The sequence below is a fragment of the Lithobates pipiens genome, unplaced genomic scaffold (assembly GCF_037356315.1).
Source record: "Lithobates pipiens isolate NorthernLeopardFrog02 unplaced genomic scaffold, aLitPip1_a1.2 Scaffold_8, whole genome shotgun sequence".
NCBI classification, from domain to species: domain Eukaryota; kingdom Metazoa; phylum Chordata; class Amphibia; order Anura; family Ranidae; genus Lithobates; species Lithobates pipiens.
The window spans coordinates 598,471,551-598,593,446 of NW_027507903.1; the positions used below are offsets into that span (position 1 = coordinate 598,471,551).

A 121,896-nucleotide genomic window follows, 5' to 3' on the forward strand; every position below is an offset into this window, starting at 1 on the left:
CCTTAGTGGTACAGTATCTGAACGGATTAATATCTGATCTGATCAGATCTATACTAGCGTTCCCAGCAGTTTAGGGTTCCCAAAAATGCAGTGTTAGCGGGATCAGCCCAGATACCTGCTAGCACCTGCGTTTTACCCCTCCACCCAGCTCAACCCAGCCCAGCCCACCCAAGTGCAGTATCGATCGATCACTGTCACTTACAAAACACAACACACATAACTGCAGTGTTCGCAGAGGCAGGCCTGATCCCTGAGATCGCTAACAGTTTTTTTGATAGTGTTTGAATCAGTCGCTAACAGTCTTGCCATGGGGATATGTGAAATTACACTCCAAAATACAATCTGTTGCTTCTCCTAAATATGGGGATACCACATGTGTGGGACTTTTTGAGAGCCTAGCCGCATACGGGACACCGGAAACCAAGCACCGCCTTCAGGATTTCTAAGGGCATACATTTTTGATTTCACTCCTCACTTCACTCGCCTATCACAGTTTCGGAGGCCATGAAATGCCCAGATGGCACAACCCACCCCCCCCAAATGATCCCATTTTGGAAAGGAAACACCCCGAGCTATGTGCTAAGAGGTATGGTGAATATTTTGCAGAAAAATTATTTTCTTTCTTAATTTTTAAAAACAAATGAGAGCTGCAAAATACTCACCATGCCCCTCAGAAAATAGCTTGGGGTGTCTACTCTCCAAAATGGGGTCATTTGGGGGGGGGGGGGGGTTCTGCCACCTTGGCATTTTATGGCCTTCAAAACTGAGATATGTAGTAAAAATTTACGCCCTTAGAAATCCTGAAGGTGGGGCTTGGTTTTCCGGGCCCCGTACGTGGCTAGGCTCCCAAAAAGTGGTATCCCCGTACTCAGGAGAAGCAGCAAAATGTATTTTGGGGTGCAATTCCACATATGACCAAGGCATGTAATGTATAATTTAGTGATAACTTTTTGTATTTTTTTTTGTCATTATTCAATCACTTGGGACAAAAAAGTAAATATTCAAGGGGCTCAACATGCCTCTCAGCAATTTTCTTGGGGTGTCAACTTCCAAAATGGGGTCATTTGTACTGTACTGTGTATTTTAACACTTCAAGAAATGAGATAGGCAGTCATAAACTAAAAGCTGTGTAAATTCCAGAAAATGTACCCTAGTTTGTAAACGCTATAACTTTTGCGCAAACCAATAATTATACGCTTATTGACATTTTTTTTACCAAAGACATGTGGCAGAATACATTTTGGCCTAAATGTATGAGTAAAATTGAGTTTATTGTTTTTTTCTAATAACAAAAAGTAGAAAATATATATTTTTTTCAAAATTTTCGGTCTTTTTACGTTTATATCACAAAAAATAAAAATGGCACAATCAAATACCATCAAAAGAAAGCTCTATTTGTGGGAAAAAAGGATGCAAATTTCTTTTGGGTACAACATTCCATGACCACGCAATTACCAATTAAAGTGACGCAGTGCCAAATTGTAAAAAGTGCTCTGGTCAGGAAGGGGGTAAATCCTTCCGGGGGCTGAAGTGGTTAATAAATATTGTTTCATTGCCGTGTTGATGTTTTGATAATGCGTGTGTGAAATATGCAGAAATTCCAGTTCTGTATAATATTGTACAATTATAACTATATCACACACTAACAGGTGCGCACCTGTTAGTGTGTGAAACGTGTCTACCATTTGAACTGTCTGTAACACTTGGGATGTTCCTTTATTAAATAAGAATTTTGATGGATCTTGGCGTGCAGCCATTTCTTCAGTGTTGATCGTATGCGGAGGTGAGCCGAGGCGGGCACCAGTGATAACATTAGGCTTCCTGTCTCACCTGGAGCAGCGAGTTCCTTTGTTTAGTATGTAATAGGAACAGACCAAGGCGGTACTTAGCTTTCTACGTAATCAGATGACTGAAAAAACGGATAAATTCCTTATGATTGCCTATTGTGGTTTACTGCTTTATAACTTACTGAGGAAGCTTTTTATGTTAGAACATTTGTTCATATTGTATTGCCATAACTTTTAAATACACATATACAATCTTCTTCCTGTAATAATTTAGTCTTTGAAATAACCAGTGTGCTATCTCAAAGGATGAATCAAGCAATAAAGTTTAATGTGCGCTATGGGAGTATTACCATAAATACATTTTTCAGCACAGTCTACACAGTCCAAAATACAGCATTATCAATCTGGTTGATGCCTTCAACAGCTGATGATGAGTATGCCAGTGAATCGTCTGCCCACTCATTTTAATACTCATCTGAGTCCTCCAGTTTGTCATTCTACACTCAGTACAAGCACTGATGAAAAGGGCAGTTTTGGACCCCCAACATGCCTTGGCTACATGTAGCCTAGAGTCTAACCTCTTGATGTGGGGCTCCTGGTCTTTGTTAGACTTCACACTAATGATCTCTCACCCAAAAAAAAAAACAACAATCGAAAACTTGAACACTCATGCAGCCCCAGACCATGACTCTCCCACCACCATGCTTGACTGTAGGCAAGACACACTTGTCTTTGTACTGCTCACCTGGTTGCCGCCACACACGCTTAACACCATTTGAACCAAATAAGTTTATCTTGGTCTCATCAGACCACAGGACATGGTTCCAGTAATCAATGTCCTTAGACTGCTTGTCTTCAGTAAACTGTTTGCAGGCTTTCTTGTGCATCATCTTAAGGAGAGGCTTCCTTCTGGGACGACAGCCATGCAGAGAAATTTGATGCAGTGTGTGGTGTATGGTCTGAAAACTGACAGGCTAACCACCCCCCACCCCTTTAACCTCTGCACCAATGCTGGCAACACTCATATGTCTACTTCCCAAAGACAACCTCTGAATATGACGCTGAGCATGTGAACTCAGTTTCTCAGCTTTCTGTTCTGAGTGGAACCTGTCCTGTTAAACTGCTGTATTGTCTTGGCCACAGTGCTGCAGATCAGTTTCAGAGTCTTGGCCTAGGCCATCTTTATGTAGAGCAACAATTATTTTTTTAGATCCTCATAGAGTTCTTTGCCATGAGGTGCCATGTTGAACTTCCAGTGACCAGTATGAGAGAGTGAGAGTGATAACACCAAATTTAACACACCTGCTCCCCATTCACACCTGAGACCTTGTAACACTAACGAGTCACATGACACCGGGGAGGGAAAATGGCTAATTGGGCCCAATTTGGACACATTCACTTAGGGGTGTACTCACTTTTGTTGCCAGTGGTTTAGACATTAATGGCTGTGTGTTGAGTTATTTTGAGGGGACAGTAAATTTACACTGTTATACAAGCTGTACACTCACTACTTTACATTGTAGCAAAGTGTAATTTCTTCAGTGTTGTCACATGAAAAGATATAATAAAATATTTACAGAAATGCGAGGGGTGTACTTACTTTTGTGAGATACTGTATATACAAAACCTTTTAGTGGCCTAGAAGTATTACATAATCTCATATTTAGTAACATCAGTTCAAAAACATTGGTCTCACCGAACCTCCAATATGTCACAAAACGCCCAAACATGTTTAATCTATGCGGCTTTGTCAAGGGGTTCATGGAAACACAGTATTTATATCCTCCCCTTCGCAAAGTCTAATGACTTGTACACACGATCAAACTTTCCGCCAACAGAACTGTGAAACTTGTGTTGCATACACACGGTCACACAAATGTTAGCCAACAAGTACAAACGTAGTGACGTACTACATGGTTTTTCAGCTATTTATTGCCACCATTTTGGCTATTTCTGCTAATTTCGTGTTAGTAGGAGTTTGGTGAGTGTTGATTCGTGTTTTTCTTTTTGTGTTTTATATTTAGCGCTTTTCAGTTCCTGCTTTTCAGTCCGTGCTTTTTTTGGTCGTGTACCAGACATGTTGCGGAATCGGAGGCAATAATAACGTGTTATTTATTATCGGCATTGTAGTTATTGCTTTGACATTATTTTTTTGGTTGAATAATGATTTGATTTGATATATTTTCAATATTGTTGGATACCTAGAATGCACTTTTTAGTTAAGTTCTACTGGCAGATTGCATGTCTAATTTTTTTTTCTTTTTTCTTTTTTTTAATGCACAATAAAAAAAAAATGTGTACAATAATACTTGGGTATGTGTTTTACTTCAAATGACAGTTTGGGAGTAGGCAGTTACATTTAAAAAAAATACAATGTAAAATTGACATGGGACACCAACATAGTTGTATCTTTGATCTTAAAAACTTACGGGATAATGGTGTTGTGGTAACTTGCACAAATAAAAAAAAAAAAGCATAATAATATTATTCTCGATATCACTAGAAAAAAAAGCCTTTGAAAATTAGTTTGCAATAACTCCATCAGTATCACCAGAAAAGCAGCCATGGGCGTCCGCAGGTAGGGGCAGGGGGGGTCAAGTGCCCCCCCCTGGAATCGGGGCTCAGATCTTAAATTCAGCACAGTTCCATCACTATTAGGGGGACACCATCAAGGTGCTATCAAGCCCCCCTATCAGTGTAGTGTGACTGCGGGCTCTTTTCCCTGCTCAGTCCATCAGAGAACTCGGCGGCGCTGTGACAGGATAAAGGCGAGCTGCGGGCTGTCAGGTTTCCCCCTGTCACCCTCCCTTTCTCCTGTCAGGGAGAAGAGACGGCGGCTCTCACCAGGTTCCCCGCCCAGCTTCCTGCCCACTCCGTTCCTTCCCTATTGGTCACAACTGAGGGCCAATCAAAGGAGACTAGGAGAGGAGAGCATCATGGAACATGTAGTCCCAAAGATTGGTAGCCCCATTTTCTACAGGGAGGAGGCTACAGCTCGATCAAGAGAGAGATTGAGAGACTGCAGCATGGAAAAAAGGTAAGGGAGAGAGCGCTACAGGAAAAAGAACGGGGAGTGTGCTGGGCAGAAGCCAAAGAGAGCTACACGGCCCCGTGCCACCAGAGAGCCATGCTTTCCAGCGCCACCAGAGAGAGGCACACTGCCCAGCACCGCCAGAGAGAAAAGGAATGAGCCACTGCCAGGGAACAGACATACTACACTACTGAACAGAGTCGCCCCTGGGGAACCCAGAGCGAGCAATCGTCAAGCCAGAAGGAATCACTGCCGTAGTTTCGCTGGGTCTGGTAAGAGGGTCTGTCGGCCATTATCCACTACTTATCCTAGGGACTGTACTATGTCTGCAGTCTCTGACCATGATAATGTGATAATGACATTGTCGAAAAGGGGCGGCGCATGGGTGACCTTAAAATTATGCCCCCCCCCCCCTGAAAAAAGTTCTGCGGAAGCCCATGAAAGCAGCTTCATTATTATCCCGTTAAAGAAGGAGAGAATGTGCGTTTGGAGATTCCACAACTTACCACGTCACGAATGTTAATTCTCCATTACAAACGCTAGTTTACAAGACTGACAGCTTCTGCTTCCGAGAATGCGCGTTTGTACTTTCGACTTTTGTACACACGATAGGAAAATCCGACAACACACGATTGTTGGTGCAAAATTTGAAAACCTTCTAGCCAAAATTTGTTGGCGGAACATCCGACAACAATCGTTCGATGGAGTATACATACGATCGGATTTTCAGCCAACAGCCTGGCATCGAACATTTCCCATTGGAGAATACAATCGCGTGTAGGGATGAGCTTCGTGTTCGAGTCGAACGTATGTTCGACTCGAACATTGGTCGTTCGGGCGTTCGCCGAATTCCGAACATTTGGGCCGTTCACGGCAAAATTCGTGTGGCCCACAATGCACTGCGATGGCGCAGTGCATTGCTGGCTCATGATTGGCCAAGCATGCACTGTGACCCCGCATGCTTGGCCAATCGCAGCGCCAGTAGCGCGGAGAGCCATGATTGGCCACAGGCGTCCTGCCTGTGGCCAATCATAGCTCAGGCTGTGTAGTGCACGCCCCACACTATATAAGGCCGCCTTTGAGGCGGCCTCGTGTAGTGTGTTGGCATCTGAAGCAGTGGGTGTTCTGTGTACCTTCAACACAGTTACACACCAATCGTTTTTGGCTGATTTCCTATCTTGCTCTTGTGTAGTGGTTATTGTCTGTGCCCTGACCGCAGTATACACCACTATATTCACCTCACCTATATAGCTAGTGATCTAGCTTTAATAATAGAGCTTGCAGTCAGTAGTGGCAGGAGATAGTGCGTGCTGTCTGCGTGCTCTGTACCCAGTACATACCGCTATAATCCACCTACATAGCTGTCAGTGTTCTCTATTTGAGCCCATTTGCCATCTGCAGGAGTTATTGGAAGTTGTGTGTGCTTCCAGCACAGCACAGTATACATCTGTATATACCCCTTTAACTCTGCTGTTTTCTGGTTATTGTCTGCGTGCCCTGACCACAGTATACACCGTGATATTCACCTCACCTATATAGCTAGTGGTCCAGGAGATAGTGCGTGCTGTCTGCCTGCTCTGTACCCAGTACATACCGCTATAATCCACCTACATAGCTGTCAGTGTTCTCTATTTGAGCCCATTTGCCATCTGCAGGAGTTATTGGAAGTTGTGTGTGCTTCCAGCACAGCACAGTATACATCTGTATATACCCCTTTAACTCTGTTGTTTTCTGGTTATTGTCTGCGTGCCCTGACCGCAGTATACACTGTGATATTCACCTCACCTATATAGCTAGTGGTCCAGGAGATAGTGTGTGCTGTCTGCGTGCTCTGTACCCAGTACATACCGCTATAATCCACCTACATAGCTGTTCTCTATTTGGGCCCAATTGTCATCTGCAGGAGTTATTGGAAGTTGTGTGTGCTTCCAGCACAGCACAGTATACATCTGTATATACCCCTTTAACTCTGCTGTTTTCTGGTTATTGTCTGCGTGCCCTGACCGCAGTATACACCGTGGTATTCACCTCACCTATATAGCTAGTGGTCCAGGAGATAGTGTGTGCTGTCTGCGTGCTCTGTACCCAGTACATACCGCTATAATCCACCTACATAGCTGTTCTCTATTTGGGCCCAATTGTCATCTGCAGGAGTTATTGGAAGCTGTGTGTGCTTCCAGCACAGCACAGTATACATCTGTATATACCCCTTTAACTCTGCTGTTTTCTGGTTATTGTCTGCGTGCCCTGACCGCAGTATACACCGTGGTATTCACCTCACCTATATAGCTAGTGCTCCATCTTTAATAATAGAGCTTGCAGTCAGTAGTGGCAGGAGATAGTGCGTGCTGTCTGCGTGCTCTGTACCCAGTACATACCGCTATAATCCACCTACATAGCTGTTCTCTATTTGAGCCCAATTGCCATCTGCAGGAGTTATTGGAAGTTGTGTGTGCTTCCAGCACAGCACAGTATACATTTGTATATACCCCTTTATCTCTGCTGTTCTATAAAAAAGGCATCTGCAGGAGTTAGTGGGTGTTGTGTGCCTCCAGCACAATATAAACTACCCAACTACTGTTTTACCCAACTCCCTTCAGGCCATTACCATGTCTGGAAGGCCAGCAAGGAGAGGCAGACAGGCACGAGCCGATAAAAGAGGGCAAGCAGGCTCTGTGTCTAGAGACAACAGTGCTGGTCGTGGACGCGGTGCATTGTCATCAGCACGTGGCCATGGGACATGCTTGTCCTTCTTTTCTGCAGCTGGACATGTTGAACCGCAACATGCCAACGACTTGGTAGAGTGGATGACCAAGCCCTCTTCATCCTCCTCATCCTCTCTCACCCAGTCTCAGGGTAGTAGCAAAGCAACTGCCAATGCATCGTCTTCCCTCCTCTCAATGTCATCATCAGTGACTCCTTCCCTAGACCCACCACGTCCTCCTGAGGAGTCTCCTGAACTCTTTGAGCACAGTGTTGGGTACATGCTCCAGGAGGATGCCCAGTGTTTGGTGGGCTCTGATGATGACACTCAGCTAGAGGAAGGCAGTAGCGTGAGCGCAGAGAGAGGGGGTGCTCAAGAAGGACAGCAATCTGGCAGTCATGTTCCACAAGCTGCAGCATACTGCCAGGTTTGTTACAGCGATGAAGAGGGAGGGGATGATGAGGGCACTGACTCCACGTGGGTGCCTGGAAGGAGGGAGGAGGAGGAGGAGGAGGAGGAGGAGGCACATGTCCAACGAGGCAGGATGCCCTCCGGGGGCCAGCTTAGGGGCAGCACACCGACTGAATCACACCGCAGAGCTCCGCCTGCGCAGAGCGCTTCCTCTGCGCGTTATTCTAAAAGTTCTTTGGTGTGGGCCTTTTTTGAGACGAGTGCATCAGATCGCACCGCTGCTATTTGCAACATATGTCTCAAGCGTATCTCACGTGGCCAAAACATCAGCCGCTTGGGCACCACATGCTTGACCAGACATATGTTGACCTGCCATGCAGCTCGTTGGCAAGCGTACCTCAAAGACCCACACCAAAGAACAAAGCGGACCTCTCCTTGCTCCTCATCAGCTGGCATCTCCAACCCCACTAGACCTTCAGTCCTCTCTGAAACCTGCTCTGAGAGGAATGAAGGTGTAGAATTAGGTGTGTCACAGCCAAGTGCTTCCGGGAACTCTGCTAGTGGTACATCCACATCCGATTATAGCAGGCAAATGTCCCTGCCCCAGCTGCTGGACCGGCGGAAGAAGTTTACTCCCAGCCATCCACATGCCCAGCGGTTGAATGCTAGCTTGGCTAAATTGCTAGCACTTCAACTGCTGCCTTTTCAGTTGGTAGACTCGGCCCCCTTCCGTGAGTTTGTACAATGTGCGGTTCCTCAGTGGCAGGTCCCCAAACGCCACTTTTTCTCACGGAAGGCGATTCTGGCTCTCTACCAGCATGTGGAAGGCAATGTCCTTGCCTCGCTGGACAGGGCGGTCAGCGGTAAGGTGCATATTACCGCTGACTCATGGTCCAGCAGGCATGGACAGGGACGTTACCTGTCTTTCACGGCCCATTGGGTCACTCTTCTGGCTGCTGGGAAGGATGCAGGACAAGGTGCAGTAGTGTTGGAGGTTGTTCCGCCACCACGCCTCCAAAATGCTACTATTGGTTGTGACACACCTCTCTCCTCCACCCCCTCCTCTTCTTCTTCCTCCATGGCCTCTTCCAGTGCTCTGTCCTCAGAACCAGCGGTGCTCCGTAGGCGTTGCAGGGGCTACGCAAGTACGCAGGCAAAACGATGCCATGCCGTGCTTGCGCTGGTTTGTTTGGGGGACAGGAGCCACACTGGGGCGGATGTTTTGTCAGCTCTGCAGGGGCAGGCCGAGAGGTGGTTGACGCCACGCCAGCTTAAGCCAGGAATGGTGGTTTGCGACAATGGCACCAACCTCCTCTCCGCCCTCCGACAGGGACAACTGACCCATGTGCCCTGTGTAGCTCACGTCCTTAACCTGGTGGTGCAGCGGTTCTTGGGCAGGTACCCCGGCTTACAGGATGTCCTGAAGCAGGCCAGGAGAGTCTGTGTGCATTTCCGCCGATCATTTATCGCCTGTGCTCGGCTGGCTGAGCTCCAAAAGGAGTTGAACCTGCCCAAGAACCGCCTTATATGTGACATGCCCACCAGATGGAACTGAACATTGGCCATGCTGCAGCGGCTGCACACGCAGCAGAGGGCCATCAATGAGTACCTGTGCGACCACGGCACCAGGACAGGGTCAGGGGAGCTTGGTTTTTTCTCACCACGCAAGTGGGGCATGATCAGGGATGCATGCACTGTCCTGTCACCGTTTGAGGAGGCCACAAGGATGGTGAGCAGTGACATGCATGCATCAGTGACACTGTACCTCTTGTCCACCTCTTGGAGCATACGCTGCGTGGAATAATGGACAGGGCACTTGAGGCAGAACAGAGGCAGGAAGAGGAGGACTTCCTTGCCTCTCAAGGTCCCCTTTATCCAGACAGTGTTCCTGCTGTGCCACCCATCACACAGGAAGAGGGTGAGGAGGAGGAAGAGGAGGAGGAGGATGATTGTGTCAGCATGGAGGTGGAGGCTGGCACTCAGCATCAGCATCAGCAGCAGCAGCAGCAGTCTTATAGGGATGATTTACAGTCCCAAGAAACACGTGGACTTGTACGTGGCTGGGAGGAGGTAGCTGCGGATCATGTTGTCCTTAGTGACCCAGAGGACTCCGGACCGAATGCCTCAGCTAACCTACGCTGCATGGCCTCCCTGATCCTGCAAAGCCTGCGGAAGGATCCTCGTATTCTTCGGATCAAGGAGAGGGACCATTACTGGCTGGCCACTCTCCTTGATCCACGGTACAAGGGTAAGGTTGCCGACCTTATCTTGCCATCGCAGAGGGAGCAGAGGATGAGACATCTCCGGGAGGCCTTGCAGAAAGCTCTGTGCAACGCGTTCCCAGAGACTGAGAGGTCACAAACTCCTGGTCCTGGACAACGTGTTGCTGAGGCATCAGTCAGAAGGAGCGGTGGAGAAGGTGGCCGTCTGACTGATGCTTTCAGACAATTTTTTAGTCCGCAGCCCCAAGGTATGATTGGTTCCAGCACCCATCGCCAGCGTCTAATTTACATGGTGCAGGAATACCTAGGGGCAAGGTCAGACTTGGACACCTTTCCCACTGAAAATCCTCTGGCTTACTGGGTCTTGAGGATGGATCACTGGCCAGAGCTTGCACAGTATGCAATTGAGCTACTGGCCTGTCCTGCATCAAGCGTTCTTTCGGAACGCACCTTCAGTGCTGCTGGTGGCTTCGTTACCGATCACAGGGTGCGCCTGTCCACCGAATCAGTTGATCGACTGACCTTCATCAAGATGAATCAGTCTTGGATCACCCACAGCTACCAAGCACCTGAAGCTGATGTAACCGAATAATTTTTTTTGAAATACCACATCCCTTCAAGACTGCCTATGCTGATGCTGAGTGACTGTCCTGTTATGTTGATTGTCTATCCTCTTCCTCCTCCGCTGATATGTTGGAAGAACATTTTTGGTTCTGGGTGATGCCAGCAGCCCAATTTTTCTGCCCCTGTTTAACAGGGGCATTTAAGTACAATTTTTGATGCAATGCTTTGCAGCAGGGCTAATTCCTGCAATAAAACTAGAGTATATGGCAGAGGTTGCAGTGTGATGGCACCAGTGCCTAAGGCCCAATTTTTCTGTCCCTGTTTAACAGGGGCGTTTAATTACAATTTTTGATGCAATGCTTTGCAGCAGGGCTAATTCCTGCAATAAAACTAGAGTATATGGCAGAGGTTGCAGTGTGATGGCACCAGTGCCTAAGGCCCAATTTTTCTGCCCCTGTTTAACAGGGGCGTTTAATTACAATTTTTGATGCAATGCTTTGCAGCAGGGCTAATTCCTGCAATAAAACTAGAGTATATGGCAGAGGTTGCAGTGTGATGGCACCAGTGCCTAAGGCCCAATTTTTCTGCCCCTGTTTAACAGGGGCGTTTAAGTACAATTTTTGATGCAATGCTTTGCAGCAGGGCTAATTCCTGCAATAAAACTAGAGTATATGGCAGAGGTTGCAGTGTGATGGCACCAGTGCCTAAGGCCCAATTTTTCTGCCCCTGTTTAACAGGGACATGTAATTACAATTCTTGATATAATATTTCACAGGAGGGCCCCTTCCTGTGCCCACCCAGAGTAACGGTGAGGACTTATAGTGTTGTGGCACCAGCACCACAACCACCAAAGGTCAATTTTTCTACCACTGTTCAACAATGGCATGTAATTACAATTCTTGATATAATCCTTCACAGCAGGGCGCTCCAGTGCCCACCAAGAGTCACTTTGAGGGCTTACAATGTTGTGGCAAAACCAACACCTTGTTCCGCCATTTCTGCAGAGCATATAGGGCAGGCCCCTACTTTCAAACATCCAATTTACAAACATCTCCTACTTGCAAACGGAAGGAGACAACAGCAAGTGAGATGAAAAAAGATGAACGACAAAACAAATTATACAGGGGTGATAACCCTTCCCTATGTTTTCCAAAAAGCTTAAAAATAGTTTTTTTGACTGGAGCTACATTTTAAAAATGTACCAGTTGAAAATTACAAACAGATTCAACTTAACACAACAAACCTACACAGTCCCTGTCTTGTTTGCACCGCCTGTATACTGCTGTTCTGAGTATATAGGGCCTGGGGGCCACACGCATTTCCTTTTTTTAATATGGGTACGGGGTTCCCCTTAATATGCGTACAAGACCCAAATAGGCTGGTAATGAGCAGGGAGGGCTACCCATGCCATTTTTCTGAATGATTTTCAACCATATTGCAGGAACCAGATATAACATTAAAACCGCAAGCAGTTTTAAATGGTGTTATTTCCGTTTAATGTCATTTTGTGCAGGGACTGTTCTAAACACGGGAAACACGTGGCACTTCACAGGCATACTACAGACACCCCCCGGGCACCATATTTAAAGGAATATTTCATTTTTTTTTTTCACTTTAATTGTCATTAAAATCAGTGCTCCCGCCAAAACGACCGTTTTTAAAACTTTTTTTTGCATTGACCCATGTCCCCTGAGGCAGGAGTCAGGTCCCCAAACCCTTTTTAGGACAGTATCTTGCATATCAGCCATTAAAATTAGCACTTTCCATTTCGAACGTTCGAGTCCCATAGACCTCAATGGGGTTCTAACGTTCGTTACGAACGCGGGGTCCGTTCGAGAGTTCTGGTGCGAACCGAACCGGGGGGTGTTCGGCTCATCCCTAATCGCGTGTATGGGGCTTTACAGTAACTCCTTTGATTCTAAATACCGGCATTGTGTAATACAATACATAAAACCTCATACACAGAATGTAAAGTGTAAAACCTGAGCAGGTAAACCTATAAAGCAATAAAAATCCCCATAAAACTATCTTATCTCAATCAGTGGAATGTACAATGGTGGCAATACAGTAGAAAACAATTGAAATCCAAATACAGTATAACTTTGAACAAAATAAAATAAATGTGCACAAACATATACATTCTGCAAATCTATGATAACATCAAAATAACTTGAGTGATTAATTCCTAAAGAAAAAAAATAGGTTTAATGAGGTTGTAAAGGTTCCTTTTTTTTGTTTTGTTAAATAACAAACATGTTATACTTAATTCCACTGTGCAGCTCGTTTTGCACAGAGTGGCCCCAATCCTCGTCTTCTGGGGTCCCTTGGCGGCTGTCTCGGCTCCTCCCATTCTGGGAAGCACTCTCCCAAGGGGGTTAGCTTGCGGACACGCTCCCGTGATACAGTGATACAGTCCGCGGCTATAGCCACCGAACTGTATCACTCGGCCCCGCCCCCTGGAGCGCCACGTTTTTGATTTGATTGACAGCAGTGGAAGCCAATGGCTATGCTGCTATCAATCATCCAATAAATGTGCCGAGAAGCACTGAGAAGCCCGGTTGAGAAGCCAGCGCATTCACGGCGTGGGACTTTTAAGGGCTCAGGTAAGTAAATGGGGAGGGGGGGGGGGGCTGGGGGGCCGCTAATCGTCAGATGTTTTTTCACCTTAATGCATAGAATGCATTAAGGTGAAAAACAACATGTACCTTTACAACCCCTTTAAGGATTTATTGTTATCACAGCACCTCATTTACATGACCAATGTATTCAAGATATCACCAACTCTCCCATAACCACCTTTTTACCTCTTCCAACCCCCTTTTAACCTATTACCCTTTTACGTTCTTATCCCAAATAAATAGACCACACAGGAGTTTGGAGTGTAAATGGCCATAGCAGCCTTTATTAAACAACTATTTTAACCAAACTTAAATAACTTCAATTAAATATATACACCTTTTGTAATGACAATTTCAAACTCCCAGTCCGTTGGTCTTTGACGGTACCCCGACTTCACCTTTTCCACTTAAAACTTTCCACCAGTACACTGCGGGACCAACTTTCACCATAACAGGACTCCGGCCCAGAGACAATCCCCTTTCCTGCAGTGCAACCAATCCCATATTCCAGCCTACACTTCCGCTGGAATACACCAAAAAGGGGGCACATACCACCTATGAGCCCCCCACCACTTCCACCACATCTGTTTTCTTGCCACCATCAAAGACCAAAGACACCGCCACAGCCCGCAAGGATGACCCCCTTAGCCTTAAAGGCCCCTCCACACCTGCAGGGCCCTTTCAATCCCATTCTGCAGGCCCAAAGCCCAAAGATCAATACCCACTGACGAAAGATGCACTCCATCCCCTCGTAGGTACATTCTTCCCATCTCCCCAGAGCCTTGTTCACTTTTATGTAAGCTTTATTGAGCCTGACTACCGATCTCGCCATCTGCCAAGAGGACTATGATGGGCCAAACCAGTACCATCCCTGGAAAAGCCCTGTGGAGCATCAAAATAATCGCATTTGACATCTGCGATCAAGTGCCTGGTATACCAAACCCCTAAAGCCCCGTACACACTATCAGATTGTCGGCTGAGTTTTTCCTTCAGATTTACCAAAACCATATAATATGAGGTCAAACCTTAGGAGTTTCAATGTGTATGCAATCAGGCAGGCCCTTCTACTACATGGTTTTGGTAAATCTGAAGGAAAAACTCAGCAGACAATCTGATAGTGTGTACGGGGTTTAAGTCATTCCCTCCCATATGCAGCACCAACATGACCCGTTGCCTATCTAGGCTGGCGTACCGTTGTACTTCCGGCACTACTCTGCTCCACCTCATCAGGGCCGCTGTTAGAAATCATGGGGCCCCATAGAGCATACCTGACAGGGCCCCTTGGTCCCGCCCACAACCCCACCCCTGGCTCCGCCCTTGACCCCATGCTGTCACAAAATCTGGGGGAAAGGTGGCAGGAGCTGAAACATGTAAGATGTTCCAAAAGGTGAACCTTTAAAGTGGTGTTACACCCCCAAAAAAATAAACATTAAAAGCCAGAAGCTACACATACTGCAGCTGCTGGCTTTTAATAAATGGACACTTACCTGTCCTGGAGTCCAACGATCTCGACACCCGCAGCGGATGTTTCCATCAGCTGTTGGGTGCTCCACCACCATTATGGGTAAGGGAACCTGGCAGTGTAGCCTTTCAGCTTCACGCCGGAAACCCTACTGCACATGCACGAGGCCCCGCTTCTCTCCCCGTTTGGCCCAGGGGCCAGAGGAGGAGGAGGGAGCCCCGCGGTGACATCACAGCTCTGTGGCAGGGAATCCTGAAAGTGGAAAAGGATAGCTGATACCCTATACCCCCCCCCATTTCCCCCTCAAAAGGTGCCAATTGTGGCACCGGAGGGGGGGAGGAAGAAGATGAGCAGAAGTTCCACTTTTGGGTGGAACTCCGCTTTAATAACCATTATTATTCTATTATTTTATTTTTTTACCTGAATGGACACAAGTCAATTCATATCTGGACTCCTGTAGACCTACATGGGGCTTTCAATCGGTCCACATCAGTGGCAGGCGATGCTCAAAATTTATGAGGGGGACGCAAACAAACTGAAAATCATATGAACATCATATGCAGCTACTGTACCCATCAATTGCCGCCACTGTGCCATCAATTTCCGCTACTGTGCCATCATACGCAGCTACTGTACCCATCAATTGCTGCCACTGTGCCATCAATTGCCGCCACTGTGCCATCAATTTCCGCTACTGTGCCATCATACGCAGCTACTGTACCCATCAATTGCTGCCACTGTGCCATCAATTGCCGCCACTGTGCCATCATACGTAGCTACTGTACCCATCAATTGCCGCCACTGTGCCCATCAAACTTAGCTACTGTGCCATCAAACGCAGCCACTGTGCCCATCATACACAGCTACTGCACCCACTGGTCCACAGGAAAAACTGACAGGCGGACCTGATTGCAAGGCTTGGGTGAAAAATTCTTAAAGGGGAGTGATTTGGGGGTGGTACAAATGCATCTTGGCTGTGTGTTTTTACTGTCCCTTCCCCCATCACATGTGTAAAGTAGCATCTCACTATGTGCTCATGGTCACTATGATGATCAGGGCACAGCAGGTTCTCTATGGCTCTGTCAGTGTAACATGCTGTGTGGTGCTGACTTTCTTATGGCTGTGCTGAGTTATAGTCTGTAACACACAGCACAGCCATATATTAAGAAAATCACAACCACACAGCATGTTACACTGACAGAGCCATAGAGAACCTGTTGTGCTTTGATCATCATAATGACCATGAGCACACAATGGGGAGTCAGGGGACTAAGCCTCAGCCTGTGTGATGTGTGTCAGTGTGTGTGATGTGTGTAAGGGAATTGCTTGCCTGTGGGACCAGCATATGGATTACTCTCTCGTTCAGTCTCTCCATCAGGCTGCAGCAGCACGGCACTTATTGAGGGAAGGGAGCCGCATTACAATTGAATCCATCCGCCCAGGAAAGCATACAGTGAGCACAAGGTACACAGATGCAGAGCAGGGATTGTATGCCTCCACCCGAAAATGGAGAAAAAGTCCCTCTTCTTCTCTCACCTCCTGGGCCCCTCTATTAACCTGATGGGGCCCAGGAAGGTACAATATACCTTGCCAATCAAGTGGGAGCAGGTTAATAAAGTTATTTAGCAAATTCGTTTTTTTAGCTAGAAATCTGCTCGGGCCCCCCCTGCTGGCTGGGCCCGGTACAACAGGGCTGCTTGTACTGCCCTATCAGCGGCCCTGCACCTCATCACAGGGATACCCAACCACCTGATGCATGCCTCTCTGCGAGAAATCCCCAGCTGTCTGCCCTCCGGCCTGACATCCTCTCTCCTGGCTCCCCAAAAAAACATAAGAATGCCATAGGATCCAGACGAGGCGTGTGTGACCTCCATCTGAAATGACATAACAAAACTATCTAAACAACAATTACCAACACCAAATCCCTACCACCCGCTTGCCTTAATCCCAGTTCCCCATTTCCTTTTTTTTTATTAAAACCCTTCCGATAACAAGTGTGGGCGCATGTAAGACCTGAACCTCCTGGATTCCCACCTCCCGATCCTCTTTACAGCAGCCTCATCCAACCCACATCTGGCAGCCTCTGTAGCCGCCCCAATGCGGAAGGAGTGTGAGGCAAATTGTGAACTCTCCAACCCACCCGCCATAAGCCATTTCCAAAACACCACCACAAATTGAAACCTGGATAAAAAGGTACCATCACCATGTACCAGCAACGGGCCATCCTCCACAGGTCGAATCCTAACAAATTCCGTTACCACCCTTACCGGACAAACCGCTGACCCCGGTAATGTAATCAACCATATATCCACACTCCTCCCCCTTTGATCCGTTTTCGACCTCCGAAGCTTCAGCATAACTCTATCCTCCCCTATATACACATCTTGCCACATCAGACCCCCTCCTACCCTCTTCGCCGGACTGATCAGTCCCCCCCCACCCGAAAAGCTTCGAAAAACGTAATTGAAAATGCCGCATGAAACAACTGAACTTCGCAACCTGACTCACACACCACACCCAGTTTGTCACCTGCAAAATTGCAAAAGACACCGGTCTCCTTGTATCCCTCTGTGGATAACCTTTCCGGTACCCTTTCAACACTTGTCTCAACCATAATCCCTTTGTGAAATTCTGTATGCCCTGGAGTTTAAACCAAAATGCCAAAGCTGCCACTTTACGCTCGATGGCCGATATCGATCCCATTTTTTCCATCTGCCTAGACAAAAAGTACAGCACTAATAGACCCAAATCAGCCTACCCAGCTCGGCTCCCACCAGCTGTGTAAAGACTAACCACTCCTTCCATACTTTATTGTATGCCGCCCAAGTTGACCCGCTCACTGACCTCCTGATCCATCCCACGGCGACTCCAGTGCAATCTCTCAGAGTCCCCCCAGACAGGGGATCCCCTCCTTCTCCGTGGCCATTGCCAATTCCCTGAACCCCACTGAAACCAAGACAAGGAATCGGGCAAGTTATTTTCAACACCCGGATTATAGACAGCATACATAAAAACATTCAGCTGTAAACACCGTAACACTAGGTGATGCAGCAGCCGGATCACCGGCTGAAATGATGCCGAGACGCAATTAATTACCTGCACCACCCCCATGTTATCGCAGTTCAACCTGATCTTTAAATTCCAACAAGCTATACCCCATAATTCCACTGCCAGCATCACCGGAAACAATTCCAGTAGTACCAGGTTCCGCGTGAATCCTGCCTCCAACCATGACTTCGGCCAAGCCTCCACGCTCCACTGATCTTGGAAGAAGGTCCCGTAGCCTGTTGACCCCGCAGCATCTGTGACCAGCTCCAGATCAAAATTACTTACCGGCCCATCCATCCAAACCGATCTTCCATTGTAGGTCTCCAGGAACGCGTGCCAAACCCTTAAATCCTCCTTATGTTCCCTGGTCAATCTAATGAAATGGGTCAGAAAATTGCACCCCTGCCGTGGCTGCCGACAGCCATCGGCAAAAAACCCTGCCCATCGGTATAATGCGACAAGTGAAGTTCAACTTGACCAATACTGACTGCAACTTCCGAAGTTGCACTTTCTTCAGCCTTACCATCTCCCTTATTTCCACCTTGAGCTCATCTACCTTATAGCCCAAGAAACTAAGTTCTGTTGTCGGACTCTCCATCTTGTCTGCTGCTAACGGAACCCCACATTTTTCCACAATGTGCAGCAATGTGGCCAAGAGGATCGCATACACATTGGAGGAAGGGTGGCCCACAACAAGAAAGTCGTCCAAATAATGGATGACAGATACCCAGACAGACACATCCCTCACCACCCATTCCACAAATGAACTGAATAGTTCAAACAATGCACATGAGATGGAACAACCCATGGGCAAGTATTGGTCCACATAAAACTGCTCCTGCCAACAGCACGCTAAAAGGAGAAAGCTCTCCAGGTGCACGGGTAGCAACCGAAATGCCCGATTTTGCCATGAGTGCCCCCCACCCATAGTGCCTAACCCAACCAACCGCAGCATCAAAGGATGTGTATGACACCGTACAAGCCTCAGGGTCTATGGCGTCATTCACCGAACCCCTTTTCGGAAACGAGAGGTGATGAATAAGTTGAAACTTATTTGGTTCCTTCTTAGGCACCACCCCCGAAGGTGACACCACCAAATCCTGCATTGGCCGCTCGGCAAAAGGCTGGGCCATCCACAATAAAGTCACCTCTTTTGCCAATTTCTCCGAAACCACCCCCTGGATCCTGCAGTGCCGACCTCAGATTCCATGCCATCGGCGGGACCACTGCCAATAAACATGGCATTTTAAAACCTACCGAAAACCCCTCCCCCAACACCCAAGCTTCTTCCCTATCTGGGTACCTATTTAGGAAAGGCTACATCCTTTCCACCTTCACTGGGGTTATCCCTCTTGTAAGCAGCCTCGCCGGCACGCTTTCCTTTTTTGAAGCAACGGTACAGGGTGTCATTACCCCCACAACCGGAACACTCGTGCCTGAAACAACAGGACCCCCCAAACTTGCAAGATCCTTTGTTAAATTGCCAGCATACCCCCCATTTCTTTCCGGCCGGCAGTCCAGAGGCGGGAGTTCCCCTGGCCCGCCCCTGAAAAAACTGGTTAGGGGCTCTGGCTGATGACATCAAGCGCATCCATAGGCTGATATCCTTTTGGTCACACCTGATATGTGGCCAAACTGCTCTATGCTGCCTAAACTGCTCATCATAACGCAGCCACGCTGTCCCGCCATACACCCTATGAGCCTCCCCTAGGGCATCCATATAACAGAACAACGCTGAGCAGTGTTCCGGGGACTTTTCACCTATCACGCTGCCCATGATAGCGAATGCCTGTTACCAATTCATGAACGTCCTGGGTAACAGACGGTACCTCCTCTTCTCCTCGTCATCTTTCTTTGAGTCGTTGGGCTTAACCCTGTCCAGATTAAATTTCTCAAGGGGCAAAAGGGAAAATATCTCCATGTACTCACCTTTTCCAATCTTGTTCCTCACCTCCTGTTTTAGATGCGATCTCAACGGACCCCCATAGCACACATAAACCTCACACTTCGCTGCATCTGCCAACCTGACCACATCAACCCTTGCCATCGCCGTTGTCTCAGCAGCCTTTTCCACTCCCGCTGTAATCACCGACACTCCTCCCGATGTCATAGCCTGAGGCTCCGCTGTCGCCCTAGGTTTCTTCCCCATTCCAATCTTCTCATCAGCTCCTTCAGCCCCCCCAGCAATTCCTGTAAAGGCTCCCGTGTCACTTGGGTGGCAGGCTGTCATGCCCGGCCCTTCATCTATTTACTTTCTGCCTTTTATCCTGGCCTCCCTGTACTGTTGTATTTGTTATATTTAGGTAAATTTTATATTGAAGGCTGCAGTGGCATTTTGGGGTTGATTTACTAAAACTGGAGAGTGCAAAATCTGGTGCAGCTGTGCATTGTAGCCAATCATCTTCCAGTTTTTTTTTGTCAAAGCTTAATTGAAAAGTTAGAAGCTGATTGGCTACCATGCACAGTTTCACCAGATTTTGTACTCTCCAGTTTCGGTAAATCAACCCTTTTGTATTTGGTAAACATTTTAGCACTGAGTTTGGTGATTATCTAAAAATATATATACAAATACACAACAGAACGTAACCTTTCAAAAAAGCAGTATTGCTTTATTTGGAGTTAAAATATAAAAAAAATTATATTTTTATTTTTTGCAATGTTTTTATTAGACTTCAAGAAATATAAACGTTCACAAAATGCGGATGCAGCCGCCAAGAGTATTATGAAATATTTAGAATACAATTAGCTCTGCCAACAGGGCAGCATAGAATATAAAATGCATTGATGTGTAAACATAGGTATAAGGTACTGAACAAGTATATCAACAACTAAAATATAAACATTTTTAACAACAAAGTAACTGGAAAGAGGAGCTGCCATCTAAAGCTTTCTCTGCAAGGAAATACCCAAAACCCTCTTAAACAGAGCTAATGATACAGAAACAACAGGAAATTACCCAGCACACTTACAAGCTTGCCTGCACAAAAAAAATCTAAATAACCAAAACAAATTAAACCTGTCCAACAATTCATGTTAAAAAACAGAGGGATTTATTGTACACATTTGCATATGTAGCACTCACCTCCGAAGGAGCTGCTGGTTTTGTTGGGCTTACCATTACCTTCTTGACCTCGCCTCCGTCTAGGGGTTCCCATGGTAAATGGCCCAAAGAAACTGACACTGGGTCCTCTTTTTGGGGATATTTATTTAAAAGATAACACCGTTTCTTAATGAAGGGTAGAGGGTTAGGGAGAAAGTTCAGGTACTTTTGGAACTGCAAAAATAAGAAGTCTCTCACAATAGAAATCCAGAGAATTACCGTTTCACAATTGGATTCTTGCAACCACCCGATAGACCTCCTCTCACTAGGCCTAGCAGCTGGTAGGGTGTTAAGTAAAGCAAAGTCTCTGCCACAGACTTGGATGTAGAATACTTGAAAAGCAAAAGTCTCTGCCACAGACTTGAATGTAGAACACTTAAAAAGCAAAAGTCTCTGCCACAGACTTGAATGTAACTGAGGGACGTAGATAAATTTAGAGAACTATGATACGGTAGCAGTATCTCTCAGCTGTTCCAGCGATACCGTATCAGTGCAGATCCATATAGCGTCCTTCAACTGAGCCTCCAGGATCCTTCTGAGAAACCAGCCTTACGCATGGCCTTCTCCCGAAGAGTCCTCCCCTGGATGCTTTTCCAGTTGCTGGGCCTCTCCCTAGATGAGACAGCACCAGACCACCTTTGAATCTTTATGACCTCATATCCATTAAGGCCTGTCCCTGCAGTTGCTTCGCCTCGGGCTATCCAACCCCGAGACATGGAATTGCATGGATCTGCACCCCAGGCCAGGAGGGCCATGGGGGCTGGTCAGGAGGACCAGGCCCGAACAGACGGAAAATTTCTTCTGGACCAGAAGCCAGAAGCACGTGATGTCAGTACCTTAAATACCCTCTCCCAGAATGCACAGCAGAACGATACTCCCTCTGGGCTGGTTCTTAGAGAAAGAAAGGCATTCAATACACCCAACTAGACTGCATTCTACCACTTGCTGGTGGTGACAGTGACACCTGCAGTCAAGGAGAACCCAGTGCAATCCAGGTAGACGGGTACTGAAACCATAATTTGGCAAAATTAGCCCTAAAACCCAACTGTGGTTTTAGGAATATAAATTTTTAAAACAAATAGTGCATGCTCTTCAGGAGTCGGCGCTACACACACACATATATATGCTGTATGCTGGACTGACGGACCAAATATGACACAAGGGAAGCTATTGGCTACTGGCTATTGAACTTTTTAGTCCTGTCTTACATCATCACATTCAAAACGAACGGACTTTCGAACAGACTTAGTCCGTTCATATGTGGGCAAGTCCATTCGTTCAGAAGGTCTGTCGGAACTCTGCCGGAAGTCCATCGGGAAGACAGTTGGACCGTCCGGCCGTGTGTACGCGGCATTAAGGTTTGACCTCATATTATATGGTTTGGAAAATATAAAGGGAAAAAATCAAAAGAAAAGTGTATAGCGTGTATCCAGCTTATCTCTATATTTGACAGTCTCCAAGTTGGAGCACATATAGCAGTGGATAAATTAAGGGCAGGTTTGCCTGGAGGGAGCCCATTCTCCCTTAAAGGCACAGGGACACATTGTACAACCAGTAAGAGTGCAATCAAAACAAAAGAGAATAGGCCTGGGAACCTTGCTCAGTAAACCATATGAATGGGGACGAATACTCACATAAAAAAGAGGGGGGTGATCATCTAACATTAAGTCTATTAAAAAACAAAAAAAGAACATGATATACACACCCTATTGAGTAAACTCCACAATGATTTATTGAAGATTTCTATAAAACCAGAATCAAGTCAAAAATATCCTCCCTGACCCCCACAACATCAGATCCCCCCCCATATCCCAGTACCAAACCCCAAGCCTACCTATACCACCGACCAGATCCCCTCCCAATCCAATACCCTAACTGGTCTAAAACACACCCCAAATGTGAGCTGGTGGATCCTCCTAGAATGGGGTCCCCACTCCCTGTGATAAAACACCTTCACCACAAAAATCACGAATGAAGTTACCTCAAATGGCCAGCACCCCAACTTAAATCCTCAATGGGTGAAAAAAGTGCTGGAATCCTCTGGGGCACCAAAACTCTGGTTTGGAAAAGATCCTATATTGTTAAACATAGGATAAATAGCAGTCCAGGGGCCATGATTCCACTGAAAGTATGAGCAAGGTCACTTAAAGAAATCCTGCTGAAATAATAAAAAGATGGCAACATAAATCCTCAGCTTTGAGGTAAAATGGATGACAAAAAGATTGGCACATGTGCACAATGGGGTGTCCATGAATTACTACATGAACATAAATGCAGCTAGGATGAATATCACATTAGAGATGGTAAGATTAGTGCTGGATTATATTGTGGTCCATGTTGTTAGAGCAAACATGGAGATTGCTCAGGCAGTCCATGCATCAAAGTGAGACAGTAGGACTCTTCAGTAGGGATGAGCTCCGGCGTGTTCGCATGGTCCACGTGCAGAGCCCGCCAGGAAGTCGGCACTGTGCTACGCTATTCACAGGCAGCGAGACATTGTCCCGATGCGCAGCTGCAGAGATCGGGAAATGTCTCACTGCTTGTGATTAGCTCAGCGCAGTGCCGACTTACTGGCGGGCTCTGCACGTGGAATGTACAAACACGCCAGAGCCCATCCCTACTCTTCAGACATAAAGTCATATGAAATCCAGCCTGTGGAGTGGGGATAATATCATGTATATGGGTAACTGATCCCAAAATCAACTGCAGCTGATATGATCCCTATATGTACATGTGGGGTCTATGGGGTGTATGTTACTCACCATCTTGTAGATCACTGTGGCATTAGAAGAGGCAGATTAGGAAGACTGCCAAGCAACAGGGGTTTCTGGTAACTTAAAAAAAATATTTTTTTCTTTTTTTTTTTTTTTAAGAATATTAATGCTATTTTTTTTTTTTTTTTTTGTAAGGGTGGCCCTCTACTTTAATCAGGGCAAACTCCTGAGATTCAATCCCTGCTGATGTGCTGATGATACAGTAAATGGTGACACTGAGTCCAAAGATTCCAGATAGCCCTCATGCTGGTAACTGAGCCACAGGTGAAGGATAGACAAAAAACGTAGCACAATGGCAACTGAATGCATCCAATGTGTCCCTGTGACAAACCTAGTGAACAAGCTGTACAGATAACTGGCAACTACGCCAATTTATAACTAACCTTTGCAGTAAGGTGCGCATGAAAGGGTTTAGCACATAACAAACAACAGAACATTTCCCAGCACGTCTACCAGCTAGCTGGCAAAACAATCAAATTGACCTCGTCTAACTATTTACAGATTCTCCTCGTTTAACGACTTACCTGTTTAATGACCACTCAGACTTACGACCAGCTCTCCCCACCCTGACGACCCGCTATACATCATTGTATTGTGCATAACAGTACAAAATTTTCATTTGTATTCTGTATTTATGCAAATTAAAACAACATTATTGAGCTGCAGTTTTGTGTTTAGACCTTTTTTCACAATACAGTATGGTACAGTAGTTAACCTTTTGCTTACTGGGCACGTAAACCCCCGTTCCTGCGCAGACCAATTTTTAGCTTTCAGCGCTGTCACAATTTGAATAACAATTGCTCGCTCATGCTAAACTGTACTCAAATTACATTTCTATCATTTTTTTTTTCACACAAATGGAGCTTTCTTTTGGTGGTATTTAATCACCATTTGGGTTTTTATTTTTTGCTAAACAAACAAGACAGACATTTTTGGAAAGTTTCATAGTTTGTTATACAATTTTGCAAACGCATAATTTTTTTCCTTCAAGTGGAAGTAAACTACCCTACAATTTTCAGCCAAGGAAGCTGCCATCTTTGCCTCTGTTTAATCTTCAACTGCTATGGTGCTGCACATGTGATTCGTTATGACACCAGCCATTGGATGGGTTGATAGTTTGGCTGAGAGCACAGCCAATGTGCAGTTAGCATTCCCGGCATGCCTTTTTTTAAAACTGTTTAAATCCATGGGTTTACTTCCACTTTTATTGATATTCGCTGATGAGGCTGCACTGATGGGCACTGATGGGCTGTGCTGATAGGCACAGATAAGGTGACACTGATAGGCACTGATAAGATGGCACTGATGGGCCCTGATGGGTGGCATTTATGAGTGGCACTGATGAATGGCACTGATTGGTGGCACTGATGGGTGACACTGATGTACACTGGTTGGTGGCACTGATGGCCACTGGTAGGCGTTATTGATAGGCAGCACTGGTGATGAGACACTGATTGGTGACGTTTATAGGTGGCGCTGTGGGCACTGATAGGTGACACTGTGGGCACTGGTAGGTGGCGCTGGTGGGCACTGGTAGGTGGCACAGGAGTCTCTGCAGAGGCTCTCCACGATCAGGACTGATGTCCCTCTCACAGCCGCCGTGATCAGTTTTTTTTCTCCTCACACTACCAGCGTAAGAAGAAAAAATAGCCGATTACTGGCTCTGTTTACATCACATGATCAGCTGCCATTGGCTGACAGCTGATCATGTGGTAAGGAGTTGGAATCGACCCCTTACTCCGATCTGTGATCAGCCAAGTCTCATAGACACGCTGATCACAGAGTGTGTCGAGCGCGTCCTGCAGGGGGCACGCAGGCCGCTCGTGCACAGGAGGACATCCATGGATGAAAAATTAGGTCGGCGATGTAGCCCTCTTTTGGCCATAGTGCGGATGGGTAAGAATGGTTAAACTATTGATTACTTGTGGCTCCTCGTTTAACAACCAATTCATTTAATAAATACGTATCGGCCTAAACTGAGGGAAACATTTTTTCTTTTTTAAATGGGATATTTATTATAGCAAAAAGTTAAAAATATTGTGTTTTTTTCAAAATTGTCGCTCTTCTTTTACCACCAAATACCAATACTACCAAAAGAAAGCTCTATTTGTGGGAAAAAAATTATGTCAATTTTGTTTGGGGGCAACGTCGCACGACTGCGCAATTGTTAGTTAAAGCGACGCAGTGCCAAATCGCAAAAAGTGCTCTGGTAAGGAAGGGGGTAAAATCATCCGGGGCTGAAGCGGTTAATATTGAGTTGGGCTACCCCTTGCAGCTATAACAGCTTCAACTCTTCTAGGAAGGCTGTCCACAAGGTTTAGGAGTGTTTCTATGGGAATGTTTGATCATTCTTCCAGAAGCGCATTTGTGAGGTCAGGCACTGATGTTGGAAGAGAAGGCTTGGCTGGCAGTCTGCGCTCTTATTCATTCCAAGGGTGTTCTATCGGGTTGAGGTCAGGAATCTATGCAGGCCAGTCAAGTTCCTCCACCCCAAACTTGCTTATCCATGTCTTTATGGACCTTGCTTTCTGTACTGGTGCGGAGTCATGTTGGAACAGGAAGAGGCCATCCCCAAACTGTTCCTACAAAGTTGGGAGCATGGAATTGTTCAAAATGTCTTGAGTTCCCTTCACTGGAACTGAGGGGCCAAGCCCAACCCCTGAAAAACAACCTCACACTATAATCCCCTTCCACCAAATCATTTGGACAATATAGTGTATTTCAACACATTACTCAGACAAGGTCCACTGCTATCTCCTTCAGGAAATTCACCCTGAGAAATTCTAGACAGCATTGATGGAGAGCATGTAGACAGGAAGTGGCTGCAGGTTAACAGCCCAGAGATGTAACAAACAATTTTAACAAATCTTTTATGGTCATTTTTTATTGCACCAAATTAAAGAGAAATACCTCCAGTTCAAAGGTAATGAATGTGAAAGCAAATAGGACAAACTCTAAGTTGGTGTACAGAGGCAGGCAGAGTACCTGTATCTGTACGCTACATAGCAGAGTGGCATATTTGCGCCTGCTACCCCCTCCCATCTGTCACTGGTTGTCAGGAATGCTGTAAGCTTCACAGCTGACAGCCTTCGAGCAACCAGTGAAGCTGCAGTTTGTGACGCCTGATGGGGAAACTGAGACACTAGTTCCCCATCAGGTCCGCTCTCTCCTCGTGTTCGAAAACATGCAGTAGATGCAAGCTGTCTTTTGGCTATGGATCCACTTACTGCCTGCTGTCAATCACAAAGGGATTGGACCAGATGGGGAAATAGTGCCTGTAAAACACCATCAAACTCACCCCCCCAGACACAAAACCTCTCAGCTGCTGTAATGTCTCTGTGACAGTGTAAAGATGAAGGCCAACTGCACTGAGGATGAAGTGTTCATATGGACATTCTGGTCTTAATGCCCTTCTGTACATGGTGTATGCCCCAGATTCATGTACCCATTTTGCAACAGGTACATGCATTTGTCACCTATACCGAAATTTGCCATGCAGAAATATGTGGGAATTTAAAAGAGTGACTCAAACAGAGCGTCTTAGGGGTTCTGTCAGGAAAGGTTTCACCTGCTGGTGGCACTGCAGTTTGGCTTGCAGTACTAGTGTCCACCAGCGGGTGTCTCCCAGCAGTCTGAAACTGTCAGGAAAGGTTACACCTGCTGGTGGCACTATCTTATCCTTGGGCCGCAGTACTGGTGTCCACCAGCAGATGTCTTCTGGCAGTGTGGGGCCGATATTATCTCCTGCAATCTGGTGTCACCTGAAGCTAACTGCAGGAGATATGTACTTATACCCGCCAAGCACTCACACGCTTGCCTTGGTATTGTTCTTGAGCCTTGACCTGTATCCTGTGATCCGGAGAACCCGAACCTGCATTTATGCCTGTTCTTTTCCCTGTCCATCCAGTGTTCCTGTATTCCTGTACCCCTACCCTGTAGCCTGATCCCTTCCACCTTCTCCCTGTCCTGTCTTGCTCCTTGACCCCATCTGCTGATCTTCCATTGCTACGTTTATGATTCTGGTATTCCCCATCTATTGTATACACCTGTTTTGACTGTTGTTTGTGGGTCACTGTCTGGTTGTTGGATTGTTGTACTCTGTGTTGCATTGGAGGTCTTTTATATCTATAGTCACTTACCTTAGTAAACTACATTATTTCACTTTACAGGCGTTTGGTTCCCTCTGTTGCAGTCCATATAGTTCTGGTCACGCCTGTTTATGACAGATTCCCTGGGGGGGACATGGTTTTGTGGAGCAGTGCTGCCTAAGCCCGCTTGGCATCTCCGTCATTACTTTGGTTGGGCTGGGAGTAAAGCATTTCCTATCTACACATACAGTGTCTCAGACACTCTAAATGAATTGTATAGTGACAATCAGCGCCAAAGAAAGCCCCAATCTAAAGTGCAATGTACATATAACTATATAGATGTCGAAATTAATATGAAAAAAATTCATATGAAACCCCCTCCCCCTACAGATGCTATACCACTCACAGTGATTCACCACACCAATTGAACATTTTTACCTTATAGTGAAGCGCTGTATAGGATTTACATATTTACATAAAAAAACTAAAAAAAAAAAGAATAATAAACTTATATATATTCAAAAGAGTGATTGCTATCCTAGTGAAATCAGTCCATATGTGTATAACATCTATTAGTGAAAAATCTATCTATCTCTATCTACTGATGAAGCCCAGTCAGAGGGTGCCAGGCATATAGAGGTGAGGAGCCGAGCCCGTGATGTCACAGAGTCACCGTGAGTCCATGGCAGTGGTGAACAAGTGGACATTTATTCTTATGCTGTTTTAAAACTTGGATCCTGTAAGTGTGCCTAATTTTAGGGGGTGTTTTTAATAAAGTAACAAGCAGAGAGCCCTATGGAGATTGTGTTTATTATTACATGTGAACAATCAATTTGAGAGCGAAGTGGAGCTGAGCTGTTAGCGGTGATTACATGTTATTGATCGATTGGAGAGAGAAGCAGTGCTGAGCTACAAGTGATTAGGAAAGGAGAAACTGCTTTGATTTAATCTGTCATTGTGAGCACACAGAAATGCCTGGGAGCAGGTGGACTTCAAGGGAGCTGGCAGAAGGCCGGCATGACAGTGTACTAAGGGAGAGGCAGGGGTTAAGTTGAAAAGGTTTGGGGCAGTGGGCAATGAGTCATAAATGGGAGGGCTATGTTTATTTAAGGGTGAGGTAAGCAGAAACAGCTAGTGACCGAGGTAGGAAGATTCCCGCCTGCCCTCCCTAGGTTATGTGTTCCTCTAATAATTATTTCTTTGCAGGTGCTGGGTGCGGATTTTGTCACGGAAGCAGTGAAGTGGCGGTAGTGGTGGTCTTTTTGGGTGTTGACTGACCCATGGAGATGGAAATATGGGGGGACTCTGGGGTGGTATGGGTCCCCCCCCTTTTTGGTGTACAGTTAACGCGGGTTAACTGAAATGGTATGGTGACACTGCGGGTAAGAGTTGTCTTTGGGCTGGATATCACGGCTGTAGGCCTAGTATGGTAAAAGGCCTGCAGTGTGGGATATGGATATAAGTTCATTGGGGAAGTGCCTTCAAAGACCACCGGGGGGGAGATACTGAAGTTTGTGTTTGTTGTTGGTTATAATGTTAATCTATATAATTATGAATAAATGGCTGCTGTGGCCGGTTTATATTCCAATTATAGAGTGGCCTCGTCATTTTAAGTTAAGTTATCAGGGGGGTCTTGGAGTAGATTGGTCAGCAGTCTGGGTGAAGGGGGAGACATCTTATTTACACTGGTCATGCTTGGAGAGCGTAGGGGGATCAGCTGTTGTGACGTGGAGGAGAGAGATCATGGAGGAGAGCAAAGGAGTGAGCATTATATGAGTTTTTTACTCATCTGTGAGGTGAGCAGGCAGTTTTATACACTGTGATAAATCAACTATCTTTTTTGGCTAACCATTGTCATACAGGTATAGTTTACTACTTTGATTCATTTGGTAACGCCCTTGAACTATGTTTTCACACACATTAAGAATATGGCACCTTCAATGCTCTTTGATCTATTGGAGGCAAGGATTTATATGTGTAAAAAAAATAAATAAAAAAAAAAAAAATTCCCCAAAGTGGGGTTTTTAGGCAGCAAAGTAGAATAATTGATGCAATGTTAAATGAAAAAAGTAATTATTTATTTATAGTGTCAAAAAGCATGACATGATAGTTAAAACAACATGAGCTCCAGTAGCAAATAAAAACTAAACCGAAAGTACACTTGCAGACAAAGAATTTTTCATAGCAACATTAGTAATATGTATGCTCGAACCCCATAACAAGGGGGTCGCTGCTGTACAGGGAATCCTTCAACAAAGTTGCAAATATGATCGAGCACTGAACGATTTTATCGTCGATGGTCTTGAATCTATCTTGCACCATAATTTCTTTGTTTTCAATAACTCCCACTACCTCCAGGTGTAAGGCGTGGCCATGGGTACTTGTTGTGCTCCAGGCCTAGCCAATTTGTACCTGGGGGAGTGGGAGAAATCCCTCCTAGGCGACAAGGACCTCCTCATGTATACGAGCCATATTTCTATGTGGCTACGATACATTGATGACGTCTTCGTCGTCTGGGAGGGTTCTGAGGAGATGCTGATAAAGTTTCATGATCATATCAATTAGAATAAATATAATCTAAAATGACACCTGCACCGTGATAGAGTGATCTGACAACAGCACCGTGATAGAGAGCACTGACTTTAGCAGCGTGACAAAGCACTAACACCAGCACCGTGATATACAGCACTGACAGCAGCACCGTGATAGAGAGCACTGACATCAGCAGCGTGACATACAGCAATGACACCTGCACCGTGATAGAGTCATCTGACACCAGTACCGTGATAGAGCGCACTGACATCAGCAGCGTGACATAAAGCACTAACACCAGCACCGTGATATACAGCACTGACAGCAGCACCACTATAGAGAGCACTGACATCAGCAGCGTGACATACAGCAATGACACCTGCACCGTGAAAGAGTGATCTGACACCAGCACCGTGATAGAGAGCACTGACATCAGCAGCGTGACATAAAGCATTAACACCAGCACCGTGATATACAGCACTGACAGCAGCACCGTGATAGAGAGTACTGACATCAGCACCGTGATATACAGCACTGACACCTGCACCGTAAGCAGCCCCAGGAGGAAGTCAGCAAAGCACAGGGATGGTGGGAGCCCCTCATGATGAGCATAGCACAGGGATGGTGGGAGCCCCTCATAATGAGCATAGCACAGGGATGGTGGGAGCCCCTCATAATGAGCATAGCACAGGGATGGTGGGAGCCCCTCATAATATGCACAGCAGAGGTACAGCCCCAGGAGGAAGTCAGCACAGCACAGGGATGGTGGGAGCCCCTCATAATAAGCAGCCCCAGGAGGATGTCAGCATAGCACAGGGATGGTGGGAGCCCCTCATAATAAGCGGCCCCAGGAGGAAGTCAGCACAGCACAGGGATGGTGGGAACCCCTCATAATAAGCATAGCACAGGGATGGTGGGAGCCCCTCATAATAAGCATAGCACAGGGATGGTGGGAGCCCCTCATAATATGCACAGCAGAGGTACAGCCCCAGGAGGAAGTCAGCACAGCACAGGGATGGTGGGAGCCCCTCATAATAACAAGCCCCAGGAGGAAGTCAGCACAGCACAGGGATGGTGGGAGCCCCTCATAATAAGCAGCCCCAGTAGAAATATGACACCGCTCAACCTCTTCAAACAGGAGGGTACGGGCATATAGTACGGTGTGCTTTTTTTGGACAAGGAAGTGAGCCAAATGAAGAAAGAAGGTCTGTGTACTCGATTAAAAAAATTGTTTATAGACATATACATGGTCTACTGGTCACATGTGTTGAATTCCTCCGAGATCCATGCCTCATTCATTTTTAGAAATGTGAGGTAGTTAACACTGTCGTGAGCTAGGCGAGTACGCTTATCGGTCACAATCCCCCCTGCTGCGCTGAACGTCCTTTCAGACAGGACACTGGATGAGGGGCAAGCCAACAGTTCCATTGCAAATTAGGCAAGCTCTGGCCAGAGGTCAAGCCTGCCCACCCAGTAGTCCAGGGGTTCATCACTCCTCAGAGCGTCCACATCTGCCGTTAACCCGATGTAGTCGGACACCTGACGGTCTAAGCGTTCCCTGATGCTGGATCCGGATGACACCTATCGATGGGTCGGCTGAAAGAATGACCTCATATCCGAAGTCACCAACACATCTTAAAACCGGCCTCTTCTTGCAGGTGCTGTTGGATTGGTACCCGCAACTCCTTCTCTGGGAGTGGGAATTGCTCCTCTGCCAGCGCACGCAAAAGCAGAATGCAGCATTTCTCAAAGCAAGGCCTGGAAGTGCTCCATTCTGCCAGCCCTCTGTGACTGCGGTAACATTTCCGCCATTTTGTGTTTGTACCGGGGTCTAAGTACGTTGCCAGCCAGTACTGGTCCTTGACCCTTATGCTTTTTATACGGGGGTCCCTATTAAAACACTGGAGCATGAAGGCCCCCATTTGCACTAAACTGGAAGCGGTGTGGTGGCCTGGCTCCTGCTCATCATTCAGGATAATGTCGTCCTCTTCATTCTCCTCTCCCCATCCACGCACAACAACAGGGATCCCAGAAAGGTTTAAAGCATGCTCTTCTTGCTCCTCCTCATCCGCCCTGGCACCATCCTCCTCTGACTCCTCTTCAGACTCCTTTTGTTCACTTGTCTCAGATAGAGTAGCCCCCCCTGGGAATTCATCCAGCATTGCGACTTCCTCATCTTCCTGCTCCTGCTCCTCCACAGCTTGATCAATGACACGACGCAATGCACGCTCCGTAAAGAAGGCATAAGGTACCATGTCACTGATGGCGCCATGGCTGCGACTGACCAGTTTGGTGATCTCCTCAAATATCCGCAGAAGTCTGCATGCGTCGCGCATGAGCAGCCACTGGCGCAGTGAAAAAAAAAACAGCTCCCCAGAACCTGTTCTGCCGCAGAGTTCATACAGGTAGACGTTAACTGCGCGTTTCTGCTGGAGCAGCCTATCAAGCATATAGAAGGTTGAGTTCCATCGCGTTGGGCAATCGCAAATAAGACGTCTGATCGGCAGATTGTGTCGCCGCTGAATGTCAGCAAGGCGAGTCATGGGCGTGTAAGATCTTCTGAAATGGGCCGAGATTTTCCTTGCCTGCCGCAAGATGTCCTGGACCCCAGGGTATTTGACAAGGAATCGCTGTACAACCAAGTTTAAGACGTGTGCCATGCATGGCACGTGCGTGATTTTGCCCTGTTTCAATGCGATAAGCAGATTGCCACCGTTGTCACACACCACTTTACCAACTGTCAAATTGAGCGGTGTTAGCCACTGATCTGCCTGTGAACGCAAAGCTGAAAGGAGTGCCGGGCCAGTGTGGCTCTTGGCTTCCAGGCACAGCAGATGCAGCACGGCATGGCAACGTCTCACCTGGCAAGTCGAATAGGTTCTGGGGAGCTTGGGCGGCGCAGCGGAAGAGACGCTAGCAGTGGAAAAGGAGGAGTCAGCCGAGGAGGAGAGGGAGGAGGATGGAGTAGGAGGAGGAGGAGAAGAAGGGCCAGGCCTGCATGCAATCCGTGGTGGTAAAACCAAATCTACACGGGTGCCAAGGGTTACATGCTTGACGGCCGTCAGAAGGTTCACACAGTGGGTAGTAAAAGTGATATACCTTCCCTGCCCGTGTTTGCTAGACCATGTGTCTGTGGTCAGATGTATCTTGGCACCGACACTGTGTGCCAGAGATACATTCACTTGTCGCTGAACATGGCCATATAGCTCTGGGATGCCCTTCTGTGAGAAATACTTCCTTCCTGGGACCTTCCATTGTGGTGTTCCAATGGCCACAAATTTGCGAAAGGCCTCCGAGTCCACCAGTTTATATGGCAGTAATTGGCGGGCTATGAGTTCTGACAAGCCAGCCGTCAACCGTTGGGCAAGAGGGTTATCCGGCGTCATCATTTTTTTACGCTCGAACATTAGGCCCACGGAAGCCTGCCTTTTTGCAGAAAAACGTGAGCTTGGCGTGATGGAAGGTGGAGTGGAGGACAATTGTGAGGAGAGAGGAGAAGGAGAAGTAGAAGACGAGGCTCTACGGTGAGAGCCTGGAGTGTGGCTTTGTGTGTTCCGTTGCTCCCACTGGGCTCGGTGATGGCTGCTCATGTGCCTTCTTAAGGCGGTTGTCCCTAGGTGAGTGTTGGGCTTACCGCGACTAATGCGTTGACTGCAAAGATTGCAGATGGCAACGCTATTGTCAGCAGCGGACACGTTAAAAAAAAGCCCACACTGCGGAGCCATGTGCCGGTGTCCTGGGAGTGCCAGATGTGACCGTACATGGTCGATGACTCGCTCCTGATACATTTGCAGTCTGCTTTGTCCCTCCTATGCAATGTAAGTTATTCCTGCTTCTCCTCCCTATCTGCTGGTCCATATCTCCCTCTGAACTCCCCTCCTCTTCCTCTCTTGTGGGCACCCATGTGACATCACTAGACACGTCATCATCGACGTCACCTTCCCCGCCGCTATAAGTAGAGATCTCGGAGTAGGCAGCAACCCCGGGGACCAACCTCCTCCTTGGGCTGATCTGGGTACTGTCGTCAGACTGCTGAGTAGCGGTTGTTGCTACCTCCTCTTCCTGATCCAATACCAAGAGTGGCTGCGCATCAGAAATGTCTTGATATGGATCAGAAAATAATTTCTGTGACTCAAGCGGAAGGTATGTGGTGGTGGTGGTGTTGTTGGTGGTAGTGTCTTTGGGGGTGCACATAACAGAGAGTGAAGAAGAGGGTGCAGATCGAGAGGATGAGGAGGATGCAGAAGAGTAAGGCTGAGTGAGCCACTCAACCAAGTCTGGTGCGTCCTTTAAATGAATTGAACGCACCTTCTGCAACTTCCCACTTTGGCTCAAGCCTGTTGCTCCTGCCCTACCCCTACCACCCCTGCGGAAGGGCCTGCCTCTTCCTCTGCCTGTCATTTTTTAAATGACCCTGTGACAAAACTCTCAGTCCCTATACTGATGAAGGACTGCTGCAGTATAGGGCAGCGGTCAGCAGTAGTGCACCTCAACCCTATGTATTGTGGACCTATACCAGTCCTTATAGAATAGCAGACTGTACCTCACTCAACCCTATGTACTGTAGCACCCTAGACCAAGTTACCAGTCCTTATAAGGACCTTTGTGGAACAAGTAGGTTGTGTGTGACTGATTAGCAGACTGTACGTCAGTCCCTATACTGATTAAGGACTGCTGCAGTATAGGGCAGCGGTCAGCAGTAGTGCACCTCAACCCTATGTATTGTGGACCTATACCAGTCCTTATAGAATAGCAGACTGTACCTCACTTAACCCTATGTACTGTAGCACCCTAGACCAAGTTACCAGTCCTTATAAGGGCCTTTGTGGAACAAATAGGTTGTGTATGACTGATTAGCAGACTGTATGTCAGTCCCTATACTGATGAAGGACTGCTGCAGTATAGGGCAGCGGTCAGCAGTAGTGCACCTCAACCCTATGTATTGTGGACCTATACCAGTCCTTATAGAATAGCAGACTGTACCTCACTTAACCCTATGTACTGTAGCACCCTAGACCAAGTTACCAGTCCTTATAAGGACCTTTGTGGAACAAGTAGGTTGTGACTAATTAGCAGACTGCAGCAGAAGGGCAGCAGTCAAGAATAATATTCTTTCTATATTTGGAAGAAAGAATATTATACGTGTACAAGCCTATTACCATATCAGTCCTGAAAAGAACCTTTGTGGACCTAATATAGTAACAGCTACTGATTAAACTGACCCTCACTGCCTCACACACAGCTTCCTGCCTGTCCCTATATAAACTGACAAAACAGAGGCTGCTGGAACAATAACTTGAATAGCACTTTTGTGGACCTGATAGTAACAGCTAATGATTAAACTGACTGTCCCTGCAGCACACACCGTCCTGTCCCTTTCTCTAAACTGACAAAAGACACTCAGGCTGCTGCAACAATCAGTAGCACAGCAGTGCCTCAAACCTATATCCTGAACTACACCTAACACCTATACCAGTCCTGAAAATAACTTTTGTGTACCAAATAGCTAGCGATTTGGGTCACTGCAATCTCTCCCTGCTCCACACAGCAACCTCTCCCTATAGTGACAGAAGAAAGAATGTAAAATGGCCGCCGGATCGGGTCTATTTATAAGTTAGGGGGAATGTCCAGGTGTCCATGTGCTGTAATGTCTCAATTGGCTGTCCTGTACCCCATGATGGATGTGTCATCATAGGTCAAAGTTCTTTTACACAGTAAACACGGAAGTCCGCCGGGTGAACGGCGGCAATAGTCCGCCGATCGGGCGGACCGCGAACAGCCGAAATTCGCCGCGAAACGACCGCTGGGCGAACCGTTCGGCCATCACTATTTATCATCACTCTCACTCTGTCACCGTTGTCACTTTATTCCTTGTCCCTCTCACCCCACTTCTTACACTCCACACACATATGTTTTGTGTTGCAGCTTTTCTTGTGGTTGTTTTGTCTCCTTCCCCTCTCACTCTATTTTCATCTCTGCACTTCTCATCTGTCTCTCATCACGTAGACTATATACTTTCAAGGGACATGATCCCTGCTCATGGAGCCAACGCACTGTGTCACTCTGACCCTCTGCTCTATTTATTCACATCTATTTTTTACTTATTCTCATATGCAGAGACATATATTTTTTGGATGAATGGAGGGCCATAAACGCATGCATACTACATGCATGGGGATATGCGTTGATTTTATCGCATCCCCATTTTTATTAGTGTGTTGCTGCCATGTGAATTTTCTGTCTGACTGGCTACGTATATTGTGGGCAGGCTGATTAATTCATCCTGGATCTCTGCCACAGGTGTGATTTGCCCCCCACTCGATCGCTGCTCGATCGGTCTTTCTGGGGGGTTATCTTGAGTGTGACTTCCTATAAGTCATATGGCCTGATTACTATCCTGGTCTGGTTCAAGTGGATGTGGAGTGTCTTGGAGCCACCTGAGGAGAGAAAAGGTTTTTTAAGGATCTCCATGTAGGAAGTACTCTTCCAGTGAAATATACACGATTAACTATTAACTATACCACATGTTTGCACTGTAAGGCATCTATTTTTTTCTGTTACTGTGTGCATATAATTTTGACATGTGTACCCATACTATATCTTTTCTAGCAGACTAAACCTCTGAAGAAGACCCTTGCATTCTGGGTTGAAATGCTCCAGGATCATTTTTCAAAATTGTCAAAATTTTTATTACTAATGTTGCTATGAAAAATTATTTGTCTGCAAGTGTACTTTCGGTTTAGTTTTTATTTCCTACTGGAGCTCATGTTGTTTTAACTATCATGTCATGCTTTTTGATACTATAAATAAATAATTACTTTTTTAATTAAAACATTGCTTCAATTATTCTACTTTACTGCCTAAAAACCGTACTTTGGGGAAATTTTTCTTTTTTTTTGTACTTTTGGGGTGAGCAGCACCTTTCCACCTCTCTTTGTGTCCCTCCTTTTCCAGAATTTATATGTGTTAGAAAAGTTAGACATTGAAAGGCAAACATGCCTGAAATTTTCAGTATAACGTTCTTTTTCTGAGTCAGCGAAATTCTATGTTGATTTACAAGTTTTTACAACTTCCATTTACAAGAATACTTATCCTAGCAAGGTGCTTTAAATTCGCTCCTGGAGTTTAGGAGATTTCGCAAACACAGGTCCTTCATATCCATACATGACCTCTCCTTTATTTCTACCATCGTCACTGTTGGGGTTGCGTACTATGTCATTTCTCTGCCTCCTCCTATCAGCATCACAGGCTCTGCTATAAATAAATGCTGCTTAAGGGTCTAAGTTCATTGTCAATTTAGGAATGATAAAGAACAAGAGAGCAATCTACAAGGATTTCATTGATAGGAAAGTGGAAGAACAATCAATAGTTCCCAACAATGAAAACTCAGTGGGGTCATATCCTTGTGCTGGTGGTTCTTTTCTGTAATTCTTCTGGTAAGTAACTATTTTTTGTTTAATGAAAGATTTTTTGTCATTGAAAGTAACGCCTAAAATTGAGTAAAAATCAAAAATGAATTGAAACCAGCTAAACATTGTATTAAATTAGGGTGAGTTACATATTACAGTTTATGTGTATTTTGTCATTTGCTGTTTTTGGTGTTTTAGGCTATCCCTTTATTATTATTTTTTGCTTGATTTGTTTATTACTTGCGTGGTGCAACTTTTTTTAGCAGATCTTTGCAGCAGTTAAATCTATCTCAGTGCTTACTTACATATTAAGTAAATGTTTTTTTCCTACCAGAAGCCCCATATGGCAAATTTCCAAGCAGATTATCACTTTGTATAATGTCTGCAATTTTATACTTGATAGGGCTGATTTACTAAGATCTAAAGCACACAGGTATATTAAAATAGTCCTATCTGCATTGAATCCAAAAATGCACATTTTGGTGTATAATTACATGTGTGTTAATGTGAGTTTAGTGCTTAGAAGTGTAGGCACATGAACTTATTCTGTTAGCTGGAATACTCATTTAGCCACCTGAGTAAATTTACATTCATACATACATGTTTAAATGCACACGTATATGAATTATGCCAGTAAGCTCCTCTCTGAACACAAGGTCATTGTATTTTTTTTAAGCCACTAAATTTTTGTCTCCCTAAAACGGATTCCACACTACATGTGACCCTCTTGAAACTGTATTTTGCTTTTATCAATTAAACTTTGGGACACTGGATCACTTTATTTGAGTGCTAAAACCCTGACATTTTAAAGTTCCCTTCTGGGCATCCCTAGTTTTGGATTCAGAATTACTTGGATCACAAGGATGGTTTGTTGCTCTTTAAGGATGATCTGGATGTTTGATAAGCATCCTGCTGTTTTCCATACCCATTATAATTGATTACAGTCGTATACCGACAATACAATCTGAATGGACTTATTTTTACATATATTTTGGACTTTTGTTGGGTCATGATTGCCCCTTATTTTGTGAATTAAAATGAATGATCGATGGTAGGCTTTAGGCATAACTTCACACTTTAACATGTTTTGTGAATGGGTTTCCCCAGTGTGAAGACTCCAACATCATGTTTAGCCTTTAGTACTAAAACCATTACAGCTATGGACAGTTAAAGAAACACGGGTATAAACTGTTGTTGGATAAATGTTAGACAACCAATGTTCATTTATGATGGTATGTTATAAATGGATGGAGTTTTGAGGACTCTTGTTCCAAGGCACTTATACACCTGGTGTACAAAAGGACATTAATAGGCAGATACCTACAAGGTGTACCTGCCATGCTCCTAAGTTTGACTCACCATATAGGACACACCTTGGCATGTATTACAACATATTTGATGTGACTGCTGTTTCCTGAATAATATAAAAAAAGCAGAGTATTGGGTATTTTAAGGACATTCACTTGGCTGGTACACCAGAGTACATCTACCTTGTCCATATGTCCACCCATCAATGGGGTGCATAGTCATTGGACACGGTAGTGGCAGATTACTTCCAGTGAGGCTGAACCATTGGTCTTGATTTTACTCTTCATTATGCTCACTTAAATAAAAGTTCTATTATACAATATCTTTACCATTTTGGATGCCTGAGCCCACCATTTGGGGGAAGTCACTATAAATGTGAAAAATAAAAATACCCAAGCTGGTTGTTTTTTTTGGAGTTAATATGAAGATTATGAATTATGTTGGGATATAATGGGGTTAAATCTATATTGGAGGCATTTGTTTTTAGGATGAGCCATGGTCTTTTTTATGTGTGTGCTATTTAATATTTTTTGATGAATTGAATATGTTTGTATTTTGGCCAAATAGGTCTATATTTATATGTTAGACTCGGTATGTTGAAGTTGTGTGAGTCCACTAAGTAAGTTTTGTCCTATCCTGCTAAACCAACTGTCACTACCTGTACATAAAGACTCCCCATTTAAGACCGTGTACCCTATAAAATGGCAAAGCCAAATATGTGATCAATATATATAATATAGTACCCAAGGGCATAATAAAAGCATTTGCTATCTGAAAACACATATCAGATAAGAGGCTCAATTTACAAAGCTAACATACGAGTGGCAGCTATTTTCACCCAAACAAGATTTTGGCCATATGGCTAAAATGGAGATACTTATCTCTATGTCCAGGCTTTGTGAATTGAGTGTATTACCTGCCATTATGTCAGGATATGTGCAGACTGTATTTAACCGTTGCTGCCCTGGGCACCTATGGGTGCAGACTTCCTCTTTTCCTTAAAGGGGTTGTAAAGGTAAATGTTTTTTCACCTTAATGCATTCTATGCATTAAGGTGAAAAAACATCTGACAGTGTCTGCGCCCCCAGCCCCCCGTTTTACTTACCTCACCCCTTGAAAGTCCCGCACTCGTTCCCCGACGTCCTTTCCACCGTTCAGCCTGGCTGCTGATTGGCTGGAGTGGATGGATGGAAAGCAGCGTAGCCATTGGCTCGCGCTGCTGTCAATCACATCCACTGTCGCGCAGTGCCGGGGGCGGGGCCGTGTGATACAGCGAGCGGCTATAGCTGCCGGCTGTATCACGGGAGCGTGCCTGCAGATGCTTCTCACCATGCGAGGGAGCTCGCATGAACATGAGAAGCATCTGAGGGAGGAAGCCGAGACAGCCACCGAGGGACCCCAGAAGAGCAGGTTCAGGGCCACTCTGTGCAAAACGAGCTGCACAGTGGAGGTAAGTATAACATGTTTGTTATTAAAAAAAAAAAAAATCTCTTTACAATCCCTTTAAGAACAAAATTACACTAATAATCTACATTTTTAAGGAAAAGCAAGCAGAAAAGCTTGCCGTGTCAAGAATGTCTTGTAAAAGGGGCTTTGTGTCTCTTTTAGGATGGTCTGCACCCTGTGCCCTGCCAGTATTTGCTCAATTTTTTGTTGGCTGGGGTATATATACTTATGTGTGTGGGGGAAAGATGCTAGGTTGGTTTGTGCATAGGAAGAGTAAGGCATGAAGAACCCCATTTGGTGGGGGTAAAATGGCTAGATAAGCTAATGCTCCCTCTCAATGCAGGGGGGGGGGGCAGTTTGGGCCTGGTTCAGCATTGCCAGGCTAATGAACTGTGAGATTAGCTTCTGCATAGACTCAGACTTACACTGGCATTCAATACCTCATGCAGGATAATGTGTTTTATGCCATTTATTTGGACCTTGTAAAAATCATTATTAATATTATTATTATACAGGATTTATATAGCACCAACAGTTTACGCAGCTCTTTACAATATAAAAGGAAGACAATACAGTTACATTACAATAAAATACAAGAGGGTTAAGGGGACCCTGCTCAGAGGAGCTTACAATCTAATGGGGTGGGACAAGTGGCACACAAGGTTGTAACTGTGGGGAATGAGCTGATGGAAGTGGTAAAATATTAGTTGGAGGTGTGATAGACTTCCCTGAAGAGATGAGTTTTCAGGGATTGCCTGAAGGCAGCTTGAGATAGCCGGACAGAATGAGGTCGAGAATTCCATAAGATGGGACAGGCTCTGGAGAAGTCCTGGAGACATGCATGGGAGGAGGAGACAAGGGAGCTTGAGAGAAGGAGGTCTTGAGAGGAGTGGAGAGGATGGTTTGGGTGGTATTTGGAGACAAAATTGGTGATTTAACTTGGGGCAGAGTTGTGAATGGCTTTGTATGTTGTGGTTAATATTTTGAATTTAAGTTGTTGGGCGATCGGGAGCTAGTGTAAGGATTGGCGGAGAGGGTTGGCAGACACTGAGTGGTTGGTATAGTAGATGAGCCTGGCAGCAGCATTCATGATAGACTGAAGAGGGGATAGACTATAGAGAGGTAGGCCTATAAGGAGGGACTTACAATTGTGAAGGCAAGCGATAACAAGGGAGTGAATGAGTGGCTTGATGGTTTCATTAGTTAAAAAGGATATTAAATAAAGTTATGAAATAAACCATTCAGAAATGCAAGTTCCCTGACTGGACATTCTGCTAATGGGTAAACTGGGAGGCATGTAATGCAAACATGGCATGGAGCATTTTAACACCCTGGTGGGCCTGGTAGGCAGCGAGGGCAGGTATCCTGTGTTTGTGTTCCTGTGGCCCTTTGGGTAAAGAACTAAGCAAGGAGAATTCTGCTGCTGTTTTGAGATGTAATTGAGGGAGACTGTCTCAGGAAGCAATATGCCTTTTTAATACTTCAGTTCAGCCAACCATGGACTGTCACTTACACTGTGTTAACATAACTTCTATACTGACTAGGGATGATGGAGTAAATTCACTAAGAGTTAAATAACGCTGAAAAAAATTTGGTAAAATAACGTATGTGTTTGTGCTTGTGCAATTGTACAAATGTCCAATTCACTAAGAATTGTGCGATAAATACAGTATCTCACAAAAGTGAGTAAGCCCCTCACATTTTTGTAAATCTTTTATTCTATCTTTTCATGTGACAACACTGAAGAAATGACACTTTGCTACGATGTAAAGTAGTGAGTGTACAGCTTGTATAACAGTGTAAATTTGCTGTCCCCTCAAAATAACTCAACACACAGCCATTAATGTCTAAACCACTTGCAACAAAAGTGAGTACACCCCTAAGTGATAATGTCCAAATTGGGCCCAATTAGCCATTTTTCCTCCCCGATGTCATATGACTCTTTATTGTTACACGGTCTCAGGTATGAATGGGGAGCAGGTGCGTAAATTTGTTGTTATCGCTCTCACTGTTTCATACGGGTCACAGGAAGTTCAACATGGCAACTCTCTAAAGCCACATACACACTATCAGTTTTTCTGCTGAGTTTTTCCTTCAGGTTTACCAAAACCATGTAGTGCAAGGGCCTGCCTGATTGCATACAAATTGCAACTCCTAAGGTTTGACCTCATATTATATGGTTTTGGTAAATCTGAAGGAAAAACTCAGCAGAAAAACTGATAGTGTGTATGGGGCTTAAGGGTATAAAAAAAAAGAATTGTTCTACATAAAGATGGCCTATGCTATAAGAAAATTGCCAAGACCCTGAAACTGAACTGCAGAATTGTGACCAAGAGACCATACAGCAGTTTAACAGGACAGGTTCCACTTAGAACAGGCTTTGCCACAGTCGACCAAAGAAGTTGAGTACACATGCTCAGTATCATATCCAGAGGTTGTCTTTGGGAAAAGACATATGAGTGCTGCCAGCATTCCTACAGAGGGTGAAGGGGGGGGTCAGCCTGTCAGTGCTCAGAGCATACGCCGCACTCTGCATCAAATTGATCTGCATGGCTGTCGGAAAGCCTCCTCTAAAAATGATGCACAAGAAAGCCTGCAAACAATTTGCTGAAGACAAGCCGATTAAGGACTTGGATTACTGGAACCATGTCCTTTGGTCTGATGAGACCAAGATAAATGTATTTAGTTCAGATGGTGTCAAGTGTGTGTGGCGGCAACCAGGTGAGGAGTACAAAGACAAGTGTGTCTTGCCTACAGTCAAGCATGGTGGTGGGAGTGTCATGGTCTGGGGCTGTAGGAGTGCTGCCAGCACTGGGGAGCTACAGTTCATTGAGGAAACCATGAATGCCAACCTGTACTGTGACATACTGAAGCGGAGCATGATCCCCTACCTTCAGAGACTGGGCCGCAGGGCAGTATTCCACCATGATAACGACCCCAAACCAACCTTCAAAACGACCACTGCCTTGCTTAAAAAGCTGAAGGTAAAGGTGATGGAGTGGCCAACCATGTCTCCAGACCTAAACCCTATTGAGCATCTGTGGGGCATCCTCAAATGGAAGGTGGAGGAGCGCAAGGTCTCTAACATCCACCAGCTCGGTGATGTCATCATGGAGAAGTGGAGGAGGACTCCAGTGGCAACTTGTGAAGCTCTGGTGAACTCCATGCCCAAGAGGGTTAAGTTAGTGCTGGAAAATAATGGTGGCCACACAAAATATTGACACTTTGGGCACAATTTGGACTGTTTCACTTTTGTTGCCAGCGTTTTAAGCATTAATGGCTGTGTGTTGAGTTATTTTGAGGGGACAGCAAATTTACACTATTATACAAGCTGTACACTCACTATTTTACATTGTAGCAAAGTGTAATTTCTTCAGTGTTGTCACATGAAAAGATAGAATAAAATATTAACAAAAATATGAGGGGTGTACTCCCTTTTGTGAGATACTGTAAGTACTGCGGTAAAGTTTTGATAATGTGGCAATTACCGCATATTTTCATGCGGTAATTTATCGCATTGAGCTGTTTGCTAAGGAACGTGACAGGAAGCCGATTCCCTGCTGCAACTGAATGTAAAAAATGCCAGCAATTAAAAAAATTATAAAAATAAACAGCATGGGGTCCCCCCCCAAAGGGCTTGGTATGGATTTTAAGGGGAACCCCACGGTAAAATAAAAAAAAGGCGTGCCTCTCCTCCCAAAATCCATTCCAGACCCTTATCCAAGCATACAGCCCGGCAGGTCAGAAAAAGGGGGGGGGGGGGCGAGTGACCGAAAATCACGCTGCTGGCCCCGAAAAAAGAAATGCTATGCTCATGACAAATGCTCCGCCATGTAACAGTTCTTAAATAGGTAAGGGGTGGGGCCACCTGGTGACATCACCTAGTGGCATCTCCCCCTGTGATGTCACCAACCCAGCTGACAGCTGATGAGTCATCTGTTATTAAGGATGTGGCAGCCAGCTTCCCAACCCGCAAACCAGCTATTGGGAGGGACCCCCAAGCTGTTTCTGACAAATAGCGCATGTGGTATCACCAGCAAAACTCTGCTGATAAACATTGCATGTTTTTTTTTTACTCTCTCTTCCATGTGTGAAGAGAACTTAAAAGCTTACTTCATAGGTTTTTGACAATGGCACATTTTTCATTTTGATGTAAATACTGCATAATTGTTAATTTTTTTTAAATGGACTTAATTAACCGCATGCAATAATTTATTCAAATGAGTCACATGACTCATTACACGTGACAGTGTTATCGCATGCGGTTAGTGACATTAATGACATATAGTCTATTATATGACTTCCCCCATCTTTCCCTGAGGAAGCATCGTTCTGTGAAAAGCGTTGAGAAAGTGACCTGGCTCCACTGCATGACACAGTTGAATAGTCATACCTGGAACCCCAAAAATATGTAAACTTTATTAGGACATTGGAAACAACAGGGCACATGTATGGAGATATTTATGATGATATTTTTAATGTTTTGCAACATTTTTTACTATTATGCTTTCAAACGATCTATATCAGACTTATTTTGTAAAAAATAAAAGATTTGCTTTATATCTGTATAATATTGCAGCTGTTTGACTTTTCTGACACCTTAAAAGTTCCAGTGGACTACACCGTAGTTCTATGTACATGGTCTCTACACATTGTATATTATTGGAATGGCAACCTAAACTCTTGCTATGCTTTGATACAATATATAAAGTTATTCAAACATGCTCACAATCAGTTATATATAAAGGAATCCACCCTTGCCCACTTTTTCCCTACTAGCCACCAGAAGCTTCGTTCGGTCCAATGGTGAGTGATCCTCATTGTGCCACAGATACCTCCCTGCCCCCTCATCCATCCAGACCAATAGGAATTCATGGAAATGACACAGCATATTTTAGTTTACAATTTGTATTCAACCAACGAGAATTTTTTAAGACCTATAAATTTCCATTCTCTTTAAACAAACACCCATTTTATTACAAGATTGTGTAACTGATTTTGCAATTTTGGTCCAGAGGAAGGCCAAACAAACCCTCTGCTCCAATTATTCTTTATAGGAAGAAACAAATCTCCTTCTGGGCTAGGCAAATACAAGAAAGATCTACAGTATACATCAGCCCAGATATTTTTCTATAATAACTATATCTGTGGATACAATTAGAAAATCATCCAATATCTTTTAAATTTCTTAAATTCTATCAATAATTTTTCCATAACTACATTTTGTAGTAAGCCATTCCATAGCTTACTTGCTCTTGCTGTACGTTTTCTATCCTTACAATGAAATTGTCTTTCAACATATACAACTGATGTCCTCTTATTGTACAGCCCTTAGAATAATATGTAAATTTTCCAAATCCTTGTACTGACCTTAGATGTATAAATGCAGCTTAGGGATGAGCTGAACGTACCCAGGCATCAATCTGAACCACACTGAGATCAAAGGGAGCCAAACCTTAAAAATCATTTCTGGACAGTTTCAAGGCTCATAGGCAAGGGATTGTTAAATGGACACGGGGGCTTGGACACTGCACTAGGGAACATGTACCAATGTAGATGTTTTTTTTTAAATGACCATATAGGAGAGGGTATTTTCAGGTTCACTTTTAGGTGCCTTAAGGGACAGCATTGAAAATACACAAATCCTTCAAACATGAGTAGGGAATGACTAAGTTTAGTTTACTTACAATCAAAACAAAATGGCCCTTATGCTGCCATTTGTGGTTGAAATCCTTGGTCCTCTGATCCCCTGCTACCCCTGTAGCCGTAATCTTCTGATGCCATGGGGGTTAATAAGAGCAGAGGGACCTGCCATATGTCTATATACATGACCTTTCCACCTCCAGCCTCCATTCACAGAAGCTGTACTATAGCTTCCTTGGAGAAGATGGAAAGAAGAAGACTTTAAATAAAGGAATTGTCAAAAACTGTCTCTTGTCATTTTTAACATTTTTGACACTTTTTGTACTTTTGTACCCATTACCATTTCACGGGGGGGGGGGGGCGGAATCTGGGGGTCCCTTTGTTAAAGGGGGCTTCCAGATTCCGATAAGCCCCCCACCCGCAGACCCCCACAACCACCGGGCAAAGGTTGTGGGGATGAGGCCGTTGTCCCCATCAACATGGGGACAAGGTGCTTTGGGGGCTACCCCAAAGCACCCTCCCAATGTTGGGGGCATGTGGCCTGGTACGGTTCAGGAGGGGGGGCGCTCTCTCAGCCCCTCTCTTTTCCTGCGGCCTGCCAGGTTACGTGCTCGGATAAGGGTCTGGTATGGATTTTTAGGGGGACCCCCACGCCATTTTTTTTTAAATTTGGCATGGGATTCCCCTTAAAATCCATATCAGACCTGAAGTGTCTGGTATGGATTTTGAGGGGGACCCCTACTCCTTTTTTTTACATTTTGGAGCGGGGTTCCCCTTAATATCCATACCAGACCTGAAGGGCCCCCCACTTTTTTTTCTTAATTTTGGTTCGGGGGTTCCCCTGCGGCGAAATCCCCATGCTGTTTTGATCAATGAACTGTTATGTGTATTGTCTGGCCCGACAATTCATTGTAACCGCGAGTAGTTTTAAATTAGTTTTTTTACTTTAGAAATTTAATTTTGCAGTCAGACTGTTCTAAACATGGGAAACATGCCCCGCCTTTACAGGCAGACTATAGACCCCCCCAGGTATGAAATTTAAAGGAATATTACACTTTTATTGTTTCACTTTAAGCATTATTAAAATCCCTGCTCCCTAAAAAAAAAAAAAACACTTATTGTTTTGCATTGATACGTGTCCCCTGGGGCAGGGCCCCGGTCCCCAAACACTTTTTATGACAATAACTTGCATATAAGCCTTTAAAATTAGCACATTTGGTTATTCATGTTCGAGTCCCACAGACTTTAATGGTGTTTACGTGTTCAAACACATTGTTTGCCTGTTCTGGTGCGAACCGAACAGGGTTTTTTTGACTCATCCCTAGTGTTAATACATACTTAGAAATGTAAACACACATTTTAAAATGTACTAAAATGTGGACGATGTCAGTTGGGCAATGGGCAGTGTCAGTAGTTTTTTATTTTTTATTTTTTATTTTTTTTATTATTTTTTACAGTATTTTTTATTTGCAATCCTTTTAGGAGCCTCACTGGGGGTTTTGTGAAATAACATGGCTCTAAACAGACCCCTGATGTCTCACTTTTGCGACAGAAAAAGGAGCTGAGGATAGAAATTCCCCAGCCCCTTTGTGCAGTGTCAGCTGCACTGGACAGTGAATGAATGGGAAGTGCTCTGTACTGAGGGTCTTCCTGTTCATTCACAAACTGAAGCCTAGAAAACACAGTTTACTAGGCTTCAGTTATGACTGAACACAGTGATCTTTATCAATCACTCACTGACTATGCTCATTCAGAAAAGGAAGCGGCCGGTAAATGACAGGGGCCAGGGCAACAAGGTGGAATCTACACTGCACAGGGGGTGATTAGGGTGTGCCCAGGCACACCTGGCACCCCCCTTGAAAACGCCTATGGTGGCTCTTCAAAGCAAATACAGGTGGAATAACACTCTATTCTACCTAGCCCCCCAAACTGCAATTCAATGCACTGTATCAGTGGCATTATATAACACTGAATATATGTGCACCAGAGTTCACAGTTCACTGGTTTGCATTGTCGCATATGGCCCAACATCCCTGAAAGTTTGGATTTTGACCAGAGCATGTAAATTTGGACCAAACATGTGTTTGTTTCGAACCTGAATCTTATACCTAATGCATTTATTTTGTTTCACGTCTTTTAAACCCCTCAAAATCTTCTTTAACCACTTAAGCCCCGGACCAATTTGCAGTCAAAGGACCAGGCCCCTTTTTGCGATTCGGCACTGCTTTAACTGACAATTGTGCGGTCGTGCGACATAGCTCCCAAACAAAATTGACGTGCTTTTTTTTCCACAAATAAAGCTTTCTTTTGGTGGTATTTGATCACCTCTGCGGTTTTTATTTTTTACGCTATAAACAAAAATAGAGCGACAATTTAAAAAAAATGCAATATTTTTTGCTATAATAAATATCCCCAAAAATATATAAAAAAAACATTTGTTTCCCTCAGTTTAGCCGATACCTATTCTTCTACATATTTTTGGTAAAAAAAATCGCAATTAAAGATTATTGATTGGTTTGCGCAAAAGTTATAGCATTTACAAAATAGGGGATAGTTTTATAGCATTTTTATTAATATATTTTTTTTACTAGTAATGGCGGTGGTTTTTATTGTGACTGCGACATTATGGCGGACACATCAGACATTTTTTACACATTTTTGGGACCATTGTCATTTATACAGCAGTCATTGCTATTTAAATGCATTGATTCCTGTGTAAATGACACTGGCAGTGAAGGAGTTAACCACTAGGGGGCAGTGTAGTGTTATGTATGACGTTATGGTTTTTTTTATCGTAGGAGGGCGTGGCCTGGCATGTGACATCACTGATCGTCCTTCCCTATAAAAGGGAAGAGACGATCGGTGACAGCCACACAGGGAAGTACGAGGAGAGGTTTGTTTACACAGACCTCTCCTCGTTCTTCAGCTCTGTGACCTGATCGCGGGACACCAGTGGCGATCGGATCCCCTGGTCCTGCGGCCACGGTCACGGAGCACAGGCCCGGGTCCCGACCCACGCTCCTGACCCATGGGTGGGCACTTAAAGAATCACGTACCGGTACGTGATTGTGCCCAGCCGTGCCATTCTGCCGACGTATATCGGCGTGAGACGGTCTTTAAGTGGTTAAACATGCTGTTATTGAATGTATATATATGTATAAATATATCTATCTATCTATCTATTAGAGATGACATTTGGCTTTGGGGTGACAGTTGAGTTGTTTACAATCCAGCAGTGCCAGGAAGTTTGTAATGATCACAATGGTGTTTTTTCTATATGTAATTTTTTTCCCCTACAGGGGTCCCGATTTACAAACGCCCGACTTACGAACCCACTCCTATTTACGAACAGGGCGCTTCATGGACCCTCTGCCGTTCTGCGAGGACCATCTGCTGGTCTGCGCATGCCTTGGAAAATGGTGGAAATGTCCGTAATTTGCCGCACATGTGCCAAACGGCATTCGACGGAACATTGGAAATGTCCGTAATTGTTGTTCTGCGCATGCGTGGCCGACTTATGAACATTTCCAAATTACAAACAGGAGGAAAGTCCCTTACGGGTTTGTAACCCGGGGACCCCCTGTATTGTAATCCAGCAGCATTCTGACTCCCTCTCTCTTTATACCCTCCCCACTGGCCTGCTGCTCTTTTATATGTGAGGGGAACCTGTCCCTCTGGTGGGATTAGTGCTCAACCTATAGTGCCCACCCTTGCAGCGGTTGTTTGGAGGGAGCAGTTCTATAGGGGTTGTCATCTTATAATTGACTATGTAAGTATCATAACTAATGTTGCACACCTATTATTAAAGAGGAAGTAAACCCAGTTTACTTCCTCTTTCATTCCCTGCAAAGGTAAAGCATAATGGACTACTATGCATCGCATAGTAGTCCATTATGTGTCACTTACCTGACACAGGAGCCAGCGATGTCACCGCTGTCCCCTGTAGTCCGGCGTATCCATCTTCTCGGTGGGTCTCGCTGCTCCGCCGCTGTCATTCGGCGAAGCCGTCACTCCTGCGCATGCGCACAGGAGCCGCCACGCGCGGCATATCACCGTTGACGGGTGCCGCACTCAGTGCGCCTGCACGCCGCTGTCTACGGCGCATGCGCTGTAGACAGCGGTGCCTATCTTTCGGCAAATATCTCCTAAACCGTGTAGGTTTGGGAGATATTTCTTGGACCTACAGGTAAGCCTTAATCTAGGCTTACCTGTATGTCAAAGTGTGTTTTAAGGGTTTACAACCACTTTAAGTAGCTATGATCCTGTTTACTGTATGACACAGTTACCTACCTATTGGGAATATAGGTTGTATTGTTCTATTAATTTGTCCTGAATGTACAATTTATTGCTGGTTATTTTTTACTGTGTAAAAAAGCACCTGAAAAGCTTAAGATTTTTTTTTTTAAATGTATATATATTGTTTTTTCTGCACTTGCCAACCCTATGTGCAGGTGATGTTTAAAAACCAAATTAGATTAAAAAAAAATTGAAAAAGGGTTTTAAATGCAGATATCTCCTGGTAAATTGAATACTCAAATAAAACAGATATATATATATATACATATACAAGAGATTGCACAAATATTAACCTCAATAAGTGAACATTACAAAAGAAGTGCGGCTTATTAATATGAAATAGGTGAACTGATCACCAATACATAAATATGAAAGGTTTGTGAAAAATGATTTTTTTGTGAAACATTTTAATAAGTGAATATAATAATTAAAAACTCCCCTACTAGTAAAGCTTAAAAAATCAACACAAATATTTAAATTGATATATCAAAGGAATGTCCAAATTGAAACAAATTAGCAAAAAGATGACTTGGACTGCTGCCCCTCCACTTTGCAAGATTGCTCCAATGCTTCAGATCCAGATAGAAACAATAAAACGTAAAAGTTGCCAGGTGGCCTCTTACCAGATACGAAGCACCCCAAATTATAAGGGTTAAACTCACCCAGTGACTATGCAATATGCTGTAACAGCTATTCATCCGCACCCAGCCACAAATCCACAGCAGGAACATCAAGGAAGGATTATACCGTCCTCTCACTCATAAGCAGGAGCAGCTATCAGCTGTAATACTCCACCTGGTTGACTCAAATGGGATAGCCGCTCTCCTCCATCTTAAGTGATAGGCAGTGGGATAGTTTTAAAACAATTTCCCTTTATTCCAGAATTCCTCCAAATAGTTTTTCCAATGGTTGGTTAAAATAAAAAGAAGAGGAGCTTCATGGTGCAATAAATCATAACATTTGTTTCTCACAATTTTCTCGTGCACCACAAAGAAATATATATAGCTCAGAACTTTTTAGACTGTCAGCTGGTGCGTGGTGACATCACGGGGTTCTCTCCAAATGACGCGTTTCCTTGTAACAAGCATTGACTGGGAACGGAGATACCCGAGACTTCAAACACCACACTTTTTATACAAAGCAGAAGAGACACTGGAAGTGCAAAAAAACTGCTTCTTAATCGGTGTGACACACATAACAAATACATTTCATGAATAAAAACAAAATCATTGAGCAATATTGTTGAGCACTAATACAACATGCAAAAACAAATTGTCATAACATATTACTTTTATGCGAAATTCATAATATATCTAAAATTATTATAAAATGCTCTGAAATTTTAGCCTGCATTCTATAACAGATATAGCTGTCAAATATAATTTGCAGTATCTTTAGCTGCTTAATAACATCATATTCACATCCCATTTTAAAAGCATATTTTAAAAACATTTTTTTTTTTTTTTTTTACATTTTACACAAAAATATCTTTCTAAATTCATACAATTTATCCGGTGACTTAATGTTTTCAAAAAATTCCAGATTAAAAAGAAGCGCCTCCTGCACTCATCAGAAATATTTTATCCAATGAGTCTGGAGCACAGCTTTATAAAAAAGACTATATGAATAAAATTCTATAAAAATGTAATAAAAAATAAAAAATACAAGTTTAATGAAATTTTCTTTTTCTTAGTTCTCCACTTTTTAATTGATTTATTCTTCAAATACACAAAAAAAAGAAGAAAATAAGTCCCACAACACCAACGATTATTGATCTTAAAACATTATCTAAATCTAGGGCTTATTATTACTTTCAGTCCTAAAACATTAATATATTACTTCTAATAATTATATGTGAGGTTATCTGTCTGACAGCCCCTCAAGACGGAAACCCCACAAAAATCATTTGACTGACTTTTTAATAACAATAAAAATACCACCCATTAATCTGATTACCTCTTGTACTATTTAATTAATTAAAATTATACTCCAGTGATGGTTTACAAAGAACTACAAATGCAGCTGTTATTAATATAGCAATTAATGTCCCATTTAATGTTGAGCCCCATAGGGTAGTAAGAACAAAGGTCAAAAATCCATAAAGTTTCTCTTCTGGAAATTTGTCTTTTCATATTACTCCCTCTCCAAAGTAGGATGTACCTCTCTATGGCTATAATTTTTAATTCAGAATGGTCCCTCCCATGATGTTCATGAAAGTGTCTAGAAACACTATGGCCAATAAAGCCTTTGTGGATATTGGTCCAATTCTGACCTTTAAAGGTCGGGTGGTTTTCCCCACGTATTGGAGTCCACATGGGCAAACTAATAAATAACTCATCCATATTGTGCCACAGGTGATAATCTCATTAATCTCATACTTCTTGGTTGTAATTTTAGAGATAAAGGTGGATGTTATTATACTTTTATATGTATGTGGAACTGTCTTGTTAAGAAAACGAGACTATTTGGAAGAAATGAAAAACCTTTTATCAGATGAAAACACATACGATTTTGTCAAAAGATCTGACAGATCAGTGTAAGCGCCTGTTAAATCAATTAATACAGGAAGGATTTATAAAAGGGTTTCTGAATGATAAAGAAAAATATTTTTTGATCCCCAATAGAAAGTTGCTATCACCCCAGCTGGTTGAAAGCTATCGCTAATGGTCAGTTTCAAAGAATCAGAAGAAACTGCTCAAAATTGGAAGATGTCTCAGTACAGGCTGAAACCCTCTCCAAACGTTTTTTGGAAAAGGGTTATAATTCAGCTAATTTGAATCAAGAATTAGAAAAAGTAAGGGATATGGAAAGAAGTCTTTTACTAAAAACCAAAATAAAAGAGCCAAAGGAAATTAATTCATATGAATGGGCATTGATCACTACCTTTTCCTCTCAATATTGGTGGATTAATAGAATTAAAGAAAAAACACTGGCCAATACTAAAGACTGATAATATTTTAGGACTTAAACTCCCAGAAAAACTGAATGTCATATATAGGAGGAACAGTGCCCTTAAAGACACTGTGGCACCAAGTAGCATCAATCCACCTGAACCCAGCACTGGTATGTTTGGAAATTTGAAGGGTTTTTTCCCATGTAAAAGGTGTAAGATGTGTAGAACATCTAAAACTATAAGAACGTCCACCTTTTCCTCTAAAATTACAACCAAGAAGTATGAGAATAATGAGTTTATCACCTGTGGCACAATAGGGGTGATTTTTTTTTATTAATTTGCCCATGTGGGCTCCAATACGTGGGGAGGACCACCCGACCTTTAAAGGTCAGAATTGGAGAACATCTGACCAATATCCGCAAAGGCTTTATTGGCCATAGTGTTTCTAGACGCTTTTGTGAACATTACGGGAGGGACCATTCTTAATTAAAAATTATAGCCATAGAGAAGTGTATCCCACATTGGAGAGGGAGTAATATGAAAAGACAAATTTCCATAAGAGATGGATTTTTGACCTTTGTTCTTACTACCCTATGGGGCTCAACATTGAATGGGACATTAATTGCTATATTAATAACAGCTGAATTTGTAGTTCTTCGTAAACCCTCACTGGATTATAATTTTATTTATTAAATAGTATAAGAGGTAATCAGATTAATATAACCCTGGGTGTGATTTTTATTGTTATTAAAAAGTCGGTCAAATGATTTTTGTGGAGTTTCCATCTTGAGGGGCTGTCAGATGGATAACATCATATATAGAATAATTAGAAGTAATATATTAATGTTTTAGGACTGAAAATAATAATAAGCCCTAGATTTATATAATGTTTTAAGATCAATAATCTGTGGTGTTGTGGGATTTATTCTCTTCTTTTTTGTTGGTGTATTTGAAAAATAAATAGATTAAACAAGATCACGCAAGACAGAAATATCACACTTTCTATTTTTGTTATATCTTTCCTAACCAAGAAGAGCCCTGGTTATTGTCAGAAAGTTATGAAAAAAATAAAATAAAAAAAGAAACAGAGAAAAAGAGAGAAGAAAGAGATAGGAGGAAAAAAAATAACAAAAAAAAACAAAAAACAAACCTTCAATTCCACCAACCCCTGAGATATTTAGGAAGTCTGTTCCCTAAATGTACGATAAGGAGCCCAAGTCCTCCGATATTTCTCATCTTGCTCTCTCATCATCATCGTAAAGGTTTTCCATTTGTTGTATTTCTGTTATTCTGGTGAACCACTGTAATCTGTTTGGCGAGGCAGTACTTTTCCACAGTGCTGGAATACACGCCTTTGCTGCCGTAAGCATATGTTTCAAAAGTGAGTTTTTATATCTTTCAATGCTGTTGCAAAACTACAAGTCCCATCATGCTTCTGCCTCTGGGTGTAATGCTTGTGGCTGTCAGAGACTTGCTATGCCTCATGGGACTTGGAGTTCTGCAACAGCTGGAGGCCTACTAATTGCATATCCCTGGTGTTGTAGAAAGGCAGCCGGATGTTCTCCAAGAGACACATTTGTAATTATTTTAACCGTTTCGGAAACCATCGTCCAGAACTCTTTCAGCCCCGGACATTCTCAGAATATGTGTAACATATCCATTCCTGACATCCCCAACAGATATTTGATACCTGTGGAAATATCCGATGCAATACTGTCGTGTTCTGTACCATCTAGTAAGGATTTTATACCCTCCTTCCAGGTGTGGACTAACAACTCATGGGGCCCCCAGGCAATAGGAGATTAAGGGGCCCCCAGGCAATAGGAGAAGTATATGGGGCCCCTGGGCAATAAGAGATTATGGGCCCCCCAGGCAATAGGAGATTTTGGGGCCCCCAAGCAATAGATTATGGGGCCACACAGTACACACACACACACACACACACACATACAGTATACACACACAGACACACAATATACACACGCAGAATACACATACACACACTGAAAAGGTTTTACATACTCTCCGTGGTTTTATTGAGGCTGGCAACCCTGATGGGGCCCCTTAGTGGCATGGGGCCCTCGGGCAGTGCTGCTGTGACAAAGATTGATTTTGTAGTGACGGATGTCAGCCTTATTCGCCAGGATCTGGACAAATTCCGGGCACGGATCACTGAGGTGGAAGATCGGGTCTCAGGTGTGGAGGATCAGGTCAGGTCGGACTCTAGAGATCTCAAGGATCTACAATCACAGGTATGGGCTTTACAAAACCGGGCTATAGCCACTGAAAATCGTCTAAGGAGGAACCATATTTGTATTATAGGTCTTCCGTAGCAAGCTGAAGGCTCGTGGTCCACCTTATTTATTGAGAAACTGCTCATAGATCTGTTTGGCGTGACCAACCTGCCACCCACCTTTGTTATTGAGTTCCATCGGCTCCTCCTAGGCCGCACCACCACATCCTTCTTTGCTCCGGTTCCTTAATTATAGGGACAGGGATCGTATTTTGGCTTGCAGGAGATTGAGAGACAAAGACTTACATTTTGGTCTTCTATATCCAAGTCGGATGCGAGTTGTAGATACACAATACGCTTTATTTTGACAAATCAGAGGCTGTATTAGCCTGGTTGGACAATCGCTGTTGATTAAATATATATATATATATATATATATATATATATATATATATATATATATAGGAAAAGGAGAATTGTTTTTTTTTTCTCCTCTATACATCTAGCTGGTTCTTTCATTATTGGTTTTGATATCATCTAGACATGTTTGTCAATGATTGCTTATAACACCCTTTTTTTATGTTAGGGGTGGTGTATCTAGGTGTACAAGGGTCTGTGTGTGTGCATACATATGTGTTTATATGTAAATACTAGACATGTGCATTCATTTTCGTCCGAATGCATTTTCGTGCGAATTTCAGGTATTTTCGTTTTCGTTTTGACAAACGATAACGAAAATGCAGAATCTGAAAAATGAAAGATCCAACATAAATAAATGCTTTATTTTTGTTTTCGTTGTTACAACAGTTCGATATAGAATAGGAGATTCTACGTGACTCTGACAATAACAATCTGTGTCTATTGAACCTGTGGTCGAATGTGCCTAACCTTATTAGTCCAAGATTGTATAGAGCAAATATTCGACATAGAGAGAAAATATTAGACAGAGAGAAAATATTTGCCATAGAGAGAAAAGATTTGACAGAGAGGAAAGATTCTAAAGTGCTAATTTTAAAGGCTAATATGCAAGTTACTGTCCTAAAAAGTGTCTGGGGACCTGGGTCCTGCCCCAAGGGACATGTATCAATGCAAAAAAAAGTTTTAAAAACTGCAGTTTTTTCTGGAGCAGTGATTTTAACAATGATTAAAGTGAAACAATAAAAGTGTAATATTCCTTTAAATTTCGTACCTGGGGGGTGTCTATAGTATGCCTGTGAAGGGGCGCATGTTTCCCGTGCTTAGAACTGTCCCTGCACAAAGTGTCATTTCTGCAGGAAAAAAAGTCATTTAAAATCACTCGTGGCTATAATGAATTGTCGGCTCCCATAATACAGAGAACACTCATTGAAAGTCATTGATAAAAAAAAAAAAAAAAAAGTGTGGGGTTCCCCCAAATTCAATTACCAGGCCCTTCAGGTCTCGTATGGATATTAAGGGGAACCCCGCGTCAAATTTAAAAAAAAATTGATGTGGGGGTCCCCCTAAAAATCCATATGAGACCTGAAGGGTCTCAATGAAAAGAGTAAATATACATGTAGGGGGGTAGTTGGGTAAGGGGATGAGGGGAGGGACTAGGAAGAACAAAAAATTAAATGTAGTTACCTGTTCTCAAAATCATACTGTAATATTTCAGTCTTGAAAAATATATTAACAGTTCACATGTTGTATATCATGCATTCTATAGGAGTGGAAGCTTCCTAACGGAAACTATTAGCGAAAACTGACATATATAGTTTTTAATGTGTTAAACTAGTTGTACCGTATTGGTAGATAGTGGTGAATTTCCTATGTCATGGGGTTATGGTTGCGGAGTCTCTCCAAAAAATTGGGGTTACATAACAGGGATCCCGGGTGGGTTTGGATTGGGTAGGTCGGTTGAGTTTCTTATTTTGAGTTTTCCAAATGAGTTAGTGATATTACGTTTCAAATACCAATCCGTATATCGAAATAGATGGATGATGGAGGAAATCTCCTCTGTAGTGAACGTGTATTCAATATATTTTCTCCATCTAGCAAATAAACGGACATTGGAGCAGAATTTCGCTAATATTGTGTCAAATCTTTCGATGTGGAATAGTGATTGTAGTGTTTGCTTAACGGATCGTAGGGAAGGTGGAATTTTGTTGATCCAGTGGGACATGACCATTCTGCGGGCTGCCAGAAGGCATACATGGGTCCAGTGTGTAAGAGAGTGGCTATTGAGGAACACTCCCATAAGTGATGCAACAGTGTAGGGTGAGGGGAAGAGCACCAAGGGCATAGAGCTTGGGTAGGATCAGAGATGCTAGTGCGATAAGGATAGTAGGCCCTATGGATAATTTTGAAGTAGGTTTCCCTCCATGTTTCTGATGTGATGAGACTTAGTATATGTTTATGGCTTTGTGCAATCTTTTCTCCCAATTCATTGTCTTTAAATATGGAGGACCACTTCTGAAAAGGAGCAAGATGGTATTTGCTCGTTTGATGGTCAATAATGTGGGGTTAGAGCTTGGAAATAGAATAGTCATCATTTTGGAGTACCACATCCAGATAGGATTTTTGAAGGGGGACCGTGTGGGGTCCGTGACAGGCTCATAGATAACTGAGTAGCTGATGGGGATGAAACATATGGGTTGGTGGCAGGGAAAATTCTTGTGAGAGATCCTGATATGACTTGAATTGTCCCGGTTTGTTTCCAAATAATGGGCCAACAGAGTCCTCGTGACCCCCAGATTTTGAAAGCTGAGTATGTAGTAGAGGGAATAAACATGGGATTTCCTTGGATAGATAAATTATTTGAAATACTTGAGGGTAGCCCCAGCAATCTCCTCGTCTCCCTCCAGGCAATCACTGTGTCTCTAATAATTACATTTGATTTGAGATGTGCAGGAAGTTTCCTTAAGGTGGAATGGAGAACCACTGAGAGGGTATATTTATATACCAAGGCTTCCTCAAGTCTATGATTTGAGTAGCGGGATTTTCCTGACAACCAATCCAAACCCTGCCGAAGTAGACATGGTATATTGTAGAAAAGTATATTGCGTACGCCTGCCCGCCTTCGGATTTCGGAAGGCACAGCTTCTGAAGAGCTATGCAGGGCTTTTTGCCAGCCCACAAGAAGGTGTATTGAGGGGGCATTGAGGAGTTCTAATTGGGCTGTGGTGAGTTGGGGTAGTTGTACTTTGGACAATATGGTCTCTGTCATCGTTTGGTCAGTTGGGTCCTCAGCGTATAGGGATGTATAGTACTCAGTAAGGGTTTTACTAACTTCTGTAGGGGAGGTAATGATAGAGCCATCTGTGTTTTTTAAAGCTGATATGTATGTAGGTTGTCTAAAGCCCGTAATTAATCGTGACATAAGCTTACCTGCCTTATTGCCATATTTATGTAGCTGAAGCGAAAAATACAAGGATTTGGTTGATTCTTGTTGTTCGGCCCAGAAGTCAAAATTTGGTTTGGCGAGTTGCCAGGCTTTGATGTTGTCTAAATTACAACAGTGTGTTAAGGTGGTGTGCGCAGAGAGCAACTGTTCCCTAGCCTGGACATATTTCCTTCTGGAGTGTTTTTTGAACTGTGTCGAGTATGAAATGATCTTGCCTCTCAAGAAGGCCTTGCCCGCTTCCCAAAAAAGATTTGGGTCAGTAAGATGTGCCTTATTCGTGGATGTATATTCCTCCCATGATGTACGCAACATGTGTTTAAAGTCTTCATTGTTGGATAAATATGAGGGGAAGCGCCATGTAGGAGGGGATGTCAAGCGTTTATTGTAGGTTATGTGTATGGTAATAGGGCTGTGATCCGATATTACTGCATCCGTAATTTCCGGTTCGCTGATCGTTGTCACTAAGTCTTGAGATGCAAAAAAATAGTCTATTCACGAAAAAGAATTGTGGGGAGGCGAAAAAAAAGTAAAGTCTCGGTCAGTTGGATGAGTCAAGCGCCAAAAATCGATATAGTTTATAGAGGATATAGCTCGAGCCAGTGGTGTTGTGGCTTGGGTTAAAGAGTCAGTGTTTCGAGTTCGTTGGGGTGTATTACAGGTACGGTCTTCCGACGGGCACATAACTGAGTTGAAGTCCCCTCCAGAATCCAAGACACCATGTCTTGAAAAAAGGTGTTGTCGGGAGAATTGGGGGCATAAATGTTGGTAATCGCCATGTCTTTAGCTGCTAGTGAAAGATGTAGTGTAAGTTTGCGACCATTCGAGTCAGCTCGACATCCTGGACAGTATATTTCAGGTTTTTATGTAGAAGAATAGCAACTCCGGCTTTGTGTCCCACTGCAGGGGATCCATAAACCTCTCCAACCCATAGCTTACGTAGCTGTGATAGATCATCTGTGGATAGATGGGTCTCCTGGAGGAGGGCCACATCAGCACGGAGTCGTTCTAAGTGCCGTAGTATTTGCATACATTTATTTGGAGAGTGAAGCCCCTTGACATTCCAGGAAATAATTTTTAAGTGATCCCCTTTGTCTTCAGGAGCCATTGCCATTTTGTTGGGGTTTGGACTAATACTAACATGGCAGCTAAGCCTGTGGTGGTTAGAGTAATGGTGGAGTGGGGGGTACACATAGCTCGAGAAGCTTCCAGTAATAAATATATGAACCAGACAACAAATTCAAATAAACAAGATATGCAGGATTGGGTTGGGGAGATCAAAGCCAGGTAGAAATACCACCTAGTAAAGCATACCGACTTTGCTTTTTTCCGCATGAGAGCCTACACATATGCAGAGCTCCCGCTTGGCACTCTTTCCTCTCTTGAAAATAATATTGAATCATCAGGGGGAGAGGGGAGGGGGGAGAGAAGGAAGCGGGGGGAAGGGAAAGGGGGAGGGAAAGGGGAGGTTTAGGAAGCGGCTTTCACAAATGTGGACTATGAGGATAGGAGAAGGGAGATATGGGTACGGTGGACCTGGCTGTAAAGGTAAGTGTACAGCCCGACCACGGGGGACTAAACTATAAGTCAGTTTCTTGCCCGCAAGAGGATGAGTGAGCAGCCCAGTTTGAAAAGCTTATAATATATTACTGGTAAATTGGATACCTCTATTACAATCTGCAATCATAAGTAGTAACAAACATGTTATAATAAACATTATGTCTTTAACTAAAAAACAAAAATGTTAGAGATTAAATTACCATCTCCTGTTCATTGATAAGCACTCAGCGATCGTCCTGCTTAGTTCAGAGAATTTCTAAGCGATAAATTTGTTTGGTAGATCGGCTACGCTTGCATGGGGGTTTTTCAGAGGTGGATTGGTTGCGGTGTGGAATCCGGGTATTTTGAGAACCTCATGATGGAGAGTCGTCAGGAAGGCTGTTGTGTGCTGTGTCCATATCTGTGGGGTGGTTAATGTAGTGTTCCGCTTCAGCTGGGGATGAAAAGGAATGGCGCGCCCCTGAGGGGGATGTAACATGCAGAATTGCTGGATATGCCAAGGTAAATTTGATGTGATTATTGAATAGGGTGGAGCATACAGATGAAAATGCTTTGTGTTGTTTCATCACCTCCACAGAATAATCAGAAAATAGTAATAAGTCTGCGCCATCAATAGATAGAGCCCGTTGACTACGGAATTTCTGTAGGATGGCATTCTTGTCAGCATAATTAAGATACCTGACGATAACTGCTCTGGGTTTGACTCTTTTCTCCGTGTGTTGGCCTATTCTGTGAGCACGTTCCACGATGCATGGCATGCAAAGGTTGTTCAGGGATGGTTTTAGCACAAATTTCCATGAGTTGAGTAGCTGAGATTGATTCTGGTAATCCAATAACCCTAAGGTTGTTTCTTCTTGTACGATTTTTTAAATCATGGAATTTGTCCCAGATTTCTCTATTTGCATGGGTGAGGCGTGCAAGAGTCGCAGCCTGTGCTGTGGTGTCATCTTCTAACAGAGAGATCCTCTCCTCTGTTTGTGTTAAGCGCTGTGCCTGGCTTTTCAGTTCAATATGAAACTGTTCTAATGCCCTCTGTACTGCAGCATCAATAGTAGCTGACAGCGTTGGTGTGAGGAGAGCTGCTACCGCCTGGGCTATGCCTACGGGGGATGTGTGATCTCCCTGTGTGGTCCCTGTTAGATTCTGCAGCATGTCTCCGGGGCTGAGGGTGGGACGCCATCTTAGCTGTGCCTGCTGCTGTTTCCGCGGAGGGCTGCATGGCTTCAGAGGCTGATCAGTTGTGGGATTGTTCCACAAACCAATCCATATGTATTGCGGCCGGTCCTGGGGTTAAGGAGAGGTGCCCCTGAGGTTGTTAGCGGCTGTGTAGCTGGTTTGTAAGAGGGGTGCAGCGGGAGCTGTCTCTGCTTACCTTCTCTCCATGCGGCACCGGAACTGGAAGTCTGTTTTTGTTTTTTGTCTGTGGTTTTTGGAAAATCAATAAAAACGTATATTAAAAAAAAAGGTTCACAATACTTTTGACAATATAGTGAAATTACCCCTGACTTCCTATTAGGTAATTATAGTAAGTTACTCATACTACTACCAAAACTAGTAATATATACCCTATATATTATATTATTTTTATAGTTTTCGTTTTCGTTTTAGAGTGGAGAGGGATTAGAACTCTTGTCAGGTTTTTATTTTTTGACTGTGTCTTCGTTAAGGAGATTCACTCTCTCTATTTGCCCTGTTTATCATTATCACAGAGCAAGTAAATGTAAAATCCCCAATTTTGGGTTCTCCCCAGAACAGGAACAGGGAGGCAATCTTCCAATTAGGTCCCTAGCTCTGGTGACAACCAGGGATTCCTTCAGTTTGTAGGGACTTGTTTTCTATTCCTATTTGGCTACGGGACAGGAAGTGAAGAGAAATCTCCCCTATGGGACACAGATAGCAAAACATAATAACAGGAGTTATGATCCTCTCTTACTCTTTCCAAAATGAAAAACGATTTCCTTTAGTTCAAGTGCAGGGAGGCAGACATTCTTGCTTCAGGCTCCATTAACAGCATTACTTTTCAAAATTATTATTTATTTATCTATTTATTATATGTACTTATATAATTCCGCAAAATTACACAGCGCGTTACATATATATTATACATTCACATCTTATCAATTTATATATCTGCTTAACTTTTCTAGAACTTGTCAAAAAAGCAACACTTGCCTAATGAAAGCTCAACTCTAGGCAATATAATATAATATAGTTTTGTTTTGTTTTTTCAAAATGTCTGCTATACAGTAAAGAAAAAACTTACACTGCAATGCTCACCTTCTGAAGTTGTCCCCTGCAGCAGCTTTTCTCCACCACAAGTTATCAGTGTTGCAGGTTGAAAGACATATAGGGGGCGTCACCATGGGGAAATATGGAATTTTTGACTTTTCGCTAACCGTGATCAAAAATTTCTGAAAGAAACTTAAACCTGGATAGCTTATGTCTGTATACTTGTAAGGAATATGAATGCAACCCCTATAACCATTTTTAAATTCTGCTGTACAGGCAATGAACATATTAAAAATATATTGTTAAAAAAACTAACAGAATCGGTTACTATATTAATATAACAATATATAACATTTTCTATTACTCCAGAAACAGAAACCCCTTCATCAACAACCAGTGATGCAAAATCAGAAAAATCAACTGAAACTGAACCCACCTCAAAAATATCCATATCGTTCACAACAGAGATACCCACAACCTCATTAACTGATCATTCCACTGAAACTGAACCAACCTCAGATATACCCATACAGTCCTCAACAGAAATGCCCACAACCTCATTAACTGATCATTCTACTGAAACTCAACCCACCTCAGATATATCCATAATGTCCACATCAGAGATACCCACAACCTCACTAACTGAACATTCTACTGAAATTGAACCCATCTCAGATACATCCATATCGTCCACCACAGCAGAGATACCCACAACCTCATTAACTGATCATTCTACTGAAACTGAACCCACTTCAGATATACCCATGCAGTCCTCAACAGAAATACCCACAACCTCATTAACTGATCATTCTACTGAAACTGAACCCTCCTCAGATATATCCACACAGTCCACAAAAGAGATACCAACAACCTCATTCACTGAACATGAAACAGAACCCATCTCAGATATATCCACACAGTCCTCAACAGAGATACCCACAACCTCACTAACTGAACATTCTACTGAAACTGAACCCATCTCAGATACATCCATATCGTCCACCACAGCAGAGATACCCACAACCTCATTAACTGATCATTCCACTGAAACTGAATCCACCTCAGATATATCCACACAGTCCACAAAAGAGATACCAACAACCTCATTCACTGAACATGAAACAGAACCCACCTCAGATATATCCACACAGTCCTCAACAGAGATACCCACAACCTCACTAACTGAACATTCTACTGAAACTGAACCCATCTCAGATACATCCATATCATCCACCACAGCAGAGATACCCACAACCTCATTAACTGATCATTCTACTGAAACTGAACCCATCTCAGATACATCCATATCATCCACCACAGCAGAGATACCCACAACTTCATTAACTGATCATTCTACTGAAGCTGAATCCACCTCAGATACATCCCCACAGTCCACAAAAGAGATACCGACAACCTCATTCACTGAACATTCTACTGAAACAGAACCCACCTCAGATATGTCCACACAGTCCTCAACAGAGATACCCACAACCTCATTAACTGAACATTCTACTGAAACTGAACCCATCTCAGATACATCCATATTGTCCACCACAGCAGAGATACCCACAACCTCATTAACTGATCATTCTACTGAAACTGAACCCACTTCAGATATACCCATGCAGTCCACAACAGAAATACCCACAACCTCATTAACTGATCATTCTACTGAAACTGAACCCTCCTCAGATATATCCACACAGTCCACAAAAGAGATACCAACAACCTCATTCACTGAACATGAAACAGAACCCATCTCAGATATATCCACACAGTCCTCAACAGAGATACCCACAACCTCACTAACTGAACATTCTACTGAAACTGAACCCATCTCAGATATATCCATATCGTCCACCACAGCAGAGATACCCACAACCTCATTAACTGATCATTCCACTGAAACTGAATCCACCTCAGATATATCCACACAGTCCACAAAAGAGATACCAACAACCTCATTCACTGAACATGAAACAGAACCCACCTCAGATATATCCACACAGTCCTCAACAGAGATACCCACAACCTCACTAACTGAACATTCTACTGAAACTGAACCCATCTCAGATACATCCATATCATCCACCACAGCAGAGATACCCACAACCTCATTAACTGATCATTCTACTGAAACTGAACCCATCTCAGATACATCCATATCATCCACCACAGCAGAGATACCCACAACTTCATTAACTGATCATTCTACTGAAGCTGAATCCACCTCAGATACATCCCCACAGTCCACAAAAGAGATACCGACAACCTCATTCACTGAACATTCTACTGAAACAGAACCCACCTCAGATATGTCCACACAGTCCTCAACAGAGATACCCACAACCTCATTAACTGAACATTCTACTGAAACTGAACCCATCTCAGATACATCCATATCGTCCACCACAGCAGAGATACCCACAACCTCATTAACTGATCATTCTACTGAAACTGAACCCTCCTCAGATATATCCACACAGTCCACAAAAGAGATACCGACAACCTCATTCACTGAACATGAAACAGAACCCACCTCAGATATATCCACACAGTACTCAACAAAGATACCCACAACCTCACTAACTGAACATTCTACTGAAACTGAACCCATCTCAGATACATCCATATCATCCACCACAGCAGAGATACCCACAACCTCATTAACTGATCATTCTACTGAAACTGAACCCATCTCAGATACATCCATATCATCCACCACAGCAGAGATACCCACAACTTCATTAACTGATCATTCTACTGAAGCTGAACCCAACTCAGATATATCCCCACAGTCCACAAAAGAGATACCGACAACCTCATTCACTGAACATTCTACTGAAACAGAACCCACCTCAGATATATCCACACAGTCCACAAAAGAGATACCGACAACCTCATTCACTGAACATGAAACAGAACCCAACTCAGATATATCCACACAGTCGTCAACAAAGATACCCACAACCTCACTAACTGAACATTCTACTGAAATTGAACCCATCTCAGATACATCCATATCGTCCACCACAGCAGAGATACCCACAACCTCATTAACTGATCATTCTACTGAAACTGAACCCTCCTCAGATATATCCACACAGTCCACAAAAGAGATACCGACAACCTCATTCACTGAACATTCTACTGAAACAGAACCCAACTCAGATATATCCACACAGTCCTCAACAGAGATACCCACAACCTCACTAACTGAACATTCTACTGAAACTGAACCCACCTCACATACATCCATATCGTCCACAACAGATATATCCACAACTTCATTAATTGATCATTCTACTGAAACTGAACCCACCTCAGATATACCAATGCAATCCTCAACAGAAATGCCCACAACCTTGTTAACTGATCATTCTACTGAATCTGAACCCACCACAGACATATCCATACTGCCCACAAAAGAGATACCAACAACCTCATTCACTGAATATTCTACTGAAACAGAACCCAACTCAGATATATCCACACAGTTCTCAACAGAGATACCCACAACTTCATTAAATGATCATTCTACTGAAGCTGAACCCACCTCAGATATATCCACACAGTCCACAAAAGAGATACCGACAACCTCATTCACTGAACATTCTACTGAAACAGAACCCACCTCAGATATATCCACACAGTCCTCAACAGAGATACCCACAACCTCATTAACTGAACATTCTACTGAAACTGAACCCATCTCAGATACATCCATATCGTCCACCACAGCAGAGATACCCACAACCTCATTAACTGATCATTCCACTGAAACTGAATCCACCTCAGATATATCCACACAGTCCACAAAAGAGATACCAACAACCTCATTCACTGAACATGAAACAGAACCCACCTCAGATATATCCACACAGTCCTCAACAGAGATACCCACAACCTCACTAACTGAACATTCTACTGAAACTGAACCCATCTCAGATACATCCATATCATCCACCACCGCAGAGATACCCACAACTTCATTAACTGATCATTCTACTGAAGCCGAACCCACCTCAGATATATCCCCACAGTCCACAAAAGAGATACCGACAACCTCATTCACTGAACATTCTACTGAAACAGAACCCACCTCAGATATGTCCACACAGTCCTCAACAGAGATACCCACAACCTCACTAACTAAACATTCTACTGAAACTGAACCCACCTCAGATACATCCATATCGTCCACAACAGATATATCCACAACTTCATTAATTGATCATTCCACTGAAACTGAACCCACCTCAGATATACCCATGCAATCCTCAACAGAAATGCCCACAACCTTGTTAACTGATCATTCTACTGAATCTGAACCCACCACAGACATATCCATACTGCCCACAAAAGAGATACCAACAACCTCATTCACTGAACATTCTACTGAAACAGAACCCACTTCAGATATATCCACACAGTTCTCAACAGAGATACCCACAACTTCATTAACTGATCATTCTACTGAAGCTGAACCCACCTCAGATATATCCACACAGTCCACAAAAGAGATACCGACAACCTCATTCACTGAACATTCTACTGAAACAGAACCCACCTCATATATATCCACACAGTCCTCAACAGAGATACCCACAACCTCATTAACTGAACATTCTACTGAAACTGAACCCATCTCAGATACATCCATATCGTCCACCACAGCAGAGATACCCACAACCTCATTAACTGATCATTCCACTGAAACTAAATCCACCTCAGATATATCCACACAGTCCACAAAAGAGATACCAACAACCTCATTCACTGAACATGAAACAGAACCCACCTCAGATATATCCACACAGTCCTCAACAGAGATACCCACAACCTCACTAACTGAACATTCTACTGAAACTAAACCCATCTCAGATACATCCATATCATCCACCACAGCAGAGATACCCACAACCTCATTAACTGATCATTCTACTGAAACTGAACCCATCTCAGATACATCCATATCATCCACCACAGCAGAGATACCCACAACTTCATTAACTGATCATTCTACTGAAGCTGAACCCACCTCAGATATATCCCCACAGTCCACAAAAGAGATACCGACAACCTCATTCACTGAACATTCTACTGAAACAGAACCCACCTCAGATATGTCCACACAGTCCTCAACAGAGATACCCACAACCTCATTAACTGAACATTCTACTGAAACTGAACCCATCTCAGATACATCCATATCGTCCACCACAGCAGAGATACCCACAACCTCATTAACTGATCATTCTACTGAAACTGAACCCTCCTCAGATATATCCACACAGTCCACAAAAGAGATACCGACAACCTCATTCACTGAACATGAAACAGAACCCACCTCAGATATATCCACACAGTCCTCAACAAAGATACCCACAACCTCACTAACTGAACATTCTACTGAAACTGAACCCATCTCAGATACATCCATATCATCCACCACAGCAGAGATACCCACAACTTCATTAACTGATCATTCTACTGAAGCTGAACCCACCTCAGATATATCCCCACAGTCCACAAAAGAGATTCCGACAACCTCATTCACTGAACATTCTACTGAAACAGAACCCACCTCAGATATATCCACACAGTCCTCAACAGAGATACCCACAACCTCATTAACTGAACATTCTACTGAAACTGAACCCATCTCAGATACATCCATATCGTCCACCACAGCAGAGATACCCACAACTTCATTAACTGATCATTCTACTGAAGCTGAACCCACCTCAGATATATCCCCACAGTCCACAAAAGAGATTCCGACAACCTCATTCACTGAACATTCTACTGAAACAGAACCCACCTCAGATATATCCACACAGTCCTCAACAGAGATACCCACAACCTCATTAACTGAACATTCTACTGAAACTGAACCTATCTCAGATACATCCATATCGTCCACCACAGCAGAGATACCCACAACCTCATTAACTGATCATTCCACTGAAACTGAACCCACCTCAGATATATCCACACAGTCCACAAAAGAGATACCAACAACCTCATTCACTGAACATTCTACTGAAACTGAACCCAACTCAGATACATCCATATCGTCCACCAGAGCAGAGATACCAACAACCTCATTAACTGATCATTCTACTGAAACTGAACCCTCCTCAGATATATCCACACAGTCCTCAACGGAGATACCCACAACCTCACTAACTGAACATTCTACTGAAACTGAACCCAACTCAGATACATCCATATCGTCCACCACAGCAGAGATACCAACAACCTCATTAACTGATCATTCCACTGAAACTGAACCCTCCTCAGATATATCCACACAGTCCACAAAAGAGATACCGACAACCTCATTCACTGAACATGAAACAGAACCCACCTCAGATATATCCACACAGTCCTCAACAAAGATACCCACAACCTCACTAACTGAACATTCTACTGAAACTGAACCCATCTCAGATACATCCATATCATCCACCACAGCAGAGATACCCACAACCTCATTAACTGATCATTCTACTGAAACTGAACCCATCTCAGATACATCCATATCATCCCCCACAGCAGAGATACCCACAACTTCATTAACTGATCATTCTACTGAAGCTGAACCCACCTCAGATATATCCCCACAGTCCACAAAAGAGATACCGACAACCTCATTCACTGAACATTCTACTGAAACAGAACCCACCTCAGATATATCCACACAGTCCTCAACAGAGATACCCACAACCTCATTAACTGAACATTCTACTGAAACTGAACCCATCTCAGATACATCCATATCGTCCACCACAGCAGAGATACCCACAACCTCATTAACTGATCATTCTACTGAAACTGAACCCACTTCAGATATACCCATGCAGTCCTCAACAGAAATACCCACAACCTCATTAACTGATCATTCTACTGAAACTGAACCCTCCTCAGATATATCCATAATGTCCACATCAGAGATACCCACATCCTCATTAACTGATCATTCCACTGAAACTGAATCCACCTCAGATATATCCACACAGTCCACAAAAGAGATACCAACAACCTCATTCACTGAACATGAAACAGAACCCACCTCAGATATATCCACACAGTCCTCAACAGAGATACCCACAACCTCACTAACTGAACATTCTACTGAAACTGAACCCACCTCAGATACATCCATATCATCCACAACAGATATATCCACAACTTCATTAATTGATCATTCTACTGAAACTGAACCCACCTCAGATATACCCATGCAATCCTCAACAGAAATGCCCACAACCTTGTTAACTGATCATTCTACTGAATCTGAACCCACCACAGACATATCCATACTGCCCACAAAAGAGATACCAACAACCTCATTCACTGAACATTCTACTGAAACAGAACCCACCTCAGATATATCCACACAGTCCTCAACAGAGATACCCACAACCTCATTAACTGAACATTCTACTGAAACTGAATCCATCTCAGATACATCCATATCGTCCACCACAGCAGAGATACCCACAACCTCATTAACTGATCATTCCACTGAAACTGAACCCAACTCAGATATGTCCACACAGTCCACAAAAGAGATACCGACAACCTCATTCACTGAACATGAAACAGAACCCACCTCAGATATATCCACACAGTCCTCAACAGAGATACCAACAACCTCATTAACTGATTATTCTACTGGAACGGAACCCACCTCAGATATATCCATATCTTCCACAACAGAGATACCCACAACCTCATTAACAGATCATTCTATTGAAACTGAACCCACCTCAGATATACCCATACAGTCCTCAACAGAAATACCCAAAACCTCATTAACTGTTCATTCTACTGAAACTGAACCCACCTTAGATGTATCCATACCGTCCACAACAGAGATATCCACAACCTCATTAACTGATCATTCTTCTGAAACTGAACCCACCTCATATATATCCATATCTTCCACAAGAGACATACCCACAACGTCATTAACTGATCATTCTACTGAAACTGAACCCACCTCATATATACCTATGCAGTCCTCAACAGAAATGCCTACAACCTCATTAACTTATCATTCTACTGAAACTGAACCCACCTCAGATATATCCATGCAGTCCTCAACAGAGATACCCACAACTTCATTAGCTGATCATTCTACTGAAACTGTACCCACCTCAGATATATCCATGCAGTCCTCAACAGAGATACCCCAAACCTCATTAACTTATCATTCTACTGAATCTGTACTCACCTCAGATGTATCTACACAGTCCTCAACAGAGATACCCACCACCTCATTAACTGATCAATCTAGTGAAACTGTTCCCACCTCAGATATATCCATACAGCCCTCAACAGAAACACCCACAACGTCATTAACTGATCATTCTATTGAAACTGTACACACCTCTGTTATATCCTTACAGTCTACAACAGAGATACCCACAACCTTATTAACTGATCATTCTACTGAAACTGAGCCCACCTCTGATATTTCCATACAATCCTCAACAGAGAGACCCATAACCTCATTAACTTTTCATTCTACTGAAATTGTACCTACCTCAGATATGTCCATACAGTCCTCAACAGCGATACCCACAACTTCACTCACTGAGCATTCTACTGCAATTATTTCTACCCCTATTACATCTATACAGCCCACACTAGAAATAGCAACAACTTTGTTTACTGAGCAGTCTACTGAAACTTTAACCACCTCTGCTCTATCCATACAGTCTACAACAGAAATACCATCAACTACATTAACTGGTTATTCTACTGAAACTGTACCCATTTCTGATACATCTATAACATTTACAACAGAGATACCCACAGTCTCATTCTCTGAATATTCTAGTGAATCTGTACCCACGGATACACAATCCTCTATACAACTCTCAACCATAACATTTACTAACCAGTCTACCGAAAGTAGTCCCACTTTTAATACAACTATACAGTTCTCCACACTGCCCTCCACATTATCATCCACTAATCAGTCTACTGAAAGTAGACCCACTTTTAATACAACTGTAGAGTCCTCTACACAGCCTTCCACCATATTATCCACTAATCAGTCTACTGAAAGTAGACTCACTTCTAATACAACTATGCAGTCCTCTACACAACCCTCTACCATATTATCTACTAATCAATCTACTGTAATTGGACCCACTCCAGATACAACTACACAGTCCTCTACACAGCCCTCCACCAAATTCTCCACTATTCAGTCTACTAAGACTTCTACCCAGTCCACAGCAACAACCTCTACTACCAAAAAGCCATCAAGTACACAGCCAGGTGAGTGTGAGCTTACAAATATTTTTCCATATTTTCACAATGCCTTTTCATCTTTTTTTTCTTTGGATAATAATTTTTTTTCACCTGATGGATTAAGTGGATTTATTCCAAGTTCCCTTTGTACTTGTACCTCCATGGGTGATGATATGTCAGCACCCACACAACCGTTCTAGCAATCCAGGGATTAGAAATCTCTGCTCTTTCCCCCCCCCCGTCTTTCTCCAGGTCTTCCTGGACAGATCAGAGTGCTCCCAATTGGTCAACACTGATATGTGACCAATCTGACCAATCAGAAGTGTTCTGATCCATCCTGGATGCCCTGCAGAAAGAAGGGAGAGAAAAGTACATATTTCAAATCCCTGGACTGCTACCCTGCGAAAGCGCAGACATCTCATCACCTACGGCGGTAAGTACAGCAGGGACTTGGGGGCGGGATTATGGTCAATTTTTATAAAAATGGTCAATTATGTGGTTGATCTATTTTTATAAAAAGGGTAAATGTATATTTTAATGTGCAGATTTAATATTAATATTTAGAGTAAAGAAACTGTTATTCATTGACTCAATTATATCAATAATTAGATATTTATTTTTGAGAATGTACATTTTTTACAGCTATATATATGTGCAGAGACATGCCAGTCTCAAATTTATATTGCATTTTATATACACCTTTTTTGAGTATGTAATTTAACAAAAATAAGCATTCTTGTTTTTTGTAGTATTATTCTTAAACATGTTTAATCATATTAAGAAAACAAAGCAATTTTAGTGAATTATAATTTTTTTTTACTGTTTTCTGAAAACCAGAGGAAAATCTAAATTGTTTTTCTTTTATCACCTTCTGCTCCTACCATGCATTATAATTGAATAATTTTCTTTATATCTACCAAGAATCTGACCAAATACAAAATGAGTAGATTGTTAACATTGGGTTGCTGCAATGGTGCCTGGTTCTGTATATTTGGGGTGGGGGGCAAACAAGACATCCCGCCACCACCCCCGAAACCCCCTGTTGCTTGCTCATCCCCCCACCAACCCTTACCCCATCTAGTTCGTGGGCATCTTTGACTCCTTCCTGCGTCTCCTTCTCCTCTGCTGTGGCTTCTTCCTTGTTGGCTTCACCCTGCGTCTCTGGCTTTATGGTGGCTTTACGGTGGCTTCCTGCTTGACAGCTTCCTTCCTCCTTCCCTCGGCAGCTAATATGATCGCTTCTTCTCTCAGCCAATTGGGTCTTAAAGTGGATATCCTCCCAAAAGTGATTTTTCCTCCTCTCCCCCTACGGTGCCACAATCGGGTGGAGGGGTGCCCTGCATGGAGATTAGGGGCCAGGTGCATGGATTAGTGGGTGGCGGCGACCCTGCGCCACCTAGGAACGGGCTGCAACAGGGTGTCTGCTACTTAATTTTTATAGATTTAAAGGAGATGGAATCGAAATTGTATATTTGCAAAGTTTATAGCCATCAAAAGGATCACAATCGCAATGTTTTCAGATTAAAGCAGGACTAAAGTCTCTCAATCAGCATTAACTATTTTATTCCTTATGCAGCTAGCATTAATACATAGATAGGAAGATATATTATATTTTATTTGTTTGTTTTAAACTTTTTTTTACATTACTTCAGTTGCTTCCTGGTTTCTGGCCTAGGCCAAATGATGTCATACATCCCAGGAGTCTTCATGGAGAGGAGGGGCTTTCTCTGCTAAGCACACCTTCCTGCCTGCATGCCTGAGCTAAGGGCAGGTGGATTCCTAGAAGTAAATGCACATGAAACATCTGCACTTATCCAAGATGGCCACAGCTAGAAAGCTAGAAATGCAATGGGCGGGGGGTATATTTCAAATTTATTTCTCAACAGAATACATCATGGAGACATTCAAAATCTTCAAAATTGCTTTGAATATTAAAAAGGAACTAAATAGAGTTTTCAGTTTGTGGTGCTCAGATAAAAGTTCAGATATAAGAAATAACTGATTGTACAGGATAAATCCTAGTGCCCGAGGGATATTTTTACAAATTGAAAAAATTCAGGAATTTGTAAACTCACGTGTTTTTTATGTAATGTCTTTGAAGGAGTCAATTGTGAAAATGGTGGTTATTATGATGGAAACAAGTGTGTATGCAAAAATGAAAATTTCTACGGGATCAGGTGTGAATTCATTGTGAGTGAAATCAAAAAAGGTACGTTTATTTCCCTTCTATAAAAGCAATTACATACATTAATGGTGGATCATGATATTTGAGAAAATATTTAGATTTTTTTATCATTTAGAGTGCCCAGCATTGCATTCGCAAGGTGCCCACAACAAGCAAATACACAATGGCTGTATATTCTCCGATCTGAGCCTTGCTTGAGATAATTGGGTATGGACTGGCCCATCTAAGCCCTTGTACACACGGTCGGACATTCCGGCAACCAAATCTGATGGATTTTGTCCGACGGATTTTGTCCAAAACTGTTGCATACACACGGTCAGACAAAGTTGTCGGAAAATCCGATTGTACATAACGTGATGACGTTATTTCATTACGATGGGACTACGTTCAGGCTAGTAGCCAATAGTTTTGGTGTAGGAATTTGATCTGAGCATGCGTGGCACTTTGTCCGTCGGAGTAGGCTACACATGATCGGAGTATGTCCGATCGGAGCATTTTGTCGAAAAATTTTACCGCCAAGTTGGAAAAGTTGGTCCGTCGGATATTCCGACGGAAACAGTCCGATGGAGCCCACACACAGTCGGAATATCCGACAATACGGTACGATAGGAAACATTCCGTCAGCATCTCTGACCGTGTGTACAAGGGCTAAGGGTTTGTAATGACTGCATAATTCCAAGAAAATAGAAGTAAACTATAAGACTTCTTATAGTGTTATATTTTAAGTTTATTTAATTCAAATGCTGTAAATAAGGATGCATAATTACATCTGTAAAGTTTCTAGGAGACTGAATGACAACTTGAACATTTTAAAGACACAATAATATATATATATATATATATATATATATATATATATACACACACACACACACAGTATATATATATATATATATATATATATATATATATATATATATATATATATATATATATATATATATAGTGTATTTTTTCCTGTTAAGATTATATATATATATATATATATATATATATATATATATATATATATATATATATATAATCTTAACAGGAAAAAATGCACTATATATATATATATATATATATATATATATATACTGTGTGTGTGTGTGTGTATATATATATATATATATATATTATTGTGTCTTTAAAATGTTCAAGTTGTCATTCAGTCTCCTAGAAACTTTACAGATGTAATTATGCATCCTTATTTACAGCATTTGAATTAAATAAACTTAATAAACTTAATTAAATAAACTTTGCAGGTATAAAAGCTTCAACTCTTCTGGGAAGACTGTCCAAGTCCATAAAGACATGGATGAGAAAGTTTGGGGTGGAGGAACTTGGCAGGCCTGCCCAGAGTCCTGACCTCAACCTGATAGAACACCTTTGGGATGAATTAGAGCGGAGACTGCGAGCCAGACCTTCTCATCTAACATCAGTGCCTGACCTCACAAATGCTCTTCTGGAAGAATTGTAAAACATTGCCATAGACACACTCCTAAACCTTGTGGACAGCCTTCTCAGAAGAGTTGAAGCTGTTATAGCTGCGAAGGGTGGGTCAACTCAATATTGAATCCTATGTCTAAGACTAAGATGGTATGCCATTAAAGTTCATGTGCGTGTAAATACAGGTGTCCCAATACTTTTGGTAATATAACGTATATCTCTAGTAGAATATATATAGTAGAATATATATATATATATATATATATATATATATATATATAGTAGATATAAAAAGTCTGCACACCCCTGTTAAAATGTCAGGTTTCTGACATTTGATTTTATTACAGCACTCTGTCTTTTTGGGTATGAGTCTATCAGCATGGCACATCTTGACTTGGCAATATTTGCCCGCTCTTCTTTGCAAAAACACTCCAAATCTGTCACATTGTGAGGGCATCTCCTGTGCACAGCTCTCTTCAAATCACTCCACAGATTTCCAATCAGATTCAGGTCTGGGCTCTGGCTGGGCCATTCCAAAACTTTAATCTTCTTCTGGTGAAGCCATTGCTTTGTTGATTTGGATGTATGCTTTGGGTTGTTGTCATGCTGAAAGATGAAGCTCCTCTTCATGTTCAGCTTTCTAGCAGAAGCCTGAAGGTTTTGTGCCAACATTGACTGGTATTTGCAACTGTTCATAAGTCCCTTTACCTTAACAAAGACCCCCTGTTCCAGCTGAAGAAAAACAGCCCCAAAGCATGATGCTGCCACCACCATGCTTCATGGTGGGTATGGTGATCTTTTGGTGATGTGCAGTGTTGTTTTTGCGCCAAACATATCTTTTGGAATTATGCCCAAAACCTTGGTTTTCATTAGACCATAATACATTTTCCCCACATGCTTTTGGGAGACGTCAGATGTGTTTTTGCAAAATTTAGCTGGGCTTGGATGTTTTTCTTCGCAAGAAAAGGCTTCCGTCTTGCCACTCTACCCCATAGCCCAGATATATGAAGAATACAGGAGATTGTTGTCACATGTACCACACAGCCAGTACTTGCCAGATTTTCCCGTGGCTCCTTTAATGTTTCTGTAGGCCTCTTGGCAGCCTCCCTGACCAGTTTTCTTCTCATCTTTTCATACATATTGGAGGGACATCCAGTTCTTGGTAATGTCACCGATGTGCCATATTTTCTCCACTTGATGATGACTGTACTGAATTGTATTGTAAGTGTACTGTCTGCCCTCATATTGTAAAGCGCTGCGCAAACTGTTGGCGCTATATAAATCCTGAATAATAATAATAATAATAATGTGTCATATTTTCTCCACTTGATGATGACTGCCTTCACTGTGTTCCATGGTATATCGAATGCCTTGTAAATTCTTTTGTACCCTTCTCCTGACTGATACCTTTTAACAATGAGATCCCTCTAATGCTTTGGAAGCTCTCTGTGGACCATGGCTTTTGCTGTAGAATGAGACTAAGAAAATGTCAGGAAAGACCTACTAGAACAGCTGAACTTTATTTGGTGTTAATCATAGGCCATTTAATGATGGCAGGTGTGTACTGACTCCTATTTAACAAGAGTTTGAATTATGATTGTTTAATTCTGAACAAAGCTACATCCTCTGTTATAAGAGGGTGTGCACACTTATGCAACCTCCTCATGCATTATGCATTCCACTGTACAGTCTTGTACAGCTTAGAGCTTAGACAGAATGAGGAAAGATAAACTTGTTAGTGTGTTGTTTCTCCTTTCCCTGCCCAGTCACAAAAGTGAATGTAGTGAGGGGACCTGTAAGTAAAAGTGAAACTGCAGCAGAGACAGACAGGGCCGTGCGGTATGTGGCAGAGCAGTGTAAATCTCAGGACGGGGTAGACAGAAATATAAATCCTTTGGCAGGTAAAACAACTTTCATGTACAGTATGTACAGAATTTCATCCAAATAATAAGCTTTTGTCTAGAGTTCAGATTTACATTTTGCTAGTAATGAGAATTCTGCTCAATCAGCATAAACATTTCTTTGAAATAATATTTATGCTAATAACTTAAAATGTGAACAGAAAACACACTAGAGCTTGATATGTGCTTCTCTTTATAGAAAAGGTCACTGTCACAGTAACAGTCAATGTTACCATAGAAGAAGACTTTACTGACGACCTCAAGGATGAAAAATCTGACAAATACAAAAAGTATAAAGAGAATTTTCTGAGTGAGGTAATGTGTGTTGTGATTACTGTTTCATGATTAAATCGTATTTTCAGTTTTAATGACATTGAAATGTGTTTGTGTGTTTGTGTATATATATATATATATATATATATATATATATATATATATATATATATATTGTAAAGGATTAGCATCAAATGTAGAGCTTGAAGGACACCGCCACTCGCTGGTTCTTTTTTTTTAATCACTTTCAGACCGGACCATTTTGCTGGCTTAAGACCAGACCACTTTTTGCGATTCGGCGCTGCGCCGCTTCGACAATTGCACGGTCGTGCGACGTGGCTCCCAAACAAAATTGACGTCCTTTTTTCCCCACAAATAGAGCTTTCTTTTGGTGGTATTTGATCACCTCTGCGGTTTTTATTTTTTGCGCTATAAACAAAAGAAGAGGGATAAGTTTGAAAAAACACAATATTTTTTACTTTTTGCTATAATAAATATCCATTTTTTTTTAAAACAATTTTTTTCCTTAATTTAGGCCGAGACATATTCTTCTTTGGTAAAGAAAAAACGCAATAAGCGTATAATGATTGGTTTGCGCAAAAGTTATAGCGTCTACAATATAGGGAATACATTTCTATTATTAATTATTTTTTTACTAGTAATGGCGGCGATCTGCGATTTTTATCATGACTGCGATATTGAGGCGGACATATCGGACACATTTTTGGGACCATTCACATTTATACAGCAATCCGTGCTATAAAAATGCATTGACTGTGCAAATGTTTTAGACAATGATGTAACATAAGAATGTTTTCAGACATAGAAGCGTTAATGGTTTAATTTTATCAATTAACAAAATTGAACATAAATGAACTGAAGAGAAATCCAAATCAAATCAATATTTGGTGTGACCACCCTTCGTCTTGATTCTTCTAGGTACACTTGCACACAGTTTTTGAAGGTACTTGGCAGTAAGCTGTTTCAAACATCTTGGAGAACTAACCACAGATCTTCTGTGGATGTAGGCGGTCTCAAATCCTCCTGTCTCTTCATGTAATCCCAGACAGACGACATGTTGTTCAGATAAGGGCTCTGTGGGGGACAAACCATCACTCCCAGGACTCCTTTTTATAAAGATACTTTTTAATGATATTGGTTGTATGTTTGGAGTGGTTGTACTGCTGTAGAATAAATTTGAGGCCAATCACATACCTCCCAGATGTTATAGCATGCTGGATAACTCCATTTGCAGAAATGCAGCCCCAGACTTGCAAGGAACCTCTACCATGCGTTACTGTTGCCAGTGGATACTAATTATCGTACCGCTCTCCAGCCCTTCGCCAGCAAGCTGCCTCTTACTACAGCCAGATATTTCAGATTTTGACTCCAGAGCACCTGCTGACATTTTCTGCACCCAGTTCCTATATTTTCCTGCATAGTTGAAACCCTTAGCTTTCTTTCCACATTGGATGTATGGCAGTGGTGGCTGGTGCTCCATTTTTGGGGGGTGCAAACAAAGCCCCATACCCTCCCCCTCACTCCCCCGCAATAGGGCCGATAGATAGATAGATAGATAGATAGATAGATAGATAGATAGATAGATAGATAGATAGATAGATAGATAGATAGATAGATAGATAAGCAGTCCCCCATACCCCCCCCCCCCCGCCCACCTCTCCTCTCCTCTCCTGCCAGGCACATGTCTCTGTCTGATCCAGCAGATTGTGATTGAATAGCTGGGGGCAGAGGTGAAGCAGGACGTTCTCCCCCCCTCCCTCCACCTTCAGTCCGATCACAGGATACTGCTATGGACAGGGTGTCAGATCATCACATTACAGACAGATAGATAGATAGTAACTTTGGCAGTATGGCTTTTTCTTCCACGGAGCTGCGGGGTCAGGGTTAAGATTTACCACTGCAGGACAGAAGTGTTGCGCCACAGTGCTTTGCACCACAATGACTCACAAAACCCTGCAAATGAAGCGTCTTGCATGAAATCACATGATTGCATAGACATCATGCTATCCATAGTGCACTGTGTTCGGCGCCCATACACAGTGCACCTAAATAACTTTTTTTTAATGGTGACTAGCCTTGGGGGGGGGGGTGGCCCCCATGTGCCCCCTATGGAGGGGCTGTCACTGATGTATGGCTTTCTTACACGAGGACCACTTTTGGCTAAACTTCTCTGGACAGTAGATGGATGTATCTGGGTCCTACCGGTTTCTGCCAATTCTGTGCTGATGGCACTGCTGGATATCTTCCAGTGTTGAAGACATGATGTGTCTTTCATCTGCTGCATTAAGTTTCCTTGGCTGACCACTGCGTCTACGGTCCTCAACATTGGATAGCACAGTGGTTACCACATCTGCCCGGCAGCAGTAGGGACATTATTTCAAATTTCAACCATAACGCTACCTGCCTGGAGTTATCATGTTCTCCCAGTGCCTACACAGGTGTCCTCCCACACTTCAAAGGTACGGTGGTAGGTAATGGGCTCCTGTCTAAATTGGCCCTAGTATGTGTATGTATGCATGTGAGTTAGGGGTCTTGAATTGTAAGCTCTTGAAGGCAGGGACTGATGTGAAGGTACAATATATAAATAAAGCGCTGGGTAAATTGCCAGTGCTATATAAATACCTGTAAAAAAATAAATTAAAGGGAGAGTCAGCAAAACAGAGCAAAAAAAAAAAGATATAAGAGAACTTTAACATAATAATGGATCTCTGTTGGAGTCCCAGGTAGCCCTAAAACATGGGCTGCTACAGAAGTAGGAAAGTTAAGCTTAATCCAACTTTCCTCCTGCTATGCTTCATTAGTGGTCCTCACTTATGATCTACAGTATGTGCATAAAACAGCACTGGGGTTTTGGGTTTAGATCTGGAGGCATGCATGGGCTCTGATAACTGCCACCTATGCAACCCATATTTTCAGCATTTCCTTCAAAGTCAGAATCTTATTCTTCAAAGTCCATGTAACCACTTGCCAGGCTTCTCCGTACTTCTTGTAAATGTGACCAAACAACATTTACGGGTACAAGCCCTCAGCAGCTGGAGGGTGTTTTCAAACCCCCCCCCCCCCCCAAAAAAAAAGAAAAAACGTTCCTGTTGTTCCTGTTGATAGGACAGGAAATTGGGAAAATCTCTTGTAGGCAGACTGGGAGTGATGAAGAGACTTTTCTTTAGGTTAGAATTTCACTTTAAAACTGGGACCATGTTGCAAAATCAGATTGGGGATTCCTAATAGTGTGAACAAAAATCTGACTTTCCCATTTTACTTTAGATTTTTTATTTTTTTTGTAATATGGAAAAAAACAACTAAAATTTTTATTTTTGTCTTGCAGATGGAAAGGATCTACAGAGTCCTAGGTAGATTAGTAAAAATCCGGTTAATATCTTTCAGGTATGAGAATTTATGTGTGTACCAAATACTAAATAGAGGTATATTTATTTTCCTGCTCTTAAATAAACCCTTTGTCCTCATTCACATGGGGTAATTACCGTATATACTCGAGTATAGGCCGACCCTAATATAAGCCGAGGCCCCCAATTTACCCCCAAAAAACTGGAAAACGTATTGACTCGTGTATAAGCCGAGGGTGAGATATGGCTGTCCATCCCTGTGTGTCCGTCCATCCCTGTGTGTGTGTCCGTCCATCCCTGTGTGTGTGTCCGTCCATCCATCCATCCCTGTGTGTGTGTCCATCCATCCATCCATCCCTGTGTGTGTGTCCATCCATCCATCCATCCATCCATCCATCCCTGTGTGTGTGTCCATCCATCCATCCATCCCTGTGTGTGTGTCCATCCATCCATCCATCCATCCATCCCTGTGTGTGTGTCCATCCATCCATCCATCCCTGTGTGTGTGTCCATCCATCCATCCATCCCTGTGTGTGTGTCCATCCATCCATCCATCCCTGTGTGTGTGTGTCCGTGCAGCCTTGTGTGTGTGTCCAGCCTACCTGTGTCCCGAGCCTGTGTCCCGAGCCTCCGTCCCGAGCCTCCGTCCCGAGCCTCCGTCCCGAGCCTCCGTCCCGAGCCGCCGTCCCGAGCCGCCGTCCCGAGCCTCCGTCCCGAGCCGCCGTCCCGAGCCGTCGTCCCGAGCCTCCTCCGTCCTTCCAGGATCGCCGCTCTTCTCGGCGGCCATTCTAAAATTCAAAAGCCGCGCCTCCGCCTTCGCCTGTGATAGGCGGAACACTGAATTTCCCAGCAGCCTGTGTTCCGCCTATCACGGACATCGTCTCATCCTCGTCCGTAGTACGAGGATGAGACGATGTCCGTGATAGGCGGAACGCTGACTGCTGGGAAATTCAGTGTTCCGCCTATCACAGGCGAAGGCGGAGGCGGAGGCGCGGCTTTTGAATTTTAGAATGTCCGCTGTCTGTCTGCTCGATACGCTGATCGAGCAGTCAGACAGCGGTGACTCGAGTATAAGCCGAGGGGGCACTTTCAGCCTCAAAAAAGAGGCTGAAAATCTCGGCTTATACTCGAGTATATACGGTACATCTGCGCCGGGCCGTGTTTACCCACACGAGAGCGCACAGTCTCATTCATGTGTACAGCCGCTGTGTGTGTGTGTGGCTGTTGTCTCCAAACTCACCCTTGGTGCATTCGGGACCATGCACCCACACAATACATTGGGAGCAGCATCTGTATCTGTGTAGCCAATGAGTACCAACAGACAATAATAAGACTGGCGGAACAGGAATGCACACAACACCTGTACAACCCGTGCCAGTAAAACATGGTCCTGCATGGGACATGGATATAATTGCCCCATGTTAACTAGGATTTCAAGTAAAAGGTTCACCACTTGACCCCTAAGCCTTTTCTGGCATTTTTTGCTTCGATTTTTTTTTTTTTGATAGAACATTTCTTCGAACCCCCAAACATGATAGATTTTTTTGAAACAGACGCCCTAGAGAAAAACTTGGTAGGTGGTACAATTTTTTGTCACGTGGTATTTGTGCGGCAGTTTTTTAAACACAATTTTTAGGGGGAAAAAAATCCACTTTTTATGATTTTATTCGAGAAAGAACACAATACAATACAATTTTCTGTTAAAATATAAAGAGATGATGTAATGCCAAGTAAATGGATGACAAAGATGTCACACTTTAATATTGGGCAACGTCGACAAACTGTAAATTTTGCTATCCATAGGTGATGTGTTAAAGGTCTTTACAGGTTACCACTTTAGATTTACACAGGAGGTCTGGTGCTAGAATTACTGTCCATTGTCTAATGTTAATAGTGATACCTCACATGTGTGGGACAATTGGTGTTTGTGCGTGTGTGGGACCGATGGGTGTGTTAGCCTTTTTTAAATTATACATTTTGTTTCCCCAAAAATAAGACCTAGCGTGATTGTCGGTGATGGCTGCAATATAAGCCCTACCCTGTTTCCCCAAAAATAAGACCTACAAGGACTTTAACTGGGGCTTATTTTGGGGGGTAGGGTTTATATTGCAGCCATCACCGACAATCACGCTAGGTCTTATTTTTGGGGAAACAGGATATATATATATATATATATATATATATATATATATATATATATATATATATATATATTACGTGCAAATTTATCAAAATCATTAATGATTATATGAAAAGCGATCTTCATAGTGCATACTCCACCCCTGGTGACCCCCACCTTAGTGAAAATGGTAAGCCACCCACGGATCACAAATAATGGTCAATGGTGTTCAGTGCAGCTAAACTACTATCATGTGTCCAGTCAACGACTGACAAAAAAAAAAAAAGCAATGGTATCCTCTCTGGTCATCAAAGGGTTAATAGTCTCCAGCAGCCAAAGTGTTGCGCCAGCACACTCTTACTCCATTCACAGTCACATGTGAGGAATAGAGAAAGCGTCCACAATAGTGTAAATCTTCAAGTCTTTTTTGCCAAAGATATAAGAAACACACTTATATTTTCAAAGTGTCTACCTGACATGAGGGATAAAAGCGTATAAACTTTTAAAGCTCTGTTGGCTGCAGCCACAATCTCTGGCTGTGAGCGGCTCCACCCTACGTGTTTCAATGTAATGTCATCATCAGGAGCTTTAGCTGTTTATACGCAGTTATCCTTAGTGTTGGGTAAACACTTTGAAAATGTAAGGGTTTGAAAACTCTTAATATTCCCATGATCAAGCTATCAATCTATCAAATGCTTTTACAGTAACGACATGTAATGACCCAACTTTCTTAGTAGTTTCATGTATATTGCTTCTTTTAACTTTGTTTTTACTTTTGTCATTATTCTAGCTCTGGAAGTATTGTTGTGAACCATGAAGTCAGTACAGAAATCCCTTTCAATAATTATATGGAAGAGAAAGCCAAGTTTGCACAAAATGTGGAAACTGTTATACATGATTCAGAATACAACAATTGCACATACAATACATCAATGGATCATGGTAAGTGTGTCTTCCTTCTATCTATCTATCTATCTATCTATCTATCTATCTATCTATCTATCTATCTATCTATCTATCTATCTATCTATCTATCTATCTATCTATCTATCTATCTATCTATCTATCTACCTATCTATCTCACAGTGCTTTAAAGAATACATAAACAAGTTGCAGTTCTCCTTAGATCTTGTCCCTTGATACTAGAAAGTACACTATTCTATATTATCATAAGTAAAGTAGAAATCTAGAACCAACTACCTACCTAAAAATCAACAGTACCTAAATGTAAGCACACCTGAAATAAAAAAAAAGACTATGCCATCTGGGACAATTTTGATATTTCTCGCATATATGTAATAATCAGCATTTTTTGGCAAGAAAATGACTTGGAACCTCTAAACTTTACATATTTTCTGAAAGCAAAGGCCCTGAAGAATGAAATGGTGACTGTTTCAATTTTCTTGTCACACAATATTTTCACAGTGGTTTATTAAATGGAAATTTTCAGGAAAATAAAAATGCTAACCACTTCAGCTCCAGAAGATTTACCCCCCCCCTCCTGACCAGGCCATTTTATGCGATACGGCACTGCATTACTTTAACTGACAATTGCGCGATCATGCAACGTTGTACCCAAATAAAATTGATGTCCTTTTTTTCCCTACAAATAGTTTTCTTTTGGTGGTATTTGATCACCTCTGCAATTTTTATTTTTGCGCTACAAAAAAAGTACGACAATACTAAAAATACATTCTGCTATAAAACACATCCAATAAAAAAATTAAAAAAATCGAATTTCTTCTTCAGTTTAGGCTGATATGTAGTCTGCTACATATTTGTGGTAAAAAAATCCCAATAAGCATATATCGGTTTGCGCAAAAGTTGTAGTGTCTACAAACTATGGGATATATTGATGGAATTTTTCTACTAGTAGTGGTGGCGATCAGCGACTTATAGTGGGACTGCGATATTGTGGCTGACAAATTGGACACTGACACTTTTGACACTTTATTGGGGACCAGTGACATTATTACAATGATCAGTGCTAAAAATATGCCAATGTACCAATGACACTGGCTGGGAAGGGGTTAACATCAAGGGCAAGTAAAGGGTTTAACTGTGTGCTGGTGTTTCAGTGTAGTGAGGGAGGTGCTTTTACTAGTGGAAGACATGGATCAGTGTTCTTGCTGTGTAGGAACACCGATCCATGCATTCTGTACTGACAGCACAGCAATCTGCCCTGTTTACATAGACGTCCTGCCTGTGTACAGAACAATCAAAGGGTGCTGGCAGACATTGGGTCCAGGGGACCCACTGATCAGCCCCTGCTGTGTAGATTCACAGCGGGAGCGAACTGCTGGTGCCGCTCACTTGTGCCCGATACTGGAAGTGCAGGATCACATATATACGTGGCCGCTCTGTAGCAGTAAAAGTGCTATAGGACGGGCGGTGAGTGGTTAATAAATTTTAGTGCACACAAACACAATAAAATATATTTGATAAAATATAAAAGATGATATTACTAGTAAATAGATGCCTAACATATCGCATGGAATGTCGCCAAACTACAGTACATTAAATTATGCATAGAATAGGCAAAGATTTAAAATACTTTACAGGTTACCAGTAGAGATGAGCCGAACACCTCTCGGTTTGAGGCAGAACATGCAAACAGACCAAAAGTCTATGGGACTCGAACGTGAAAAATCAAAAGTGCAAATTTTTTAAGGCTAATGTTATTTTGCATGTTATTTTAATAAAAAGTGTTTGGGGACCCGGGTCCTGCCCCAGGGGACATGAATGCAAAAAAAGTATAAAAAACAGCATTTTTTTCAGGAGCAGTGATTTTAATAATGCTTAAAGTGAAACAATAAAAGTGAAATATTCCTTTAAATATCGTACCTGGGGGGTGTCTATAGTATCTATAGTTTGCCTGTAAAGTGGCGCATTTTTCCCAGGGTGTTTAGAACAGTCCCTGCACAAAATGACATTTCTAAAGGAATAAATGTAATTTAAAACTGCTTGCGGCTGCAATGTAATGTTGCCCCCCCCCCCCCCAGCTGCTCATTACCAGGCCCTTTGGGTCTAGTGTGGATATTAAGAGGAACCCTGCACCCAAATTTAAAAAAAAAAGGTGTTGGCCCCCAGGCCCTATATACTCTGAACAGAAGTAGTATAGAGGCGGCCCCCGGGTTACAAACAAGATGTGGACTGTAGGTTTGTTCTTTTATTTATCCAATAAAAAATTTTATTCAAGAAAAATAACATAAATCAGTTACAATAAGAAAGATGTCATACACTTCTCCAGTTAACATAAAATGTATATAAGGAAAGATCCAAGCTAGAACATGTTGTAGGTAATTCACATCCATTTGTCGTCAGTTAAGATACACAAAGCGAAAGAAAACATATTCTCCAAACAAAAGGTAGGAAGTGCGTTCAAGGAAGATGTGTTAGACATTTTGAATCAGCCAAATCAGGATGGACCAAAGGCAGATGCATCCCAATAGTAACGTAGCTGGGGTCAATTCGTGAAGGATGTTTCGGTGGAAGTTCCTACCTAGCCAAGCCGATGGGTATTTGTGTTCTATAATAATTCTGCGAGTACATGTAGAAGGGTCGGCTTGGATATCTCAATTTAGGTATCTAAAAAATAACCAGTGAGTTGTGGTAGATATGGAGGACAGGAGGGGGTGTAGGGGGGGAAGAGTCGGGTTAGTAAATTGGGGAGGAGGGGGGGGTCAGGGTCAAGGGAATGCAAATAAGGAGGGGGAAAGCTAAGAAAAGGGAAAGGGGGTGGATAATGTCTCTTCGGTCTCCACTCTGCACTACACGAGATCTGCCTATTATTGCTTCTGAAGGGCTAGGGTGAAAAAAAGAAGAGCTCTGTATGAAATCTAATGGTGATTCTCAGGCCCATCCCTCGAGAAGGAATGGGAGCACCCCGTCACCTGGAGAACTGGGGTAAATACCGGGTCCGTTCTCCTTACGGACATTCATACCGCATTGCATGGAATCGCACATTCGTTCGTCAAGTTTCGACACCTGTCAGTGGTAAGGAAATGTTTCCAGCAGGCCCATGTCTTGGAGAATTTGGTTGTGGAGTCTCGAGCTATGGCGATGAGCTCCTCCATTTCCGCTATTCTATTCACTTGCTTAATCCATTCTGAGATTGTTGGGGGGTGAGGTGAGGCCCAGTGCCTGGGAATGCACATTTTGGCTGCATTAAGCAGGGGCAGGATCAGGGTCCTTCGGTAGTGAAGGGTTGGCATATCAGAGAGATGAAACAGACAGTGAGCTGGGGTGAAGTTAATTGGATATGTTGATATTATTTCTGTGAGTTGTCTGACCTGTGCCCAAAATGGTTGTAAAACGGGGCAGTCCCATAGTATATGAAGTAGAGTACCTGGCGCTTCCGTACATCTCCAACATGTGATAGGGTAGGAAGGGTTATATTTGTGTAAAATCATCGGGGTTCTGTACCAGCGCGTCAGGGATTTATAATTGTTCTCTTGTATGGAGACATTCAGGGAGCCCTTATGCGCTATCGTCTAAATATGTTCCCATTGATCCGCCGTTATTTCTAGCTGCATTTCATTTTCCCATGCTTTGGGGGCCTTCCCATCTTTGGCAGATATATTTGCAAATAACATGGCATATGTGTTGGAAATCAAGTGTCGTTGGGGTGTTGACTGAGAACATAGGCTTTCAAATGGGGATAGGCCTCTGGAAACCTTGGCATTTCGGTTTAATGTTTGTAGGAAATGACGAATTTGAAAATAGGACCAATATGGGATAGGAGCTTCAGTGTGATTGGGGATTAGAGCGAGACGGTCTAGTATTAGATCATTGTGGAAAAAATGATGCGCTAGCATGTCGGGGTGTTGCCATTGCTGCGCTAGGAATTGTGTAGACATGCCGGGGGGGAAGGCAGGGTTCATTCTAATAGGAGTGAGAGGGCCTGGGATAGATGATATGTGTGCCGATTTGCAGATTTCTCTAAAAGATCGGAGGGTCGCGTCGATAAAACGGTGGTTTTTCCATAGGGGAGAAATGAAAGATGATTCTATCCATGGAGATAAATGTAGCAGGACGGGGGAGGTCGAATTTTCCAGAGCAACCCAATCTTTATATCGGCCGTGTACGGCCCAGTCTACAATTCTAGAGAGCTGGCAGGCCCAATAATATTTTCTAAGGTCTGGGAGACCAATGCCTCCTTTTGACTTTGGGCGAGTTAGGACCCCATAGGCAATTCTCTGACGTTTATGGCCCCACAGGAATTTCGTAGCCATTCTTTTATAGGATAGAAAGTAGGATGGGGGGAGTCTTATAGGGACGGTTTGTAGAACATAAAGAATGCGTGGGAGGATATTCATTTTGAGTATCGCCGCGCGGCCAAACCACGAAAATTGTGGTTTATTCCATCTATTCAAGTCATCAGAAATGTTTTTAAGAATGGGTAGGAAGTTTTTACTATAAAGGTCAGAGAGGTTCGTAGTGAGATTTATTCCCAGGTACTTGATCATGTCGCTGCGCCATTGAAATGGAAAGTTATTTTCACATTGGTTAACTACGTCTGGAGATAATGTGATATTGAGGGCTTGGGACTTGGAAAAATTTATTTTAAAATTGGACAGAAGTTGGAAGCATTCAAGGTCTTTTAAAAGGTTAGGAATCGAGATATGGGGTTCAGCAAGGAAAAGTAAAATATTGTCGGCAAATGCAGCAAGCTTATAGGTCCGGTTTGCAATGGGAATTCCTTTGATATTTGAATTAGTTCTAATACAATTAAGGAAGGGTTCTAGGGTTAAAATAAAAAGAATGGGAGATAGAGGGCATCCTTGTCTAGTTCCATTGGTCAAGGAGAAGGCGTCCGACAGATAGCCATTAACCCGAACCCTAGCAGTCGGGAAAGTATAGAGGGACATTATCAGGTTAATTAGGCGTTCTTGAATGCCTATATGTCTCAAGACTGCTGCCATGTAGTCCCAGGCCAATCTGTCGAACGCCTTCTCCGCGTCCAAGGATAGGAAAAAAACCTTTAAATTTGTTTGTGGACATCCAATGCTGAATATTGATGGCCTTAATGGTGTTATCTCTTGCCTCCCTTCCTGGGACAAAACCTACTTGGTCATTCTTTATCAGGGACGGTAGGAAGGGAAGCAAGCGATTGGCAATAATTTTGGCAAAAAGTTTTACGTCTACGTTTAGTAGGGAAATCGGCCTATAATTGGAGACTATCGCTGGATCTTTACCGTCTTTTGGTATCACGGTTACATGGGCTTCCAGAAGTCTGTGAAAGGGGCGTGTCGAAGATGAGAAGGAGTTGAAAGCTTTGAGAAAGGGGTTGGAAAGGGTATCTGTAAAGGTCTTGTAGTAAGAGGCTGTAAGCCCATCAGGGCCTGGGCTTTTCCCAGCTTTCAGTTGTTTGATTGCCAATTTGAGCTCTTCTTCAGAGATGGGATTTTCCAATTGCACAGCAGCTGCTTGGTCAATGGGCGTGGGGCAGTGTTCATTTAGAAAATTTTCCATAAGGGTGCGTCGATCGCTCTGCAGTGAGGGGTTGTCTACCTTCGTATTGAGATTATACAGATCTGAGTAATATGATTCAAACTGGTCGGCTATGTCTGGGGTTGTGACTTTGGGCCTCCCCTGGGGATCGTTAATGGTATGGATATTGGTCAGGGCTCTATTTTTCTGAATTGCCCTAGCTAAATATTTCCCACTTTTGTTGCCAAATTCATAGAACAGTTTCTGTTGGAGAATGAATTTTCGTTTCGCTTTTTGGGCGAGTTCCGTCAGGAGAAGTTCACGGTGGTGTGTCAATTCAAGGTATGTTTGTTGGGCTTGGGTCTGTTTGTGTGCTAGTTCCAAAGTTTTAATGTTTTGAATTAGTGATGCAATTTTGGCTTGACGTATTTTTTTGCGAGCCGATTTTAGAGCAATAAATTCACCCCTCAAAACGCATTTATGCGCCTCCCACTGTGTTACTGGGGAGGTCTCTCCGTTGTCATTTTCTAAGAAATAGTTGTGAATGACCTGTTTGAGGGCTAATATGTCTGCTTCTGCTGTCAGCAAAGTCGAGTCAAGGCGCCAAGTTTTAGAACAGGTGGTAAGGTCTGGGAACGTAAGTGTCATGGTAATGGGGCTGTGATCCGAAAGGAGCATAGGTTCAATGGTAGCATGGGAAAGGAGGGGGAGATCCTTCTGAGAAAGAAAGTGTTAGAAAAGTTTTAAATGTTTATTGTGTGACTATTAGAAAAACAATAATCCTGAGACTGATTTGTTAAAAAACTTACTTCTGAGCACATTATTGTATTAACTCATTGTATTGTTTTGTCCTAATTAACTCCATAGTAAGTTGTAGAATCATTAGATTTAACTAAATATGATAGCCTAAGAATGTAAAGGAAAACATGAGCTCATTGAATAAAGGTACTAGGTCGTACCATGACAACTTAAATTTATGTTTTCCTCAGCCAATAGAAGCATAGAGATGTTATTCTTATGGGTTATGTGAAGGCGGGACACAGTCTTTTGGGAGACATTTTTCTTCAGCTTTCGTCCTGTAAGCATGTCTCTCTGTTGTGGGCCACATCAGAAATAAATTGTCTGCTTCTCAAGAACACCTGATGTTTTTTTTACTGATCACAAGGGAATTTCCTAACATTTTTGGTCTTTCGAGCCGGGAGCAACACGCTGGTTTTCAGATCAGACGGCCCGACAACACTTCGGTGAGTATTGGACTTTGAAGCTCACCGAACCTTACAAGTCCCCCCAATCAATGTTATTTGGTGAAAAAGGGGCGGGGCCATAGATCTGAATTCCACTGTCTGTTTCCGAACCTTGTGTGATCCAGTCCAGGTGTTTGAGAGGTAAGATAATTTAAATTATTCTTAATTCTTTCTGAGTCTTTTCTTCTCTTTCTCTTGCTTCTGGTTTAATGTGTTGTAATTGCCGACATTGGTATTGATCGTATAATATCTAGATAATCCAGTGCTCGTAGACAGAGACACTTGGGGACGTTGTCTAAGGTAAAAAATTACGTCGCCCGCTGTCCGGACAGATAACAAAAAGATTTGAGGTATACCGAATGTCAGAGGTTTATTGCCTGACTATTTAAAGCGCTGTTTAGTTAAGTGATCTTTTAAAGATCGCAAGGCTAATTTTCTTCTGTGTGTGTTTACTTTATCTTTGTTTATGTTTAACCCTTTCTGATTCTCTCGATAGTGTGGGAATGGGTTGTTGTTTTTTTTCTCTTGTATTGACATGGTTTTTGTGCTGCATATTTCTAAGCAGATAAGAAGGCAAATTCACTGAACTCTCTCCCCCTCCCCCTCCCCTCATGGAAGAATTTCTCCTGATCCTGCAAGACCGTTGTAAAAGTTAACCCTTGATTAGCTATGATAATACAGAAGGGTTATATTGTATATATTGAAACTTAGCATAAAAGAAAAAAGGTAGATGGCATTTTGGAGTAAATAGAATGAATGTTGTAGAATTATCAGGTGGCTTGATGAATGTGAAAAGAAATGAAAAAAAAAAAAAAAAAAAAAAGGCTGAGGATTTTTTTCATTGCTATGAAGGTCAAGAAGCTGTTTCTCAGAAACAAGAAAATGCAGATTGCCTGACAGAGGTTAATTTGTGCATCTGTGAAAATATTAGGACTTTTGGTGGGAAAAAGAGTTTGAAAAATAGTCTTAAAGTAAATATTTATATTGGATTGGAGTTATTTTTAGAATTCATAGACTTTCAACTGTGAAGTGTTAATGATGCAATGCTGTTTATATTTGGGTACATTTATAAGTCAAAAGGCTAAGTTCTGAATCAGAATACTAAAAAAAATTAAAAAGAAAGTTCTATTTTGGGGTCCTGTGGATAAGCTTAAAATATCAGGACCCAAAGTTCAAAAAAAGTATAGGTTAAAAAATGGCGGAATATTGGCTTCAGCATGCTAAAATTAGGGTAGAAGGACAAAGGACAAAGGAAAAATGCCAAGCCCAATTGCCCCTAGTGGACAAAGAGGATGATCTCATCTGCTGTACCCAGAGACCACCTCCCTATGGTGGTCCTCCCCCTCAGGTGCAAGTAACTGCCCAGAGTAACACCTTCCCTGTGACATCCACCCATCAAAGGAACCGCCTCTGAACAAAACCCCAATTCCACTTCCTCAGTCTCTCCAGACAGTAGTTCAGTCTTGGAGATGAACAGATCGATCCTTGAAACATTAACTGACGCCATAACTCATGTACTAGGTGCCCCAGCAGGAGCCAAGAGACTAAGTAAACCTCCTATTAGGTATGGTGTGGAGGACGGTGAGGAATACCCCTTGATAGAGGTCCCAAACCCAAGGGGAGGACAGAATGATGCACTGGGCCAGCCATATCCCTTGACTATGACTGTTTTTCGACCATGGACTGACAGTGATATACAAAAGGCTACAGAACACATAAAACATCCAAGATTAGGTCCAGCTGAATTCATTGAAAACATAGAGGGATTACGGAACAGTTATAAATTGAATGGGGTGGAAGTAGAGAGAGCCCTGAGGAGAGTATTAGGGTCAGATTGGGCTTCGGTAAAGGGGGATTGGGACCCCTGCGCCCCAGCAAATGCACATGGATGGGGGGATCCATTGCCTCCAGAAAGCCCAGACTTAGGAAACAGGTTGACTGCCCTACTGAACAGATGCCAGCTTAGATGGGTATAACGGACTGATTGGCAAAAAAATAAATAAATATGACAGTACAAGAAGACAAAGAAAGTGTCAGTGACTACCTAAATAAATTACGAGAGATTTTTAGAGTGTTCTCCGGGCTCCCCGAAGCTGAAGATGTGAATAGTGCATATTAGCAACAGCTAAAGATTGTTTTTTTAAATGGATTGAAACAGGATCATAAGGATTACATTGTTTAAAACATGGTTACTTACTGAACTGTATCAGTTTTAGATGTTTTACAATATGCTAAGCATTCTGAGAAGTATTTGAAAGCAAAAGCAAAAAAGAATGTGAAAATAAAAGGTTCTTATGCAAGGTGATGAAAGGGAGGAGGATGCAGAAGAGTACACTGCTGAGGCAGAACTAGAGGGGTCTCATAGAGGAAGGATTACTCTACAGAAATAGACAGTGCAACGAGAGTACTTCCACCCTGTGTACAAGCACTGGTAGCATCAGCGGTGTAGTGGTTAGCACTCTCGCCTAGCAGCGAAGGGGGTCACTGGTTCGAATCCTAATCATGACGCTGCCTGCCTGGAGTTTGCATGTACTCCCTGTGCCTGTGTGGATTTCCTCCGGGTGCTCTGGTTTCCTCCCGCACTCCGGAGACATGCAGGTGGGTTGATTGGCTTCTGTCCCGGTTTGGCCCTGGTATATGAATGGGGACGTTGGATCCTTGGGGGTGGAGAACGATGTGGGTGTACAGGGGTAGGGGCTAGACGCTCGCTCAGGCTGAACCGGATGGACTGGTGTCTTTATTCAACTTTACTAACTGAAAAGGTACCACATGCAGTGTTTGTTATCCTGTTACAGCAAAAGATATCACATTTGAGCCCAGCACGACACTTTTCCTGTATGACAATACTCTTGACACAACCTCACCTAACAATACAGAGGTGTACTACATTAAACCCATCCACGCTACTACCACTTCCTACTGACGGGTATAAACATGACTGCACTGTTGCCATCGCTGAAAAGGTACTGCCACGAAGTGATCTGAAAGATGTACCATTATCTAACCCTGACATGATACTTTTTGTTGATGGTTCTAGTAAGAAAAAATCCAGATGGCACAAATGCAACAGGATATGCAGTAGTGACACAGGATGAGATTTTGGAAGCGGGGCCACTACCAAAACATTATTCAGCACAAGTTGCAGAACTTGTAGCATTGACAAGAGCATGTATACTGTCAGAAGGAAAATCTGTAACCATATACACTGACAGTCAATATGCCTTTTCAACAGTGCATGTTTTCGCACAACAATGGAAAAACAGGGGGATGGTCACCTCCAGTGGTAAACCAATTTCACATACGGACTTCATTTTAGAACTCCTAGATGCAATACAGTTACCAAAAAAGCTTGCAATCTGTAAATGTCAAGCACATACAAAATATACGGACCCCATCTCAAAGGGAAATAAAAGGGCAGATGAAGCTGCCAAACTAGCGGCACAAGAAACACATAAAATAATGACAGAACAGGAAATCATAGTGATAGATCATACAGTCCTTACTGATATGCAGCAAAATGCCCCCCCTGGGGAAAAACAATATTGGAAAACAAAGGGTTGCACAATAATTGATGACATTTACACATCACCTGAAGGGAAACTGGTATTACCAAAATCTTTATTTAGGTATGCAGCAGTATTGACACATGGAGTAACGCATGTGTCAAACAGGGGGATGACTGAGATGTTAAATAAAGTATGTACAGCCTATGGATTCACAAACTACTCAAAAACTTTTTGCTCTCAATGTCTTATATGTGCAAGACACAATGCTCAGGGAGGTATAAGACCACAGAAAGGGAAGTTCCCTACACCGCAATATCCATTCCAACACATTTGCATGGATTTTATTGAATTAGACAAATGTGAAAGGAAGAAATATTGTTTGGTACCCAGGCACCCTGACCAAATGGGTGGAGATATTCCCGACAGGAAGTGCAGATGCACAGACTGTAGCCAAAGCATTACTAAGAGATATTATTCCTAGATTTGGAATCCCTGAAAGGATTTACAGTGATAATGGACCCCATTTTGTAATTAAAAAATATACAACATTTGATAGAAGTAATGAGAATTAAAGGGAAATACCATTGTGCCTATCATCCCCAATCAGCTGGATTGGTAGAAAGACATAATGGCATTCTAAAAAGCAAACTGAGAAAAGTTATGGAAGAAATAGGTAAAAATAATTGGATGTATTGCCTACTAGTAGCTGTGACCAGTATGTATATCACACCCCAAAAGAAGATGAAAAGGTGCATGTGGGAGATTGGGGTCTCAATAAAAAGTAATAAGAAAAAAGCAGTGGTACTCCCCAAGGTGGGATGGTCCTTTCAAAGTCCTTTTAACTACCCCTACTGTGATAAGGATTGTAGAGAGGTCTACCTGGATTCACCAGTCCCATTGTAAGAAGGTTTTACAGGCAGAGTAGGGCCAGTTGGCTACAAGAGGTCCAGAAAGTCCGGCTACAAAGGGAGGTCTCACACAAGGTGGGACTTGTCTCAAACCGGTGAAGTCTCCCTCCCCTTCCAACTCCCCTATCCTATCCGCTGGAACTCTGTAGCTGGTTAGGATGAAAGGGACAGTAATTATCCTTGGGTTACTGGTGACTCTAGGAGAGGCATCCATAAGAGGGGGTAGGCGCTATGGAAGAGTAGAGGAACCTTTGGATTGGGAAAGAACAGGAAAAGCATTAAATCTAACCTTTATAGAGGGAATAACTAGCACTATACTGGTAGACTTCTGTCAGATTGCAGATTGTGGGGATACAACTGGGGCTAGAGGACTTCTATGGGCAGATAAATATATCTGCTGGCTCTGGAATAAGGCAGGATGTCAAGCATGGGAGCATGGGTGTCAGGAACTGACCCCTCAGGAACATTTTTCCTTGAGGTATTACCTCCTAATAAAATTAAACAACAGGAAAAAGTAGACTCAGAAGGGAAAGAAGAAGGCCATACTAAAATAGAAGTTCTGAGTAAAACTATAAGATTCACTAACCTAACAATAGAAGATGCCATAGCTTTGGAGACGGGCGACCAAAGAAAAAATGAGTGGTTAGAATGGTTGAGGTACACGGTTAGAACTCTGAAAAAGGAAAACTGTTTAGTTTGTGCCGGAGCCAGACCACATTTAGCAACAGTTCCTTTTCCTCTAGATCACAATACAGATCCAGAAGGTTTAAAATGTATGTTGCAATTGTATAATAAGAGCTATAAACCTGAAGCAAATTCTACTTGTCACACATTGAGTTTGTTGTTTCCCCCAGTACAGAGACCTCAGATACCTCCAGCGGTTACCGCTTATCCGGGCAACTTTACTTGTTTTGCACTCCCAGGGAACCGTAGCGCGGTGGATCTTGGGTCACTTCCCGATGACTACTGTGTGGAGAGGATTAACACGGACAACGGTGACTGGGTTGAACATGACATTCAGAGAGCTGATGTCTGGTGGATGTGTGGGGATAAGAAACTGCGAGCTAGACTACCAGCCAATGCCCAAGGGGATTGCGCTATGGTCCAGCTGGCTATGCCCCTGAGAATCCTGTCAGAATACCCGTGGACTAAGAGTCACCGACAGTATCGTAGGGACACCTCTCCCTTGGGGTCATTTGACTCTCAGATCTACATAGATAAGATTGGGGTTCCTCGCGGGGTGCCGGACGAGTTTAAAGCCAGGAATCAGGTGACAGCTGGGTTTGAGTCTCTTCTCTGGTGGGTGACTATAAATAAAAATGTTGACTGGATTAATTATATATATTATAACCAACAACGATTTGTAAACTATACTAGGGATGCTGTGAAGGGCCTAGCAGAACAGTTGGCCCCCACATCTCTAATGACCTGGCAGAACCGAATGGCTTTAGATATGGTCTTAGCTGAAAGAGGAGGGGTATGCAAAATGTTTGGTAGCATGTGTTGTACATTTATCCCCAACAATACAGCTCCTGGAGGGACCGTGACCAGAGCCTTGGAAGGACTGACTGCGCTATCGAATGAATTGGCGGAAAACTCAGGTATTAATGATCCATTCACAACTTGGCTTGAAGGATGGTTCGGTAAATGGACTGGATTTATCACATCATGTTTGATCTCAATCGCTGTGGCTTTGGCCGTTTTGGTCACTTGCGGATGCTGTTGCATTCCCTGTATTCGAGGACTTTCACAAAAACTCATTGAAACTGCAGTCTCAAGAACAATGTATCAAACCCTCTCTACCTCTGAGGATACCTATGTGGACATTGAAGCTCAACTTAATGACATACAGTCCGAAAGTGTATAACACAGGGACTTTCATCGAAATGTGTGGAGATAAAATAGTCACACAAAGAGGAGGGAATGTTAGAAAAGTTTTAAATGTTTATTGTGTGACTATTAGAAAAACAATAATCCTGAGACTGATTTGTTAAAAAACTTACTTCTGAGCACATTATTGTATTAACTCATTGTATTGTTTTGTCCTAATTAACTCCATAGTAAGTTGTAGAATCATTAGATTTAACTAAATATGATAGCCTAAGAATGTAAAGGAAAACATGAGCTCATTGAATAAAGGTACTAGGTCGTACCATGACAACTTAAATTTATGTTTTCCTCAGCCAATAGAAGCATAGAGATGTTATTCTTATGGGTTATGTGAAGGCGGGACACAGTCTTTTGGGAGACATTTTTCTTCAGCTTTCGTCCTGTAAGCATGTCTCTCTGTTGTGGGCCACATCAGAAATAAATTGTCTGCTTCTCAAGAACACCTGATGTTTTTTTTACTGATCACAAGGGAATTTCCTAACAGAAAGAAATAATCAATTCTTGAATGTTTGTTATGTGGGGCTGAGAAGAACGAATAATCTTTGTCAGTCGGATGTAGGGTACGCCAAGTGTCATGTAAGAGCAGATTTTGAAGTTGGATTTTAATGTGTCGGAGGGTTCTGTAGGGCAGTGATGTAGTACCCGACGAGGTGTCCAGCAAAGGGTAAAGAGCTACATTAAAATCTCCACCAAGAATGGTTATCCCAGTAGAGAATTCCATCAGGAGTTGGGAGACTCGTCTAAAGAAGGTCGCTTGTGCGGAGTTTGGGCTATAAATGTTAGCTAAAGTCATTGGTCGGCCATTGAGTTTCCCTTTCAGAAAAAGGTATCGTCCATCAGTATCTATAAGGGAATCCAGATGTTCCCATTGAACATTTTTAGAAAACAGAATGGAGACTCCTTTTGTTTTCGCCTGTGGATTTGTAGAGTGATAGGAGAACGGAAACCGGTGGTTCGTGATTTTGGGGATCTTATCCGAGCGAAAGTGCGATTCCTGCAAAAATACATTAGCTTTTAATTTGTGCATTTGGGCGAGAATTTGGCTACGTTTTTCCGGTATGTTAAGCCCTTTTGCGTTCAAGGATACGATCTTCAGCGTAGTGTGTTTAGTGGTACGCCCAACGTGAGCCATGCTCTGCAGGTGACAAGGTGCTCAAGGTATGGAATCAGGGAGCTCTCTGTGCAGGGGGTGGTACGAGTGGTCAAGAAGTGGTTTGGCTTTCCCACTGGTCGAAGAATGTCTCAGAAAATGGCAGTGTGGAGACCGAAGAGTAAGGGAAGATAAAAAAAAAAAAAAAAAGGGGGGGGGAGGGGAAAGTGAAGGGGAGACTAGACAGAGAAGGATAGAGGAGAGGGAGAAGACCGGGAAGGGGGGAGAGAGAAAGGAAAGGAATCGGGTTGAGGAGGGAGGTGAGGGGAATAAGTAAGCAGTCGGGGAGGGAAGGGGAGGATTGGGGGTAAACCGGGCGTAAGAAGAGGTAAATATACCTCCTCTTAGGCGCACAGAAGAAAACCGGTAGGGTTTAGCGGGAATACTCAATAATCCCGTTGTGTGGAGGCGTGGGTTAGGCCGGTAAGGTGTCAATAAGTTGTAAAGTGGGAACCACGGGATCCCAGGGGACGATGACGGTGCTATAGGGGTGTGCCTCCATAGGTAAACATTAGGAAGAGGATGCTGTGTAGGTTTGTTCTTAAGTTGAATCTGTTTGTAATTTGGAACAGGTACATTTTTTAGGTGTAGCTCAAGCCAAAAAATCTATTTTTAAGCTTTTTGGATAACATAGGGAAGGGCTATCATCACCCCTGTAACATTTGTTTTGCTGCCTGTGCCCCTGTTCAGAAGATTTCACCTCACTTTCTGTCCCAATGAGAATTGGATTTTGAATTCCCCTTTCCTAGGGGTAGATTTCTTCTCACTTCCTGTTGTCTCCCTCCATTTGTAAGTAGGAGTCGTTTGTAAGTTGGATGTTTGAAAATAGAGGACCGCTTGTTTATACTATATGGCCTGCCCTATAGACTCTGCGGAAAATTGGGCCTTAGGTGTTGGCGGTACCAGAACACTGTAAGCCCTCATGGTTACTCTTGGTGGGCATTGGAATGAGCCCTGCTGTGAAATATTAGATCAAAAATTGTAATTATGCGCCCCTGTTAAACAGGGGCAGAAAAATTGGACCTTAGACAGTGGTGGTGGTGCCACAACACTGCAGCCCCTCACAGATACTCTTGTTGAGTGCAGGAATTAACCCTGCTGTTAAATATTTTGTAAAAAATTGTAATTACGTGCCCCTGTTAAACAGGGGCATAAAAATTGGGCCTTAGGCAGTGGTAGTGGTGGTGGCAGAACACTGTAAAGCCTCACATCTACTTTTGTTGAGCGCAGGAATAGGCCCTGCTGTGAAATATTAGATCAAAAATTTTAATTACGCGCCACTGTTAAACAGGGGCAGAAAAATTGGGCCTTAGGCAGTGGTGGTGGTGCCACAACACTGCAACCCCCCACAGATACTCTTGTTGAGCGCAGGAACGAGCCATGCTATTAAATATTTGAGCAAAATTTTTAATTATGCGACCCTGTTAAACAGGGGCATAAAAATTGGGCCATAGGCGGTGGTGGTGGTGCCCTGACCTGAAAATATTCCTAGAAGCTATCATCATTAAGATTGAGGAGGAATAGGATAGTCACTCAGAATAATAGGATAGTCACTCAGCATATGCAGGCTTCAAGGGATCCCGCATCCATAGAAAAATCAATCGGTTACATCAGCATCAGGTGCTTGGTAGCTGGTTATCCAAGACTGATACATTTTTTGCACTCTGTGATTGATTACAAAGCCTCCAGCAGCACTGAATATGCATTCAGAAAGAACGTTGGATGCAGGACAGGCCAGCAGCTCAATTGTATATTGAGCAAGCTGTGGCCAGTGGTCCATCCTCAAGACCCAGTAACCCAGTGGATGCTCTGTTGGAAAGGTCTCCAAGTCTGATCTTACCCCTATATATTCCTGCACCATGTAATTCAGACACTGGCGATGGTTGCTGGAACCGATCAGGCCTGGGCGCTGAGGACTGAAGAATTGTCGGAAGGCATCAGTCAGCCAGCCACCTTCTCCACCGCTCTTTCTGTGACTGAACAAAGCCTCAGCAACACGTTGTCCAGCACTAGGAAATTGTAACCTCTCAGGCTCTGGAAACGCATTGCACAAACCTTTCTGCAAGATCTCCCAAAGATATTTCATCCTCTGCTACCTCTGCGAAGGCTGGATAAGTTCTGCAACCTTACCCTTGTAACTTGGATCAAGAATGGTTGCCAGCCAGTAATGATCCCACTCCTTGATACCACAAATCCTAGGGTCCTTTCACAGGCTTTGCAGGACCAGGGAGCCCATGCAGTGTAGGTTTGTAGAGGCATTCGATCCTGAGCCCTCTGGGTCACTAAGGATCACATGAGCCTCAACCACTTCCTCCCAGCCACGTGCAGCTCCATGGGTTTCTGGTGACTGAAAACGATCCCTTGAAGACTGCTGCTGATGCTGAGTGTTATCCTCTACCTTCATGCTGACGCAATCCTCCTCCTCCTCCTCCTCTTCTTCATCCTGTGTGTCCGGCGGGCCTGTAGGAATACTAGTATCTGGATAAAGGGGGCCTTGAGAGGTAAGGAAGTCCTCCTCTTTCTCCCGCTGTTCTGCCTCATGTGCCCTGTGTCCATTATTCCACGAAGCATGTGCTCCAACAGAAAGACAAGAGGAACAGTATCACTGATGCATGCACTGTCACTGCTCACCATCCTCGTCGCCTCCTCAAATGGTGACAGGACAGTGCATGCATCCTTGATCAGTAGCCACTGGCGTGGCGAAAAAAAGCCAAGCTCCCCTGACTCTGTCCTGGTGCCATACTCGATCAGGAACTCATTGAAGGCCCTCTGCTGTGTGTGCAGCCGCTACAACATTGCCAACGTTGAGTTCCACCTGGTGGGCATGTCACAAATGGGGCGGTTCTTGGGCAGGTTGCATTCACTTTGAATGTCAGCCATCCGAGCATTGCCATTATATGACTGGTGGAAATGACCACAGACTTTCCTGGCCTGCCTCAGGAGATCCGCTGCACCACTAAATTCAGGACGTGAGCCAAACGGGGAACATGGGTCAAGTGTCCCCGTCGGAGGGTGGAGAGGAGGTTGGTGCCATTGTCACATACAACCATTCCTGGGTGAAGCTAGCATGGCATCAACCACCTCTGAGCCTGCCCCTGCAGAGCTGACAGGATCTCTGCCCCAGTGTGGCTCCTGTCCCCTAAGCAGACCAACTCCAGCACCGCATGGCGTCTTTTTGCCTGTGTGCTTGTGTAGACCCTTGAACACCTACAGAGCACCTCTGGTTCAGAGAAAGAGGCCATAGAGGAAGAAGAGGAGGTGGAGGAGAGAGCTGTGGCAGAATCACCACTTCTAGCATTTTGGAGGTGTGGTGGAGGAACAAGCTCCAACAATACTGAACCATGTCCTCCATCCTTCGAGTTACCCAGTGCACCGTGAAAGAAAGGTAACGTCTCTGTCCATGCCTGCTGGACCATGAGTCCAAAAAAACACACAATAACAGATGATGTAAAGAGTGCAGTCCGTAGTGGGTCTAAATGCACTTTTCACCAGAATCCACAAAAAACATGCTCCACACACCCTGCTGGGGTTTAAACTCACCGGAGTGATAAAATAATCAGGCCTCAAACATCCACGGTATATTTGCCGTAAACACGGATAAGGTCACACTGGGAGGTCTCAATGATGAGGAAATCCAGGCACATAGGAAGAAAAAACTTCACATAGAGCAGTTTCATTTGACTTTTTATTGTGTGATTTTGGTTAAAATTTAACATTATGTAAAATATTCAAAATGATACAAATCTTTCTTCCAAATCCTGGTCTAATAGCTAGGTGTTGGTATACTAGCCTATCAACACCAGAGAGCTGGAGGTGCTGCGGGAACAGTCTCTATCAACTCACCGCTTTGCACTTCCTCCTTCCGGCTTCCCAACTAGGTCCTTGGAATGCAGCATTGGTTACATCTCTTCCGGTCGCTGTGAGATCATGCACTGGCGTGTTTCATCATTACGACTTCATCTGAGATGAAGGAGGAAGTACAAAGTTGATAGAGACCTCTTTGCTCACTTTAGAAACCGCAGCTTGGTATTGCATGATATTATTAAGCTTATCTACCAAAACCCCCAGATCCTTCTCCACCATTGATCCCCCCCCCCTCCCCCCAGTTGTACTTCCCCTAGTATGTGTGATGTATGCATATTCTTAGCCCCCAAGTGACTAACTTTACATTTATCAACATTAGACCTCATTTGCCAAATAGTGGTCCAATTGCCACATAGTTGCCCATTTGATTTTAGGCTTTATACAAACTACATCTACTTGGTATCCTTGTATTTAGGACAGACCCTAACAGTCTAAGACCTGTAGTCACTTTGGTATATCTTAGCCAATATCAGCAGCTATGTTGGCATTGATCAGCTAAAACACAATACTTGTTAAAATGTAAATAAGAAAGAATACATTGTATTTAGCTGTAGCTGAAGCCATTATAGAGAATATGCTAAAGGAAATTTGAACGTTAAAGTGATTGTAAAGTCTTGTGTTTTTTTTTTTTTATTAAAAATGACAAACATATAATTTACCTCCTTTGATGCAGCGGATCTGCACAGAGCAGCTAACCTCCTCCTCTTCTCGGGTCCCTCTTCGGCTTTCTTGGCCCCTCGCTTCTGCTGGGTGCCCCCACAGCAAGCGGCTTCTATAGGGCACTCGAGCAGAGTCACAGCTCCCTGTGTCCATTCAGACACAGAGCTGCCGCCCGGCCCTACCCCCTTTCTATTCTCATTGGCTGACTGACTTTGATGGAGACCAACGGGAGCCAATGACGCCACGCTGCTGTCTCAGCCAATGATAGGGGATGGCCGAGACATTCCTACAACATCGCTGGAGCTAGAGGGACCTCAGGTAAATATTAGGGGGCCTGAAGGGGCTTTCTACACACAGAAGGATTTTTATCCTAATGCATTACGATTAAAAAACCTTCTGACTTTACAGCCACTTTAAGCAAAAAAATAATAAAATACATTCTTATGTAACTTTTTAGTTAATCTTTTGTAATCCCCAAGTAGCCCTAAAAATGTCTTCCTTTATTTTGCAGACACCTTTTGCTTCAGGTCCCCAATTGTCAACACAACATTAACCGATATATCAGGTACTCTTTTCTCCATTTTATTACATTTATTTTTGCTTTGTTCATAAGTGCAGTGCAGAGACTGCACTGAGAAATTTAACTCTATCTATCACTCATTGTTCTCTATCTTTTTTCAAAAAGTATTTATATCTTAAAATTTCAGATTTGTGCTCTTTTGTGGATATCGACCCAGAATTACGGAAATATTATTATGGTATAAATGGGACCAATGAGCTCTATTGTGTTAACAACTGCAGCGGCCTCACATTGAATAAATATCGGTTAGACTGTCACCATGGACAGTGCTCACTAACAAACAAAGGTCCTCTGTGCTAGTAAGTATCAAACATAACTTATCATTTTATTCATTATTATCTTTAACATATGCAGTATATTAGCCAGAGATGTACCTATCAAAGAGATGCATAAAAAGACTTTGTGTTTGCCTAGAGAAAGATCCCTGAGTAGAGAATTATACTCTGCGATTTTCTTTTTGCAGTTTAGTTTACCTCCTCCTTGTATAGAACAACAGAGTTTTCTAAAAAAAGGTATCCGCAAGTCTCACAAATTCCCAAAAATTATATTACCCACTTGAAGACCAGGCCTTTTCTGGCACTTTTTGTTCACAATTAAAAATCTGTATTTTTTGCTAGAAAACTTCTTAGAGCCCAAAAACATTATATCTCTATATCTCATAAAACGATTGTTGCAAATTTTTAATGAATTGTAATGCAAAAAAACACAATATATAACTTACATTTTTGATGCAATATTAAAAAAAATGATGTTATACCGAACATGTCGCGCTTTAAATTTGTGCAAGCTCGTGAAATGGCGACAAACTACTATGCTTAAAAATCTCCATAGGCGACACTTTCAATTTTTTCACAGATTACCTGTTTAGAGTTACAGAGTAGGTCTAGCGGGAGAATTATTGCTCTTGCTATAACATTTGCGGTGATACATCAAATGTGTGGTGAAAACACTGTTTATTTATTTTTTTACATTGTCCCATTATTATTATTATTTTGTACTTTTATACATATTACAAGGAATGTAAACATCCCTTGTATTAGACATAAGTGATGACAGGTCCTCTTTATGGAGAGATCTGCAGGCTGTAAGACCCCAACTCTCTCCGCCCTACACCAGAAGTGACTTCATGACGTCGCTTCGGTCCTCCAAAATCATATAGGACCTCTATGGCCAGCTGTGTGAACCATCGGACCAGTAAAAATGGTAAGCCTGGGAAACCCCAGTGAGCGGTGGGATGGGTGAATGACCCCTCCCGCTGCTTCTAACAGCAACCTAATTATCCACTTTGACAACTTTCATGAGAGACAATTACTGGCTGAAAAAATAAATAAAAATACCGGGGTTATGGTTGATAACTTTAGCTATAACCTTGGTAAACCACTTGCAAGCCACAATGTATATTTACAGATTGCGGTCGGTAAGTGGTTGCCCAATGTTTGATATTTGTTGAAGTCATGCAATCCGTTCCTTTATGGTTCTGTTCCAACTAAACTTTCAGAACATTTGGTTTATAGCACAGATACAGCATAATATTGTGCTGCTAACTTCCAAAGTGGCAACTGGAAATAAATTGGACCCCCTTACCCATCCAGAGGGGATCTACCCTGTGTTCAGTCCCAGAAGCACACCAACAAATTCATTTACCTTTTATTGCAGATTTTGAACAAAATGTAGGGAAGAGGGTTTAGGGTGCAGGATACTCTATGTAAAGAATCCATGTAAATACTTTCTGCTCCAAGAAGGCACTGTCATCTACTATTCAAATAAGTAAAGTCAGTACTCTGTCTACAGCAGCCTTTTTCAACCAGGGTGCCCAGGCACCCCGCAGTGCCATGGAAAAATGCCTACAAATTGCCCCAAAATTGTATACAAGCTGGCGTGTGGATGAAACCTGTCTTTTAGTTACACAAAGCCACAGGTTTTCATTGTTCACCATTACAACCCTCTAGCTGCCAACCTCCTAACGACCAATGGCATCATCAATTGATAAGGAGGATGTCAGTTGCCCGTATATCATCCTTGTTTGATCCTCCCTTGCCCCTCTCCATCAGCTTTGAGGTCTCATTAGCTAAGTGATGGAGAAAAACTGAGGGAGATGAGAAACATTGGAATATTAGTCAGTACCAGTTTACAAAAGTGTATTTGCTTTGGAAGAATAAATCACCTTTAATGTTGGGTGTCCTATGTGTATTAATGTTGCTGCATTATGTAAAACTATCTAAGTAGTTTTTACATTTTAGAATGCGGTGCCTCAAGACTGTCCATAATTTTGGAGGGTGCCTCAAGATTTTCCATAATTTTCCATTTTGTTTCGTGTAATTTTTCCTTGTTCCTCCTTAGCATTCATACAATGCAAACTTAAATGTTTGTACCAAGGCGATCTGTACTCATTCTCCATTCTCAAAACTTCTTCTCAGCTGTCAGATTTCATCCAACTACTGGTACACAGGGGATCAATGCGACACAGCTATCAGTAAAGCTGGGGTCATCGCTGGAGTCACTGTCGGCCTGTTTGTTCTCCTTGTTTTCATTTTAATTCTGGTCTACTTCTCGTATAGACGTCAGTATCGTTCAGACAAAATGAAGTGAGTGATTTATTCATACAAAAGAAAAAAAATCTAAATCAAAACCTATTTAGCAAAAATGTCATAAGACACATTTTTTTTTATCTTACCACTTTTAATTGTATATTTTCTTCTTCTAAAATTAGATTGATACAGCCTGAATTGCGTTCATATAAGGACATTCAAAGAAACCCAAGAGACAAGACCAGAGAAGGTGAGGGATCATAAAAGACACATTTGGTCAGTTCCTAACTCTGATCACAACCGTTCAATGCCGTTCAATGCCCTAGCATCACCCCTTTTATTAAATTCTGCCATGTGTATCACCCTCCTAATTGCCCAAAGTATTATTACCGTGACCCTCTCTAATTGTCCTAGTGATGACTTTCACCACCACCTAAAATAAAGATAAATGCAAAAGTTTGAGTTGTTACAAAAACAGGAAACTGGCTAATAATCGCCCCGTGTGTGTTTCTGACAGCAGCTGGCTGAACGTTTGGCTTCTGTCAAATGGGTATGCTGGAAAAACAGCTGCTGATTGTCATACGATCAGCATTTCCAGCCAATGGTTGCAAGGGCTGACCGGTGTGTCCCGCTGTCAGAACAATATACCTCAGTGGTATATCACTGTACTAGATCGCTGTACTAACATTGCATAGTTAGTACAGCGAGTCAAGTGCCTCCACAACCAAGATCGCTCATCCATGTCTTTATGGACCTTGCTTTGTGCATTGGTGAGCAGTCATGTTGGAGCAGAAAGGAGCTATCCCCAAACTGTTCCCACAAAGTTACAAAGTTGGGAGCATGAAATTGTCCTAAATGTCTTGGTATGCTGACACCTTAAGCGTTCCCTTCACTGGAACTAAGGGGCCAAGCCCAACCCCTTAAAAAAAAAAAACACCATAATCCCCCCTCCACCAAATGATTTGGACCAGTGCACAAAGCAAGGTCCATAAAGACATAGATGAGCAAGTTTGGGGTTGATGAACTTGACCAGAATGCACATAGTCCTGACTTCAACCCGATAGAACACCTTTGGGATGAATTAGGCCTTCCTGTCCAACATCAGTGCTTGACCTCACAAATGCGTTCTGGAAGAATGGTCAAACATTTCCATAGACACAATCCTAAACCTTGTGGACAGCCTTCCCAGAAGAGTTGAAGCTGTTATAGCTGCAAAGGGTGGGCCAACTCAATATTGATCCCTCCAGACTTATGCCGCGTACACACGATCAGATTTCTCATCAAAAAAAGATATGACAGCTTTTCCGACGGGATTCCGCTCAAGTTTGCCTTGCATACACACGGTCATGCAAAAGTTTGTTGAAATTACGACCGTCTAGAACACGGTGACGTACAACAATGCGATGAGCCAAGAAAATGAAGTTCAATGCTTCCAAGCATGTGTTAAATTGTTTCTGAGCATGCGTAGACATTTTGCACATCGGAATTGCCACAGACGATCGCATTTTTGGATAGGAACTTTTCCCTACCGAAAAAATGAGAGCACGCTCCCAATCTTTTGCTGGCTGGAATTCGGCCAGCAAAAGACCGATGGAGCGTACACAGTCACATTTTCCAACAAAAAACACTCATCGGTCTTTTGCGGGCTGAAATTCCGATCGTGTGTACGCGGCATAAGACTGGGGTGCCATTAAAGTTCATGTGCGTGTAAAGGCAGGTGTCCCAATACTTTTGGCAATATAGTGTATTACTTTATTGCAATTGGGTTGGAATTGGATTTTTTTTTAAAAGATAGTATTATTGATACATAATTTAATATATTTACAGGAATATTTACTAGTAATCATGTTAGTCTTTATATATATATATATATATGTACTGTATGTCTGTTTAGGATTTGTGAGCTCTGAACCAAACAATGGTGGGTTTCGACCATCCATGGAAAGGGTAAATACTGGAATGCAGGTATGTGAGGGGACACATGATAAAATCTTGTCTTTTCATAAGAAAAATAATATGGTTACAGATGTATTATAGCAGAGCTACTATCCTAAAGTTTATGATCAGCTTTCATGTGTATATAGTACACACAAGTAGTAGGTAGGTAGTTGACATATGATGTGAGAAGAAAGTCCCAGAAACCTTAGATGGAAATCTTGCAATGTTGTATCATAAAATACACCACACCGCAATCTGTGCACCACACTCCCCTTTGGGGTTTACACTCACCAGAGGCTTGTATGTATCAGGCATGGATTGATAAACCACAGCTTTCCTCAGCGACATGGGCGGTATAGTTACATAGTTACATAGTCAGGTTGAAAAAAGACATAAGTCCCTCCAGTTCAACCAAAAAATAATAATATCATCATACAATCCCATATACCAATTCTATACCCACAGTAGATCCAGAGGAAGGCAAAAAACCCCAGCAGAGCATGATCCAATTTGCTAAAGCAGGGGAAAAAATTCCTTCCTGATCCCCCGAGAGGCAATCGGATTTTCCCGGGATCAACTTTACCTATAAATTTTAGTACCCCGTTATATTATGTACACTTAGGAAATAATCCAGGCCTTTCTTAAAGCAATCTACTGAGCTGGCAAGAACCACCTCTGCAGGGAGTCTATTCCACATTTTCACAGCTCTTAGGCCCCTTTTACACTGGGGCGGTAAAGCGAGGATATTTTTAGCGGTGGTATTCGGCCGCTAGAGGGGCAGTTTTAACCCCCGTTAGTGGCCGAAAAAGGGTTAAAACTGCCCATAAAGCGCCACTGCAGCAGCACTTTGCTGGCGGTATAGCCAGGCTGCCCCATTGATTTCAATGGGTAGAAAAGGTTTGGGATCGGTGAATACACCGCTCCTTCACCACTCCAAAGATGCGGCTAGCAGGACCTTTTTCACTGTCCTGCTACCACACCACTCCAGTGTGAAAGCCCTCCGGCTTTCACACTGGAGTGAAAGGGGCCGATTTTTTTCAGGCGCTAAAATGCCCCAGTGTGAAAGGGGCCTTACTGTGAAGAAACCTTTCTGTATTTGGAGATAAAATCTCTTTTCCTCTAGATGTAAAGGGTGTCCCCTTGTCCTCTTTGTTGACTGTAAAGTGAATAACTCAACACCAAGTTCACTATATGGACCCCTTATATATTTGTACATGTTGATCATATACCCCCTTAATCTCCTCTTATCAAGAGTGAATAAATTCAGTTCCTCTAATCTTTCCTCATAGCTGAGCTCCCCCATGCCTCTTATCTGGTTGCCCTTCTCTGCACTTTCTCCAGTTCCCCAATATCCTTTTTGAGAACTGGTGCCCAAAACTGAACTGCATATTCCAGATGAGGTCTTACTAATGATTTTTACAGGGGCAAAATGATATCTCTCTCTCTGGAGTCCATACCTCTCTTAATACAAGAAAGGACTTTGCTTGCTTTGGAAACCGCAGCTTGGCATTTCATGCTATTATTGAGCTTATGATCTACCAAAACCCCCAGATCCTTTGCCACTATGGATCCCCCAGTTGTACTCCCCCTAGAATGTATGATGCATGCATATTCTTAGCCCCCAAGTGCATAACTTTACATTTCTCAACATTAAACCTCATCTGCCACATAGTCGCTCAATTAGACAGAGCATTGAGGTCGGCTTGTAAATTGGAGACATCCTGTAAGGACGTTATTCCACTGCATAGCCTGGTGTCATCTGCAAAGACAGAAATGTTACTTTGATAACCAGACCCAATGTCATTTATAAAGATATTAAAAAGTAAGGGTCCCAGCACTGAACCTTGGGGTACACCACTGATAACCTTAGACCATTCAGAGTAAGAATCATTAACCACTACTCTCTGAATTCTGTCTTTTAGCCAGTTTTCGATCCATTTACAAACTGATATTTCCAAACCTGTAGACTTTACCTTACACATGAGCCATGTGTGGGGAACTGTATCGAACGCTTTGCAAAATCCAAGTATATCACGTCCACCACCACCCCTCTGTCCAAGGCTTTACTTACCTCCTCATAAAAAAAAGGTTTGTCTGACAATTTCTGTCTTTCATAAATCCATGCTGTCTGTTGCTTAAAATATTTTTTTCCTGCAAGAACTCATCTATGTGGTCTTTTATTAATCTCTCCAGTATCTTCCCAACTATAGAAGTTAAACTAACAGGTCTATAGTTATTTGGTAAAGACTTTGTTCCCTTTTTAAATATAGGCACCATTGGCACATTGGTATCGCAGCATACCCATCGGTTCGCAGAGTAGAAAAAAAGGCTCCAATAGTGTAATTCCGTTTTCTCAATTATCTGCCATGCTGCTTCCTTATCAGTCAAACTTGTCAGACAAGTTTGTCTGATAAGGAAAGAGCATGGCATGTGTACTATATACACATGAAAGCTGTTCATAATCTTTATGATAGCATTAGTAGCACTGCTATAATAATTATAGGCACCTGATTTGGATCTGTGCAACTGTTATTATTATTCTTTTTACTGACATTTATGCGTTTGCATTTTAACCGGCAGCTGTTTTTTATTATTATTACACAGTGATGACATTTATGGTTATAAGTGTGGAAGTTCTATTTATCATATGAAACCTGACATATCTTTAGCGCCGAGATAGTGGAAAGCGGCCTTATATTCACTGTATTTTTAGATACAGATGAATTTATATTTGAAAAAAAAGGAAGGCACAGCTAGGTTATGCAAAAAGAAAAAGGAAAATCAAAGTATTTTCTGACTTTCACCCTTGCATCTAAGAACTACATGAACAGATACATGCAACAACAGGTCAATTTCTGCAGATTACTGGAAAGAAGCTTAAGTGTAAGTTTCCCTTTCAGGATGATGTTCATAAAATCCCACTATGCAATTCCATATCCAGTAAATAGTACATACCATAGCTCCACCGTTTAAATGTTAAAGGTCCTCCCATGACAGATGCTGCTATTGGGAGTGGTGTGCAGTGCACAAAGCTATGGAAGGAGACCTGTGGAACTTGAACAGCCTAGAGTGGACACTACTAACCTAAGTTGGAAGCAGGAGGGCACATTGTGCAAACCAGGAGTCTCAAACTGGCGGCCCTCCAGCTGTTGCAAAAAAAGTTCCATCATGCCTCTGCTCGTGGGAGTCATGCCAGCCTTGCAATGCCTCATGGGACTTGTAGTTTCGCAACCGCTGGAGGGCCACCAGTTTGAGACCCCTGGTGCAAACGCTCAGATTGGATGGGCCAGAGATGCCACTAGGGGGAGCATTATTGTGAAATTTAGCCCATCCTGCAAACATCAGCATGGAGAGAAATGAGGGGTCAACATTTTTTTTCTGGATAGGACTACCAACATGGGAGGCCCTTCACCATTTCAAACAAGAGGAGCTATGGTGTGTACTAATCATTGGATGCAAAAGCAGAGCTCTGGTGTGCAGGATTCTATATTTTTTTATTTATCACCTTGTGCAGCTTTCTGTCCTTTATTTTAATGATCACTGAGGTTTCCTACCTTTAAACTGGAAAGAAAAAAATGCATCTTGGTCACACTGCATAAAATAACTCATTAGTCTGAGCTGCCTTAAACAGCACAGTAAGGAACACAGCAAGTCAGCATGTGCCTAATTAGGGATGAGCCGAACACCTCCCCGGTTCGGTTCGCAGCAGAGCATGCGAACTGTAAAAAATTTGGGCAAACTCCTTTAAAGTCTATGGGACACGAACGTGAAAAATCAAAAGACTTATATACAAGTTATTGCCATAAAAAGTGTTTGGGGACCAGGGTCCTGCCCCAGAGGACATGTATCAATGCAAAGAAAAGGCAATTTTTTTGGGAGCAGTGATTTTAATAATGCTTAAAGTGAAACAACAAAAATGAAATATTCCTTTAAATATAATGCCTGGAGGGTGTCCTTCGTATGCCTGTAAAGTAGTGCATCTGTCCCATGTTTATAACAGTGCTACAGCAAAATGTAGCCTCTGCAACATTTCCAGAATACGCCCCTTTTTAACTAATGACACCACCAAGCTTCTTTTTTTTTCTTTCCATAAAATGTTTATTTATTTTCAAAGAAAAAAGTATAACAAGCTGGACTTGATGTACTAAATAGGTAAAGTACAAATCGGTATCACAGACAGTTACAATGGGAATAATAATACAGGTGAACAGTCAAGCAGAGCTTAGTTTCAAAGTTAGGATCGGAGGTGAATCCTTCCCAGCATCTCTTGTTCAAACTTAACACAGTGCTATTTCCCCTACGTCTCTACACCTTTTCGTTTCCTCCCCAAGATTGCAATTACAGTAAGTGTTAAGGGGTGTCTGTTCAGGGGTAAGTCTCTCGTCTCGGGGATGTTCAGTCTCCCATGGTAATCGGTCTGCTCCCCCGAGGTTTAATGGAGGGAAGTGGTGAGTGGGCGGTAATACTTCAGCCAGAAGGGAGGCGTAGGGGGCCAGAGAGGGGTTCACCTAGTCAGTAGGAAGCCGTCAACCGTTCGCGGGGATGGGTGTCTGCGTCAAAGGTCTGACCCCCATACGGGGGGATAGTAAGGGCGAAAGAAAGAGGGAAGGGGTATGAAAGGGAGAACAGCGAAAGAAGGGATGGGGGGTAGGTAGTGGATACATAGGTTCGGAAGGGGATCTTCTCTCCGGACTCCCCCATTTGTCCATGTGCAGAATGAGGGGAGGGAACGACAAAGCAGTCTGGCCCAAATAACCTGGGACCGAGCGATCGGTGTGAGTCAAGGCGGGGTGATTCCCTAGATCAGACGGGCGATTACCCATCAAGTGAAGGACTAGTCGGATTGACCCCGGAGTTTAAGGGGTTAAAGCTTTGAAAACGTATCCATTTATCCCAGATCTGTGCGAATTTATGTGGGGAGTCTTTAGCAATGTAAATGAGTTCCTCCATCTCAGCTATCCTTGCTACCCTTTTTAACCAGTCATTGGTGGAGGGGACAGTGGGAGACCCCCAATGGATTGGGATGCAAAGTTTGGCGGCATTGAGTAGATGCAAGCCTAGTGAGTGCATATACGTGCGGTTTGGGATTGAAGTGTAGTGGAGGAGCATGCGAGCTGCTGTAAAATCAATAGGGCTGTCAGTAATGGAGCTGGCTATGCTGTTCACCTGGGTCCAGAAGTTCTGGATATTGGGACACGACCACCATATGTGTAGTAGGGATCCATCATTACCTAAGCACCTCCAGCACTTGTTAGGGATCTCTGGGTTAAACTTATTGATTAGAGCAGGTGTGCGATACCATCTGGAAATAAGTTTGAAATTGTTCTCTTGGGTATTCACGTTCAGGGAACCTTTATGCGTGATGATAAAGATTTTTTCCCACTCTTCTTCCGAGATCTCCATTTGCAGATCCCTTTCCCAAGCTAAGCATGCTTTCCAATTTTTTGGTGATTTGGACTGGGAGAAGAGTGAGTGGGCCATCGAGATTAGATGGCACTGGGGTGAGGCTTGTGAACAGAGAGTCTCAAAAGGTGTCAGCTGCCTAGAGAGTTCAGCTTCTCTATGTACCCTTTTGAGAAAATGGCGTATTTGAAAGTAAGACCATTTGGGCACGGGGGGTTGTCTCTATCTGTCGGGAGCGCAAAATAATCCAGGATTTCCCCATTTTTGTAAAACTGATGCGCAAGCAGTTCTTTATGTGGCCAATTATCTTTAAGAAAGGTTAAGGACATGCCAGGGGGAAACGCAGGGTTAAGCCGAATAGGCATGAGGGGCCCCGGGTTGGATGAAACATTGAATTTCTTGCAAGCTTCTTTAAAGTTAGTTAGGGTAGCATGCACAAGGGGATGTTCTTTTAGGGCCTTAGGTACAGAGGAAGTAGGGATCCAGGGCGTGTGCTTGATGGGTAGGTTCGAGAAAGCGTTTTCTATATTGACCCAATCCTTATCCGACCCATGGGCTGACCAGTCAATGATTCTGACCATTTGGCAGGCTAGGGAATATAATTTGAGATCCGTAAGACCTATACCTCCTGCGGTTTTAGAGCTCGTAAGTTGACTATAGCTGATTCTTGGGCGTTTATGTTTCCATAAAAATTGTGTGGACGCACGTTTGAGGTGTATGAAAAAAGAGGCGGGGAGTTAAATGGGAATCGTCTGTAGAAGATACAGGACTCTAGGGAGCACATTCATCTTAAGAATAGCTGCCCTGCCAAACAAAGAGAAGTGGGGTTTGTCCCATCTACGTAGATCTTCAGTAATGGAGCGCGACAGTGGGAGGAAGTTTGTGGATTATAAGTTGGACAAATGCTTGGGGAGTTGGATTCCTAAGTATGTGATAGCTTCTTGTTTCCAGGAGAAGGGGAACGTGGTTTGGCATTGGGATACTAGTTCGGTAGGCAGAGTGATGTTTAGAGCGTTGGACTTTGAAAAATTGATTTTCAAGTTGGAGAGTCTGCCAAAGGTTTCAAAGTCCTTGAGCAGATTCGGGATAGACGTTAGCGGCTCGCTGAGAAACAGAAGGATGTCATCCGTGAATGCCGCTAACTTATGAGTGTGTCCTGCTACCTGAATTCCCCTAATGTCTTCATTAGATTGTAAGCGTCGAAGGAGAGGTTCAAGCGTCAAGATAAATAGAATAGGGGACAGAGGGCATCCCTGTCTTGTTCCATTTCGGATGGTGAAGGCATTTGACAGGTGGCCATTGACCCTTATGCTTGCAGTGGGGGTTGTGTAAAGGGACAGGATCAGAGTCACCAGTCTGCTGGGTAGTCCTAAGTGTTGGAGTACCGCTTCTAGGTAGTCCCAGGCCAACCTTTCAAATGCCTTCTCCGCATCCAGAGACAGGAAAAATCCCTTTTCATTGTGAGACGTAAGCCAATGGTGTAGGTTAATGGCCTTGGTAGTGTTGTCCCTGGCGTCCCTGCCAGGGACGAAGCCCACCTGGTATTTGCCAATAAGAGAGGGGAGGAGCAGAAGTAGGCGGTTAGCTAGTATTTTGGCAAAGAGCTTGATGTCCGAATTGAGTAGGGAGATGGGTCTTTAACTGGTGACCGAAGATGCGTCCTTCCCTGGTTTGGGGATGACCGTGATGTGGGCTTCTAAAAGCCGATGGAATGGAGTGTCTGAGTTGCTAAGGAAGTTAAAGGCCCGCAGAAAGGGTGTTGAAAGGATCTCTGTAAAAGCCTTGTAATAGGGGGCGGACAGACCACCCGGCCCCGGGCTTTTGCCTGGTTTTAATTGCTTGATGGCCTGCCTCAGCTCCAATTCAGAGATGGGTTTATATAACTCAGAGGCCAGTTCGCTAGAAATTTTCCCGGGGCTATATTTCTTTAAGAAGTACGTAAGGAGCATTTCCCTGTGTCGTTGGGTCGAGGATGTAGTTGTTGGGCTGTGTAGGTTATAAAGGCTCTTGTAGTATGTTTCGAATTGGGTTGCTATATCCTCCGATGATGTGTGCGCCGTGCCCCCTGGATCCTTTATGGTGTGAACAGTAGTGGAAGTACGCTTGGTGCGGATGGCCTGGGCTAGGAGTCTACCATTTTTATTACCTTGTTCATAGAACAATTTCTGGTTGAGAATAAATTTACGGTGAGTTTTACGGTTTAACGTCTCCTGTAAGAGCTTTCTCGTGTCAGTCAGGTCTTGAAGTGTGGCAAGCTTCTAATTCACTCCCTGGTCATCTCTCGCCTTGACTACTGCAACTCCCTCCTCACTGAATTACCTTTACATAGACGATCCCCCCTTCAGTCCATAATGAATGCCGCTGCCAGACTCATCCACCTTACCAGCCATTCAGTGTCCTCCACCCCTTTCTGCCAATCCCTCCACTGGCTTCCACTCACCCAATGAATAAAATTCAAAGTACTAACAATAATTTACAAAGCCATCCATAACTCTGCCCCTAGTTACATCACTAACCTAGTCCCAAAATACCAACCAAGCCGCTCTCTTTGGTCATCCTAAGACGTCCTGCTCTCTAGCTCCCTTGTCACCTCCTCCCATGCTCACCTCCAGGATTTCTCCAGAGCTTCTCCCATCCTTTGGAACTCCCTACCCCAATCTGTCCAACTATCTCCTAATCTAGCCATCTTTAGACGATCCCTGAAAACCCTTCTCTTCAAAGAAGCCTATCCTGCTTCTAACTAACACTGTTTTACTTCCTCCATCAGCTCATCCCCCCACAGCTATTACCCTTTGTATCAATTGCCCCTTCCTTTTTGGATTGTAAGCTCTAACGAGCAGGGATCTCTGATTCCTCTTGTACCAAATTGTAATGTAACTGTAATGTCTGCCCTTGTGTTGTAAAGCGCTGAGCAAACTATTGGCGCTATATAAAACCTTTATAATAATAATAATAATAATAATAATAATAAAATTACATTTCTAAAGGAAAAAATGTAATTTAAAAATTTTGTGGCTGTAATGTATTGTCGGATCCCAGCAATATAGATAAAAATACCAAAAAAATAGAGTGGATGTGGAGTGGATGTCCCCCTTAAAATCCATACCAGGCCCTTCAGGTCTGGTATGGATATTAAGGGGAATCCGGCACCCAAATTTGAAAAAAAAAAATCTGAGGTTTACAACCACTATAGGGAATCTGTGGATCTACAGACAGGATGTGTGACTTGTGCAATTCCACTTAAGGAAAGATTACAGCCCCAAAACAAGAAATGGGGATTAAAGAGCAGCACATTTCTGTACCAAGTGACAGAGGCAGAAACAAATGGGGCAGAATAATATGAGTCTGAGGTCCTGCTTTAAATTGAACCTGTGGCCAATAAAAGCCTTGTCTATGTTTATTGTGATATTCCACAGAACTGCAATATTGCACAAGCTCCATCTGTAGCTTATTTGTAGACTCCTTTCCTTTTCCTTGTGGACACACCAACAAAAGAAGAAAAAGACCTTCAAACCATCTTATATATCCAAAGTCCTTATTAGATAAAGAAGATATAACTTTCTAGAAGATGGGTAAACACAAAATCAAAGCATAATCGTCAAACCTCGCAAGGAAAGATGCCATGTGCCTTTTGAGAGTTTGGACTCTATCCTTTGTTAAAAAATCAGCCATATGCCCGTACCACAAGGAAATATTGCAATTAAGCCAAAGCGAGGTCTGACGAATATGCTTTGTTTGTTGTGTTACAAGAAGTATGATCTTTTATGATAGAGCTCTATACTAATAGGATCCTGAGAATGATAGAAAAAGTCTAATGTAACAAAATGGAATGGAGGATTCCAGATGTGAGTTTTTTTTTATTGAAATGGGTATACCTGTATGTGTTTTAAATTTTTGTAGAACAATTGTTTTATTTATTTTTTCTGTAAGCTGGCTGCTTATAATTGTCTGTATTGTATATTGATTATACCTGTTTCTGTGGTAGTCCAGTATCAATAGTGACAATTTTTTTTAGTGTAGTTTGCTTAAAAGTGGACCTAGTGTCAGAGGAGTGAGGGGGAGATATGCCTGTTGCAGGACTAAATATTTTTTCAGTGCAAGTGTAGCCATGCCCCCGCAGGGGTTGCGGTATGTAGTGGTTTACCCATCACCCTGCCCAGCCAGACATCCATCCCAGTCACTCAGAGACAGAAACCAGTCCATTGGTTTGTTTAGTTTATTTGAAGGAGATTAACAGTCTACAGCACTTCTCTTGCTGTAGACTGTTCCTCCACCAGCACTTCCCTTGCTGCAGACTGTTACTCTTCCAGACTAGCTAGCACCGCATGGGTAGGCCTGACACTGCTTCAGCCAGACCTCGGTGAACTGCCTTTTGCAGCCAGGGGCCTTGGGCCCCTGTGGTGAAAAATAGACCAGGTGCTAGCTGTCCTCTATTCAGCTACCACTCTCTTCAGGCCCTGCCAACCAGCCTGGCTGCAAAGACCTCTTTCCACTGCCCTTCTCCACAGTCCTCTCTCCTCTGGTTCTGCACCCATCTCTCAAACTGTGCCTCCCCAGTCCTCCCAACTGCCCAACTGGCTGGCTGAGACCTGGCTGCGGCCAGTAGTCCTCCATGCAAACGCTTAGAAGTGTCCTCTCCCTGCTCTCTCATGTGCCTCTCCTTCCAGGATCTCGTCCCTCCTTCTGGATGCACCCGAGTCCAGCCCAGGGTCACCCCCCCCAGACTAAGGAGCTCCCCGTGGGCCCCGACAGCCTCCACACCTCTCTCACTCCATCTCTTCCACCCGACCACTCCTTCCCAGCTGGGCTGAAACAAATGATATTTAAGGAGGCCTGCCCTCTGCCAATCCAAGTTGGGGATTGGTCAAGGCTCTTTACGAAACCACAGGCAACTCCACCTCTCTTCCCCTCCTCTCCTTCTAGAAAATGCCAAAAGGAAGAGGGAGGTAACTGAGAAGTGCCTGTGAGTCATCAGCAGCTTTCCGGAGGCACTCACAGTCCAGCCCAAAATTAAAACAAACAGGCCTAGCAGCCAGCTAGGCCTGCCTGAATTTACTCGCACTGCCAGAAAAAAAAACTCACTAACTAGAGGGTGCTACACAAGCAAGAAAATTATTTTTAAACACGCCCTGCTCCTGGACGGTATCCAGCTCACCTATGTGCAACATTACTTTCTCTCATGTGAGTTAATATTGCTTTTTTTTTTTTTTAAATTAAAGTGTATACTATTAATTCAGAGGCGCCCCTCTCCTTGTTTTTCTCAGAGTAGAAGGCTGAAAGGATGCTGAGTCACTGCTGGGAGAGGGAGCAAGGGAGTTGAGCTGCTGAGTCACTGCTGGGAGAGGGAGCAGAGGAGTTGAGCTGCTGAGTCATTGATGGGAGTGGGAAGTTTATATTATTAAGAAGATGAAGAAAGGAGAAGGTGTTTTATAGTGAAATCAGGTAGAACTGGGCAGGAAGGACAATACTGCTTGGGATTTCAGTGCAGCAGAAGCAGAGAAGCCAGCTCACTACAGGAGGTTAGTAGCTTACTGGGCTTCTGGGAGATGATTCATTATTTTTTTAAAGAGATAAAATGTAGGAAAATGTCCAGATCCTTTTTGTTATTATTATTTATTATTGACATTGCAACAAAAAATATTAATATTACTAAAACATCTATTTTGTATACACAGGTTACCACTCCTAGACCCCAACTAATTAATGGATAGCCTCAGCAGCAGCTCACTAACCCGAAAAATGCCACCACCCAGGACATGGAGCTCTAAACTCTGTCCTATGAAGAATGGAAACAACCGATGACAAACACGCTGATGAAAATGTATTGACATTCCCAGGAAAGTGAATAAGAAAACATTTAAGCAGTGATAACTGACATAAATATATGTTTTGCACTCTAAAATAATGACATAATCCTACTAAAAACGTTATTTCTGATAATTTTAGAGTTTTATTGGCCATCCTTGTGTATACTAAAAGATAACCTTTTCGGAGAACATAAAAATGTGTATCTTTTATTTTTTGTTTTTTGTAATGTTGTATTGTGGGAAAGCAACTTTGCTTGAAAAATATGAAACAACACAAAATCTACTCAAACATTTTTCAAAAATATTACAGTATTTATTATTTATGCTATTATGTTAGATTTAAAATGTATTATTTAAAATGAAGTGTCATTAGAGCATTATATTTTTCTATTAAAACTAATATAAATTGTTGCCGTGTAAATAAAATGACTAAGTGGGTCCTCGGAAGGCATTGGGTCGCAAAGAACTACAGTTTAGACATTGTTCTACCAATTAAGAAAGATCGTTAGAATTTCAAAATATACACTACATGTATATCTAATAAAAAAATAAAGTACTGCAAAAAGATCACAAAATGTTAATATGTGTACATGTAGCTATCCTAAACCATAAAAATAACATAGAAGCAAGAAATAAAAATAAAAAAATGACAAAGATTTTTACAAAAGTTTATTGAAACGAGATAAATAACAGAATTAACGCTTGAATGACAACATAAAAATGTGGTTAAAAATGTAAGAATGTAGTCACCCCTTCTAAACTATATTGAATGAACATCTGCATAATCAACTAAACACAACAATATGTAATGTAACACAATAAATCAGACTATAAAACAAATGTGGTCATAGAATATCACTGCGAATATCGCAAATTCAGAGTGTACTCTATAATGAGAAGACGCTACACATATTTAGTACATATATTTAGTTACATTTAAAAATTTTTTTTTTTTTTAGATAACAGATAAAAAAACTAAAGACAATTAAACATGGCAGACAAAATGTAATCAACTCTGTTTATATTGTACAATCCAAACTAATGCACAGAATATTGGAATTAAGGATGAAAGGAAAGTGTTTTTCTGGTATTAGGCAACTTGGTGCTTCCAAAATTCTGACATTATTTGTAATCTTTGAATTATTTGGAATCATATATTAAAACATATGAAAAACATTACATGTATTTTATTTGATAAGATCCAGGGGGATCCGAATAATATTAAATGCATTAAAAACTGATTTGTAATAAAAAAAGTAATAATCTGTAATGCTAGTACAAGCAGATATGCAATTAAAATAATCATTTTAATACAGTGCCTTAAAAAGTATTCATACCCCTTGAAATTTTCCTAATTTTGCCATGTTACAGCCAAAAAGGTAAACGTATTTTTATTGGGATTTTATGTGAAAGACCAACACAATGTTGCACATAATTGTGAAGTGGAAGGAAAATGTTATTATTTTTTTTTTTTTTTACAAATAAATATGTGAAAAGTGTGGCGTGCATTTGTATTCAGCCCCCTTTACTCTGATACCCCTAATTAAAATTTAGTGGAACCAATTGCCTTCAGAAGTCACCTAATTTGTAAATAGAGTCCACCTGTGTGTAATTAAATTTTAGGATAAAGTCAGCTTTTCTGTGAAGCCCTCATAGATTTGTTAGAGAACCTTAGTAAACAAACAGCATCATGATGGCCAAAGAACACAACAGACAGATCAAGGATTAAGTTGTGGAGAAGTTTAAAGCAGGGTTGGGTTTAAAAAAAATATCCCAAGCTTTAAACATCTCACAGAGCACTTTTCAATCAATTATCGAAAAATGGAAAGAGTATGGCACAACCTCAAACCTACCAAGACATAGCCGTCCACCTAAACTGAAAGCCCGGGCAAGGAGAACGTTTGTGGAAAAAGAAAAAACAAATTGATTTGGACTTTAAAAGGCACATAGGTAGTTCTAAAAATAATTATATTTATTTAATCAAGTAATAAAAACAATCACATATAAAGAATCAGTAAATTTAGTATTCGTGGACCCTTATAAACAATGATAGAAACAAAATACACAAACAAATTCCAAATAAGATCTAAATCAGTTGTTTTGTTAGAAAGCAGATAAAATCTCCAGATAAAGAGATAGATATTGTGGAGGTGTTGGATCAGAGGTGTGGGTCTGTAAGTAGTTTGATCGTTAGCTCGACATGTTCCACATCAAAAACAACGCTTCTTCAGGAGCAATTGACTCTAATGGGGTATACATAAAAATCGCATAATTACCACAAATATAAAATTACATCACATAAAACATTTTATAAATACAATTTACAAACATATATAGCAGAAGTCCAACCCATAAAGGAGAAAGTGCTTCGGATGAGAAGTGATGGCAAGTGAACCCCTCTACCTAATCGTACCTCAAAAAGGATAGGCATGGGCAAGAAGCAAAGTCACCTAGTCAGGACGAATATCCACACACTTGTATTATGAAAAAGGGGTGCAAAAAACCCCTAAAAATTGTATGTATATACACAATGTGTGTGGGAATCTAACTATATAACAATAAAGGATAGCATCTACAGTGTCACCCTGTAAAAAGCTCATTTAAATCAAAATACTTTTTAAAGGAGAGCATTTATCAGAATAGCAGCCAAGAGGCCCATGGTAACGCTGGAGGAGCTGCAGAGATCCACAGTTCAGGTGGGAGAATATGTCCATAGTACAACT

The 121,896-nt window shown here is 42.8% G+C and overlaps 1 protein-coding gene across 3 annotated transcripts; it reads left to right on the forward strand.

Annotated features, from left to right (window-relative positions):
• Nucleotides 1–37,621: 37,621 nt before the first annotated feature.
• Nucleotides 37,622–120,349, forward strand: LOC143961273 (uncharacterized). Of its 3 annotated transcripts, XM_077470520.1 has the most exons (12): nt 37,622–37,777; nt 63,086–72,016; nt 74,091–74,198; nt 77,706–77,821; nt 81,126–81,184; nt 84,054–84,205; nt 103,429–103,482; nt 103,625–103,796; nt 105,915–106,082; nt 106,208–106,275; nt 107,920–107,990; nt 119,042–120,349. In XM_077470520.1, exons 1-12 carry the CDS (start codon nt 37,720–37,722, stop codon nt 119,075–119,077), a joined length of 9,993 nt encoding a protein of 3,330 aa, XP_077326646.1. In that variant the 5' UTR covers nt 37,622–37,719; the 3' UTR covers nt 119,078–120,349. The 3 variants fall into 3 exon arrangements, with proteins under 3 accessions (XP_077326646.1, XP_077326648.1, XP_077326647.1); XM_077470522.1 differs by lacking the exon at nt 107,920–107,990 and having other exon boundaries at nt 106,208–106,301; XM_077470521.1 differs by lacking the exon at nt 107,920–107,990.
• Nucleotides 120,350–121,896: the final 1,547 nt, after the last annotated feature.

What these genes read in the sequence shown, in the direction of transcription:
- LOC143961273 (XM_077470520.1), top strand. Translation starts at nt 37,720, where the DNA reads ATGAAAACTCAGTGGGGTCATATCCTTGTGCTGGTGGTTCTTTTCTGT. An exon ending in GCCATCAAGTACACAGCCAG is followed by an intron (nt 72,017 to 74,090) that starts GTGAGTGTGAGC and finishes ATGTCTTTGAAG; the next exon opens with GAGTCAATTGTGAAAATGGT. An exon ending in TATCGTTCAGACAAAATGAA is followed by an intron (nt 106,083 to 106,207) that starts GTGAGTGATTTA and finishes TTCTAAAATTAG; the next exon opens with ATTGATACAGCCTGAATTGC.